Here is a 142009-nt window from a genome sequence, read left to right as displayed (position 1 = left end):
CAGGCCGGTCCACACCCAGGGAGCCACAGAGCTCGGCCTTTCCCCAGGGCAACAGGAACGAGACTCTACGGTCAGGCTCACGGCCTAAAGCCGAGGGGCCGGGACCCCAGCCCCGGGGCTGGGGGGCACACGCCCGGCCCCATGACTCCTGACCCCACGCCTCTGAAAGGCCGGGGCCAGGGACACCCACCTGGTTACAGGGGGTCCCTCCAACTGCCCGCCGAGGGCAGGGGACGCACACAACCCCACTTACGGGGCCGTCCCCCGCAGCCCGGCACCCCCCAGCAAGCACCACGGAGCACAGGCCCCGGCCTGCGCCCCGCTCCGGGGCCGGCCGGGGCCCAGCCGCGGCAGCGGCAGCACGGCCACACAGCCGTCTGCAGGAGCCCCTCGGGAGCCTCCTCAACAAGGCACCTGCCCGAAGCCGCGCCAAAGGCGGGACCGCGCCCTGCGGCGCAGCGCTCCTTACACCTGCGCCCTCTCGAGGGCCCGGGAGCGCTCGTTCCTGTCACCTGCCTAAAGCAGACTCCCCAGCCCTGCTTACAGGGACCTGGGGCTGCCGCTGGGGACAAAGGTCGTGACACGTGCCCCGAGTACAGGGCCGGCACCCTGGCAGGTCACCAGCAGGACCGCCAGCGTAGGCACACACCCAGGCCCAGGCTACAGGCGGGTCACGGTGCCCACGCTACCGCTAAGCTGCTCCGTGCCCTCCTCAGGCGGCAGGGGCAAGGCCGGACGCGTTCTCCACCCGTGCCTGTGTAGGGACCTCCCCTGTGACCGCACAGAGCTCCTCTTTCCCTCCTGGGAAGTCTAGGCTACTCTGCTCTATTGCTAAAGGGGGGCTAAAGGGGGACAAACGCACTTGCTCACTCACACCAGCTGAGGGGAAGGCCGGGGAGGGAAGGAGGGAGGGCAAGGCAGTCCCAGAAGAGGGAGCAAGTTCTGTGCGGGCAACCTGCTCTAGGGAGCCATCCCTACCGTCGAGCGGGAGAGGAAAGCATCCGACCTGCCCCTGCAGCCGCAGGCGGGCGGGGCACAGGAGCCTCGAGGCGCTGAGGTGCTCGGCGAGGGGCACGGGGACGAGGGCGGTGACGCACCCCGAGTACAGGGGGTCACGCTGGCCAGGGGCCAGCAGCTGGCAGAAAGCTGCCGGGGCCGGGCAAAAGGCCCGGCCCTGCTGACAGGGCAGGCGGCTGGGCTGGGGATCGGGAGAGCTCCGTTTCCCCCCTCAGGTGCAGAGACAGGGGCTCTCACCCTCCTTACAGGGTTGGCCCTCTCTCCGGGCAGCCAAAGAAGCGCAACGGCAAAAGGCCAACGTCAGCAAAGACCCAGCCCTGCTTCCAGGGAGGTCGCCCAACGCAAAGCCAGCCGCGGCACCCGGAAGGTGCCCTGGCCGTGCCAGGAAGGCCCTTTGCCCAGAGGGCCTCTCCTGTCCCCCGTTCTTCAGCTCCCAGCTCGCTCTTGCCTCGCCGTTCCACTCTTGAGCTCGAAGCTGCTGCCGCTCTTGCCTCGTCGTCCCGTGGCTTCTGCCAATGGACCACGACACACTCAGGCCAGAGAAGCTCCGGCTCCTGTGCCTGAAGGGAACTGCCACCCAACAGCCCCGTGGCGAGATCCTCAAGCAGCCACCCACAGAGCCCCCTGGGCAGCCCCCAGTCCTCCAACTTCAGCTCCAAGCTGCTGCTCTTACCTTGCCCTTCCACTCTGGGGCTCAAAGCTGCCGGGCCTCTTGCAGGCTCTTGCCTCGCCGTTCCACTCTTGAGCTCGAAGCTGCTGCCGCTCTTGCCTCGTCGTCCCACGGCCTCTACCGGTGGACCACGACACAACTCAGGCCCCAGAAGCTCCAGCTCCCGAAGGGCACCGTGACCCAACAGCCCCACGGCCAGATCCTCAAGCCGCCACCCACAGAGCCCCCTGGCCTCAGCTGCGCCCAAAAGCCTCCAACTTCAGCTTGACTCACCATCACGACGTCCAGCGCAGTCCCATGCGGTGCGGGGAGCCAGGCCCTCTGGGCAAATGAAGCTGGGCATACGCCAAGCAGCGCCCAAGAGGCTGCATCCCTGCTTACAGGGAGCTCAAGCCGCTGCCTGGACTGCAAAGTGCCCGGGAATCCAGAGCACAGGCCCCGACTTACAGGGCGGCCCCGGCCCCCAAGGCCTACGCAGGCTCCTTCTCTCCACCGGCTGCCAGCTGAAGGGAGCACAAAGGTTCCCAGACCCGCAGCCTGCTTACAGGCCGGTCCACACCCAGGGAGCCACAGAGCTCGGCCTTTCCCCAGGGCAACAGGAACGAGACTCTACGGTCAGGCTCACGGCCTAAAGCCGAGGGGCCGGGACCCCAGCCCCGGGGCTGGGGGGCACACGCCCGGCCCCATGACTCCTGACCCCACGCCTCTGAAAGGCCGGGGCCAGGGACACCCACCTGGTTACAGGGGGTCCCTCCAACTGCCCGCCGAGGGCAGGGGACGCACACAACCCCACTTACGGGGCCGTCCCCCGCAGCCCGGCACCCCCCAGCAAGCACCACGGAGCACAGGCCCCAGCCTGCGCCCCGCTCTGGGGCCGGCCGGGGCCCAGCCGCGGCAGCGGCAGCACGGCCACACAGCCGTCTGCAGGAGCCCCTCGGGAGCCTCCTCAACAAGGCACCTGCCCGAAGCCGCGCCAAAGGCGGGACCGCGCCCTGCGGCGCAGCGCTCCTTACACCTGCGCCCTCTCGAGGGCCCGGGAGCGCTCGTTCCTGTCACCTGCCTAAAGCAGACTCCCCAGCCCTGCTTACAGGGACCTGGGGCTGCCGCTGGGGACAAAGGTCGTGACACGTGCCCCGAGTACAGGGCCGGCACCCTGGCAGGTCACCAGCAGGACCGCCAGCGTAGGCACACACCCAGGCCCAGGCTACAGGCGGGTCACGGTGCCCACGCTACCGCTAAGCTGCTCCGTGCCCTCCTCAGGCGGCAGGGGCAAGGCCGGACGCGTTCTCCACCCGTGCCTGTGTAGGGACCTCCCCTGTGACCGCACAGAGCTCCTCTTTCCCTCCTGGGAACTCTAGGCTACTCTGCTCTATTGCTAAAGGGGGGCTAAAGGGGGACAAATGCACTTGCTCACTCACACCAGCTGAGGGGAAGGCCGGGGAGGGAAGGAGGGAGGGCAAGGCAGTCCCAGAAGAGGGAGCAAGTTCTGTGCGGGCAACCTGCTCTAGGGAGCCATCCCTACCGTCGAGCGGGAGAGGAAAGCATCCGACCTGCCCCTGCAGCCGCAGGCGGGCGGGGCACAGGAGCCTCGAGGCGCTGAGGCGCTCGGCGAGGGGCACGGGGACGAGGGCGGTGACGCACCCCGAGTACAGGGGGTCACGCTGGCCAGGGGCCAGCAGCTGGCAGAAAGCTGCCGGGGCCGGGCAAAAGGCCCGGCCCTGCTGACAGGGCAGGCGGCTGGGCTGGGGATCGGGAGAGCTCTGTTTCCCCCCTCAGGTGCAGAGACAGGGGCTCTCACCCTCCTTACAGGGTTGCCCCTCTCTCCGGGCAGCCAAAGAAGCGCAACGGCAAAAGGCCAACGTCAGCAAAGACCCAGCCCTGCTTCCAGGGAGGTCGCCCAACGCAAAGCCAGCCGCGGCACCCGGAAGGTGTCCTGGCCGTGCCAGGAAGGCCCTTTGCCCAGAGGGCCTCTCCTGTCCCCTTCTTCAGCTCCCAGCTCGCTCTTGCCTCGCCGTTCCACTCTTGAGCTCGAAGATGCTGCCGCTCTTGCCTCGTCGTCCCGTGGCTTCTGCCAATGGACCACGACACACTCAGGCCAGAGAAGCTCCGGCTCCTGTGCCTGAAGGGAACCGCCACCCAACAGCCCCGTGGCGAGATCCTCAAGCAGCCACCCACAGAGCCCCCTGGGCAGCCCCCAGGCCTCCAACTTCAGCTCCAAGCTGCTGCTCTTACCTTGCCCCTCAACTCTGGGGCTCAAAGCTGCCGGGCCTCTTGCAGGCTCTTGCCTCGCCGTTCCACTCTTGAGCTCGAAGCTGCTGCCGCTCTTGCCTCGTCGTCCCACGGCCTCTGCCGGTGGACCACGACACAACTCAGGCCCCAGAAGCTCCAGCTCCCGAAGGGCACCGTGACCCAACAGCCCCACGGCCAGATCCTCAAGCCGCCACCCACAGAGCCCCCCGGCCTCAGCTGCGCCCAAAAGCCTCCAACTTCAGCTTGACTCACCATCACGACGTCCAGCGCAGTCCCATGCGGTGCGGGGAGCCAGGCCCTCTGGGCAAATGAAGCTGGGCATACGCCAAGCAGCGGCCAAGAGGCTGCACCCCTGCTTACAGGGAGCTCAAGCCGCTGCCTGGACTGCAAAGTGCCCGGGAATCCAGAGCACAGGCCCCGACTTACAGGGTGGCCCCGGCCCCCAAGGCCTACGCAGGCTCCTTCTCTCCGCCGGCTGCCAGCTGAAGGGAGCACAAAGGCTCCCAGACCCGCAGCCTGCTTACAGGCCGGTCCACACGCAGGGAGCCACAGAGCTCGGCCTTTCCCCAGGGCAACAGGAACGAGACTCTACGGTCAGGCTCACGGCCTAAAGCCGAGGGGCCGGGACCCCAGCCCCGGGGCTGGGGGGCACACGCCCGGCCCCATGACTCCTGACCCCACGCCTCTGAAAGGCCGGGGCCAGGGACACCCACCTGGTTACAGGGGGTCCCTCCAACCGCCCGCCGAGGGCAGGGGACGCACACAACCCCACTTACGGGGCCGTCCCCCGCAGCCCGGCACCCCCCAGCAAGCACCACGGAGCACAGGCCCCGGCCTGCGCCCCGCTCTGGGGCCGGCCGGGGCCCAGCCGCGGCAGCGGCAGCACGGCCACACAGCCGTCTGCAGGAGCCCCTCGGGAGCCTCCTCAACAAGGCACCTGCCCGAAGCCGCGCCAAAGGCGGGACCGCGCCCTGCGGCGCAGCGCTCCTTACACCTGCGCCCTCTCGAGGGCCCGGGAGCGCTCGTTCCTGTCACCTGCCTAAAGCAGACTCCCCAGCCCTGCTTACAGGGACCTGGGGCTGCCGCTGGGGACAAAGGTCGTGACACGTGCCCCGAGTACAGGGCCGGCACCCTGGCAGGTCACCAGCAGGACCGCCAGCGTAGGCACACACCCAGGCCCAGGCTACAGGCGGGTCACGGTGCCCACGCTACCGCTAAGCTGCTCCGTGCCCTCCTCAGGCGGCAGGGGCAAGGCCGGACGCGTTCTCCACCCGTGCCTGTGTAGGGACCTCCCCTGTGACCGCACAGAGCTCCTCTTTCCCTCCTGGGAAGTCTAGGCTACTCTGCTCTATTGCTAAAGGGGGGCTAAAGGGGGACAAATGCACTTGCTCACTCACACCAGCTGAGGGGAAGGCCGGGGAGGGAGGGAGGGAGGGCAAGGCAGTCCCAGAAGAGGGAGCAAGTTCTGTGCGGGCAACCTGCTCTAGGGAGCCATCCCTACCGTCGAGCGGGAGAGGAAAGCATCCGACCTGCCCCTGCAGCCGCAGGCGGGCGGGGCACAGGAGCCTCGAGGCGCTGAGGCGCTCGGCGAGGGGCACGGGGACGAGGGCGGTGACGCACCCCGAGTACAGGGGGTCACGCTGGCCAGGGGCCAGCAGCTGGCAGAAAGCTGCCGGGGCCGGGCAAAAGGCCCGGCCCTGCTGACAGGGCAGGCGGCTGGGCTGGGGATCGGGAGAGCTCCGTTTCCCCCCTCAGGTGCAGAGACAGGGGCTCTCACCCTCCTTACAGGGTTGCCCCTCTCTCCAGGCAGCCAAAGGAGCGCAACGGCAAAAGGCCAACGTCAGCAAAGACCCAGCCCTGCTTCCAGGGAGGTCGCCCAACGCAAAGCCAGCCGCGGCACCCGGAAGGTGCCCTGGCCGTGCCAGGAAGGCCCTTTGCCCAGAGGGCCTCTCCTGTCCCCTTCTTCAGCTCCCAGCTCGCTCTTGCCTCGCCGTTCCACTCTTGAGCTCGAAGCTGCTGCCGCTCTTGCCTCGTCGTCCCGTGGCTTCTGCCAATGGACCACGACACACTCAGGCCGGAGAAGCTCCGGCTCCTGTGCCTGAAGGGAACTGCCACCCAACAGCCCCGTGGCGAGATCCTCAAGCAGCCACCCACAGAGCCCCCTGGGCAGCCCCCAGTCCTCCAACTTCAGCTCCAAGCTGCTGCTCTTACCTTGCCCTTCCACTCTGGGGCTCAAAGCTGCCGGGCCTCTTGCAGGCTCTTGCCTTGCCGTTCCACTCTTGAGCTCGAAGCTGCTGCCGCTCTTGCCTCGTCGTCCCACGGCCTCTGCCAGTGGACCACGACACAACTCAGGCCCCAGAAGCTCCAGCTCCCGAAGGGCACCGTGACCCAACAGCCCCACGGCCAGATCCTCAAGCCGCCACCCACAGAGCCCCCTGGCCTCAGCTGCGCCCAAAAGCCTCCAACTTCAGCTTGACTCACCATCACGACGTCCAGCGCAGTCCCATGCGGTGCGGGGAGCCAGGCCCTCTGGGCAAATGAAGCTGGGCATACGCCAAGCAGCGGCCAAGAGGCTGCACCCCTGCTTACAGGGAGCTCAAGCCGCTGCCTGGACTGCAAAGTGCCCGGGAATCCAGAGCACAGGCCCCGACTTACAGGGCGGCCCCGGCCCCCAAGGCCTACGCAGGCTCCTTCTCTCCGCCGGCTGCCAGCTGAAGGGAGCACAAAGGCTCCCAGACCCGCAGCCTGCTTACAGGCCGGTCCACACCCAGGGAGCCACAGAGCTCGGCCTTTCCCCAGGGCAACAGGAACGAGACTCTACGGTCAGGCTCACGGCCTAAAGCCGAGGGGCCGGGACCCCAGCCCCGGGGCTGGGGGGCACACGCCCGGCCCCATGACTCCTGACCCCACGCCTCTGAAAGGCCGGGGCCAGGGACACCCACCTGGTTACAGGGGGTCCCTCCAACCGCCCGCCGAGGGCAGGGGACGCACACAACCCCACTTACGGGGCCGTCCCCCGCAGCCCGGCACCCCCCAGCAAGCACCACGGAGCACAGGCCCCGGCCTGCGCCCCGCTCTGGGGCCGGCCGGGGCCCAGCCGCGGCAGCGGCAGCACGGCCACACAGCCGTCTGCAGGAGCCCCTCGGGAGCCTCCTCAACAAGGCACCTGCCCGAAGCCGCGCCAAAGGCGGGACCGCGCCCTGCGGCGCAGCGCTCCTTACACCTGCGCCCTCTCGAGGGCCCGGGAGCGCTCGTTCCTGTCACCTGCCTAAAGCAGACTCCCCAGCCCTGCTTACAGGGACCTGGGGCTGCCGCTGGGGACAAAGGTCGTGACACGTGCCCCGAGTACAGGGCCGGCACCCTGGCAGGTCACCAGCAGGACCGCCAGCGTAGGCACACACCCAGGCCCAGGCTACAGGCGGGTCACGGTGCCCACGCTACCGCTAAGCTGCTCCGTGCCCTCCTCAGGCGGCAGGGGCAAGGCCGGACGCGTTCTCCACCCGTGCCTGTGTAGGGACCTCCCCTGTGACCGCACAGAGCTCCTCTTTCCCTCCTGGGAAGTCTAGGCTACTCTGCTCTATTGCTAAAGGGGGGCTAAAGGGGGACAAACGCACTTGCTCACTCACACCAGCTGAGGGGAAGGCCGGGGAGGGAAGGAGGGAGGGCAAGGCAGTCCCAGAAGAGGGAGCAAGTTCTGTGCGGGCAACCTGCTCTAGGGAGCCATCCCTACCGTCGAGCGGGAGAGGAAAGCATCCGACCTGCCCCTGCAGCCGCAGGCGGGCGGGGCACAGGAGCCTCGAGGCGCTGAGGCGCTCGGCGAGGGGCACGGGGACGAGGGCGGTGACGCACCCCGAGTACAGGGGGTCACGCTGGACAGGGGCCAGCAGCTGGCAGAAAGCTGCTGGGGCCGGGCAAAAGGCCCGGCCCTGCTGACAGGGCAGGCGGCTGGGCTGGGGATCGGGAGAGCTCCGTTTCCCCCCTCAGGTGCAGAGACAGGGGCTCTCACCCTCCTTACAGGGTTGCCCCTCTCTCCGGGCAGCCAAAGAAGCGCAACGGCAAAAGGCCAACGTCAGCAAAGACCCAGCCCTGCTTCCAGGGAGGTCGCCCAACGCAAAGCCAGCCGCGGCACCCGGAAGGTGTCCTGGCCGTGCCAGGAAGGCCCTTTGCCCAGAGGGCCTCTCCTGTCGCCTTCTTCAGCTCCCAGCTCGCTCTTGCCTCGCCGTTCCACTCTTGAGCTCGAAGCTGCTGCCGCTCTTGCCTCGTCGTCCCGTGGCTTCTGCCAATGGACCACGACACACTCAGGCCAGAGAAGCTCCGGTTCCTGTGCCTGAAGGGAACTGCCACCCAACAGCCCCGTGGCGAGATCCTCAAGCAGCCACCCACAGAGCCCCCTGGGCAGCCCCCAGTCCTCCAACTTCAGCTCCAAGCTGCTGCTCTTACCTTGCCCTTCCACTCTGGGGCTCAAAGCTGCCGGGCCTCTTGCAGGCTCTTGCCTCGCCGTTCCACTCTTGAGCTCGAAGCTGCTGCCGCTCTTGCCTCGTCGTCCCACGGCCTCTGCCGGTGGACCACGACACAACTCAGGCCCCAGAAGCTCCAGCTCCCGAAGGGCACCGTGACCCAACAGCCCCACGGCCAGATCCTCAAGCCGCCACCCACAGAGCCCCCTGGCCTCAGCTGCGCCCAAAAGCCTCCAACTTCAGCTTGACTCACCATCACGACGTCCAGCGCAGTCCCATGCGGTGCGGGGAGCCAGGCCCTCTGGGCAAATGAAGCTGGGCATACGCCAAGCAGCGGCCAAGAGGCTGCACCCCTGCTTACAGGGAGCTCAAGCCGCTGCCTGGACTGCAAAGTGCCCGGGAATCCAGAGCACAGGCCCCGACTTACAGGGCGGCCCCGGCCCCCAAGGCCTACGCAGGCTCCTTCTCTCCGCCGGCTGCCAGCTGAAGGGAGCACAAAGGCTCCCAGACCCGCAGCCTGCTTACAGGCCGGTCCACACCCAGGGAGCCACAGAGCTCGGCCTTTCCCCAGGGCAACAGGAACGAGACTCTACGGTCAGGCTCACGGCCTAAAGCCGAGGGGCCGGGACCCCAGCCCCGGGGCTGGGGGGCACACGCCCGGCCCCATGACTCCTGACCCCACGCCTCTGAAAGGCCGGGGCCAGGGACACCCACCTGGTTACAGGGGGTCCCTCCAACCGCCCGCCGAGGGCAGGGGACGCACACAACCCCACTTACGGGGCCGTCCCCCGCAGCCCGGCACCCCCCAGCAAGCACCACGGAGCACAGGCCCCGGCCTGCGCCCCGCTCTGGGGCCGGCCGGGGCCCAGCCGCGGCAGCGGCAGCACGGCCACACAGCCGTCTGCAGGAGCCCCTCGGGAGCCTCCTCAACAAGGCACCTGCCCGAAGCCGCGCCAAAGGCGGGACCGCGCCCTGCGGCGCAGCGCTCCTTACACCTGCGCCCTCTCGAGGGCCCGGGAGCGCTCGTTCCTGTCACCTGCCTAAAGCAGACTCCCCAGCCCTGCTTACAGGGACCTGGGGCTGCCGCTGGGGACAAAGGTCGTGACACGTGCCCCGAGTACAGGGCCGGCACCCTGGCAGGTCACCAGCAGGACCGCCAGCGTAGGCACACACCCAGGCCCAGGCTACAGGCGGGTCACGGTGCCCACGCTACCGCTAAGCTGCTCCGTGCCCTCCTCAGGCGGCAGGGGCAAGGCCGGACGCGTTCTCCACCCGTGCCTGTGTAGGGACCTCCCCTGTGACCGCACAGAGCTCCTCTTTCCCTCCTGGGAACTCTAGGCTACTCTGCTCTATTGCTAAAGGGGGGCTAAAGGGGGACAAACGCACTTGCTCACTCACACCAGCTGAGGGGAAGGCCGGGGAGGGAAGGAGGGAGGGCAAGGCAGTCCCAGAAGAGGGAGCAAGTTCTGTGCGGGCAACCTGCTCTAGGGAGCCATCCCTACCGTCGAGCGGGAGAGGAAAGCATCCGACCTGCCCCTGCAGCCGCAGGCGGGCGGGGCACAGGAGCCTCGAGGCGCTGAGGCGCTCGGCGAGGGGCACGGGGACGAGGGCGGTGACGCACCCCGAGTACAGGGGGTCACGCTGGCCAGGGGCCAGCAGCTGGCAGAAAGCTGCTGGGGCCGGGCAAAAGGCCCGGCCCTGCTGACAGGGCAGGCGGCTGGGCTGGGGATCGGGAGAGCTCTGTTTCCCCCCTCAGGTGCAGAGACAGGGGCTCTCACCCTCCTTACAGGGTTGCCCCTCTCTCCGGGCAGCCAAAGAAGCGCAACGGCAAAAGGCCAACGTCAGCAAAGACCCAGCCCTGCTTCCAGGGAGGTCGCCCAACGCAAAGCCAGCCGCGGCACCCGGAAGGTGCCCTGGCCGTGCCAGGAAGGCCCTTTGCCCAGAGGGCCTCTCCTGTCCCCTTCTTCAGCTCCCAGCTCGCTCTTGCCTCGCCGTTCCACTCTTGAGCTCGAAGATGCTGCCGCTCTTGCCTCGTCGTCCCGTGGCTTCTGCCAATGGACCACGACACACTCAGGCCAGAGAAGCTCCGGCTCCTGTGCCTGAAGGGAACCGCCACCCAACAGCCCCGTGGCGAGATCCTCAAGCAGCCACCCACAGAGCCCCCTGGGCAGCCCCCAGGCCTCCAACTTCAGCTCCAAGCTGCTGCTCTTACCTTGCCCCTCAACTCTGGGGCTCAAAGCTGCCGGGCCTCTTGCAGGCTCTTGCCTCGCCGTTCCACTCTTGAGCTCGAAGCTGCTGCCGCTCTTGCCTCGTCGTCCCACGGCCTCTGCCGGTGGACCACGACACAACTCAGGCCCCAGAAGCTCCAGCTCCCGAAGGGCACCGTGACCCAACAGCCCCACGGCCAGATCCTCAAGCCGCCACCCACAGAGCCCCCCGGCCTCAGCTGCGCCCAAAAGCCTCCAACTTCAGCTTGACTCACCATCACGACGTCCAGCGCAGTCCCATGCGGTGCGGGGAGCCAGGCCCTCTGGGCAAATGAAGCTGGGCATACGCCAAGCAGCGGCCAAGAGGCTGCACCCCTGCTTACAGGGAGCTCAAGCCGCTGCCTGGACTGCAAAGTGCCCGGGAATCCAGAGCACAGGCCCCGACTTACAGGGTGGCCCCGGCCCCCAAGGCCTACGCAGGCTCCTTCTCTCCGCCGGCTGCCAGCTGAAGGGAGCACAAAGGCTCCCAGACCCGCAGCCTGCTTACAGGCCGGTCCACACGCAGGGAGCCACAGAGCTCGGCCTTTCCCCAGGGCAACAGGAACGAGACTCTACGGTCAGGCTCACGGCCTAAAGCCGAGGGGCCGGGACCCCAGCCCCGGGGCTGGGGGGCACACGCCCGGCCCCATGACTCCTGACCCCACGCCTCTGAAAGGCCGGGGCCAGGGACACCCACCTGGTTACAGGGGGTCCCTCCAACCGCCCGCCGAGGGCAGGGGACGCACACAACCCCACTTACGGGGCCGTCCCCCGCAGCCCGGCACCCCCCAGCAAGCACCACGGAGCACAGGCCCCGGCCTGCGCCCCGCTCTGGGGCCGGCCGGGGCCCAGCCGCGGCAGCGGCAGCACGGCCACACAGCCGTCTGCAGGAGCCCCTCGGGAGCCTCCTCAACAAGGCACCTGCCCGAAGCCGCGCCAAAGGCGGGACCGCGCCCTGCGGCGCAGCGCTCCTTACACCTGCGCCCTCTCGAGGGCCCGGGAGCGCTCGTTCCTGTCACCTGCCTAAAGCAGACTCCCCAGCCCTGCTTACAGGGACCTGGGGCTGCCGCTGGGGACAAAGGTCGTGACACGTGCCCCGAGTACAGGGCCGGCACCCTGGCAGGTCACCAGCAGGACCGCCAGCGTAGGCACACACCCAGGCCCAGGCTACAGGCGGGTCACGGTGCCCACGCTACCGCTAAGCTGCTCCGTGCCCTCCTCAGGCGGCAGGGGCAAGGCCGGACGCGTTCTCCACCCGTGCCTGTGTAGGGACCTCCCCTGTGACCGCACAGAGCTCCTCTTTCCCTCCTGGGAAGTCTAGGCTACTCTGCTCTATTGCTAAAGGGGGGCTAAAGGGGGACAAATGCACTTGCTCACTCACACCAGCTGAGGGGAAGGCCGGGGAGGGAGGGAGGGAGGGCAAGGCAGTCCCAGAAGAGGGAGCAAGTTCTGTGCGGGCAACCTGCTCTAGGGAGCCATCCCTACCGTCGAGCGGGAGAGGAAAGCATCCGACCTGCCCCTGCAGCCGCAGGGGGGCGGGGCACAGGAGCCTCGAGGCGCTGAGGCGCTCGGCGAGGGGCACGGGGACGAGGGCGGTGACGCACCCCGAGTACAGGGGGTCACGCTGGCCAGGGGCCAGCAGCTGGCAGAAAGCTGCTGGGGCCGGGCAAAAGGCCCGGCCCTGCTGACAGGGCAGGCGGCTGGGCTGGGGATCGGGAGAGCTCCGTTTCCCCCCTCAGGTGCAGAGACAGGGGCTCTCACCCTCCTTACAGGGTTGCCCCTCTCTCCAGGCAGCCAAAGAAGCGCAACGGCAAAAGGCCAACGTCAGCAAAGACCCAGCCCTGCTTCCAGGGAGGTCGCCCAACGCAAAGCCAGCCGCGGCACCCGGAAGGTGCCCTGGCCGTGCCAGGAAGGCCCTTTGCCCAGAGGGCCTCTCCTGTCCCCTTCTTCAGCTCCCAGCTCGCTCTTGCCTCGCCGTTCCACTCTTGAGCTCGAAGCTGCTGCCGCTCTTGCCTCGTCGTCCCGTGGCTTCTGCCAATGGACCACGACACACTCAGGCCGGAGAAGCTCCGGCTCCTGTGCCTGAAGGGAACCGCCACCCAACAGCCCCGTGGCGAGATCCTCAAGCAGCCACCCACAGAGCCCCCTGGGCAGCCCCCAGTCCTCCAACTTCAGCTCCAAGCTGCTGCTCTTACCTTGCCCTTCCACTCTGGGGCTCAAAGCTGCCGGGCCTCTTGCAGGCTCTTGCCTCGCCGTTCCGCTCTTCTGCTCCGAGCTGCAGCCCCTCTTGCCTCGTCGTCCCACGGCCTCTGCCGGTGGACCACGACACAACTCAGGCCCCAGAAGCTCCAGCTCCCGAAGGGCACCGTGACCCAACAGCCCCACGGCCAGATCCTCAAGCCGCCACCCACAGAGCCCCCCGGCCTCAGCTGCGCCCAAAAGCCTCCAACTTCAGCTTGACTCACCATCACGACGTCCAGCGCAGTCCCATGCGGTGCGGGGAGCCAGGCCCTCTGGGCAAATGAAACTGGGCATACGCCAAGCAGCGGCCAAGAGGCTGCATCCCTGCTTACAGGGAGCTCAAGCCGCTGCCTGGACTGCAAAGTGCCCGGGAATCCAGAGCACAGGCCCCGACTTACAGGGCGGCCCCGGCCCCCAAGGCCTACGCAGGCTCCTTCTCTCCGCCGGCTGCCAGCTGAAGGGAGCACAAAGGCTCCCAGACCCGCAGCCTGCTTACAGGCCGGTCCACACGCAGGGAGCCACAGAGCTCGGCCTTTCCCCAGGGCAACAGGAACGAGACTCTACGGTCAGGCTCACGGCCTAAAGCCGAGGGGCCGGGACCCCAGCCCCGGGGCTGGGGGGCACACGCCCGGCCCCATGACTCCTGACCCCACGCCTCTGAAAGGCCGGGGCCAGGGACACCCACCTGGTTACAGGGGGTCCCTCCAACCGCCCGCCGAGGGCAGGGGACGCACACAACCCCACTTACGGGGCCGTCCCCCGCAGCCCGGCACCCCCCAGCAAGCACCACGGAGCACAGGCCCCGGCCTGCGCCCCGCTCCGGGGCCGGCCGGGGCCCAGCCGCGGCAGCGGCAGCACGGCCACACAGCCGTCTGCAGGAGCCCCTCGGGAGCCTCCTCAACAAGGCACCTGCCCGAAGCCGCGCCAAAGGCGGGACCGCGCCCTGCGGCGCAGCGCTCCTTACACCTGCGCCCTCTCGAGGGCCCGGGAGCGCTCGTTCCTGTCACCTGCCTAAAGCAGACTCCCCAGCCCTGCTTACAGGGACCTGGGGCTGCCGCTGGGGACAAAGGTCGTGACACGTGCCCCGAGTACAGGGCCGGCACCCTGGCAGGTCACCAGCAGGACCGCCAGCGTAGGCACACACCCAGGCCCAGGCTACAGGCGGGTCACGGTGCCCACGCTACCGCTAAGCTGCTCCGTGCCCTCCTCAGGCGGCAGGGGCAAGGCCGGACGCATTCTCCACCCGTGCCTGTGTAGGGACCTCCCCTGTGACCTCACAGAGCTCCTCTTTCCCTCCTGGGAACTCTAGGCTACCCTGCTCTATTGCTAAAGGGGGGCTAAAGGGGGACAAACGCACTTGCTCACTCACACCAGCTGAGGGGAAGGCCGGGGAGGGAGGGAGGGAAGGAGGGAGGGCAAGGCAGTCCCAGAAGAGGGAGCAAGTTCTGTGCGGGCAACCTGCTCTAGGGAGCCATCCCTACCGCCGAGCGGGAGAGGAAAGCATCCGACCTGCCCCTGCAGCCGCAGGCGGGCGGGGCACAGGAGCCTCGAGGCGCTGAGGCGCTCGGCGAGGGGCACGGGGACGAGGGCGGTGACGCACCCCGAGTACAGGGGGTCACGCTGGCCAGGGGCCAGCAGCTGGCAGAAAGCTGCCGGGGCCGGGCAAAAGGCCCGGCCCTGCTGACAGGGCAGGCGGCTGGGCTGGGGATCGGGAGAGCTCCGTTTCCCCCCTCAGGTGCAGAGACAGGGGCTCTCACCCTCCTTACAGGGTTGCCCCTCTCTCCGGGCAGCCAAAGGAGCGCAACGGCAAAAGGCCAACGTCAGCAAAGACCCAGCCCTGCTCCCAGGGAGGTCGCCCAACGCAAAGCCAGCCGCGGCACCCGGAAGGTGCCCTGGCCGTGCCAGGAAGGCCCTTTGCCCAGAGGGCCTCTCCTGTCCCCTTCTTCAGCTCCCAGCTCGCTCTTGCCTCGCCGTTCCACTCTTGAGCTCGAAGCTGCTGCCGCTCTTGCCTCGTCGTCCCGTGGCTTCTGCCAATGGACCACGACACACTCAGGCCGGAGAAGCTCCGGCTCCTGTGCCTGAAGGGAACCGCCACCCAACAACCGCATAGGTGCAGCCTCCAGTCAACCCCTTCTACAATATATTTCCCTTCTTTTTTTTGCATGTGTTACTTACATTAACAGCAATGGAATTATTTTTTTGTTTCTTTACATATAATCTTTTCTGTCTGTGATCCTAAAACTGCATTATACTACACTGCTTTTTATAGCACCTGTATTGTGTTTTAACCTGTTTTTATTAGCATACTTTTGTCTAATTATCATTATAATAAAATATATAAATTTACATAAATATGTACGGTTTGCCATCCTTTATCCTGAAGGAAAAGTTTCACTTCTTTAAAATCTTTTAGCTATAAGCCTTTAAGAAATCTGGGGCCGAGTCTGGATTACTCCACAACCAGGTTTCTTTTTGTTGAATTTCTAGGTCAAGAGGGCTGTTTTGGCAGCTCTATTACTGAGCAGGATGGCTTTTCTGACAGATTTTTTCTGCATCTCCTATTCTTCCCATGACAGTAAGCTTTTAAAGTATGAGAAGTTTCAGGTTTTCAGCTAAAAGTATCAACTCTTTGCCTTCTAAGGTATCTTATATTTTCTGTCAAAGATGCCACATCAGAATGCGGTGTTACAACAGGCTCCCTCAGAAATGCTCATTTTCCTCCCTAAATTACTCTAAAAATCACCCTGCAAGAAATCACTATTTTTTTCATGTGATTTATCTCAAGTTTTCTGACAAGAATCTTACTTTGGACCCCCAAAAGATTACCTCTAATTTTTTCTCTGAAAGGACCCGTAGCCGTACCCTAAAGGATACCTAAGATTTTACCTCAAAACTATTTTCTCCCTTCCCATAGATTACCTGAAGCTTTACCTCAAATATATCCCCTAAAGATTGCCTCACATTCTGCACCCAAAATATCCGTTCTATCCCCCACAGATTTCTTCAGCTTCATTCTTCATTGAGATTACTTTAGATTATGCTCCAAAAACGTTCATAAGAGAATAATTCATATTTTCCCATCAGTCATTCCTAAGATTTCCAACCAATTACATTCCTTCAGGCGCTTCAAAATTACGTCACTTTAATCACAAAATATCCTCTGCCTTTTTGTCCCATATTAAGACCTCCGCGTCTCAGACCAGGAGGACTCCGAGGCCGCGTAAGGAGCCCTGCCCGGCGCCTCGCCGGGAGAGGCGGGCACAGCCGGTTCGAGTTCCCGCCGCCGCGGCCGAGGGAGCGGCGGGGCGGGGCCGCCGCCCCCGGGCCGCAAACGCGCCCCTGCGGCGGCCATCACGAGGCGGCGGCCGCGCGGCGCGACCCGCCCGTCCCTCCCGGGGCCCTCCCGGCGCACTCGCACCCCCTCAGCGACCCTCGAGTGCCCGTAGCGACACGAGGCGGATCCGCAGCTCCCTCAGCCATCCGAGCGCCGCCGCAGCGGCACGCAGGGCATCTGCCACCCCCGCAGTTACGTGCAGGGTGTCCCGTACGCCTCCCAGAGACCCTCACGGCCCCTCAGAGACTCTCGGGGCAGCGCCCCCTCAAATCGCCTCTGTGTCCCCTCAGCAACACACCGGGCTTTTGCCACCCCTTCAGTGACCTGCAAATGCCCCCTCAGAGGAACGCGGGGCTCCTGCCTCTCCTCAATTGTCCCTCAGAAGAACACAAGTGGCATCTCAATCCTAACTCTTAAGTAACAAAAGGTTAACCACCAGTAATACTGTAACAATTTTGCAGGTAATACAAACGAGTTCTCAAAAGGCAGGGAGAGTCCAAGCATCATCCAAAGCAAGATAGCGAGTTCTAACTGAACTTCCAAAAGGCAAAATTAGCTTAAATCAAATTAAACGCACTAAAAAAGCACCAGGCATGCACTGTAAAGGCAAAAGGTTCAAACACGAGGAATAATATAGAAGTTTTCATCAAAAGGCCACCACAGAAGGAACTGATGACACAGCTTTACACAAATATGAGTTTGCTAACGATATCCTGCAAATGTGAAGTTGCACGGAAGGCATTTTAAAATGTATCTGAAGGCTAAAGAAGATGGAGTGAGGTTTTGGCACAGAGATCCACCTCACTCCCAGCACTGAATAAATCTGCTCTCTACCTCTCTCACAACAGAGTTTTCTTTTCTTGCCCAGTTTTGAGCTTCACATTTACCTCCCCTCAGTGACCCTCATGGGCCCTCAGCCTCCCCATGAGACCCTCAAGGGCCCTCAGCAACACACAATTCCAGAAAGGAATCGGCCCTTCCTTCAGGGACCTACTACGCCCTCAGGGATACGCAGGGCACCTGCCACTCCCTCAGGGACACTCACATCCCCTCATCGTCACTTCGGGCACCCAACTCTCCCTCAGGACTCGTTCCAGTCCTTACATATTACCTCATACACTTCTTTCAAAATATTCCTTCAGTCCCCTGCAGATGCCCTTCGAAGTTTACCCACAAAAAATGCTCCTTCTTGCCCCTTAAAATTACCTCGGGCTTTATCAGAGAATTTCCTCCACCCATCCTCCCCAAATTACCTCACACTTTTTCCCAAAAACAATTTCCTCCCTTAGGAACCGCCTCAGATTTTCCCGCATATCCTCCACACATGACCGCAGCTTTCGTTCCCATACCGCTCAATTTTAAGGAAAACGTTCATTCCTTGCCCCACAGACGACGCCAAGAAATTCCACCATTCCTCCCCTCTAAAGACCTGGCCGTCCCCTTTATTTTACCTGAACATTTCCTCTCGCAAACTCAAACACCGCGCAGTGCTGTGACGGCCGCCGTCCGTTCCGCCTCCGTGTCTCAGCCCAGGGAGCGCCTCTGGGGGACTCCGAGGCCGCGTAAGGAGCCCTGCCCGGCGCCTCGCCGGGAGAGGCGGGCACAGCCGGTTCGAGTTCCCGCCGCCGCGGCCGAGGGAGCGGCGGGGCGGGGCCGCCGCCCCTGGGCCGCAAACGCGCCCCTGCGGCGGCCATCACGAGGCGGCGGCCGCGCGGCGCGACCCGCCCGTCCCTCCCGGGGCCCTCCCGGCGCACTCGCACCCCCTCAGCGACCCTCGAGTGCCCGTAGCGACACGAGGCGGATCCGCAGCTCCCTCAGCCATCCGCACGCAAACGCGCTCCTGCGGCGGCCATAGTAACACATGTGCACATCCCTCCCTTCAGGGGCTTTCCTGACCCCTCAGCAGCACACGGTTAATCGGCCATTCTTTCAGTGACTTGTTACGCCCTCAGTGACACACGGGGCACCTGTCACTCCCTCAGGGACACGTCTCCTCAGTGAGACTCATATTTCCTCACCGACCCCTAAGTCCTCTCAGCATCACAATGCCTCCCACCTCTCCCTCAGTGTTCACTGTAGTCCCTATAGATTGCCTCAGAGTTTCCCTTCATAATGTCCCCATCTGCACCTATGCATTACCTCTCAAGCCTCAAAATGCCACCTACTGATTACCTCTGATTTTACCTCCAAAATGTCTTTTTGTCCCCTACTGATTTCCCTCACATTTTCCCTCACAAAATTTCCCTATTTGTCCCATACAGATTACCTCAGATTTTGCCTCAAATATATTAATTCAGTCTCTTGCAGAATACTTGAGATTTTACCTCATAAATTTCTTTCTGGCCCTTAAAAATTACCTCAGGTTTTGTCACAAAATTTTCTCTGCCTGTCCTCCTCAAGTTTCCTCAGACTTTTCCAGCCTTTTCCCACAAACAATTTTTCCCTCTAGAAATTGCCTCAAATTTTCCTGCCAAAAATATCCTCCTGAGATTACTGCATCTTTTGTTGCCACAGTCCAGTGGGAGTAAATCTCCTGAACTTTACCCCCAAAATGTTCCTTCTGCACCATCCAGGTGATGCCAGAGAATTCCAGCATTCCTCCCGTCTGAATTTCTTGCTGTCACCTCTGAGTTACCTCAGCATTTCCCCTCACAAACTGAAACACCATGCAGTCATGTGATGGTGCAGGCCCATCCATTTTTTACCATAAAATCCCTGTTCTTGGTTTTTCAATTGTTCACAACCGTATCTCCCCAATATGACATTTCTTATAGTTCTTTCTTTCCCATTCCACAGATTTCCAATCCCTGTTTTACGTATCCATTTCAACTGTGTATCACAGTTTTACTTCTCTTCCTACCATCTGTCTTCCCCATTATCCTGTCCTGTTTTCTCCCCTTAGTATTCAAGTAATCTTCTTCCAGCTTGCTCTGTTGTTTCTTATGGACATCCCCAGTCACACCCAAAGCTTTACTTTCCTCTTCTTGAAAATAGAGCACTTAACCCTTCTGGATGCTCTATGGCAAACTCCGTTTGGGAACAGGCTGGTAGCACTTTGACTCTGTGCGACTGCCTGTAGCACTCACAGGTGACCCCAGAACCATAACCTTAGTGTTCTGCCATTACCAGGACTGGAGATCTCAGTCAATATATTCAGGACATTTAATGACTAAATTACAAATCCATTACAAATGCACAATTATTATTTTTTGTTTAAGGCTGTAAATGTAAACACTTTTGTACAGTATTGGTACACAAAGAGAGTGTCTGTCTGAAGCAAAGCCTACCACATTCTTCCCCCTGATAATTTTCAGCCCTCACTCCAGATTTTAGGAAATTTAGAGACACGTATACCATAGGGCTTTGAAGACTTTTTTGTACCTCGAGAGCACTGTTTAACAGCCTCACCTCTAGGATGGCTCTCTGCCCAGAGAAACTGCCAGAGAGCCAAGCCCCTTGGAGACAAAGGCAAACCCTCACATAGCTCCAGAGCTGCTGCAAGAGGAGAATCTGATCCATTGACTTGCTTCCCAAATAGCATCTGCTGGAAGGTGCCTGTCTGGCCAATACCTGTGGTGTTTCCATCTCCAACTGAGATGAAGTCTAGTGCCAGGAGTCCTGGGGGGGGCTTCCTTGACAACTGAGATGCACAACTGAGATGCACATGACTTTTCAGGTGCTGTTTTAACTCCTTTGAAACAATGAGCTGCCCCACCAGAACTCAGATAAATAAAACTAAGGTGTACAGCCAAATGGTGAACAGCATTTATGTTCACAGGCAAATTTGAGCTGACCCTGAAATCTGCCATGAAGCAAACCCTCAAGAGAGCAAGTAGGCTGGAAGTATTTCTCCAATTCAATAGGGCAGAGATCTTGCAATATTATCTACTTTGTTATTTAAGAGCCTTTAGATTAGAAATTTCAAGACACATAAGGTATTTCCATGGGATATACAGATAAATCTAACATTGAATTAATTTTAATGTTCTTATTAAATCCAAAGGCTTCTAATTTCAAATTTTATTGCAGACAATGCATGGTTCATCAGAAGCACTAGGTGCATTTATTGAAATCAGAACACATCTTGGAATTATTTTAACAAGACAGTGTGAATTTTAAGCCAAATCTTACAACATCAATAGGAGCAGCAGTATATTATTACTCATTGTGACAAATTTTCTATGGACAGTAAATTCACTGAAAAATTCATATTTTCATCAATTCAAGTTACACTGAAAAGCTTTTTTAGCCCAAAGATGGCAAATACTTTTTTCAAGGAAGAATTCCATTATAAAATATTAAAATACATAAGAATTTCAAAAGGAAATGTTATTTTAGGTTTCATAGTTTTGGCATTTTGACAAATTAGCTACTCTTTAAGGGAAAACTAAAAAAAAAAAAAAAACTTTAATTAAAAAAAAAGAGAGAGCAAGAGGGAGAGAGAGAGAGAGACCCCCAAGAAGTATCATGTACAATAGATTGACAAGTAGTGTTAAAACCGAAAATATGTTGGGTATTGTAAATGCAGGCGAGTCCAATGGGAAGAAATGATGATGTCTGACTCAGAAGGCTGAATGATTTCTTTATTATAACTATGCTATAATACATTAATATACTACATAAAGGAAGATACTAAAACTACATACTACTTTCTCTAACCACCAAATCTAACTAACAGCTCATGACCCTGTTCTCCAGAGTCCAGACACAGGTGGATCCGATTTGCCATCAGACTCAAACAATCTCACCAGAATCTAATCAAGCAATCACCCCAGGTAAACAATTCTCCAAGCACATTCCACATGAAAAAAACAAGAAGCAGAAATATAAATTGTTTTCTGTTTCTGTCTCTCTGCACCTCTGTGAAAAATCCTGACAGTTGGGGATTTTTTTTGGCTTTTATTTTTAGCCCTTTTAGATGGAGGACCAAAATATTATTACTCCAGCTGAAGAGTTTTATTTTTCAGTTTAGTAAATAGCCAGAAACATCCATTTCCCTGCTTTGTGCTTGGGAGGAATAAGCGCATATGAGGAAGGCAAGGAGAAACTGAAGGGGGTGCTGTGGATCAAATAAGCAAAGGAGAGGGAATGAAGGAAGGATTTATCAAAGGTGACAAGCCAGATGACAAATGTAAATGTTTTTAAGTTTATCTGCTGACATCAGGATACCTCATAATCATTTCCTTTCAGATCTTTCTGATAACTCTACTCTTTCATTAATTCCTTTTCACTGGCTAGTAGGGAGTTGCTTTGTTTAATGATTCTCTAAAGCCATGAAGGCTAAATATCCTAATAATGCAATTGTGTTTCACAAACAATATTACATTCACCAATATAATTAAGTTGTAATGTTTTCTGCAGTAGGCCATGTCCCTAGCAATGGGGTATGCAACATCGTAATCCACAGGCAATTTTGGCAAAATGAACTTGTCCTTTCCCAGAGCTAAATATCACTCACTGGAAAATCATAAAATAGATGGCTTATTCTGAGAGAATATTTAATATCCCAGGAGAAAAAGAGAAGAACCCTGATCACTGACTTCCTCTGGAGTAAAATTCTCCATGCTTGGCGTTTTGCAAGCTTATATCCTTGTTTGATTGTAGGTGCAGCCTCAGGAAAGGAAATAATTCTCAAATTGTCTTCCTCCCAGTCAAAAACGTCCCTTCTTCATGAAAAGAACATCATAGATGCAGACACTGAACCAAGGTGTCAAGGATGACTTCTGCTTAAAAGATAGAACTCACTGATGCAGCATCAGAAAAATCTTGCAAATAACTTAATCAGCTGTTCTTTTACCTACATTTCTTATCACTAATTAAATATTTAATGTAGAAGTCACCTTTAATTTGCTGGTATTCCAGAGGTGTTTTAGGACAAATCAAATTGCTTGTTTAGTCCAGTTTACAGTGGGTTACTGCAGCAGGCAGTGACTCAAACTCTGACAAAGTGCACTGCCACACAACATCCTGAAACAAGCACTGAGAGGTCCCACAAAAACCCTTGCATTTCAATTTCTGTGGATCCCAGTGGTTTAGAGAGAAGTTAGTATGTGCTCTTCTCTCAGAGTTAGGGCCCTTTATTCATTTGCAGAATGAAAGGTTCTCTAAGCTTTTAATGTAGGTCAGACCCAACTCTTCACGGTGTATTCAGGCAAGATGCAGCTGTTAAGCTCGCCTTTAAAATATTCTCATTTCCCTAAACAAGACCCCTGGCTCAGCGCTGCAAGTTCCAAAATTAGTGAGTGGTAAAGTATCAAAGAAAACACCCATAATTCATTTTTTATTGAGTGAGGTTCAACATTAGATGGGAAAACTAACAAGCACTTTGTGCTTTGAGCTGACTCAAGAAAATACATGGGAAGGGCAATTTTCATTGGATGCACAGCAAGCAGAACTCCCACTCCAAAGGCAAAGATGCTCCTCTTGCGTTATTGTGGCAACTCTGGTGGCTTCAGCTGACAAGGGACCTCTGCCAGATCTCTGCAGGGAGAGACGCTGCAAGTGCAGGCATCAGGTGTTCAGACAACTCAAGTGTCTGGCAGAGACCAAAGAACAATTTCACAGAAACAATAAAACTTCTGTACATTGGAAACTGAAGCATTGTAGCATTTTTTCATTTAAGGCAGCAATTCTTTCATAGTAGAAGAGAAGAATTCAGGCAAAATCTAACAGGGAAAAGCTGGGAAAAGCTTCTGGATGTGATGGAGGCTGTTTCCTAATCCAGAAATGAGATTTCCTCATCTGAAGACCTTCCTTCTTTCACAGTTAACAGGCTTTGTTAAAACAACAAGGGAAACACATTATTTTCATGTTTTCCTTTCTTGCTGCTTGACTGCACTCCTTTGCTTTTATCATGAGCAGTAATTCCCCCGCACACCCCCCCTGCTTCAGCCCTCAAGTTTCCACATTACTGTAGTAGGGCTTGAGTGCTGTTAGCATGGAAATGACATCAGACTACCCATCTTAAAATAATATTTTGCCAGGGTTCAATAATTGTAGTCAAAGATGCTTTATTTGTATATCAGATAGTAAAGTACTATGTTTTCCTCTTTATACTTGAGGGGAATTTTAAAATCCTGGGTTTAGAACAAGCTAAGCTTATGTGTTGCTCAGGAGATCTGAAGTGTGTTTAATAAAAAACGAACATTAAAATCTTCAAGGGTCCAAGTCGTACCTGTAGTGTCAGAGCTGGGGCTCAGCACACAGAGCAGGAGGCAGCCCATAAAGGAGCCATTGTGTGGGGAGCAGCAGGACACAGTCCTGTATTTATGGAGGATTGACTGTTCTCACTGGTTTTTAAATCAAGCTTTGTCTCATAGCACCACAGTCAAATATCCCAGCCTACCTTTGCCTTTCAAGTGCATCCTTCACTTGATTTTCAGCATAATTCATCCTTCTGTAAAGACACTCAGGCTTTGTTTTGATAATGAGATCACCTTCTCTCCAGTCACACCCTGCTGCCCTGAACTGGGTTGCTTTTTCGAGATACCAGACTGATTTTAGTGCCATTTTAATTCTTAATTTTCTCTTTCTTAGGCTAAGAACAATGACTAAATAAAGCTACATTTTTAAAAAGTTTTGCTTTTGTGTCTTGCCAAATTACCCGTTTCTGGAGACTTGTTGGAACTTAAAAAGAAATAAAAGAAAAAAAGGGAGGTATAATTGTGTTTTTCTTCTCTCCAAGCATTCTTTTTTGTAAGCAAATTTGGGAGAAAAAAATGTGGTGAGAAAGATCTGCTTTCCACAGGTGCTGAGTGCCAAGGTGCTCATTACCAAAATTTTTTAAATTCGATTATTTGAAATTGATTTTCAATCCCTTTGCAAATATTCTGTGATTTATGGGCAAATTTTCTATATATTGCTTAATTCCACTGCCTACTTACTCCTTGTATGCTTTTGAAACCACCAATTTCTACAAAAAACAAATAGTCTCTGCTCAGGTAATGCAGTTCTGCTTTTTGTGTCTTTAACTACAGACAAAAAAAGCAAAAGTTCAGTCATCACATTTGAGAGGGTTGTATCATGGTTTGGGAATGGTATTCTCCAATTTAGTGCTCCCAATAAAACCACTCCTTCCTCCCTAGGGTGGGATGGAGAGGAGAACTGGAGGCACAAAAACTCTCAGGTTTTTGTCTTCAGCTTTGAAGTTAAATTACATTAAATATTATGCTTTTAGTTTCAGCATCAAGAAACCTTAATTAAAATAATTCTTTAAATTATATTATGAAGATATACAATGATGGCTATGTGTCATTTCTTAACACTCATGGTTTTAATTTATATTATTCACAAAGTTTGCAATGGAAGCATGAAATATTTCCAAAGGGTTCCTCTGCAGTGTGTTTATCAAGGGCCAGCCTCCCTCTCTCATAAATAGACTGTGCCTGGAAACTGGAATTACTTACTTAACACAGCTTTGTTTAAAAGCCTTGCCTTGGCACCCCCATCCTCCCTGACCCTTCCAGCAGGGAGAACAAGGATGTTTTGGCCCTATTTCACTAAAGAATATACCTAATCTCATCACACTCAGCAAAATGCTTAGGCCTATGCTGTGCTTTATCTTTTATTTTCTTTTTAAAGTGGCCTCTTTAACTTTAGCCCTTAATTCCTTTTTCAGAAAGTAGAGAGATTTACAAATTATTTTATATCCCTTAGAGTTCTGTTAAAACAGAAATGAGATTTTTACTTGTCCTGAAAGTGGAAACAACCCAAGCAAAACAAACAACATAAATACACTATTTTTTCTGAGGAGAAAGATTTTCAGGAGATCACAACTTTTCCTAGAGCAGCTGGCACAGCTGGAGAAAAAAACATGGCCAAGGTTTCCAGCCTGCAAACACTTCTTTAATTCCAATACAGAAGCTCTGTAGAGCACAAGGAGTTTTTCAGTTGAGTTTTACTGCACTAAGCATTGAGACAGATCCTGTAATACCTTGGGAGCCCCAGGGTGTTCCATGGACCTGGAGATATTGTGTGTGCAGGAGCTTCAGCCCTTCTCTCCCACTTTACTGGAGCAAATCCTGCGGTTCCTTTTTTTCCTGAGTTTTGGACTTTTTTTTTCCCTTTCCCCCCCTCCCTTTTACTAGAAAGACAGCTTTTATGGCTCAACTTGAATATTTTATAATAATTTTACAAATTTGTACTTGGGGCCAAACTCCTCCTTGCTCCCATTGAAAAAATTAGTCACACTTGGGACAAACAAGCACCTGGTCTCCTTGAGAGAACACAAATTTTAGGTAGCTGCTGCTAATTTCACATCATAAAATGTAACCCTTACCAGATTCAGCTGAAGTAAATCAAGGTGCAAACAGACACTAGGAAACAGTCTTGTTTTGACAGGAACAGGAATATCCTGGAGTGTGATTGTTCCTGAATAAAGCAAAGGTGACTATTGATTGAGTCCAGCTCACTGGGTTGATTCAAATTAAGCATCAGCTTCAGGTCTTGATGTTCAGATCTCAGTCACAGAAACTTCTGAGAGCTTACATGCAAAGCTGCTTGTATTTTTAGCATTCAGGAACACACATAATCATGAGATATAATTATATGTAGGAGTTTTTATTGAGAGCTCTAGGAATCAGGGGTACAGACCCAAATATGACTCTGACATGGCTTTCGAACTGAACATATTTTATATTCTATTGTTATATAACTTACATATTAATTATTAAACTTATATTGTTCTATTGTATACATTGACTTTATTCAAGCACGAGTTTCTTGTGATCTTTCTTAGGCCCCTGACCACAGTTTCTCATGATTATTCCTACGATTAAACAGTAATTATATTTAATTACTAAACAATCACCATATCTAACAATTATATATCATGTACTAGCTACACTGGTGCAATTCTAGCAAGGTGCAAGGCCTTCAGGTACCTAGGGTATTTTTGTATTCAGGGCCTACTAAGCTTAATTTTCCTTTTACCCTAAATCCCCATGATTTTAAAACCTTTTTACTATCAGTATCACTGCAAATAAGCATTTATGGAAGTTTTCTGTTTGTCATAAGAGATAAAGACCTCAGAAATGGCTCAAAGATACAAGTAAAAGCTGTCAAATTTGTGTTTGAAAACAAACATAGAAGCTGTCAATTGTTTGTTTGTTTATTTGTTTGCTTACAAGAGGGCAAACAAGGGACAATACAAGCCTGGAATAAGGGTCAGAGAGAAGAGGCTGGGAGAAAAAGGCAATGCAAGGAAACTGAAAAGGGGATTGTTCATAGGAAAAGGCATTTGTAACCCTCAAGGATATTCTTCAGAGCTGAAATAAATCCTGGACTCCTAAAACTCAGCAGACCATTACTATCTGCATGTATTTATTAAACCCAGTGAGAAAGGCACAGTTCATCTCCCTCTAAGGTCTGGGCTTACATCTCTGCTGAGCAGTAAAGACAAAAACCAGAGATTCCTACTTGAGATATGGAGCTGCTAAATAATTAGAACATCTTTATTAGCAAGCATGTCCTCAAGAAGCTTATCAAAAGCCTCAAAAAGAACCTAACTTATATTTCTGACTATAAAAATGTCTATTTAAAAAGATATTATTATTCAGGATTGGGTTTTTTTCAGTGTAGGTTAGATACATAACCAAGTACACTGTAAATGGTATCTTCTGTTGAGATATTCTTGCAGCTGTTCCATGATCTGCTGTTCAAAATGCTCCAGATTTCAAAAAGGCTACAGAATCTAAATTTGTAACACTAGCCTTTGTAAGAAAGTTTTGAAATATTGAGGATTTTCAGATATATAATCTGTTTTTTCCACTGTTTCTGTTTGAATTCATAGACTATAAATAACAAGGAACTCTTGCTACTTTTACCTGTTTCTCCTAAAACTTCGATGTGGGGATTTGACACTTAAAGTTAGATCATATGTGAAGAAAGGAAGATATTTTCATGGAGTTTCCCTTCTCAGGAATATAAGAACTATTTTCATTCTAGAAATGACTGACTTATCCCCTTAGAGTGGCAAGTACCAAGTGGAAACCATTATCTTTGGAAAGAGGTTTTCAACTTTAGGATGAGTAAGCATCATCTGTCATTTCATGTCTTTGAGCTGCCTTAACTGAAAAGTTCAATAAGTTAAAGCCAAGAAAAGGGAGGTGGTGGGGGAGGAACCAAACCAAGACCAAGAAAACCCCCAAATTTTATTTATTTCCAGCAAAATGAGTATTTTAGCTTTTTGCTTGCATACAGATATTATGCTTGTGGAACATTTCTATGTAATGCTCTTCTTTTTAGCATCTTCTGAGTTTGTTTGAAGTTTGTCAATGCTCCAGCATTGTGAGGATGAAGTCCAGATGTCATCAATTTGAAGTCCAGGGTAGATGATGGATGATCCTCAACACTGTTTATAAACGGAGGGAAAACACAGAGACAGCATAACAGCCTGGCTTGTCTTTCATTTCTGAAACATTAAAAAAATATAAGAGATATTGGTTCATTCAGAAGAGAGTTCTAGAAATTCCATTTTAAAAATGTATCATTTTACATAAGAAAAAAGCTCCAAATAGTCACACAGAAAGATTTCCCCCACACAAAAAGGAAACGTTTCTTTTTTGATCTTCATACAAAGCATTTCAGCAACAGGTGAACTGCAAAACCTATCACTTCTGTTAGAACAAATAACTAAAAATGGGCTTTTATCTGAATCTTATCCTAACTCCCGGGCAAGCTCCAATCTTGCACTACCTCATTTAAATCCACACAGGCCAAGAGATGCCAGTGGGAAAGAGACCAAGCACAAAAGTGGGATGGATTTTATGAATTCTGATCTGTGATTGAAGCTGTTATTTTACTTAAGTTTTCAAAATACTTGGTCACAATGTATAAAATAAACCTGGCATTTAAAGCACAAGACCCTTCCACATTGCGCAGATTTCCTGAAGATGACATAAGAATATATCTTCTCTCAAATCCAGCCTCTATTTCAAGCCTCTTTTCCTCCCCTATTTCAAGTCACTATTTATATGTTTTTTAATGTAGTATTTAATTTTTAATTGTGGACACTTTAGTGGTTAAAGCTAATTCTGTTGTTTTTCTGCAATATGAGTTGATGCTGATATAATTATATAAAATGTGAGGAACAAAAAAATACCATGAAAAAAAAAATAAGCTGCAGTAAAATGGATGAGGCAAAATAAACATCCATATAAGACAGATTTAACCTTTATCTCCATTGCTGTGATAGCAACATTGGCCATAAATCTCACCTATAAGATTATTAATAAGCTAAATCTTTTGTTGATGGTTTGAGCTAATTAATTAAGGAGTAAGTGAACTGATGAGGGGAATGAAGCACCACTAAAACTAAGCTACAGATCAATTACAGAATAACCATTTGAATTGCTACTTTTCTCTGTGTAATAAAGAGCACCTGACCCTGCCAAGGATTACAACAATAGATTGGTATTATTTTAGATAATGCCAAAATATAGCTGCAACTCAGAGCAGTATGGATGGAAGGTGCTCCAAACTTAAAGAAGGAACTTACAGAGCATTCTTTGCTCAAGGCTGAAACAAAGAATTCTATGAGAAGTCCCATAAAGAATTATAGGAGAATTATATGGGGAAAGAGAACAGAACAGTTCTGGGCCTTTCTACCAGGGAGACCTGGGTCTGTCACTTTGGCACTAATTCAGGCTCTCCAGTGACTTTCTAGAGGTTATGAGAGCTATGGAATCACAGGTGACAATGGTCAGTGTCCTACACCCGTTCCCCCCCCCATCAATTTGCATCATTTTTACACTTGGTATTTTCACCTGCAAAGGTCAGTAGTTTCAGGAAACAGGCAATAGTCAGTAAGAAGCATCTATAAAAACATCACTTCAGATAAATATAGTCAATGGTTTCTTGGTAACTGATTAGTAGAAAATGAAAAAGGTGTGTAAGATTTTGCTTTAGATAAAGGGGAGATGTTTTAGATATAAAGCACATAGGGATGATGCCAATCTCCTCAGTTTTGATGTCTAGGCTGAAATATTCTTATATACAATGACATCTTCATGATCCAGGGACATATAAGCCTTAAGGGTGGCACTCCCTGAGAGAGGCAATCTTGTGTCTATTGTATTTTCAAGGTTAAACATTTTTCAAAACTAGAGGGAAAAAATCTTCTTTAACCTTTTTTTGTGTTCACAATTAAAATCTATACAGTTTCATTTCTCTCTCTCTTAAAACACTTGAGCTCTGCCATCTTTGCTTAGGATGAAGTGCAGTTGACTTCATTAATAGTGCCAATTATTTTTCTTAGAGCAAAACAGAGGCAAGGCAGATTATACTGCCTCTCCTCAGCTGCACTTTGTACTGCAGCTTTTTTTTCCTCTTTTAAAATTCAAGGGGTGAATGCAAAACAATTGCTGAGTGGGCTGTTTTGTATCCTAACCAAATATAGTGAGTGACAGAGGAGTGTTATGCTATAAAAGGAAAATAAGTAAAAGAAACATGCAGTACTTAGAATGGAAGGAGCTATAGGGAGGCAGAGAAAGGAAATTATCCTTTAGGAATCTGGCACATGGATTGTTATGTTGTTAGTATTTAATAATATTTCTGGGGAGAAAGAAAATTACATTTTTCCAGTCATTTTGCTGGCATCTTGTCTTTCCAATTAAATTTTAATAACAAATGAAGTTCCTTCAATATATTTCAGTCAATTCCATGGGCACATGTCATTCCTGTTTTAAATTCCATGTCCTCTACTAAGCTTTTTAATACATCTACTTATGGGAAATGGAGAGGAACAAGAGCTCAGATAATAAATTTGAATAATTGTCTCATCATCAACTCCAGTGCGATGACAACAATTGACATCACTAGTAGCTGTGTCTATGTTATTAATTACTCCACTCTGTGTGGCTGGGAAAAGGGGATGTTTCCCAATTGACTAATGGCTTTAGTAACCTCCCTTGCATATATATTTTACAAAGTTTCCAGAAGTCTTCAGGGTCAGCTGCCAAAAACTGAAACCAAACTGAAATTATATTCAGGCCCTCTTCCAAGTCTAGCTCCATTTAAATATCTCCTTAGGAAAGGATAAATAAAACAGCTGTAAACAGAGCTGGAGGGAGGATGGTGGAGGACCAGACTCACAAGTGCCAGCTATGGGTACACACTGCAAAAATATTTAGACAAAAATTAGAGACCACCTCTCACTTCTTCCCACCTGGTTAAAAATCTTCCTTTTGCCACTGACATATTAGACAATCCTACAAATTATTGCAATTTCAATTTCCACTGTGTCATTTCTACGGCTGAACATTCAGCCATATAAAATAATTAATCAATCTTAATATTGATGTTATCAAGCACATCTCTCTTTTCAAACATGTTCTTAGTATTGTGGCATTTTCAGACTGATAATATATTAAAATTACATCAATACATAAATATATCAGCAAAGTTTCTTCCTTTCTTAATACAGATTTCCTTCTGAGAATTCAGCATCTATTTCTGGATAAATTTCAGTCATTATCATGCCACCGACTTTAAATATGCTGAATTTTGATCATATGGACATTTTCCCTTGAGGTAGTTGAAGACATTTGTAATTGTGGGGTGGGACGCTGTTATGAATTAAAAAGTGATTAAGTTGTATGAAGAACAGAGGATAAAATGTTCTGTTCTCTGCAACACAGTTTAAAAGTATTAAAGTTCCTTATCAGGATTTTTAAGAGTATACTTTTTACAGAATTTTGCAACATGGAAATAGCTGAGACAAATGTAATATTTAGTGAGTTTTCACGAGTCTGTGATTATTTGTAAAAAAGTGAAAGAAATTTAAAAAATATACTTAAAGAATGATGAAAAAAAAAATTCAAACCCAGAAATAAAAGCCAAGTAAGATTTGATGTCTCCTACAATAAAAGACACAGGGTAATTGGATTTTGTAATGAAAGCAACTTACTCTTAACCTGAGAATTCTTTGGTTGTATTTCCAACAGCACTGAAGGACAATATCACGTAAAAATTAGCCAATAAATATATTCTAAATATTAACTGTCAGTGCAATGAGTATGTGGTATCACTGTCATAACAAGATAAAAACATATTAAACTCACATTATCTTATAGCAAAAGACACAAACTCAGTGGAAATATAATCTACAGTTACCGAATGACAATCACCTAAAAAATCAGACAAAATTATTAGCAAGATACTGGCAGAAATATTGAACTGTGGATAAATAGTCTCATATCTTTTTAGCAAATCCCAAATTTGGAGATTTGTGATTTGATACCAGAAAAAAAATTGTTTAAATTTAAATTATTAATATTATGAACAGGACATAGGCACCTGCTTATGTAGCCAATAAATACATTTCATCACTATGGTTGCAAAAACAAATGCTGACTAGCAAAATGTGACAAAGTGAAATAAAATGATTAAGAAATAGAATGACACATGATCTGAATTGCGTTAGCCTCCAGAGTGTTTGAGCTAAAGTGGATTTAACTGGATGAACTGGTGGTTTGTTGTCTTAACTGCTACAGCAAGATACATTCTATTCTAATTTAAACTGCAGGACCTGGCAGCAATTCCTACTTCCTTGATTAGGGACTTCAGTCCTTACTGCCACATCAGAGTGAGATCTGTTCTGAATTATCCCCCTCCTGGAACTTAATTTCCATTGAAAGAAAACCTAAACATGTGTGCATGAGCTGAACCACAGTTTTATGAAATTAATCTGTCCTTCATTCTGCCCTTCCATTGCTCTTCATTTTTGTTCAGTAAGTCCCTTAACACTCACAGAAAATACCTTACAGTCACATCTAAGTTACTCTATAACTAAAACTGACAAACAGAAAGCCAACTTGTTTAGATGTTGAATGTTTGGACACAGTGCAGTGTTGTCAGATCTTTTTTTGATTTATAGATCCCCTTTTTCCATTGATGGAAAGGACACTGTGCAATAAATCTGATCTACTGACAGTAGACTCTTGTTCCAAATCCACTGGTGGGCCACAGGTGGAACAAAATCTAATTTTTGCATAGCAGGTTCCAGAGTAATTTACAATTAACCTGAGGAGCACACTGGACCTCCACTGCTTGACAGGAATTTCACCATTGCCCGCAGTTTCATGAAGAGTCAGACAGTTTCTTTTGGGGGCAAATAATTCAATAGGAGTCAAGGAAAGTTAAGTTTGAAGAATATGTGTGTTTTGAGTCTGATCCAAAGCACACTGATTGTCAGAGGAAGCATTTGCCCACATATTCCTCTGCTAGCAAAGATAACTTTTATAAGAAGCAACCACTTTAATGACTCAGAGTATAAATGGTTAACATGAGGTCATAAAGGTTCTTCCCTTGCCTCCCCTGCATATCTACAGCTATTGCATGGCACTGCAGTGCGTATTTAGAGCCAGACAGGCTGCTCACAGAGGTGCACTGCCATCATCCATAACCTACAGTGGCAGGACTCAGTTTTATGTGAGATGAGGTCTATTTAATATTAGTAGACGTGTACTGATCCTAAGGCCAGGGAAAATCTCAGCAATCACACAACTTCACAGGAGATGTGATGGGTTCTCTGTCTTGTAGTGACATCACACCCAGGCTGGATTTCACTGTGTAACCTGAGTGATGTAAATATGCACTAAAATTAAAGGCAATGAAGTCTGGTATGTATTTTTTAAAAAAACCTCGTAATTTAAATCAATTATTTAAAATTTAGAAACATCTTGCTGAACGTAGACCCTGAGTTTCTGCTTCCTATAAAATGATGTATTCCCATCCTGATGGAATTAATGATTTTAATTAAATTCAAGAATAAGTGGAGTGTACTGAAAAAAAATTTTTTTTTTTGACTCAGTTTGTGTCTGTGCTATTAGAGGATAAGAGAAGAAAAAGTTATGTAATTCCTTAGGACAGGTAATTGAGCCTTTCCCAGCTCAGGGGTACCTGCATGCTGTGGATCTATTTCCTCAGAGTATATCAGCATCCCAACAAAATTCCATTTCTGTGCAGGGTTTTCAGCCTGTAGTATGAGATCACAGTTTTCTCCTAAATTTAAAATTTGCTTTAAATTACCCACAAGCACCACGGCTGTTTTTTACTGGATGTGTTCATCCCTAAAGAATGTCTAGGAGCTATAAATAACCCTTAACCACCTAATGTTTGAACTGGTGGAATGAGAGCTGGCAGTCAGAAGCCAAATGATTTCACTATACATGGTAAGTATTCTTTTCAGTAAAATAAACTCCAAATATTTCAGGACTCAAGGCACAGAGGGCTCAAAAATTCAATGTCAGGACAGCCCACTTTGGTATATGATTACATTTTGTAAAAAAGCAGGACAAATTTCATGATGGCCAAAACTGTGTTGACTTTCACAGACATTTTGTGTAAGCAGAGGAGTTACACCATTGGTATCAGAGGGATCTAGACTTGAATATGCCTCAGGGGATGGAGCCACTGTCATTTTTGGTCTTTGGTATCCCACCAGAAGTTGTGAGCAATCCCTGCATTCCCAGAGCCCACTGGAGTAGCAGCTTATGTCAGCAGTTATTGAACAGGTTTAGCTGACCTTGGAAAAACCACAAATCTCATCTGTTTGAGATCAGAGGAGATGATTTTGTCAGCAATTACACAGTGCCTACTTTAGGAGTTTATTCAGACTTTTCAAAGGCCTGACAAATGCAAGGAACAAATTTCAATCCCAATAAATGCAAGGAGGAAAGAGAACTCAAGCTCATAAACCCAGCCTTTCAGGATATTGTATCTGGAAGTATGTATTAGCAATTTAAAGATCCTAAATTTGAACTTTACTCCCCTTTATCCCCAGACTACAGGAGTGCCAAGAGGCCAAGTTAAAGTGTGACTGTGCTCACTGGGAGCTCTACTGGCCCTCAAGCAAACAGGCTCTTGCATTGAAGAGTTAACACCCTGAATTAAAACCAGCAGCAGAACAGAGGCAGCCAGCAAGGCCATGGAAGGACAGATACAAGTTATTTACATAAATCAGCTCTGGAAGGAGTTAGTAAAACCTAAAAACAGAAACATTTTATGTTCCCTGAAAGCAACAGGCAAAGCCAGGTCGTAACCAAAGTGGAATCCACCTTTGTTCAGCACTTTTGAGATCTAAATGAGAGATCTAGAATATGGGGGTTTTTCTTCAGAAAAAAATGAGACTCAGAATCCACAATCAATATTAAAAAATCTGTTATCGCCACCATTCAGAAAAACCCAAATAGTACCAACACCACATCCCCCCAGAAAAGATATTTCCTTTGAAGACAGACAAAATTAGGTTCTTATTACCTTTAAAAGCTGAGTCACACGTGGACAGTTCTGGATTGCAGCAGACCTCTGAAGAATGGGCATCCCTCCCAGCAGAGCTCTGAGATAGGATTTGATGGCTGCTAATGGTAAATAACTTTTTTGGGGGTAGATAAGTAGAGGATGATGTTCAAGTTTATTATTCCATAGCTCATGGATATAAATTTTAGGTAGAATAGCCCTAACTGATTTATAACTGCATATTTGTGTTATCTAATTTTCTATTTCTTTTAGGGGGGATCACATAAATACAAATCTTTCCTTGAAAACAAAAAACTCCTTAGTGGAAAAAAGTGTGGCATTGTCACAGATCCTACATTCACTAAGAAAGTATAAATTTATACCCTTTTAAGAATAATGTTTTATTTCCTAGGTGAGCTTTCCCCTGCTGCTTTAAAAAGGGCAATTGTGAAAAACTTTGATCAGTCATGAAATTTTTCTTGAAGACAAAAAAATCTTACCTGTGAGGGTGGTGAACCCTGGCACAGGTTGTTTAGGGAAGCTGTGGCTGCCCCTGGATATGTCCAAAGCCAGGCTAGACAGAGCTTGGAACAGCCCGGGATAATGGAATGTGTCCCTACCCATGAGGGGAATGAGATGAGCTTTAATAACCAAACCATTCCAACCAAACTATTCCACCCAAACCATTCTGGGATTCTGTGATTTAATGAAAAGACTGAATAATTAACTGATAGCATGATTTTGGAAAGTTTGATGAAACTGCATTTCCCATTTATGCTTTTTCTTCAGCATTTGATGTATTTTAGGAGCCAGAACCTCTGTTAGTTTCATAGGCTTGCAAGAAGTCAGAGATGATGTTTGACAGCAAACTTTCCTCCTAAGGTATTAATGAACTTAAAGAATTCTACCTATCATTTTTTTTCTTCTTTTGCTCCTGCTCGTTCTACAGTCAGGAAGATTAAATATTTTTGCTTGCATTTTTTAGATTAATTTGAAATTCATATTAATTTGAAATATCCACACCTTCTGAAACGAAGCCTTTCTTATTCCAGCCCTGCTCTCTCGCTTGTCTTGCCCTTCCTAAAAGACTAATAAAATGACTGAGTGATGTAGTTTGGCTGCTGTTCAGCTGAACTCAGGACACAGGGAGAGAGTGCAAGTATTCCCAAATGAAAGGAAGAAAAAGTACTTTTAGATTATACAAATAATCACCATTATTTGTGTTTCCTGTCAGCTCCTGTCTTCTTTCCTCACGAAGGTGAATGAAATTGTGGAAGAACTGGGGACTCTGACAATTCTAACAAGCCAAAATTATTCTAAAATGATTTTGTTCTCATCTTCAGGAAAATGAGGCCCATAAGAGAAATGTTGCTGTGCTGCAGAATATGTTACAACATGCTAACTCCTCCCTTTTGTCTGGAGAAAAATCCTCATCTGCAGTCTCAGAACAGTGGCTGAGATTCTGAGCTGGGGCTTCCATTTTCCTCACCTGTTTGTGAGCTTTGAACCCACAAACACAGTACATTGTAAAAGTTGTAGATTTGCAAAATCACTGAGGGAGGACTCCATACAAAGCCATTGTGCTGAAAGAGCAAGGCACAGACACATTTTGACAAGCCAAGTGTTCTGTTTGCTAGGTAGGCCATGTCATTTTGCATATTTACCAAGGGCTAGTAGATATAAGCTAATAAGCCTCAAATTCTGAAGAAAAGCAAGTCTGACCACACCAACCTGGAATATGGCCAAAGCCCTAAATGTCATGTTGCTCTCATGAGTCTGTAACCATCTGACCTTTATGAATGCAGGGGCAGTACAACCTTAGTAAGTCCATGGAGCTCTGCCTAACAAATCTGGCCTTTGATTACATTTATTTTCTCACAACCACTGCAAAATTCAAGAACTACTCCATGCAAGTTGATAAGAGATGGAGAAAAAAATCAGGATTTAAATGGTCAGAGCATCAAGTCACAGCTTTCCAGAGGGAAATCCAGCAAGATATTGGCTGGCCAAATCTTGGCTGTGCATGAAATCACACCAGAAAGACTTGTGATGGAGTTTTTAGTTCAACCATTCTTAAGGAAAGCTCAGTTTCCTGTGAATTCCAGCCTGGTTTTTTTAGCCAATGAGATAAAGTGCTTAAGTTTACTTCATCCTGGGAATATGGGACATTAACAAGTTTAGTATTCACTTCACACTACTTACAGCTGAGTAGAAGCCTGCTGCTAATAATGTTTTCCTATTTAGACTCTGCTAGGAATTTGAAGATGCCTGGAGGGAAACCTGCTCCTCTGCCACGTTCCTGTTTTGGACAGGAGTAGGAGACCATCAAGAAAAGATATGGGGTGCTGCAGAAACAAGTTTTGACTTGTTAGCTTTGCTCCCTCTCTCTTTACTGGTGCCTCTCTCCTCATACAAACCAGGCTCCATTCCAGTCCCATTTTGTGTTCCACTGCAAACTCTGCAACCACATAAAGCTGCAAAACAGGCTTCCAAATCCCAGTGTAGGTTTTATAAATGATGATAAGGCTGTGGAGTTAATTTTTATTTACATAACATTTCAGGCAACCAACGTAAACATTTGTAAGTTGTATGAAGGAATGTCATGGTGGTTCCAAGGCACGTGTGGGCATATGGACAATCCTCCAGACAGATTTAGGGGCACCTGCTGCTACTTGTTCAGAGAAAAGCACAACCTTCTCTCTCCATATTTTCACACGTGCTTGGCTCTCAAGCATGTGAACAGAGTACACAGGCCCAGTGTTTTGTTAAAGGGAAGAGAAAGGGACACGTTCCACTGGGATTTCATGGATTATAATTATTTCCAAACCAAGACTATTTAATTAGGGTGAGAAGGAAAAGAGCAGGAAGAATAAACAACACAAGCAATATAAAAAAAAAAAAAATTACAATAAAATATGTTCACTCCCTTAAGCAATGGCCACCAAGATCAGCCACACTACACAAATATTCCAAGACACAGCAGAAGGGGAAGAGTATATTAAAATAAACATTGGCCACACACCGCTTTTGACAACAGACTTGAAAGAAGAACTAGGGGATCACACCTCACCCCTCTGAGCCATGAGCAGCAACCCCTTGGCCCAGAGAAGCAGGGCAGTAGCAGCAGCAGAGCCTCCCTCTGGCACAGTGCTAAATGCTATAAGGCAGGAATCAAAGTCCAATAAAACAAAATGCCCAACTGGGTAGATCCAGATGAGAGCTCTTCTGGGCCCTGTGTTAGTCTTGGCACCCTTGCCAATGCAACAAAAATGGAGAACTCTTAAAATCATGCTGAGCTCACAGCAGTTTAGACTTAATTTAGCGTAAGCATCTGCCCTACAGACCAGGGAATCACCAAGAGAAGCAGGAGGACAATTCAACTGGATTTGTTCAAGTTTATGAAAGCAGAAGGAATGACAGATTTCCTACAGGGGAAAAAGAGAAAAGGACAGCATGTCTGTATGGGCTCTGGGATCCTCTCCCACTCTGTGGCTCCGAGTTCTCTGCTGATGACAATCCTACGGGGAAGGAAGGGCACATCTCGTCTCCTACAGCTGGTGGAGGGTCTGTAAGAGCATGTGGCGAGCAAATGAACAGGAGTCAAGAGCACGGTTGGGCCTGTGGAAAGAAGGGAGAGAAAGATTTAAAATTCTGAATTTAAGAATGGCTTTGTGTCTGCCTTCGACTAAGCAAATAAACACAATTTTCAATGCATTGGATGTGTATGCCCCAAAACCTACAGATTTTGCCCTCAGTTATCTTTTCCAATACAATTCCATCACTGCTGCCCAGATCACTGCTTCCCATTCAGAGCCTGCTGTGGAAAACTCTCTCTCCTTAGAGTCCAAGTCAGGAAGACATTGGCCTAGAATAAGAACATTTATTTCAATAACTATAAACAATCTGCTACTGACTTTTATCTCTGCAGCCCAGTGTCTCATTCTGGGTAGAATGATGGAGGTGGAAATGCCCTTCCCTCTCTTTCAGCAATGGATTTTTCCCACCAAGTTTCATTGTCTAGAGCCCCAAAACACAGGAGATGATCCTATGAGCACTCCAATCTTTTCTCACCAAGTCATCTGCTATCTATAATCAGATGGTCACTTTGGTCTCAAGATTTTAAAAGTCTTTAAAAGAAGCAGCATAACCTCCTGTTACTCTTCCCTGAGGTCAAGTAACAGCTGACTGGCTTTGCTGGGCTGATGCCCATTAGGTTTTGCCTTTTTTTCTTTTATATGTTCTCTGCACACATGCATTCGTCACACATGTATTTGCACCTCTATAATCTATTGTATAAATGACCAGCTTTCCCAGTACTTTTCCATGGCCTCTCCTTAAGCAGAAATCCAAAAATTTCAGAGCACCAAGCCCCAGGAGATACAAGACTCCATACTATCTTGGTTCTTCCTGGGAACCAAGGCTGAGAACAACTCTTCAAGATACATTTTCATGGACAAAGTACAACTAGTGCTAAGGGGAGGCTCCAGAGAAGGGGCTTGACCCAGGGGGGAATTGCATCACCACTTGTCCTCATCATTGGTGTTTCTTATCAATTATACTAGTTTTCTAAAACCTATAAAATGTATTTATATACATGCAGAAATATACATGTATATTTCTGTTTCTGCAGGCTAATTGTTGGTTCAGCATCACAAACTTTTACCAGTCTCAATCCATCCATTAGGGAACTTCCTCCAAAGGATTTTAATCCAGTATTTTCCACTGTTCTGAGAACAGAAATCATTAATTTTACCTCTCTCCCACCTCACCGCAGCAAAATAACCTTTAACAATTAATATCTGTGAAGCTTACTCAATCTGGGGAAAAGGGTGAGCTGAAATAGAGTGGAATATCTAGGAAGCATATGACCAGTTGCTGTAGAGGTTGTTTGGTACTTCACTCCATGGCTGCTGCCGTTTAATAGAAGCACATCCTGGAGGAGACCTAACTATTTTATTCCCCCCAAGAGCCATTCAATGCCTCATACACAGTGTCACAGAATTACAGCTTGGAGTTTATTTTCAAAGTGGCTGGGAGACATATTTCAGCCCTCATCTTTGGAAGACCTAGCCCTGTTTGCAATGAGGGAGCTGGTTCTATCCAGGCAGCTGCCCATTTCTGGAAATAGAGAACCTGGACCACCAATATTGATCACAGACAAGATCCCTCAGCCCCCTCTCCTGACACTAAGTTTCCTGTAAGAATAAAATTCTTCTTATTTGCTGTTGAGTAACCTGCCTGCCACTCTATGCTATAGACTGTTGGAAGAGACCAGTAATGTGATGCAATTCAACAGTAAAGAGCAGCATAAAAAAACCTCAAAAAAATCCACCAAACACAAACTCCATCACCTCCAGCAAGTCTCAAGTGGGCAGGCAGACATCCACATCCTCTAAGTATTTCCACCTAAAAATTTACGGAAAAGTGCATGTGGATTCACAGCACCCTCTTGCGTCCAAAAAAGGCTTGACAGCAAGCAGAGTTGGATGCTGTTTACAGTCTGTATCCATACTGCTGTAATTACTATTGAACAGAGAACACTGCCTACAACAACAAATTGTCACAAAAGGAAGGAGCTAAGTGCCTATTCCAGAAGCCTTCTTGCAGTGAAAGACAGCAGAGCTCCGGCCTAGGCAGCTACAAGAACTTTACAGCTCTAAAAGCCCAGAAGAGTTAACCACAAACCAAAGTGAGAAAAAAAAAAAAACCCACAAAAATTAATATTATTTTTCTGCAAGTGAAGGAATCATAGGTTTGACAGAGTGGAATTAGATTTGTTGCAGAAACAGAGGCCAGATGAGATCTGAGTATTACTAGGTTAACCAGATATAGGTTCAACTTTAGGATTGCAATTTTACACTGACTGAATCCCAAGAAGAGACAAGGGATAGAGGTTAGTTGAGAAGCTGTGTGTTTGTTTTGGCTGGGATAATTTTCTTCACGGGTTGGGCTGTGTTTTGGATCTATGCTGGAAGCAGTGCTGCTGACAAAGGAATGTTTCAGTTACTGCTGAGCAGGGCTCACACAGCATCAAGGCATTTTGTTTCTCACCCCACCCCAGCAGCTAGTAAGCCAGGGGTGCACAAGAAGCCAGAGGAAACACAGCCAGGACAGCTGAGCCCAGCTGTCCCAGGGATATTCCACAGCACACAGCATCATGCTTATCAGATAAAGCAGAAGGAAGGAGCTAGCTATGATGGAGCCTGCCTGGAGATAGTGGGAGTGATAATTTATTGTTTTGCATTGCTTAAAGATGCAGCTTTTACTTTACCTATTAATTTGTCTTCGTGTCAATCCCCAAGTTTGCTTACTTTCAGTCTTCTCCATCTTTTCCCCATCCCACTGGCTTGAGAGTAAATGGCTGTGTGGGGCTTTGTTAGCAGCTGGGGTGAAACCACAAAAGGCTGTTTGAACTGGATTGTGGGGTTCTTGAACTGTTTACATTTACCCAGACAGGTTTAAGAGCTGTTGTCCTTGTTCCCTTAAGGGAAAAAATTGTAAGAAAGGCCTGTGTTCATATAACAAAGAGATTGCTTGTATCTAGTGTGGACTGCATTAGGCAAGACAAAAGTTTCCCTATAAAAATCACAGCTTGCAACAAGTTTGTAAAGCAGAAAACTTCAGCCTTTCATAGCACACTGGTGGAAGCTTGGCATTACCACTGATACATATGAGAGGAAGAGAGGAAGATCTGCCTTCCACCAGGGAGGCTCTCAGCTCTCACTCAGCTTCTACAGAACCTATGAACAGTCTCATACTTCCACCAAGAGACCCTCCCCTCTTGTTCATGTAGTGAAATGCTGGCCCTGGCTTTAATAGAGTTTGTGTTGATGAATTCATGAACACCAAAATTTTACTCTTTATTTTGTCACATACAGCATCAACTACAGCTTAAAAACATTTATTGGGAAAGTCTACATGTACAGGAAGAGGGAAGACAATTGTCTTTCCTGAACAAAATTTGTTAGGACACTTAGAATTAAGAGGCTTCTCTGGGCATTGCTACCTGACATAATTAGGACAGTCAAATGCCCTGAACCAAAGTCTCTCCTGTATCCTCAGCTTCCAGCAACTTAAATTCCATTTTGAGGGCTGGGGCTTGATCAATAAGCAAGAACAAGGCAGCAGTGTAGGAAACAGCAGAAATTCAGTGATATGGCTGGATAACTTCACATGGCAAGTCCTGGCATTTCTTGCTTAAACCTATAATGATCTTGCTTAAACCTATAATAAGTTGGAGGTATATTTGTTCACTTGGTAAAGCACTTGGTCACTAGCCTCTAATTGCCTTAATCTGATCAACACAACGACAGGAGGCAGCAGGCAAAGTGTTCCACAAGAAGGGCCTCCAGTTAGTATATGCACATGTGTAAACAAGATACTTTACTTTCCAAAACTCACCTTAGCAAGCATGGTTGGTGTTTATGGACATCTGCTAGTTTTCATCTGCTAGTGCTCAGTGTCACACAGCATGACAACTCAGAGAGCTCTGCTGACCCTCTTAAGTCTGAAGGATGACTTGGAGGGCATAATTAGACCCAGTGTACCCACAGTTCATTCATACAATGGCCAAAAGCCCAGCAAGTTTCCTTAAGCTCAAAACAGCTCTTTTGTGAAAGGTATTAGCAGTCTCTCCTTCAGAGCCACTTGCTTGTAAAGCCAACTTCCCACTTTTCCCTCTTTAGTTTTTTTTTTTTTTCAATTCTGAACCTCACATACTGCAGTAAACAAGATAAAATAGAGGCCCATTAAGCTACTAATTCTCAGTTTCAGAACAGACATGTAGTGGGCTTTCACAAAAGCTTACATGCAGCTATTAACCCTCAAACAGTTGCACCAGCTCCCAAAGAGAAGATGGCATGGCAAATACAATACTCACTTTGTAACAAAAGCTGAGAGAACTGGGGCCAGGGATTTAGGGAAGTAATCCTGCTGGACTATATGGTTCAAGGTCATAAGAATACCATAGAGGCTTGGTACAGTTTTGATCTTCTCTTCACTCTGACAAACGGACAAGAAATCAGACATCAGAGAACTGGGATTTGATTTAACCCACTGTAATTCACAGCCAAGGAATTCTCTGCAGAATGAAGTGCTCCCACATACTGCAGGATAGAAAGCTGGTCACTAGATTAAGTACAAGACAAAGGTAGCAATTCCATCGTCTCCCAGCACCTGAAACAATGTATCAAGAACGTTCTAATACTTATCAACTGACAATAGTACTAATTGGGAAAGGGAAGTAGTGAACCTGCAAGTGAAACAGAGCCTCTGAGAAGATTTGGCTGTGTCCAAGTGTTCTCCTGAGGAATTTCACCAGACTTCAGTCCATAAAGAATTCAGTTGCCTTCATAATTTTTCTGTTATTCTGTAGCTCATTTTTATACCACCTCCAGCTCTTTGACAGGCTCCTTCCAGAACCTGATACAGTGTTCCCAGAACTGGTCTCACAGTTATGTATAAGCTAAAGCCAAAACATCCCCTTGCTTACATGATGCAGAAATTATTTCTTACTCCCAATGTGATGCTACCCTATGTGTCCCAACTCTTACATGGTTTTCATGTATCTTTCTACTGGCATTTCAACAAAATTCATCATTCTGCAGACAGGACCCAGACCTGTGTTCCTGCTGTATGACCTTGGAGTTCACAGTATTAAGAATATCTGTTGCTCACATGCTTCTAGCTACATAGGACTGAAAATGGAGTTCTTACCCACATGTAGGGAACTAGGGATTAATTAAGCACATCACAGATTTGAATCAGCAGGTTGATTCTCCAGGGCTTTATCACCACTTCCTGTCCTGAAAGAATTCTTCAGGAGCACAGGTTGGTGCTTTGTGCCTCATGTATATTGCTATTTTCCACATGGGCAAGAGGTAGGTGGCAGTCCTCAAAACAGGCATTCTGCAGAACCAAATACCACCTTGGGTTCCATTGACTTTCTGGGAAGTGGGAAGCTCACTCAGTGATGGTCCAGTATGCAGTGAATATAGAAAGCGGCTGAAGTGATTTTTAGGAAATTAAGTCATATGCACACATGTCAACGAGGGTCTGAACACCAAGCTGGAGACTACCAGAAGAACATTCACAAACCTGTTTAATAGCAGGCTGCTCTAACAGATTATGGCTTTTCTGTAGTTTAGAATTGTCTTAGTCCAAGCTTATATTCTCAGCTTCCAGGTCTTGAGGCAGTGAGAAACACTAACTTTTGTAGTACAAGCAGGCAAAGGTGTTTAAGGCTTTGCAGAGATAATCTCTCCACAGCCACCTCACTGAAAATAAAGCTACTAACTCTGTGAAAATCACAGGCTTCCTACTGACCCTCCATCTTCTCACAGTAAGTTTATTCCTTGCAACTAATTACTTAACACTAGCATTTGGCAAAGAGTCTCCAAAGCATGATGTTGAATGCCACTGATCTGACATGAGTAGATAATACTAATGTTTGAGATATGCTCTCAAAAAATGCCCTAAAGGACCCCAATAACTAATAACATTGATATGGCTTTTATAGTCCAGCAGCAGCATTACTGCCCTACCTGAGCCTCCCTACCTTAAGGGAACGACTGAGAATGCAGAACACATTAAGCAGGAGACTTACAAAAGGCACACATCCTTCATCCTAATGCAACCTTGCAATTTGCAGTTTCTGCTGGACCCAAAGATTTCCATTGTCCCCGGGCATCAGGCATGCACAGGCATCCACCTGCTTCCATGGCAACATAATTACCCAAATTCCTGCCAGTCTGGCCTTCAACAGCCTAAACAGGCCATGAATTAACTCTTTGCTGCTTCCTCACCTTAAGTAGTCCCATGTGGGCCAAGAGGCTTGAGATGAATGCATCTGAATTAAATGTGGCAGAACTGAAGGCTTTTTTCATCAAGGCATCTAAAAAGAGATAAGCACATTAAATTTAATCAACAGAGAATAAAGACATTTATGGATTTTAAGATGAAAATGGATCATACAGAAACTCAGCTGTTAAATCGGTTTTGTGATACAGTATCTTTTAAGATTTCATTTGTCTCTGTAGCTATAAGCTCTGAAACATTAAGATAGGTAAAACCCCTTAAGTAAAAAGGAGAAAAAACAAAATTTAAAACATCCAGCAAAACACACAAAGCCCACATGATAATTCCCACACCCCCAAGCTTCAGATGCAATGCACCCCAGTCCTATGCACCACCAGATGCTCTGCTCAGTGCTTTTGAGTATGCATGCTATGTGGTTGCATACAAACATGAGCAGATAAAGTAAAGCTCATCAAGATGTAGAGCCTTGACTTCTTAAAGGCCAGCAACAATTCACCTTTCATTTGAAACCACAAAGAATAAGAGAAAACAATGCCAACGTTTGTTCAGTTGTTTTCTGGGCACCCTCAGGACTAATACTATGCCACAAACAATGGGCAAACCAATGCTTTAACCTCTCATGTGTACAAGGTGGCAAGGCAACCCATTTTTGACCTCTGACAATTCTGTTTTCTTAGAACGGGCAGAATTCTCTAGAGTGGCTGTAGAACAGTGCCAGACATTAACCAGGGCCCTCACTGTCAGCTGATGACTGCTTTTATGGAAGGAAAGTAATTGCCAGGTTCTATCTTTCCTGAAGAAGCAGGAATAAAGATAAATATGTAAACAAACACACTTGGGACATCTATAATACCCTTTGTTCCATTTTTTACTGGAGACAATTCATAACAGGCATGAGACAAGGTGCTCTAGCTCAGTGAAGTGCCAAGTGACTATTTTTTCACTGATTCAACCCATAACCAACTGCAGAGAGCTATTGTGTTACTGTTTGTAAAAGATTCACATGTCTATGAATTCCAAACCACTTGAAGTGGTCTTCACAATAATTGATCGAATTCTTTTGCACAGTAATGATGGGTAGCTCACATGTGGGAGAATTGAACTGCTGGGGGATTTGAAAAATGAGAGGCAGTGGTCAGATGCCCAGGATTGTTTGGAAATCACTATTTCCAAGCAAAATCATGAAGGGATATACTAGTAGTCCACACACTAATCAGACCTAACCCAAACTACTATTCCAATATAGTGTGAGAAATGGTCCCTTCTTGGAACACTGGTTTCTGTGTCTTGCCCCATGCTGGAAATCTCCGTTTCTTGAAGAAATTAAAGATAAGAGACATCAACTAGGAGGTCTCTGTTTACAATCTCATAACACTACACTAGGGAGGCTACTTCCTGCAAAACGCTTTTTAAGTAAACAGCCTTGGAAAGGTAACTGACCTTAAAACACAGAATTAGTGGCTGTGGACAGCCCAGCATCCAGGAGATGCAGTAAGGGTAGCATCAGGAAACTACAACAGTGACAGGCTTTGGCAGCACAAAATATGCCAAGTTCAGAATGAACCTTCCACTCTACACAACAGCAGGGCACAGCTTGACACTGTTACCTGCCAGGGGCAAAAAGGCCCAATGGCCTGGCTCACAGGGGCCTTGTCCACCTTGCAAAGCTGTCTATGGCACTAAACCAGGTCACACCACAATGTGAAGAAAAGGCCAATCACCTGTTGTTTCATGCACTGCTGTTTTCACTGGGGCCTCATCTTTGAAGACTGAGGATATTCTTAGGAGGGTTGCAACTACTTTCTCTACATCAGATGTATCTGTCTGAAAGGGAAAAAAATAGAGATCAGTTAACTGCTAGACAGCTATGGAAAGAATTACAGTCTTCAGCTGACTGACATCAGCTTTGCCTTGGCCATATCACAAGGCACAAGCAACATAAAAAATTATTTTATGTAGAAGCTCTGATACCAGTTTAAGCATTAGCTGCATCATCTGATTCCATAAGGTTCTTTGGGATCACTGAAGATGCAAATCTAAATCAAGTTATCAGCTCTGGCAATTAAACAATTTTGAGAGGAAAATCATGCCCAGATAAGCTCCAGCTCACCTACCTGCTGAGCTATCAGCACAGAGCACTTTGGTCCTAGTCGCAGCAGTTTCTCTGGTGATGGGAAAGCAAGGAAGGTGGCAACATCCACAGGAGGAGATGGCACAGGAGTTGAAGCCTGAAACAGGTGGAATCCATCTCAAGTTTATTCTTGGAAGTAAATAAATTGGTTCAGCAAAAGCAAATGGGACAGGTCAGGGCACAGCTATACCAGGCCAGAATCTGTTCTCTTTGAAAACAGCCTGAAGCTGACCTAAGCCCAGAGCTGAAGTGGTCAGGATATGCTAGCACAAGGGCATGGCACTGCATTGTCCCCACCACTTTCTGAACATGGAAGACTTTTGCTACCCATGTGTTGCTACAACAACTACTCAGCCTTTCCCTCCATGCATGTGTACAACATGCCCACTTCAACAAAACACATTTTTCAACTAATCCATTTTATTTCCTGAATGTTATCTCCCTGGTAAAATAGTGCCAGCCCTTGCAGAAATGTGACTGCCTCTCAGCCCTTCAAGTTCAGACTCCACAATCTCATTTCCTCCTTTACTCTTCTCCAGCCAATGAAACCAAAAATCCAGCCGGCAGTAAGCTTACCTGTGAATCAATTATCTTCTTAGGAGTCAGTGACTCCTGTTCTTCCGTTCCTCTCTCCTTCAGCTGTTGCTGTTCCTCCTCCTCTTCCTCCTCCTCATCATCATCTTCCTCTTCCTCATCATCATCCTCTTCCCCTTCATCATCACTAAAGTTAGAATGTTACATATTCCATTAATTACACACCTGGAATTCCTGTACACTGGAACTCAAACCTTGTCAAGAACAAAAGAGCAGCCTCTCCTCAAAGTCCTACTGCAAGAAGCACATCTCACCTACAACACACTAAGAGGACACTCAGACATCACTCACCCAGAGAACAGCAAGAAAAGATCAACAAACACAATCAATTACTTATGCTGAGGTGAGCCCATCAGTGAAAACAAGACAAGTTTAATACATATTCTTGGCTGTGCTCCACACTCAGATCAACATCCACCAGCAGTGAGAGAGTTATTTTAAAATTAAATAGGCCAATGAAAATGTTGATGAAAATTGTCAGAAAATTTCTGATTTAAACTCTGGTAGCATGCCTACCTCAAAGACCCCAGCACTGATGCCATATTGAAGCTTTCAAGGATCTCATGGAGCTGCTCACACACCTCTTCTCCCAGACAGTTACCTAGATTGACAGAGGAAAGTGGACTTGACAGATGAACACAAGTTTGTTCTTGAGGACTTACCTGTATATTCTTGTCCATCTCTTGTTTCTGAAATGAAAAAGTTACATGCCATTTCTGCACAAGGCCTCTGAGACAGCAACACAAACTGCACTTATCAGACAGAATCAAACACTTGTTAAACAAATTTCAGCAGCATTACACAATGGTTGGAGATAAAAATCCCCTAACACTTCAGGAGTTTGAGAGACTTCCTATTATTTCTCTAGATATCTCTTGTTCTTAGTGATTCTAAAACAAGGGCACAACACAGCATCAGTGAAATCCATTGACCCAAGGTATGAACAGCAAAAGCCAACATACCCACACTCTTCTGCAGAGCTGCACATAAATGTTTTTGTTTTGTATGAAGTATCTGAGATAGCACTGATGAATAATTAGAGTTTTATTGAAAAGAGGTATAGCTATCAGCTTAATCTTTGCACCTTAGCAGGTGCACTAAAAAATGCTTACCAATTAACTGAGTTCATAGTTCAAGAAAACTTTCAGGATCTAACCACTTCCCATCCCAAGGTCATGCAAGTTCAGCTACTGAGTACTGTTTTTTATATGCTGACAATTCCAATAATAGAGTATATGGTTCCATTAACATTCTTCCTAGTGGTTTCTCATTGGAATCAAACTATACATATTTTGATCTAGCAAACCTACATACCATTGAGATCCAACTTCTCCAACTCTGTCTTATCTTCGATAGCTTCAGCAACAGTCAGAGCAGCATCTCGCTTGATCTCACAGAAAGACAAATTCAGTTCCTAAAAATGCAGAAGGACATTTTGTCTGCAGAACTCCTATTAAGATCTATTGTATCCATAAATTTCATGTCCTCACAAGTGTCCTGGAAAGACTAATTTGAAGAGGCTACCAGCAAAAAAAAAAAACAAACAAATCCATCAAAAATAAAGTCCAACATACTGCTACCTTATATACTTGAAAGGGGAGTTTTGAAACATACTGGTAGTTATGAGTAGCATTATTAAAGGTGGCAATTTTAAAATACCTACAAATCACTGCTCACTTGAAAGGTAGCAGACATTTCAGTCCTTAGCAGTCAACTGACTGGAGATCTTCACTTATCAAGGGTCTCATGAGCACTCAAACTCACACACACTCCAGTAAGTCTAACAGAAAAAGGGCAGTTACTGTACTAAACAGATAGCACATTTCCTTTGACAACTCAGTTTCAAGTTAAGGCCTTCAAAAAAAAAAGCCATGAGTGGTACTACTTCTGACAGATCCAGACAACAGAGAAACCATGTGGACTAGTAAGAGTCAACTAATTCAACAGCCAGACACCATCCCCCACTATACCACATTATGCTCAATCAATCCCTTCCTGAGAAGGGATTGAATATTAACAGGAGAAGGGAAGCAGACCTTGAACAGAATAAATCAGCTGTAATTGCTCCATGCTACCTTCCTGTAACCATTTCTACTCTGGGAAAAATGATTAAACTTCTGTCTGTTCATATCAATACCCCATTACTTAAGTTTGCTTGGGCGATTCAGACAAGTTTCAGTACAACCAGCAGAAGCCCAAGCAAGGCATCACATACCACAAAGAACCTACTCTTTCTATAGGTTCATACACACAAATAGGTATTAGGTTAATTCCCGTCTTTGATTGGAAGATTAGCAATCATATGCTCAGTATCTATCTCAGGGTAGTTATGACTCATGGCAGGTGTTTCTAAAGATCCTAGGTTCGCTTACATTATTAATTTGACTTCAGTCTATCCAGAATGTTGTCAGATTCAAGTCCTGCAAACACTGATGTAGCAGGCTGTGGTATCACCAAAAAACTAAAAATACTTGGACCCTTGACTGATGCTCTAACAAAGAAAAAGGATCAACTGTATGAGCTATGAAATGCTGAAAAGACAAGCTGCTCATGAAGCCCTCATTATGTCACGCCCCACTCTTGAAACTCTGGGAAGTTGCAGGTACTTCCATTATCAGTTTTTTGAGTAGCACTTACTGAGTTGAGCCAACAGCTGCAAAAACATCAAGCAAAGACTAACCAGATCACTGGTACACCTCCACATAGCACAGCCCTCACTGGATGGTGGAGTGCCATTGACCTATATCACTGCTTGCTGCTTCTCCAGTGTGAGCACAGAGCGGGCACCAAATCTTATCTTAAAGTAATCAGCAGTAGTAGGAGAAAGAACAGAACAACATGAAATTGAAAACTGGCAGTTTTAAAAAGAGCTGAACAGCAAGCAGACAATACCTTTAATTTATGAAGCCCTTCTTTAACAGCATCAGCAATAGCAACAGCACCCTTGGAACGGACCAGGCAGTCCCCAAAGTTGATCACTTCAATCTGACGAAGTGCCTTCAGAGTCTGCAGAGAAAGACAGAGATTTGAAAGTGGACATGCAAGTAAGTGAACATTCTGTTACTTCTGGAATGCCATCTTTCCTATTGCAACATGACATGGTTCTACCAACCCTAAGGTGCTAATGCCAACCAGACTTGAGACAAAACCGAAAACAACTGCTTAAAACAACTCACCTCTGCCATCGCCACAGCTCCTTTCTCTGTGAAGGTGTTGTCATTCAAGTTTATAACCTTAAGTAGTGGGTTGATAGCAAAGGCCTGTGCTAGTGCCGTTATGCCAGGATGGTTAATTCCATTCTGTGGCATATGGACCTCTTCCAGAGTCCCAATGATCTGGGAAAGGATGTTGACAAAAAAAGCTTTTAGAAAGCATTCAGTTTCAATTCAACATCAGCTTCAATTCAACGTCAGCTCCCCTCTTAGGAATTGCTTAAAATTGTTTTGAGTTTCAAAACTCCATTGGTTCTTCTAGAGTGAATTATTTACCAACAATTCTGTCACAAATCTAAGTGAAATCACAGATGCATGGCAAATATCAGGTAAGTACAAAACCTTGATTCAAAGAGACAAGTATCATAGTCCTATATGCCTGCTCTAAATAACTTAAGAGTTCTTCGCCTGTGGCTCAAGAACACTGAAGTACACTACACAACATCGCTTGAATTTTCTAATGAAAATCTACTCTTAGCACTGACCACAGAAACAAGCATGTAAGAAACTCAGTACAAATATTGTTTATGGACTAAACAGCATGTCACATAACACAGTAATTAACTCCATTTTGGTAGTGCCATTCAAATTTGATTCTCCACAAATCACACTGTCATACAAATCTAGTATTTAAGAAGTCTTATTTTTGACATCATTACTGATTAATCCAAATGACATCTAGGCAGTTCTTTACAAAAAAAGTCAACCTGTAACCTGCAATATCATTCTCCATATGCATTGTAATTCAGAAGTCATTTCCAGCAACAATTGAAGTACCAAGAGGGAATTAGGTGGCCCCAATCACAGTGAATTGTCTTCTTCCCATAAAAGTGCAAGTGGCCAGTGACAGCTAGAGAAAGCCAGGCAACACTTCAAGCTCTGACTAGATGATCCTAGCAAAAAAAAAAACTGGGCTGCTTTTGCCAGATGACTGAGCAAAGCAGGATTCAAGAGAAAAAGCTGGGATACCCACCCCAGTGCCAGTCAACAACCACTAGCATAGAGAGAGGAAAAGGAATAGGACTATTAAATTACTCAGGAGATGACTATTTCTCCCTCAGGTAACTACATTTACATAGTGACTAACTATGTGTTTGGAAATTTAGGTCACAAAAACACTCAGTAAGCAAGTCTAACTCCACTTGTTGAAGACTCCAGTTTCAGCAGCAAGAAACATCATGACTTTAGTGAACAGACCACCAGCTCTTGGCTCCAAGCTGAGGCAAACTCTCCATGCATCATCTTTAACACTAGCACTGAATCATACCTTGCTCCAATTTGCTGTCAAAGCAGCTCTGGTTTGGTACTCACCCCAAAGGCTTCAGCCAGGGCAGTGGCACCATCATTTTCCAGGCGATTTCTGCCAGCCACAAATATTTTTAAAGCAAGAGGCTTGCCCTGGGCACTTGATTTCCTGTGACACTCTTTCAGAGCAGATGCCAATATCTAAAGATAAAACAAGCAGCTTATACTCTCCCAGCATATCACTCTACAGGAATCCTAATGTGTTTTGTAGATCCACTTCTTGAGAAATACTTTGGGCATTACTGACAGGTACCTGTTGTTACAACAGGGTATACAATAAAACTGGCTCTACCTGCAACACTTGCACAATGGTCTCAGGCAAGAATTGATAATTTTGCAATACTAAAACACACTGAGCCATCAAGAACATTTTGCTTCTCTTCAGGTAAGCTTATATGGGTAGGAAGTTGACCATGAGCTACCAGTACACCCTTAAAGCAAAAGAATTCTACTAGGCTGCTCTGGGAAAAAGCACTCATATAAGGTCAGATCCTTCTCTACTTATCCCTGTGAAATACATCCAAGCACAGTGTCCAGGCTCCCACATGGATTTACTGGGGCATGTGCAGCAAAGGGTGCCAAGGACAATTGAAGAACTGGAGAATTTTACTCACAAGGATAATAATGACCCCTGAGATTATTAAGGCTGGAGAAGAAAAGGCTCTGGGGGAGATATTATCCATGTGTAAAAAATAGCCAGAATGACAAGGAGAGAAGGTGGTATAAAGAAGGCAGAGAGTCAGACACAACTGCACACAAAATGCAAAGAAAACACCATTTTAACACAAATTCCCATTTTTTACTGTGAAGGCTGTTCAACACTGGGATAGACTATTCACAGAACTTGTGAAGTCTCCAAAGCCTGATGAGACCAAGCTTGAAGAACCCGGTGTACTTCTAGTTGTCTTAAGCAGGGGAGTCGGCAATCACCAAAGATTGCTTCCAACTTCATTCCCAAAGAGGAGACAACCCTTACCTTCCCACCACCAATGCCCATGCCACAGTTATTGAGCTTGAGTTCCTGCAGAGTGTAGCATGCAGGACTCTTCAGCAGAGCCTCAAAGCCACGCACACCATCTGGCCCAAAGGCATTGTCACTCAGGTCCAACTCCACCAGCTGAGCACCAGCAGCGATGAGTGCATCCCCCAAAGAGATCTGTAAGGAAACAGATGGCAGTGGGAGGGAGGGAATGGATTAACTTTTAGTGACAGCATCACTGCAGTGGCTAGGTATGAGTGATGCTGCAAAAAAAAAATTTCCACTTTGAAGACATTCTGCAAAGCTGCATGGGGAAATAAAACTTTACTGCTAAATCCAGAGAGGAAGTTGCACAAATTAAGCTAAAGATAACCATAAAGCAATCACCAAGACATTATCCTATCCCTTTAGGTCAAATATTTTTCAAAGTGAATTTCTTGCTCCACACTGCTGAAAGAAATACTGTTTTCATCAATGCTGAGTTTATGTTCTGGCTTCACAGGACTCGAGAAGATGAGGAGCTCTGTAATGGTCTTAGAAGACATATCTATATGATTTATTTAGAAAGTTTAGATTTCATTTTATCTGCTGGGTCATGAAGATAGTTTTTCCCAGTGAAAAGCTCCTTCACCAGCATGGACTCACATTTAACCTTTGACTCCTCTCCATCTCATACAGGAAGAGCAGAAGAGGACCACTCACCTATTCTGAGACATTTAGTGCTAACAGCACAGAGAAGGATCAGCTCTGTACCAAAATACAAACTCCCACAAAAAGCATGACAGGTAAGAAAAGAAGTTATATTCGTCAGAGGTCTCAGATCTAGTTTTTACTTACCAAAGCAGGAGGGATCTCAGACCTGAGCCTGCCTGTGAACATGTCACTCCAATGACACCTCTAAAATAAGAAGCATACAGATAAAACCCACTAAAATATTTAGGTCAACTCAGCTGTAATAAACATTTACACATACAAGATTCTTTACATCACTGGAGACAGCTTAATGCCATCTCCCTTCCCTTGGGTTGTCATTTGATTGTACTAAAGAGCTACAAGAATCAGTGTTACAATCACTTCACTTGCAAGGACAAAGTAACTGAAATTTACACTATAAACATTATACAAAAATTCTTGTTTGTGTTCAAGCTGGAATTATTTTCTGTTGAGAAAATCGCCATTGAAAAAACCATCAGGAAACAGAAGAATACATTAGCAATGCAGATTTTACTAAGGTATGAAGTGTGACAACCTGAACTTACTTGAAAAGCCACACTTGGGTGATTAATGCGTATCAATCAATACCACTCTCCTTCAAGAGACAGTGTAGTGCCTGAAGTAGCCCAGCATCCCCCTAACATTAGGCTAGAGCAATAGTAGGAAAACATAGCTTGAGCAAAGATGAACCTCCTGTTACATTTCCTTAATTATTTCCTCCCTACTGAGATGTTCTCTGAAGATTCACTCTCCAGAACATTCAACTCAGTTTTTCAGAGAACTTAATCTGAACTTAGTATTTTGTTGCCATGGCTTTGTTTACAGATGCTGGCTTCAGTAAAGGCTCTTCCTCACACAGCTTCCCAGCTTTAAGACTGGAAACCTTCTAAACAGGAAATTAGGAATGCAGAAGGTATTCCCATTATCTTAAAATGTCCAAGGTATGCTGTATTTTCCTAAGATTGCTCTTCCTCCTGGAAGAGCCACCAAGCAAGCTTCAGGGGTAACTCAAGGCAGGTTTCTTCAGGAAGAGTCTATAGAGGCCTTCAGTATTTCCACATTATATCTTCCCCTTGATTACCCCACAGTTAAGAATCTCACCTTGAGCTCACTTTTCTTCTCCAAGGCTTTGGCAATAACCTTTGCTGCCTCCACACCCACTGTGTTGCCTTCCAGGCGCAAGGCTTCCAGGCCATCAAATTCATCAATTTGCTTGATCACTTCTTCAGCTGCAAGAAGCAGATAATCTAGTTGGTCTTTTAACCATTGACTTGGTTACCACAGTAACCCTGAGATCCAGTAAAAATTGTTCAACCTCTAGCAAAAACAGCTAGAACAACACCTGAAATAGCAATGGGAACAGAGCTGAAGTGTCAGGTCACCAGAAAGAACACACTCCATTCCCTACCCTGCCTTCATAATTCTATTGTTCTATTCTATAGTCATTCTCCTATTTGTAAAAGTAGATTTCTTTACTTCCCAAATAAAATTATTCTGCCATTCAGCACATGCTTTAAAAGCTAGAATGCAAGTCCCTGGAGTGGTGCAGAGACTAAGTTAAAAGCTGATGGGCATTAGTGTCACATCAACAGGAAAAAGTTCCCCCTGACTGACAAGTAATATCGGTTTAGCAAACATGTCAGGGTGGAACAATTTAGCTCTGCAGTAATCCTATGCAAGGCAAAGAAGCAAGTTGCAGTCTCTTCTTCCAATGGGCACTTGCTGTTGTTCCCAAGAGCCAAGGCCTTGCCCCATAGTTCAGTGCCTTTGAACTACTAAACCAATCTATAGAAAAGCTTCGCCTTTGGAATTAGCAAAAAAAAGAGCGCTATATAGCATATATGCTATATATATTATTTGCTCTATACTATAACAAATAACCTCTCTGAAAAACATGCTGTTTTTCTTGGTGTGGCAGAAATGTTGATCTAATACATACATTTTCTCCAGATATTTACATTAGCAGCCACTGTAAGACTTATTGTGAAACACACGTACAGCAATAAGAACAGAAAGAAAGGGAATTACTGCAGCAGGCTAACCTATCATCCCATTCCTCTGCACACATTTTGTACCAAGAGCTGCGATATACTTGTTTATTACTCTTGTTAAAAGAAGCACTGACTTCTAATGTCCAGTAACTGTCAAAAGCACTTAGAGAGAACACCAAGAATACAACTGCAAACCAGGCACCCAGACCCCAGTTACAGCACTGCCAAGGCACCAGGTCAAAGCAGGGTACCAGAAGGACAGGAAACATCCCTATCAGAAGCACTTGTAGCTGACAGACCCCTGTATGGCAGATATGTTATGACAACTTGTCCATGCGAGATTTGCAGAAAGTTTACCACAAGATTTTACAATTTCAGGAAGATGCTTCCAAAGCACAAGGGTATTTTCTCTTACCATCCTCAGCTGTGTTGAGTTTAAGGCTCTGGCCTTTGAAGCTCAACTGTCCACCACCCACTTTGGTTTTGGCAAGTGACTCTGCAAGCTTAGTGATGTCTTCTGATGCCATTTTCCCGCTTTTTCCAAAAGTTAAGAACTGTCAATTAAAAGAAATGGTCATCATAAAAACTCTCTAACTACAATACATAATCAATTCAAATAACCGTATTTATTTGAACATTAATGTGGTTTTTGTTAGTCAGATATCTAATTGAGTTTTTAATGTCATAACTACTTTTCCCCAGAGCTCAATTAAGACAGCTAAGCTAGCTTAATACTCCAAAGCCAGTCAGTCAGATGGTGCTGATTCTTCCAACACTGACAATATACTTCATAAATAAACAGTAGGTAAAACTATGGATTAAGGCCACATTAAGACATTACTCTTTGTGCAAGATTAACAATTACAATGCAATATCCCTCTTGTTTCAAGTTCCATCCTTTAATTATATGTGTTGCATGCTTCCCATGCTCTCCAAAGCAAGCTAGAATGAACAGTTGCTTTTCCTTTTCAGTGATATTCCCAGAAGTGCCCTTGTCAGCACAGTTCCAGAACCATCGAGTTGCTGAAAACACTGTGTGCTGCATACAAAACTCTCTCAGCTTCCTGGGTGCTCTCTCCTTTCAGATGTTCCACACAAATTCATCACACGTTAAACAGGATGATCTTACACTTAAAATAAATTAATGAGCATCTAGCCTTGAGGCACAAATTTGAAGCTAGCCATGTCTGGTAGCATCTGCATAGCATTATTTAATGAATATTAATCACTGGCTGAAGGAACTGCCCTCCATCCATTGAGCACAATAACTAGAGTACATTTCTTATCCCACTGTCTCTGCTGAGATAAAAGGCTACACACAACTAATGCTTAGAAACCCCACACTTAGACTTTAGATGTCAGAAGGGATGAAGTTCCATTCCTGCAACAGAAAACTGGTTCCCTTCCATTCCTGTCTGATTAGAAGTGACCCCACACTCTTGTAGCTGCTTGAGGTCAATAGTGCTGGTTTTAAAATATCCTCTATAGGAAAACTGTATATTTTCCTCTGCACACTTTCCTCCTGATACCCCAGCTTCCCCAGAGTATGACTTCTTTTCAGGGGTCTTTAATTTTAATATCACTTTTGGAAACAGGGGGTGAAAATCTCCAAGGCTGAGCAACATAATTTTTCTAGGATGACTATCCTCTCAAGTAGTTGCTGCCAGTAGAAAGAAACTGATGCCTACTGTGGCTACCTGAACAGAGGCTAGACAGAGTTAAAGCAATAAAGTAGGTGTTTATTAAAAGGCCTTCAAAAGATAAACCTTGGGCAGTACAGCAGACCAGCCATGACTCCACCCAAGATGGACACCTGATCATGAGGTTTCATATTTTATAAGTTTTGGTCTATTTCCATGTTGGGGTTAATTGTCCAATTACAGCTTCAGGTTATGAAGTCCCATCCTCCCAGATGGCTTTCCTCAATTTGCTGTTGTTCACACTTTTTGGGCATGAAGCTGCAACAGTGTCCTTGGTTCTCAGGCTGGAAAAGGATTGTTTTGTCTACCTGCCCTGTGAAGAGAACTTGCTAACACTTTATATGAAGTTCAGAGTTACACACTAAGGCAGTACAGAACCTGAAAAACATGAAAGCTAAAACTTCAGGCATCAAACCCACATAGCTTATTCCAGTCCTACTAGACACCCAGATACCAAACTCATGGACACGCCCAGCCTCTGCCAATCCAACACTGAGAAGAAAGAGGACATCCTCCAAACCATGAAGGCTTTACCAGATAGGAACATAAGTTACTATCTGCAGAAGTCAGCCTGTCCACCTAGTTTAAGAGTAAAGTTAACAACTTTACTCTTAAAAATAATTTCTAATCTATTATGATCATCTTTCTTACAGATGTTCACATCCTCCTGGCTTCTCTTTCCCTTGAATCACCTTTGTTGTTCTTCACCTTACACATAGACTACCTTCTAATCTCAACATACACATCCTGAAGCATGTTTTATAGCACATGTCACCCACACCCACCTGTCAACCTACCAGAGGTCTCGTTACTGTTAATTCTTACGCTGAAAAAGCTTTTGGGAAGGAAGGAAAGAAGGAAAGAAGGAAAGAAGGAAAGAAGGAAAGAAGGAAAGAAGGAAAGAAGGAAAGAAGGAAAGAAGGAAAGAAGGAAAGAAGGAAAGAAGGAAAGAAGGAAAGAAGGAAAGAAGGAAAGAAGGAAAGAAGGAAAGAAGGAAAGAAGGAAAGAAGGAAAGAAGGAAGAGGTAGTCCGTTTGGCAAACACAACCAAGATCTGGAAACGCCTAAAGACAGGTTTCCTTTTCACTTAAGGGATGTATGAAACTTTACGTTCCCCTATGATCGAAAAAGTTAGTTCAGACGCATACTTTAGTTACAACACTTCATCTACCCCAACAACCAACGCACCAGCTACGTGCTGCTCGCCCAGCCACGGGGCACCGGGCAGCGCGGGGCGACAGCCCGAGTGCCCGCCCGGCCGGCCGCTGACAGCCCCCAGCGCCGCTCTTGCCCCGCGGGAGCCGCCGAGCGCAGGCCGCACGGCCCCGCCCCACGCGGCCGGAACGCCCCTTGCCGCCCCGCGCGGGCAGCGGAGCGCGTGGGGGACCCGCCGCCGGACACGCGCGACGCGAGCGGGGGGCCCCGCCTGCGCGTGGGAGCGCCCCCCGCAGGCGGGGCCGAGGGGCGCGTCAGCCCGCGGGATCGCCCCCCCGCACGCACGGCCCCCTCCGCCGGCCGCTAACGGAGACGGCGGCTGCCGCCTCTGCCCTCACCTCCTCGGGGATTCCGCCACCGGGGAAGGCGCGGGAGCCTCACGCCGCTGCCGCCGCGCCGGGGCCGCTGGGTGAGGGGCGGGCGGGGGAGGCGGAGGATTTGAACGCCGGCAGTTCTGCTCCCCGCTCCGGGATTGGCTGCTGCGTCGCGACGTCACGGGGCGCGCTCCGCTGCCGCACTGCAGCCGGTGTCGCCAGGCTGCGGGGCGCGCGCGGCAGCGGCCGCGGGGCGCGCCGGGGGTTGTAGTCCCGTTCCTGCTCTGCGCTGCGCGGGGCTCTGTCCGCGCCGCGCTCACAACCCCCACTGGCGGAAGTGTCGCTGGAGAAGCGCCCGCAAGCCCGCAGGTGGGACACGAGGACTTTCTGATGTGAAGCCTCGCCTAGATAATGTCCCTGGGGTCTCCTGTTCGTACTCACGTGTTACTGTCAGACCGTTCTGCTAAGGAAGGCATTTCACAGAATCACGGAATCTGTTAGCTTGGAAAAGATCTCTGAGATCGTCGAGTGCAACCTATGATCAAACAACACCTGATCAACTAGACCATGGCACTAACTGCCACATCCAGTCTTAAACACTTCCAGGGACGGTGACAATACCACTTCTCCCCGGGCAGTTCATCCCAATACTCAAACACCCTTTCTGTGATAAAATTCCTCCTAATGGCCAACGTGAACCTCCACTGGTACAGCATATGGCTATGTCCTCTCATCTGTCGCTTTCACCCTGGAGTGCAAAGTCATTCCTGCTTCAGGATGGAAAAAAAGCCTTGGTTGGTGTTATAAATGAGAATTTATTCAGCCAGATTAAAAATAAAAATAATTTTATTAGCGGTCAAATTCTATCTAGCCAGCCACACGGAAAGAACAGAGCCGAGCCCGGGGTCGGCCCTGGGTGTGCAACAAGGAGTCAGCCTCAGCAGAGGTTTTCCCCTATGCCCACACACCTCCATCCTGGCCCGAGTGGTTTTTATAGGGAAAATTCCACCTGAGGCCAAGATTTGAGCAGTTAGTCTTTTCTTCTATTCAGAGTCTATAGGTTAATAAGATTTTCTTTTTTTGGTGATGAGGAGAAATAATTCAATGTCCAGAGTAGTTGAATTCGGAGTAGTTGAATTCTTGATGAGAGTTTACGGGAAGGCTGCATTCACATGGATCTGTCTAAGGATTTCCATGATATCCATCTCAGACGATCAGCACCGATGGTGATGATCAACACCTGGAGCCCAGATATGGCCCATCTCCTGGCCGAGCCACATCCTTTTACTTGTAAATCAGTTTCTAATATACATCCAGTCTCGCCTGTAAAGGGGGAGGGGGGGGGGAAACTAATACGACGGGCATGATTTAACAAATATCCAATATTACATATTTCATACAAGGAATGGCGCGAATTATATTTATTACACATAACATTCTGAAGAGCTAATAAAAATAAACATTGTCTTATCCATGGATAATAGCAATTTTTGGATCAAAACCAATACCTAAAAGTGTGCATTGCAATAAAACATTATGAAGAGCATTAGACAATGTTCTCCAATGTCATAAGCTACCCTATACGAGTCACAGCCTGTATTTCATAAATTATCTGTTTATTGTGTTGACAATGCTGTCAGAAGCCAATCCTACCCAGTATAATAAAGTCTTTCCTTTTCTGATCAATGCATTTTAAATATCAAGCAACTTTAGTACACTTCAGATGTTACCTTCTATCTGCCTTTGAATCTTGGCAGAGTACACAGTTGCAAAGCACAAGCTGACATTCTTGTGGGTCACTGTAAATAGAGAAGTGAGATGCTCAGGAGTAAACATGTCACTGATTAGATTGGGAAAAAGCTGGTGATTTAAGCCAGTGTCAGTCTGGAAATTATTAATCTAATGGTAGACAGAATCCGTTAGGGAGAGGGAAACTGTTCTACCAGGGAGGCTGTACAAGCAGGAAACTCCTTCCAGAGTGTTATTTGCAATTAGTGCAGCTGGGTGGAGATGGGTGACCCTCCAGCTAAGATGGTCTGTGTATCTGGATCTTCACAACTACTGCCCATGGTAGAACACATCCCACCCAACCTCCCTTTCCCACTAGCAGCTCTCTTCCTGGGGCTCTGCTAGCATGGATTACTTGGAGATTCAGTGCACTTTCTGGAAATATTGAGGGATTTGGGATGAAAGCAAGCCAAAAATACGATTCCAAAAAGTGTCTAAATTCACATGTGTATGCATAAACATAAAAATATATATGCATCTACATACATATAATATATATGTAGATTGTATAATACCCAATCATATAAAATTTAATATTAATATGGTTTATTAATGCTGCATATATGCATCTACATATATATAACATATATATGTATATATATATACATGTGTGTATATATATATAAATATGTAGATTGTATAATTCCTAGACATGTAAAATATTATATTATTTGAGATTTTAAAAAAATTCTTTAATTTTTGTGTTTAGTTTTGTTGTTGCTGTTGTTTTGATTTTTGTTTGTTTGTTTTTAAATGCATATTCCTTTCCACCCAAAGATTTATGTTCTCAGATAATCTTATTTACAAGGAACCCCCTCAGCAGTGCAGGGTGGAGTAAGTAAGGTCTGGCTGGAGCAGATAATTGCTCTGCCATCAGCGTTGGCTCTGGCCCCCGTCCAGCGAAGAGAAATGGGTGGGCACAAGGGTCACTGCTTCCCGTATGTGATAATCCCGGGGGGGGGTCTCACAATTCACTTCCTCGCCGCGTCCGTGTGCATGCATTCCCTCTGCAGCGGCAGCTTTGCTTTCTCTTGGGGTATTTTTTTTTAATATCAGCAAAGACAACCAGGAAGAAAAAAACGTTGCATTAAAATTAGAACGGAGAGTCGACTGCTGAAGAGCTTTATTTTTTTAGATTTTTGCTTTGTTTTGTTTTTAAAGCCTAATTCACCTTAAAGAATCTCAAAACCAGCCTCAAGGGAAAGATTTGTGAATTTCTGTAATGGAAAGCGGTAGCCTCTAGGGCCCAGAGGATATGCAGGGAGGCATTTTCTCTCGCCGGTGCAGCTGAGAGCGAGCGCGAGAGAGCGAGACCTGGAAATGAAAGTAAAGAGATCAGGAGGCACATGGAGGGAGCTGCAGAGGCAGCCGATCCAGAAGCAGAATGCTGCCTTCTATAATTAAATAGCACTTACTATTATTATTACTTCTAGTAATAATACATTAATAATATCTCTAGTAATACAATACCATTTATCAAGGAAAGTTTATGCATAGTGTGGGGGGGAAAACCCGAGGAGAGGTGAGTTCTCTATTATTATTTTGGGGGGGATTATTTTTGTCTTAAATCAGTTCTCTGTGTGTTTGTGTATGTAGAAAAGGGGTGGACTTGAGAAGCAAGAAATTCTGGATGTTGCTTCCTTAGAAAGTAAAGGTTTCAGATAGTAACTGCATAGATGAAAGGTTGTGTAATTGGAAATGTAAAAAAATGTGGTGAAAAATAATACGGGTGAGATTTTGAAGCTAAACCTTCCGCCAAAAATGTGGGGTTTGCAAAAAAAAAAAAAAAAAAAAAAATATTGTCAACGATCCTAATCCCACCCCCTGGAAAAAAATGTGGTAGTCTAAAATTGCATAGCTAGGGGGAAAGACCCTTGGTTTATGTGAAAAATTTAGTATTAATCGCGTTTCTGGCTGTTTGTGTTTCGTACGTTCGGGATGTATGTTTTGGTCTGTATTTAGGCTGCATTTTCCCCCTCTTCTTTCCTCCAAACCTCATGAAACGACAGAGAAATAATTTGGAATTGCTTTTTAGATGAACCTTCCGTAGTGTCTTCTAAAGTTTATCAAATAAGAAGACTGTGTTTTTGCGGGTTTGGGTTTTGTTTCGTTTGTTTTTGTTTTAATTCTTTAATGTTTAATACCGTTTCCGGGTAGCAGGGGACGTTATGCGTTTTTGGTTTTTTGGTGGTTTTTTTTTGTTTTGTTTTGTTTTTTTTGTTTTTTTTTTTTTTTTTTTTTTTTTTTTTTTTTTTTTTTTTTTTTTTGTTTTGTTTTGTTTTGTTTTTTTCTCTTAAAGCCGTCTCCCAGACTCTTGGAAATGCGTGATTTTTATTTAAGCGGATGGGGGATGGGGAAGGAGGAAGAGTATGTTTTGGTTTGTTTTCCTTTTCCCGGCAAACCTGGAGGTCTCCTGCCGTGGGAGAGCCCTCCCAGCAGGGCCGCGGTGTCGGGGGTGTCGGGGTGCCGCGGTCGGCAGTCGCGGGAGGCGCCGCCGGCCCCTCTGCGCTCCAGCGGCCGAGGTGGCGCCGCTCCCGGCGGCGGCCTCTACGCAAGGCCGGGGACCGGCGGCCTAGTGCTGGCAGCAGCGGGAGGAAGCGAGAGAGGGTTCCCGCGCGATCCGTGTGCGAACCAGCCCCCGGATTTAGTTTTTCAAATGAGGCACGGGAATGCGAGCTGGGTGGACAGAAACCCAAGAGCAAGTGGCGTAGGGATAGGCAGCATCACCCCGGAGCTCTCTCCTTGTTCCTTGGCTGTGCTGCAGTGGGGGCAGGAGGAAGGGTGGCCTGTGGTACATGAAGGTGTTATGTGTAGAACACAAGGCAGAAGGGAGGGGAAAATTAGGTAATGGGGGCTGATGTGGGCAATTGAGGCTTTAGCCCCCACCACCATCCCCCTCTCAGGGAAACTTAAGAGTCACTGCTTTTATTTTCAGTGGGGGTGAGCTGGTTGTTGCTACCTTGCTCTGCATTCGCTGGGTGCCGTGAATATTGCTGGGGTGCAGCTGGTGGCCCCAGTGATGCTGCAAAGCAGAACTGGCACTAGCAGGGTGCTGGCATGTGAGATGGTGGCCATGAAAGTTCCTTGGGGTGGCTGGTGTGGGGAGGGACAGAGGAGTCAGCTCTGGTGGGCACAACATAGTGGTGGGGAATCCAAGAGCAGTTTACTCTAAGAAGCAGTGAAACCCAGAGAGTGGGGCATGGCAGAAAGCAGCTGCAGGAGTGAGCAAGACCCCAAGTTTATAGTGAGCTCAGCAGTTTGTCCTTTACTTGATATATGCCCAGTTAGGTATTCTGCTGCACCACTAAAGTGGTCAAACAGCAGACAGTGAAAGATTCCCATATTTCAGACCAGTGTATCCTGGAGCCTTTTTTCCTGGGGAGCTCCAGTCTCAGCTCTACAACCTACCACTTGCACCTGAGTGTACTAATTTCTAGCTGAAATGTTACAGTCAATGCCTGAAGGTCAGACAAGTGTCAGTTCATTGCCATCTCAGAAATACAGTATGAAAAACTTTGCCCAAATTCAGCTCTGGCAGGGTTATGAATAAGACCTGTGTCCTTGATAAGATAAATTCAAGTCTTTCCATTCATCTCATCTTTCTACCATCTACCCATCTAGAGGATATCCACCCAGTTTGTGTTTTAGTCACCCAGTTCACTGGCTCAAGCTTCCTTCTGAAGGCAAGAAAACCATTTTGCCTGTCCGTAGCATTTTATTCCTGTCTGGCAAATGGTTTGTAATTTATTGATGAACTGTGAATAAAGTTCTCTCTAGATGCTGGACCAGGGAGGATAAATGTCTCTGGACTGAAAGGATAAGAGCTTTGTAGTGGAGTTGTAAATACTTAGTATTTGAATTTTGCTGATTATTTGAGTGGACAAGTCTGGACAGAGAGATTTGGTGGGGGAGAGAAAAGGGACACTTTGTGCTTCATAAAATGTTTTCTGTTTGTTTCTAAAAATATTTGAAAGCCCAAGAAAACAAAAGCTAAAAACAAGCTTTGCACTTAAAATTAATTATGCAGTGGCTGTGGTATAGTGTGCAGCAGAACTGAAGTGTTGCTCATGTGGGTGGCTCACTGTGTGTTGGGTTTGCTGGTGTAACAAGTGCATGGCTTGGTCTGAATGTTAAATGAAACATGGTGAAGAGGCTGGAATGATGAGAGGAGTCAGAAGTGACTGGGTTTGTTGGTGGGGTGTTGGAGGAGGACGTGTGAGGAGCAAAAAGAGGAGTCTGGCAGCCTCCTGCAGTGGTTGGGGCAGGCAGGACAGATCAGATGAGGGGTCTGCCACACGTGAAGGAGATTGCTGGTCTGGAGCCACATTGAAGGGGAAAGAAAGGTAGTTGTTCCTGAGAGATGTGCAAGAAATTGTTGGGTAGCAGCACATGGTGAGCGCTTTGAAGGTGTTGCAATGAGGGAATGAGTCTTACGTGCAAAGTCGTGACATAAGCTTGGAGGTGTGACAGACCTGTAGCAGAGAAAGCTGGTAACTCACTTGCAGGGGGAGAGGAATGTGGGGTAGCACCAGGGAGCAGCAGTCTATAGGGGAGATCAGGCCTGTGGTTTATGTTTAAAGAAGGCAGTGGAGGGCTTTGGGTTGAAGAATATTCTCTCTGGAAGATGAGGGTAGAACTGCAGAGCATAAACAATGTGCAGGGCACAGAAGGTTGCCTTTTACCAGGATTTTGTAGCAAGGATCAAACTGTAGCTGTGTATTGTGGGACCTACAGAGATGCAATAGACTGGTCAGATGAAGCAAAGGTGGGGATATTCGATTATATGCTGGATGCAGTGGCAATAGTGATGAGGAGAGGAAAAAACCAGAAGGGGAGCTTCAGGATGCAAGAAGAGTTGGGTAACCCTAGGAAAGAGACATTCTGTAGCCATGCCCGGTAGTCCTTTGGCTGCACTCCAAGTTTGGGTCAGTACGTTTGAATACCCTTCTCTGCGGGCAAGCAACGGTAACCAGTTCTCGCTGTAACACAGACTCATATCCTGCTGTGTAGGACGTTTTAGCAGCAGGGTCAGGGTAGCTGTGAGAACAGGTACTGATCTCTTCTTCACTCCTTGTGGAGTGTTTTAAAGGCTGATCTCAGGAACAGAAGTAGACCATGTATATCGGAAGCTTTGCAAGGTGGCGATTTGTTTTGAGGATATACACAATTGTAAAGGTGTGCCACAGCATTTTTGGAATGCAGCCGTTGACTTGATGATGACCAGCCAGTGTTCAACTGCCCTCCCCGAAGTCACCAGTAATCTCCCTTGTCGTCACATCCGTGGGCTTCTGCTTCACTTCCCTGACTTTTGTTCCCTCAAGCATGACTCAGGGAGCAGCAAGAGCAGGGCTGCACCTCCAGGCAGGGGAAGCGAGTAGCTGAAGGTGATGGCAGTTACCAGCAAGGCACTCACTCACAGGGTACAGTCCCACAACATGTGAACAGTGTAGGCAGAACTAGATGCCAATAGGAGTGATCCATCCACAGTCCCAGAGAAGATGAGATGGTGAATCTGGTCCAGGTCCACCCAGCGAGTCCAGTGGTAGCAGATGATGCCAGAGACGGGACTGGAGACAAGCTGCCTGCAGTGGATGTCCAAGGCTTGTCCCAGAGATAGAACTGAGGACAAGTTCAGCTGCAGCATAGCTCAGACAAGGCAGGACCTGGACCTCCGCTGAAATGGAGCTCCTAGACTATGGACAGAGGGGCATAGGTGGGGGTCCAAGGTGAGGCTTTTTGGAGTGCTTCAAGACTTTTAGTGTATTCAGCTAGAAATTCTTCCTTCCTCACTGTGCAGTCCACATGAGCCTTTGGGAGGATCCACTTGACTCTTTTGCCTCCTCTTCTCCCCCAGTTTCTCTCTTGTCATTTCCTATGGAGACCCTTTCCTCACTCTTGTTTCTGATGGCCCTCACAGTTTCTTACAGTGATCGGGGTGGCTCTGTCCTCTTTCATGTCTTTCACTGTTGCCTTTGTGGAAATGGTTCCTACTGCTCCTCTTCTGCTTCTCTGTTCTCTCTTACTTCCTCTGTCTTTGCAGAATTTCACACAGGGAGAAAAATTAAATTAATTACCTCTCTCCCCTTGTCTACCTCTCCAGTCTGTCTGCCTGTATCATTAGTGATAATATTAACCTTACAATCTCCTTGTTAAATTTCCTTCTTTCTTCCTGATTGCTCATTATCCAGGCTATGTATGAATCAATGCAAGCCTTCTGTTGATGCTGTACTGAAGTATATCAGCTCTTCTCCATCACTTCTGTTTAAAAGCCTTTGTAGACATGCTAATCATCCCTCATCTTGTCTGTTGGCTTTTCCTTTCTTGCTGCACTGCCCATCCTGTTCCAAGTTCATCTGCTTAAAGTCTTCTACCTCCTGCTTGAACCAGATTGCTTCCAAATTTACTGTCTGATGACTTAGAAACTGCAGTGTCACTTTCAAGTTCTTGTTTCCTTCTGCTGCTACTTTCTCTCACTCCAGTCTTTGCTGCTTCCCCCAGGTCTTCTTGTTGGTAAAGGGCAAGTTCAATTCTACATTTTGCATGGGATAGAACACAATCAATCAGGGCTTGCTGAGTTGTCAGGATTGATTTTTATGTACCTTAAAGGCCTCTTCAACCTGTTCAGACTGAGTGTGTCATTGATACTGCAAGATGTCTTAGAATGATAGGGATGGTCTTAATGTAAATGGGAGCTGGATGATAATCCTCTCCAAGCTGTTGTAGTATAGAGGTGGAGAATTTACTTTAATACCTTCTCAGAGGCAATCCTGGGTTGGGAAGGAACAGGGTCTTTGTCTCCATCTCATTTCAGTGTTTCTGTACTTACTGCCTTTGTCCCCAAGTTCCTATTCCTCAAATGCTGAGCATTATTTGTGGTCACAGCTGGTTGATGTGAAATTTGCTGTCACCAGCAGCTCCGTTTTGCCATAAAGTGCTGTCCTTCTCACCTTCATTATTCTTTTCTTGTGTGACAGACCTGTGTACCTTGGAGAAAGGTCACTGGGGAACCATTCCAAGATTTGCTTCCAAACAGCAGAGGATGAAGTGCAGATAACTCTTGAGGCTTCATAAGGTGTCGCCCACCTCGGTTTAAAGCACTGCAGGATAGGACTGTTTCCTCTCCAAAGAAGTGTTCCCCAGTCTGTGCTGCTCTTGCCTGCTGACTTGCAGTGTGAAATCCCCATTGCATGGATTAGTGCTGTCTTTTTATGTGGACCACAGCAAGCAATTTCATCTCCTTTCTTTGCATCTCCCTTTGTGCTGTACCTTCATAAACCTTATGCAGACAAGGTGTGCTTCATATGCTATGCAGTAAATCAGTTTAAATCTGTCCCAGAAAAATAGTGATCAGAATTGTATATCATAGTAGGGTCTAGGCACAAATTCCTGAAATGACTGCCAGTGCAGGCAAAGATGGTGGTGTTGAGTTTCTTCCCTTTGCTAGAAGGCAGTCTTGATAACAGTTGGTTCCCATTGCTTTATTTACTGGCAGCCTAAGCAGAGAACTCAAATTGAAGTAATTCCTCTTTGCCCCTGAATTCTGTCAGTGGCATGTGAGAAAAAGCAGATACTTGGTAGTGAGCTGCTTGCCATGCTGTATCTGCAGTGTGTATAAATCATGGGCTTCGCTGTTCAGGGCATCTGGTCTGGAACAGTTTGTTAGTAGTAAATTCAGGCACAAACAAAATACTTTGCTGTTTAATTGCCAACGAGACCTAAAATTACTCACTTTGTGTTGTTTCTTTTTCTTCTTCCTCCACAGCAACCATAATGGAGAGGCAGAAGAGAAAACAAGAAATAGAGAAAGGACTTCAGTTCATTCAGTAAGTGGACAACCTCAGTGTTCCCTGTGGATTTGGAGGTGGTCATCTTTCTGCTGAGGATTCCAGGAGCTGAGTTTTTCCTATTCACTGCTTTGGGTTTTCTGCATGGGAAAGAGATACTGTTCTGAGGATTTTGGCTGTGATTTTTTTAGGGTCTTTCTTGTCCTGTTAGATCTCCCTGAGCTTAAAATTCTGCCATTTTAATTTCCTTTGTTTTTGCCCTCCACTGAAGTTCCAGGATTATCTTTACTATTAGCATAATGCTAATAGTACTTGGACCTTCTACATCATCTTCAGCATGAAGATCTCAAAGTGCTCTCTAAACAAGATTAGGAAGGGAGATAGTGTTTCAGTTCTGTAGGTGGGGAAACAAGGTACGTAACTTGTTAGGCACCCTATATGGTGCCTATAGGAAAAATAGATAACCTGGGTGCTTTTAGTTGCCAACCTGTAAGGTAGATGTCTCAGATCACTCTTCTGTGAATATTATGTGACCTTGTAGAGCTTGAGGTTGTTGCTTATGTAGTAGTTACAAATCCTAGTACTTCCTTATAAGATATAGTAGTAGTTCTCCCTCCAATGTTTGACTGAGCAGAGGCCTCAAACTTAGGTCCAGGTTCCATGGTGAGTAAGGATTGTAATCAGATTGGTTTGGGGTTTTTTTAAGTCCTACTTTGTGTCCTGCAATTATTATGCCTGAAATCTGTGCCTCTACAGTAGGAAACCCCCTAGATTTTCCATGTTACATATTTGTATCCTCTAATATGGCCATGATAGTTTCATCTCAGTCTGAGACTAAAGAGGGCTGATAACTGAGTTTTGGAGAGGTAATTGTGAGATTTATATTGGTAGCACTTACAAAAATGCACAAGGTTCTGGAAAAGAAAATAATGTAGAAATATGAGGTGTAGGTCATGCATCTGGGGCATATCTTGCACTCTGAACTAGGAGCACTGTTATATGTTGGTTTGTTTTGATGCGAAAGAAGGAAGTCCAAATATGTAAGCATCATGAATATTTCTTACAAAGCCATGACATTTCCTGTAGTTAGTTTTAAGGAGTGATTAGAGGAAATCTAAAATGTTGGGGAAGATGAAATAAGAAGGCCTTGTAAGTATGATTGCCTAGCGGGGGATTTGGAAAGTGCAGAGAATGTGAGCCAGATTGAGATGAAAATGAGCTTTGAGATGGCAGACCTTGGTTGCTAAGCACTGGTGGACAGTGGTGTAGCTAGTAGAAGGTAACTCCCTTTTTTGACCCACAGACAAATCAAAGGGTCAGATAAAGTGTTCTATCTCGCACCTGTAACCCTCCCCTGAAGTATGATGTATCTGTAATCCCATTGGTCCAAAGTCCTAGTCCGCACCCCTGCTCAGAAATCCCCTTGATAAGGTGCTCCCAGAAGACCAGACTCTCTCTCTCTCCCCTACCCCTCGATCCAGCCCCTTCTCCTACTCTCTTAGACCCTCTTTTGGAACTCTGGCTATCTTGCCCTACCCCCACTCCTTGGGGCCTGCTTCGAGCTGCAGCTGGCAGCTCTGAGCAGGGCCCCACAATAAACTGTATACCCTGAGACCTGACCCCAGAGAGCTTTTGTATCCATCTGTCCCGACTGTCAGACCAGCTCTCACTACACTAAAAAGCCTTTATTCTGTAACCAATAAGATCATGTATTTACGGTAGGTATGAAAAGCTATGAAAGGTGCTGAGGATTCCTCTAGAGCCTACTGATTTGTCCTTGAAAAGAAACAATAAATATATGTGGGTCAAGCCTGGATGAATTGGGTGATTCAATTAACCTTTCTCTTAAGTCTCAGCGCTGTTGTACGGTAGGTGTTATCCTCACAAGCGCTGCCAGTGTTTATGGTTCAGCCTTGGCCAAGAAAGCTGGAGTCAGATGAGCTGAATTCCTGAACCTGCACTGTTTTCTCCCTTTTGTGAGGTAGGCCTAAAGGCATATGGCTAAGTTAAGGCAGAGAAAATTGATTGCATTTATATCTGTATGTCTCTGGTCTCAAAAAGAATTTGAAGAGGTGTTGGAGTGCCACTCTGGTGCCTCTCCTTAGAGCCAGATGCACATAAAATACACTTGTATTCTTCCTGGCAGTCTCTCTTTATTAAAGATAGGTCTTTTAGGTGACTGTCAGAAGGCACATTACAGAGGATCATGTATGCACAGAAAATAAATGAGAATAAGACTCCTCTAGTCTCAAGTCCCTCTTAGACATGACCATGGCTTGACACCACTGCGACACTGAGCGTAATGCTCCCTAAATGGGTTCTGTTTGCCTCAGCTGCCTTCACAGTGATAAAATGTTCAGTAATTTACTGAGATCACCAGCACAGGACCAGAAAAAGGATTTCTTCATTAGACAAAAGCCCTTATTGGCATGGATGCCTGCTTCATGAGTATTTTCTCTTATTTTTCTTCAGGTCCACATTACCCCTAAGCCAAGAAGATTATGAGGTAATGGAGATTTTGTTTGTTAAAACTGGGAGCCCTCTGGTTAGCAAGATTTGTTCTGTTGCACAGCCATTAGTTTACGTGCCAGAAGTGAAGAATGTGGGATGGTCTGTCACAATTTCCCTGTGACTTAAAGTTTTAAGATTCTGATGATGACAACTTACAGGGAAAGGAAGACACTTAAGCATTCAAGAAGAATGGAAATTTGACTGTATTATTCTCCTCTACCAAAAACCTGATGTTTTACAGGAGAGTATGGATGCAGGAGTATCTTAGTGGGCAAGCAGTTTGCTAAAAGATTCGGAAAGGAATGGAAATTGGGAAGCCTCTCCTGACTCTGAATATTTACTTGAGTCTGTATGTTCTCTCCTTGCTGCCCAGGCCTTTTTGCAGAAGCTGGTGAGAAACTTGTTTGCAGAGGGCAATGATTTGTTCCGAGAGAAGGATTTCAAGCTTTCCCTGGTCCAGTATGTAGAAGGGCTGAATGTGGCGGATTATGCAGCCTCTGACGAGGTGACCATCCCAAAGGAACTCCTCTGCAAGCTCCATGTCAACCGAGCTGCCTGTTACTTTGCCATGGTGAGCGCTTTCCCAAGTCATCCCCAGGAGCCAGAGTTGCAGTGCTGTGCAGTTGGAAAAGATGTCATGAGGCATTTCAGCTGGTTTTGTCCATTCCCTGTTCAAGCACTGCAGGAGACAACAACATACAGAAAAGTCTGCAATCTCCTCCCAATTGCACTGTGTCTTGCAAGACCAGAGGAAGGATGTGTGAGAAGGGGCCAGGCCTAAAGTACTGACAATGCAATTCTGCTCTTCAGCGGTGAGGAATTAGAATAATCCAGTGTCTTCCAGTGTTGAGCAGGAATACTGTTACTGCTCTGGAAGCTCTTGCCTTCTCCTCTAAGACACTGGAAGACAGTAGGAAGGGCTTTGGGTCTTGAAGGAACTTGCAGCATACACATGGAAAAGGATTCTGAAATACCCAGGCATTAAAAGGCTTAATGCTTCCATTTTACTAAGGCATGTAACAGCTTCCCTTAATGGCACAACCCCAGAGCCGGCCCGTCCTGTTTGTAAGGACACTGAGTCTCCTGAAAATTAGCAAGCACTCACATAATTAAAGACTTTCAAGTGCAACATGCTCAGGGTAGAGGGAGAGACAAGATAAGGTTGCTCAAGCAGCCTTAGTTCTGTTATTTCTTGACTTTGAAGTGTTTTGAGTTTTGCAAGATTTAACAAAATGTTCTGTTAACACAGGTGTGTGCACGCTGGTCTGTGCATGAGGTAACACATGTACTTCCACCTGCTGCTTGTATTCCTGTTTTCTGCTGAGATAGAGCATTTGTATTCACAGAGAAGGACAAGTTAGCCTGCTGTGCCTCAGCTGACTCCAGGTGGTCTGTTCCCATGCAGGGGTTGTATGAGAAGGCACTGGAGGACAGCGAGAAGGCTTTAAGTCTCGACAAGGAGAACATCCGAGCGCTATTCCGGAAAGCCCGTTCCTTAAATGAACTTGGAAGACACAAAGAAGCATATGAGTGCAACAGCCGATGCTTGCTGTCCCTCCCACATGTAAGTTTTCGACATACAGCTCATCTTGGTTTTTGTGGCTCACAACCTTCCTCTGCTCAACATGCTTAGTGTGAGGCCGGAGGATAGTGGAAAAGAAACTTTGTCTGTTCCCAAGATCATGCTTATGCCCAGAAATTCTGACGCTCTGACTCAAAGATGTTTGTCCTCACATATTTCTTCAGGCCAAATCACCTCTTACAGATAGTGCCAGCCAGAGACACCAGTTAGTGACAGCAGGTTCATGGTCTGTTTGTGAAGAACAAACCCCTACTCTAACAAAAGATGAACTAAAGCCATGAGAATGTTTTAATTGGCTGCTTTTTTATCTCTAATGGAAGTGACTAGGTGCATGGGATAAATGGGAACTGGAGCTCTGAAAGAAAAACATGTATGTTTTTTCTCTGTTGGATACAAATGTCTCACATTTCACTTCCTGATTGCGTTTTATTTCTTGAGGAACATGCAAAGGTGTCCTTGACATCACATGGCATAGTTATTTTTGTGTTCCAGGGTGTGTAAATTTTTGCATGCAGAGAGGACTATCTGCATATACTAGGAACTAAATATTTTCCTGATAGTGCTTTTGAGCATTCTCTTAGGCCAGATATTGATCTGAAAAGCAAACTGTGATTATATGGATTCAGGTAAGCACTTTGCTGATGTTGGTTCTGATCCATCACAGTAATATTATTACAAGAAAAATGCATCCACCTCAGCAGGAGAAGTTAACTTTCCTTTATTATTACTGTTATAGAAGCAATCTTTGAAAGCCTTGTTAGCAGTTAGTTATTCCTTTTGTATAGCTTGTAAATTCTAGCTTCTTTGACTTGGTAGAGCAGGGTGACCAAAACATATTAAAGATATCATATTTGGGGAGTCCCAGGGAACTGTTTTATAAATAAACCCTTTGATTAACAAAAGCATCTAATGTAGGTGTTCTTGCAAAGCTATATGTGGCTATATTTTACATTGTAGTTTAGCCACTTAATTTATATTTTAACTATATAGTTATGTTTACATTATTTATCAAACTTCTCTGTGCCAGGAAAGTTCAGCCTAAAACACCATATTGAGTGATCTGTGTTTCCTATGCTAAACAATTCAGCCTTGTAAATTAACATACCCTGTTGTCTTATTACCTGCTTAACAGAAGTCATAAGCCTTCTCTGCATCAAAAGCAAGTCATGCTATTCATCATTTCACTCTTGTTTCCATTACCCTCTGGAGCACATGGGTACTTCCATCTTCAGATTGCTGTAATTGCTGAGAACTTTGTTGTGGTCAGAACAGAGCCTGTCTTAAAACTTCTGATGATAAAGAATGTGCCACTCATTTAGCTCACTGTCTATCAGAGTTAATTTATTTCTGGGTGCAGATACTCAGTGCTGCTAGTTTGCAGAAGTTCTCAGTATGGTGAAGTTAATACTTCTCTGTGGTACACTTGTGTTTGTATGGCATGGGGTGCTTTAGAAGAAGAAATGGATAAGCTAGATTTTGTTTTCACTGAGTTCAGTGAAGATGGTGCCAAGACTAATGTTGAGGGTGTGGGGGGACACAATCAAAAAAAGACACTCCAGATTGAAGGGAAACAGTTACTGATGTAGTGGGCTGGAAGAACCAGAGGCTTCTCAGCTGTTCAAAGGGAAAGGACTCAAACTGCAGGGAGAAGGAGATTGGAAAGACCAGCATGGCAAGTAGAGAGAAGAGGGCAAGCTTCAAGGTTGGACATGAGGGGGCATATGTTAGCAGATTAAGGAGGGCTATCACAACAGGTTGGGCAGATACATACTTGTTTTCTTCTTTGAAAAAACTGTTGAAGTACTCTGATATTTTTGCAAACGGAGAGAGAGGAAAACAGAAAGAACCAGTTGCTGGTGATATATAAATGTAGAAGACTGTGGCAGGTTGTTAGTCTGGGCAGGAAGCCCATGGTGGTGTGTGAGTGGGAATGGACACTGTGCAGGGAGGATGGTAAAATGCCACACAATGGGGAAAGCTGAAGATTTGCTTGACTAAGCTGAGGCAGTTTAGCTGGAGCTGGAGACAGTCAAAATGCCTTCTAGCCAGTAGGTTGAAAACTGAGACTTGGTTTAAGCTTTAAAAACAAACAAGCAAAACAAGCTAGTGGGTACTGTCTGCATATCAACACTGATGATTAACTCTGCAGCTGTCAGAGAGGGAAGACATGCAGGCTCCTTCTTAGGTATGGCACCTTGCAGAAGCCGTATCAGCAGCCAGCCTTGGCAGATCCTTCAGCCAACTTGCCTGCAGGACTCCTGAACCCTGTTTTTGCAGAGTGGATGCTTTGTTGGAAGCAGATACTTGATTGTGATTTTCTGCAGCATTGAATGAGTGTAGAGCAAAACTCCTGGTGCAACTGCAGCATCTTGGCAGGACTAAATTACAAAAATGCTGAAGTCTATGTGGACTCTCCTAGGGCTGTTCTGGAAATTACCTATCTGCTGCTGTCTGAAGTTGAGGCTTGGTGCAGCCCAATGTGCATAATGCATTCCTCTTATTTCATTCTGTGTGCCACAAAGGCAAAACTGAAATTGTCCCATCAATGGTTTTGTTCCCAGGATGAAAGTGTCACACAGCTGGGACAGGAGCTTGCCCAGAAACTGGGACTGAGGGTTCGAAAAGCATACAAAAGACCTCAGGTATGACTTCTTTTGTCTTAGAGGTTATCTTTTGCTTGTACAAATTTACTTTTGCAGAAGTGGTGAGTGCTGCTCTGTAGTTACAGACATGTGTACACAACCCTGCAAACTCTAGCAGGCTGCTGGCAACTCTCCTTGTCCTGACCCCTTGACTCACTTTGCCTTGATCCACTTCTAACCCCAGTGCTGCTCTGTGTCTACTGCCAGGATGTTTTCTGAGTCCCCAGCTGGTGCTGCAGGAGAAACTTCCAGCATAGTAGATGCCTTTTGTGTTTTTTGCAGGAGATGAACACCTGATCCCAAAGCAGGTTTTGCATCACAATCCTCTCCCTGTTATGAGATGAGAAGGATGGGATCCTCTGCTGCACTGGAGGCATGACTGGTTTTGTAGTGCAGAGGATCATGAAGGGTTCCTGCCCCATTTCTAGGCATACACTTCTTTGTGGTGGGGGAAAGTCTTGGCTTTGGGAGAACAGTGGGTGCACACCTGGTCAGAAGCTAATTTGACACCAGTGGCTGGATCCATAACTTGGCTCTACAAGGAGGTGCTGTAGGTGATTAAATGCGTACCCTGGGATGGAGCTAGAGGGCGTTAGGCCACTGCTAGCCATAAAGCTGCTCTCCCATAAAGCTGCCTTGGTCGCAGATTTTGTTCTCAGGAACAAAGAACATGAGCTAGTAGTGGAGGCTGACGTTTGTGTTTGCATCCTCGGCCCCAAGCACAGGGGTGCGTTAAACAAACAGCGTGTTCCACCTGCAGAGGGGCACCTCTGTAGCATGAGGGGGGGTGGTTGGTGGGCATCTGATTTGCAGAGAGCTTTTAGGGTAAACCTGGTTGTAACATGTTAATCCTCTCCCCAGCAAACTTAATGTGTGATTTGCCTACCCTAAGAAAACTCCTTGATCCTCACCTCTTCCACACTCCAAAATGTTTCTGTCTCAAAGAAAGGGAAACTTATGTAGAAATACTTCTTGTAGCTGTTCACTGTGTTGGCCTTGCCTTTTTTACCGCTGTCATGTTACTCAGTTGAGATGGGCTTAAACCACCTGTATGTTAGAAATACAAAAATTAAACATCCCAGAATGCTTTTTATTATTTGAAATTCTGTGATTGGTACTTTGTTAACACTTTGTGATCTTTTGTGTCGAGTTCCAGCTTTCACTCCAGTGTGGTAATGCCTTCCCAAAGTAATAATTTCTTAACAAAAAGCAAACCCATCTGTTTCTCAAGGAAGTTTTTTGCCTCCTGGTTATGAGTTGGATGTTCTGAGGTGTACCGAACAATTTTTCAGTCCCTTTTCAGTGTTGACAAACATGTACTCTTGTGTCACAGTGGGGTAACCTTTTGGGGTGGCTTTAATTTTGGGCAGTACTTGGAAGGAAACCATATTTTAACCCAGCTTTACCTAGTTAATGAGCATTCATGGGCTGAATTCTGCTCTAAGACCTCTCTCTTCCTTGCAGCAGGAATTGGAAACATTCTCACTACTTAGTAATGGCACGTCAATCAATTCATCAAACCAGGTAGTGTTTGCATCCTGTGATTGTTACTATTCATGGACTGTGCTACTAGAATGCTTTAAAGTTTTATTTGCATGCAAATTTATAACTGTCTTTTAAGTTTGAACTGTTTTAATTAGTGTTTTTTGCTCTTAAGGGATATATCCCAGAAATTAATTTCTTTGAAAATGTTTCTAATGACATAATTTTTTACGTTGGTAATTAGATCACCAAAGATGGATATTTTTCTTAGTTATTGTGAAAGTTTGCTATCTCTTGCATTTTAAATAAATTTTTGTTTTCAAGTTTTGCATATCTAACAACAATGCTAAGTAAAAGTCAGAAAGTGCAACTGAAGAAGAAACATATAAACTTAAGTCTTGTGGTGTACTGAGCAAGGTACATACATGTATTGCTTGTATTGTCCTGGGAGACGCAGCTGGGCAGGGTAGTGTACAAATATTATGGTAAAATATAAGAAATTGTTGGTTTCCTTTTTTTACCACTGGGCAAAATAACCATCCCAACAGACAAGCACTTGCTGTTTCTACATGCTGTTGGTATTTCACAATGCTCCTTAAAGCAAATAAACAATAAAACTATAAACATTATAATTTTGTACAGCAAACTACTAAAGAACTAGTGTACCTCTCACTGCTCAGTGATTTGGCTTCACATCTTTCTAGGAAGGCCAGTCAACTTTCTTTAATAGTTGTGCCTAGTTTTTAATTTAAAAATCTTTCCCTTTTATAAAAATTGAAAATAGTGCAAAATCCACTGTAGTAGATGCAATATTACAAGACAAATACTTGTGCCTTTTTAAGCTTAATCTGAAGGCACGTGTACTTACCTCTATTTATGTTTCTGCAAAATATGGACTTAATTTATTCCTTGCCTTGAGCTCCAAGTCAGCAGTTGTCTTGGCAGAAACATTTTCCTGTTTTGAATTTGCTGTAGAAGTTTGTGGTTGTTAGATTGCAAAATATGTGAACTAAGAAAAGGAACATTGTGTAAGATCAGGCTAATCAGATCTCCCATGCAGTGGGCTGACCGATTGGTGTGTCCTGGGACTTGGGACACAGCGTTCTCATCCACACATGAAATATCCTATTCTATGTATGGAGTTGCTCACATGGTTGGATATTGTGCAGACATGGTTTTCCTTTGTAGCAAAAGGATTTGTCGGCTGCTGAAGGTAAACATGAATAGGTTCCTTGGATCAATGCCCTCCTAAAGTTCATTGGTTTTACTGTTACAGCACAGAAAGAGGCCATAAAGGAAGAGTCACAAGTTTAGGAGTAGTGAAGAGTCCCATATGTGAAGTGTGGATGTCTATTTAAAGATTAATGTCTCATAATATTTTTTGTCTCCCTTTTCCTACATCCTCTTTGCAGACTACTTCCAATGGATTGGGCTCAATAGATGACATTGAAACAGGTAAAGATATCTCTCTCCTCAGACTTTTTTGGCTTGAGTATGGTATGTGACCAAGCTGGCAGGCTTGAGAGGTTCATCACCTGCATTTGTGTCTCTTCTGCACACTCCTAACTTTGGTAACTGGGAGAAGAAAAATGGTGCAAAGCAGGAGTGTTTTTCTTGCAAACTCATCTTTTTTTCCAGTCCCGGTGAGAGATGAGTCTGGGAGTTAAAAGGGTCTGCTGAGGTACACAGCTCTCTTCAGTTGTGCTTTCTTGAAGCTGCTCTTGGCAAAGCTTCTGAAATTCTGCTCCAAGGCAAAACATTCTCAGATAAAGTGAAGTTAAGGTTGTTTTGCTCTGAGTGCATATGGTCCTCCAAGACATTGAGGTGGAGGAATTGAAAACAAAGGCATTTGGAGGGACCCAGGGGGAGCTGAGTTCAGGGTTGGGCACCCAGGAGGAGAAGGAAGATTATCAGAGTTGCTTTTTTCATGCTGGGAAACAAGTGACCTTAACTCTGCCCCTGTAGAAAGGCTTGCTACCTTGTGTGCTGGAGCACTGAACTTCTGCCTCTGAGCACATCAATATTTGTTCCTTTGTATGGTAGTTCTGTGTGCATGAAGGTAAGTGTGAGGATTTACCACCACAAGTAGCAATTGCTTGTTTTATAGAAACAAATTCATTTCATTTTTGGGTGCTTTGGAAAGCATGTTCTGTGTTGTTCTCTGTTGAATACCAATTTAGTATCTGCTTGCTACATGAGATCATGAGACCAGGTTCTGTGAATTAAGGACAGTTTTTCGCATTATCTTGCTGGTCTAAAATTAACTGGACTCCTACTACAGACTAACAAATGACTGCATCCAGTAAGCTCTTTATCTAATCTGGATTTGGTGTAAGAGCAGCATGCCACTTTTACTGTAGATCAGACAGACAGAGCCTTTACTGCTAGGAAATCTTTGCAAAAGCACTGGAATTATGTTATCCAATTGCCCTGAGAGTGGTGTGCCACCAGGACAACTGAGTGCTGGGTACCCTAAGAGTTTCAGATTAGAAGAGTTTTTTTAGTGATTTTTTTTTTGTTTTGTTTTAAAATGCAGACTCTTGAAGCCCTTTCCTCCATGCTTTGCTTGAAGTTATCTGATTAACTCAGCCCAGTCCTGCAGACAGATCATGGCTCAGATCTGGCTCAGTATGGCCATTGGCTAGCTAATGCACCAGGGAACCACTACTGTTTTGAAGAGCAGAGCTAGAAACAGTGCTTTTAAGAGCTCTGTACTTGCCCCTTGGGGGCAGGCAGGTGTATGGCCAGAGAAGCCACCAGCTGGGGGGCTTGGTATGAGAGATTTGGTTCATAAGTGTGTATGGACAAGCCTGTGATATTGACATTCTCTGAATAGAGAGAGACATGATTGTTTCTCCCAGGATTTTTCCTGGGAAGTTGCAAGATGCAGTGAGAAAGCTCAGAGAAAGAAGAAAGCAATTCTTATCTCTATTTGCTTCATCTGTTGTTTGGCACATGTGATATGTGTTACTGCGATTGTTTACCCAAGAGTGATTTGTTAATTGGACACCAGTGATGGTTGTTTGGATTGACTAGCCAGTTGGATGAAAGCTGTGTCGTGACTGTCTGGAGACAGTCACAGGTTTTTCTTTAGTAACTTTTTAGTATTATATAGTTCTAATATAATATAGTATTAATGTAATATAATTTAGCTTAATAAAAGCAATTTATTTAGCCTTCTGCAACATGGAATCAAAGAGTGTTATTCCCTATGCAGGGTGGTTGCACTGCTTCGATACAAGCCCCTTGTTGACTTTTTAATAATGTGTGGGGCTGATTGTGATGGCAGGGGCAGAAATCAGCAGGTATCGGTGAGCTACTCATCAAAAGAAGGCGTTTTATTCCTTTAAGAAAGAGCAAACATTAGGGGAATGCAGATGATGCATGAGCATTCTGTAAGGAGATTATGTGAGATGTGTCACAGCTGGTGAGTGAGGTCAGCAGATCTGGTTTCCTGAGGAAAGCAGGAATGGTAAAAGAGAGATAGAGAAAAAGATTGGACAGAGTAGAGTCCAATCTTTGAGGGAGGAAGTGCCTGAAGGAATGACAGGGTTTGGGTGGTCAGGGTGGGAGAAGTGGTCATCTTCCCTCTTCCACTTGCAAGTAGTGGAACCTGTTGGTCTCTGCTCTTTTCCTTGCCGTTCACATGCACTGAGCTGTGGGGGTCTCATGTTATTGTCTGCCTTTTGGTCATGCATTCAGCATTTCTGGGTTTGGGGCCTCTTAGGGTGTGTGTGGCTTCTTAGGGTGTGTGAGGGCCTCTTTTCTTTGCTTCCCAGTCTGAGTAGAAAATGCAGGGCCTCATTCATTCTTCAGAGAAGGTCTGAATTGCTGGATCCTTTGGGGCCCTGTCATTGTGCATCCTTTTGCTCCCCACTGCACGTGTCCCCATCCCTTCTGGCTTGTTCTGAACTTCTTCTTGTTGGCCTCTGTAGGGATCTTGACAGTGCTCAAGATTTAAACATCTGAAAAATGGGAAGGCACAAGCTATCCCTTTGTACTGCGGGGAATCTGGCCAAGCTTCCAGCCATGAGAAAAGCTGGATATCATCTGGCTCCCTGGTGGCTGGGGTTCTGCACCAAAGGGAGATGAGATGATGAGATAAGTCATTGCAAAGGGGGCATGGGGTTGGAGCCAAGCCTTATTGGTGTGACAGCTGCAAAACTAAGGACATGCACAGCCTGTGGGAAATGCATTCAGCTGCACACCAAAATCCTGTGTTGGATCCCATAAGGTACAATGTGTTTGCCTTCAATGGCATGCTTGAGGATGTGGAGAGAGACCTGTGTCTGTTCCTTGCCACTTCCCCTGCTTCCCTGTCTTTTGTCATGGGTCAGCCTCCAGTGCCTTGCACAGTGACCTTTGAAGCAGTCCATCCATGTGGATCATTCACAACAAATACTGGAGGAAAGGTTGCAGGGGTTGGTGCTGTGCTCTGGGTGGGGTTAGAGATAAGGGGGCATGCCTGTGTTTGTCATCTCTGCTGTTGTTTTGTTCACGACTTGGGGATTTGCTGGAATTGCTAATTTGCTGAGCTCTCTGAGAAGGCACCAGCACATTCCTGGGCCAGAAAACAAGCAGTCTGCAGCCACAACAGGGCTCACTCACCTGGTCCCTGATGCTGAGGGATGGGCAAGTTCTCATGGCGGCTGAGTGAACAGACCTGGTACAGACAGGATGCAGCATTTCTTGCTGGATCAAGTTTTGTGTCTCTGAAGCTTGTCTAGTTTCTTTCCCAATTTTATCAGTCTTTCTAATAAAAGCTATTGTCTCTCCTTCCAATCTTTATCTTGCTTTTATGGCCTTACTCTGTTGCAGTTACAGTGCAGCCAATGGGATGTTGATGGAGAAGGTAGCATCTTTGTCTTACTTATTTTCTTTTATTCCAGGACATCTGCACAGGGGCAGAATTAAGGTAGTTTGGGTGCTTGGTTTGAGAATTGCAAATGTAATGCTGCATTTTTCAAATTTCTAACATTTGAACTTTTTTTTAACCTTTCATTTTTCTGAGAACAAAATGCTCTTCTGTGAAGAACATGTGCTTTCAACCATAACTTCACTTAACAGAGGTTTATATTGCATGATGGGAACACCTTGCTACTCCAGTAATGTACTGGAGAGGGGAAGAAACCTTAGGGAAAACCACTGCCTCTTTCCTGCCTCAACCCCACCTCACACAAGTTTCCAAGGGCATGTTTGCTGATCAGATATTGAGGGGGAAAATGAGTAGCAACCTCCCACTTTTGGACATCAGGAAGGACTCAAGAGTAGGGAATTTACTGGGTAAAGATAGCTGAGTGAGTCTGATGGGGATTTTTGGGCCTTGTGTTTTTTGTCTTTGTCCATTTAGGATGCCTGGTTTTTAGAGAGGGTGTGCAAGTAAGCAAGCTTTCTGCTGGGATATCAAAGCTCCAAGGAGTCAAGAAGGCAGTGATCTCTGCCAAATGCATTAGTGAGGAACATTAAAGAAAACACCAGGTGGTGGGTTATAAAGAAATTGTATTACATGCCCCTGGCCTTTAGTACCGGCTATAATGAATTTGGTAATGGCTCAACTACAGGTTTTGTGTTGTTCCTGGTTGCTGTATGTGCTTGCCAAATCCTGACAGTCAGACTGGGCACTGGCCCTTAGAATGTATTTCAGCTGTTGGTGAGCCATTGGAGAGTGGGAACAAAAATGAAAGTGCAAGTACTCTTCAGAGTAGAGCCTCTCCTCTCAGAAAATTGGCATACTTGTTTTCTGTGATTTGATGGAGTTGTACAATATTATTTTTGCCATGTTGTGGTCTGTTTGTCTTCTGCAAGAGGTTCTCCTGATGACTGGCTCTGTTTCTCTCTCATCACAGACTGCTCTATGGACCTGCAGTGCCTCCCAGCTCCTGTGGCCACCTCCATCCCTGTGAATGAGGGGCTGGCCCCTTTGCCTTCCGACTCAGATGCAAAGGGCTTGCCCACCTCGCTTCCTGCTGCCAGCTTGATCCCATCTCCAGACTGTGTACCCTTGCCAGTGCCTGAGAATGCAGAGGACTTCACAGATGGGGACATAATTGGGGAAGAACTAGACTCCCTCCTGGATTCCCTTGCTGAAGGGTCACCATACCCTCTAGTAAGAGCGAGTGCTGCTTGTATTGACTGCTTCTTTGTTCCAAATAGGTCCTTGGAAGTCCTTGGAGCATGAGAATGTGCATGCTGCCGCTCATTCTCTTTCTGTAATTATGTTCTCCTATGTCTTCCTCTGGGAAAACTCATTCATTCTTTCCTTTATTTCTGCTACTGAGAGTATATAGAGTCCTCTTCCAAGTGTGCTTTGCTGTGTGCAGCCTCAGGGAGCTTCCTCTCAAAATATACCCAAGGTAGCCCTCCCCTGACATCTCCTTCTACCTGGCCTGTCATATCCGTGAATTTGAAGCAAGTCTGAGAGTAGTAAAAGGAGTGTGGTGAAACAGGAATGATGAATGTATTTTATACAGTGGGCATGCTCTCATCTCATTGTATTTTGTTCAGGTTGCACTCAGCCTAAGCTCTTTGAACAGATCTGGGAGCTGCACAAACATTCATATTCATACTTATGTTGGATTTTTGTTGTCAGCATTGCTTATGTGAGCCACCTTGGGTCTGGAGGCAGTATAGTGATTTTCATGCTGGAAAAGCCCTGATGAGAGGTGCCATGGGTTGTGATCATTACCCTGGCCTGTGCACTGTGTATACTTGGCTGCCTTGTTTCTCAACCTGAGCTGGTTTAAGTGCCCAGCATAGGGCACTGCCTTGCAGACTGATGAACTCAGGTGTCCCAGCACCTCCTCAGGGATCCTGGTCCAGACTATTTGCAGTATAGAAAAATTGAGAGGTTGTGGGAAGTCTGCAGGTGGATTGAGCTGCCAGGTATCCTTTTGCTCCAGCTAGTACAACACACCCACACCCTTCACTGGAAGCCTGTTGTTCTCTGTTATCATGGTTTGACCCCAGTCAGCAACTAGGTACCAGACAGCTGCTCACGTACTTTTTTCCTGCCCCTTCTCTATGCTGAGGAGGATAATTGAAAAAACCCAAACTTGTGGCTTAAGATAAGAACAGTTTAATAATTGAAACAAAGTAAAATAAAATATCAACAATAATAATCATAGTAAAGGAGAGAGAGGGAGGAATAAAACCCAAGAGAAACAGTGATGCCAGTATAGTTGCTCACCACTTGCTGACCAATGTCCAGCCTTCCTTAAGCAGCAGTCAGTGACCCTGACCAACTTCCCTCAGTTTATATCCTGGGAATGATGTTCTATGGTATGGAATATCCCCTTGGCTTGTTCAGATCAGCTGTCCTGTCCATCTCCTTGTGCACCTGCTCACTAGCAGAGCGTGGGAAGTGGAAAATCCTTGACTTAGAGTAAGCATGACTTAGCAATAACCAAAACATCAGTGTGTTACTAACATTATTCTCATGCTAAATCCAAAACATAGCGTGGTACCCACTACTAAGAAGAAAATTAACTCTGTGCTGGCCAAAACCAGGACATCTCTTTTCAGTCTTTATTCCTCAATACTAATTCGCTATTTATCTTCCTTCCTGCTCCCCTGAAGTCTCTTGTCCAGGGCACCATTCCTACCAACCTGCCAACAGAGATGCCCCAGTTGATTCCTGTGTTTCCGGGGGGAACTCCGCTGCTGCCTCCAGTTGTGACAGCCAGTATCCCTGTGTCTACTCCTCTGCCACCTGCCTCCTTTGGCCTAGTGATGGATCCCACCAAGCAGCTCTCCTCCTCCTCAGTCCTGGATGCCTTTGAGGCCCCACCAGGAGGAAGTGGCAGCTCCACTTTAGATTCGCTGGATTCCCTGGATCTGCTTCCATACACAGATACACGGCTTGATGCCCTGGACTCGTTTGGGACAAGCAGGGGCTCGCTGGATACCTTGGATTCCTTTGCCATTGGTAGGTGCAGGGTGATGTGGTTTTGTGTTGCCTTAGCTGTGAATGCATGCCAAAATTTTTTCCCTCAGTGCTGAGGACATATGTCTTGTAGCTTTCTCTGCTGGTGTGGCAGAACAGGAATATAAATGTAGAAGAGAGCAGTGAATTGTCTTGGACAGAGTAATGGATAATGTTTAGCTCAAAAGTAATGAGAAAAAGCTGTAGGTATGTAATCCCAGATAACCAGTATCTGCATGGAGTGAAATCTAAAGAGGAGAAAGGAACACAAAGGTGTATAATGATGAATAATGAGATTTAAACTTGGCTTGGTGTCCAGAGCACCTCCCTTGGCACAATTTGCTGGACTGTAGCATGATTCCTCCACCTTCCTCCTCAATGACTCTTTGACATTTTGCTCAAAGTGAGCAAAATGGTGATGACTGTTTTAGATGATACAGGACCTTGTTGTGCTGGCCAGAATGGTAGAGGCCAAGGTAGGTCTTTCCCATCTCTGGATTCAGGGCCATGAGTGTCCTCTTGAATGGGGCTCTGAACTTTCATGGCATAAGGAATAAAACTGTGGAGGATGGTGGACAAAGGCTTAAGTCACCTCCTGTTCAGGAGGGAAGTGGGCTTCTTCTTGGTTAACTTGTTCCCAGTATTGCAGTATTTTGAGAACAGCAGAGATTGGCCAGTCAGCACTTGAACACTGACATTCACCTCAGCTTTGGGTTGTCACCTTAGTAATGCCAGTTCTCAGCAGCATAGAGTTGGGTTCAGTAGGATTTCTCGGACAAGAAAGCATTTCCTGGAGTTTTTCTGAGTCTAGACAGATGCTTTGGGAAGAAAGTATTAAAACATTTTGAAATAAATGAAGCAAATTAATTTAATAAGCTGTTTGTCCTTTTGTGAGTAGATCACCCTCTGAGAGTGAAATGATTGTTTTTATTTTGTGGGGCTCTTTTCCCCTTCTTTTTCCCAGAAGAAAGTAGCTCTCCAGAACTACGACACCCATCTGGCAGTCAAAAAACAACCCCAGTGGTGAGTGAGCTACTGCCCCGTGCTGATGTCCCAAGATGCTCTGAAGCCAAGGTAGTAGTGGTGGTGACAGTGGTCAATTGGGTGATGTAGGTAATTTGGGCCCCTCCTCTTACCCTGCCCTGGTGCGTGTTGCCTCCCATGTTGTGGCAAGGCAGGTAAAGATTCCCACTTGGTCAGTAGGAAGACTTTTGTTCCATCTTTGTTTTTATCCGTAACTCCACATTGCCAAGGTAAACATGGCGTGACCAGGCGGTATGCCACTGTACCTGGCAGCCACATCATGCTCAAGGATGGGGTAGAGTAAGGCAACTTTGACTTCAGGCTACTGAAGTTCTTTGTTGCTCTCTGCCCCTGTCAGGTGGCTTCTCCAGATGTTCTGCCTCTGTCCTATGTCTCCAGTCTTGGAGAAAAAGGGGAGGATTAGTAAGCTTGGAACAAAAGTTATTCTTGAGTTCCTGTCACCTGCTGGCCCTGTTAACATCAATGTGAATATCCCTGAAGATTGACTGATAAGCTATTTGGGTTTTTTCTTAGCTTGGGATAAGGTTGATTTAAAAGTCTTCCATTGCAAAGTAGATTCTGATGGAAGGAGTGAGGAAGGCATTTTGTTTTGTGGCTCGTGATAGAAAACTGAGGTCTCTTCCCAGTAGGAAAGAGGCCTGTCTCTGAAGTGAACACACCACAGTGTTCATTCTCTTTGAAAAAGTTGCAGTCATCTCTTCTGGAAATGTCACTTCAAATGAGTACATTTTGATGAGAGAGGAAATGAGAAAGGTTTAGAGAGACTTGAGTAGGGCAAGGGAGTTGGAGCGGTCTTCCCCATGTGGTTGCAGAGCTGAACAGAGAGGTGTGTCTGTTTTCTCTCAGGTCAGCCTTGGTGGAGCGAATCACCCAGCTGTGCCCAAGGCCACCGAGCACCTGCTGTCCCAGCCAGAACCAGTAATGCCCAACACGGCTCTACTGGTGAAGAACCCTCTGGCATCTACTCATGTTTTCAAACAAGCCTGTCATATCTGCTACCCCAAAACAGGTGATGCATTTGCTCTGCCACCACAGCACTGGCACAGACTAGGAATTGGCTTTCCCCAGGCTGATGGGGTTATTCTCTCTGGCAGGGCCCAAGGCTGGTGATTACACCTATCGAGAAGGGTTAGAGCACAAGTGCAAGCGGGACATCCTGCTGGGCAGACTGAAGAACTCAGAAGACAAGACCTGGAAGAGGATCCGTCCTCGTCCAACCAAAACCAATTTTGTAGGATCCTATTATCTGTGCAAAGGTGATCTGTGGCAGTTGGTTGCTGGGAAGGGGCTGTGCCAGGGGAGACTGGGAGGGAAATTCTGTTTGATATTGCCTGCTGGCTCTAGGGTGTCCTGTTCTATCAGTAGCCTATGGAGTGGGTGGCTCAGTACAGTGAAGGGCAATGAGCTGCTATGTTGTAGAGAGCTGGCAGCTTCTAAAGTGGTGGAGCAGAAGAGTTCCAAAGGCTCAGTGAGCTGCTGCGCACAGTTGAGCACTCAGAGCTGCTCTGCTAACATGGGCTTTACTGAGAGCCTACCTCCTGTACATGTGCTCACATTAGTCCCACTCAACCCACCTGGCCCATGGCAGGGCTGTGGTTCTGCCTAGGGAAAAGCATTCTCTGCCTGCTCCTTTGCTCCAGCCCATCCCACAGAGCATGCAGACAGTGTGACCAGACTGGCATCCCAAAGCAGTGTCATTACAAAGTACCTAATCAAGTGGGAAGATTGCAAGAGCCAAGCTAAAATAGCTCTTTACTTCTGGGCCTATGGGAGAACTTAATCTGTATTGGCTTTAAAAGGGGTTAGTTAAGTCATGATCTTTCCCTGGCCAGGCACTGAATTAAAGCTGGTCTCTTGTTTTAAGATGGTTTCCCCTATATCAGCATTACTGGAGATTGTCACCTTTCAGTAGTTTGCATTAACCCTTGAATGTCTTGATATAGGTGAACTTGGGAGGAGATGTCTTTTTCTTTTAGTTCTCTGTTTTCTTGCTTTCAGTTCTATGTGAGGCGTGGGCAGTGGGAGAAGACAAGAGAGAGTTTAGTTTCTGACTGGGCTGCCCTGCCTGTGTGGTGGTGTGTGCTGTTTGTTGCTTTGTAGATATGCTTAACAAGCAGGACTGTAAGTACGGGGATAACTGCACCTTCGCGTACCACCAGGAAGAGATCGACGTGTGGACAGAGGAGAGGAAGGGGACCCTCAACCGTGACCTCCTCTTTGACCCATTAGGTGGGATCAAGCAGAGCAGCCTCACAATTGCCAAGCTCCTCAAGGAACATCAGGGCATCTTCACCTTCCTCTGTGAGGTACAGAACTGGTGGGAGGGGGCAGGCATCCATTATCTCTTCAGTATGTATCTTGACCACTGATATGTTGATAGTTGCCACCATGAAAATACAGTGGGATGACTCTCACAACTGGAGTGCTTGCAATGGATATCTGTACACTCTTCAGGAGGGACAGGTGAGGAAGGAGAGGCAGTGAGGGAGCCCTGTGTGTTAGGGAGTGTTTTTACTGTCTAGAGTTTAATGATGATGAAGGTTGAGTGGGTTGAGTGGTTATGGGTAGGAATTTGGGGAAGGCCAATAAAGCAGGAGTCTGTTACAGACCACCCAACCAGGGTGAAGAGGCAGACAAAATATTCTATAGGCAGATGGGATAAGTCTTGTAATTGTTGGCCCTTTTTTTGTGGGGAACTTCAGCAGGTGTCTGTTTTAAGTACACCACAGCAGAGAAGAAACAGTCCAGGAGGTTCCTGGAGTGTGTGGAAGAGAACTGACACAGCTGGTGAGGGTGACGGCTAGGGAAGGCATCCACTGGGTCTGGTGTTTGAGAACAGAGAAGGACTGGTGGGTGATATTATGGTTGGAAGCCGTCTAGGGCACAGCAGTCATGCAATGGTAGAGTTTTCAGTTCTTGGAGAAATAAGAAGAGTCAGAAGAACTGCCTTCTGAAGGGCAGACTTAGCCTCTTTAGGAGCCTGGTTGACAGGGTACCTTGGGAGGCAGTCTTAAAGGGAAAATGAATCCAGGAATGTTAGACATTCTTCAAGAAGGAAATCTGAAAGGTGCAGGAGTAGGCCACCTGTTACTCTGTGTGTCCCAGCCAGTTCACTGCTTTCAGAAGGACACTGAGCACTGTATGCAGGATTGTGCAGGAGAAAGGAGTTTCCCTCCTTAGCCCTGCAGCTGTACCAGGTGCTTACAGCCTCATGGGATCAACTGTCTCTTCTCCCATCTTGACATATTGCTTTGAATTGTAATTTATCCCCAGTTACTTTAGAAAGCAAAATTCCATAATGCAAAAAATTCCCACTCGATGTCTGTGCAGAGCTACTGAGTTGGTCAGTTGAGAATTGCTTCATATCATCTTAATGCTCTGCAGCACAGAGTTTCCCATGTTGGCAGTGCATGTAAAGGGATGGGTTCTTTGCTGTGAAGTGGCTGTTTTTTTTCTCCCTTGTTCTTGTTTTGTTGGCTAACAGGGAAAGAATATGTGGCTCTGACCAAAATTTTTCCAACCGCAATGGAAAATACTGTGGAGAATACTCCAAAAAATGTTGTCTGGAAGCTTTTCCAGAGATTGACTTGCTTTATTTTAAAACCCTACCACAAAGTTTTCACCACAATTCTTTCTAACTTTGAACATTAGAATAGGCTGGCTCTGATTCTTCTTTCTTCTCTAAGTGAAGTTGCTCTGGTTCACTGCTCTCTAAGATTTTCCCAGTATGCTACTTCTTCTTTTCTCAGATTTGCTTTGACAGCAAACCCCGGATTATCAGCAAAGGGACCAAGGACACACCATCTGTCTGCTCCAACCTTTCTGCAAAACACATTTTCCATGATAACAAGTGAGTGAACATTTTTTTCTCCTGATGGGAACCATGTCTCACAAGTTCAACCAGTTTAACTCCAGGGCTCTGGTCTCTTTCTTCCTTTCCTGCCTATGGGTTCCAATAATAAGACAGCTCAAATGATGGTAAATAGCACTATGGGCTTCACCCTGCATGTTTGCTTCTGGTGCTGAGGGATTTCGGGCATCAGCAAAGCCCTTTGGCATCACTCTGCCAAGTTTTCCATTGACTTAATTTGCCTTTCAGTTTGGCCTTTACAAAAAGGTCAAAACAAAGATCCTCTAGTTCAGGATCCTGCCTCTGACTGTCTGGTAATGAATGTTTAGGAAAACAAGTATAATAAACATGTCAAGTACACAGTCATACAATTCCTTCTGGTTCTTGGCAACCTGAGATGTGGGGAGATGCTGAACCAGAGGAGTTGGTATCTTTGCTGCATAGTTTGAAATTTGTCTGATCTCTGAACTTAAGCAGAGCATCACCCATGTGCTCAGGGTGAAAATAACTACCCAGGCTTGATAGGGTGGGAGGGCAGGGGTTTGCTTTTCTCAGAGGGAATCTGTCTCTCCTGATGTCAATTTTCTTGTGTCCTTTGCCTGCCCAGTCAAATGTCTGGATGTCATATATAAGGAGGAGGTGGTAAGGATTTGATCCTCTGGTGCTTTTTATTTCTCTGCAGGTGTCTGGTCCACATTGTGCGTTCCACCTCCCTGAAATATTCCAAGATCCGTCAGTTCCAGGAGCACTTCCAGTTTGACGTATGCCGACACGAAGTGCGTTACGGCTGCCTGCGTGAGGACAGCTGCCACTTTGCTCACAGTTTCATTGAGCTCAAGGTCTGGCTGCTGCAGCAATATTCAGGTGAGTGTGACTTGGCTGGTGTTGTCTACACCTGAGTTTCTTCCAGTGTGTACCCAGGGCCAGTTCAGGGGGGAAGAAGGTGATTTGGGACTATTGAGAAAGTGTCACTCACTCCTGCATGTTACTTACTCTGCCTCCTGAGGAACACAGAAGAGAGGATCAAGGTGTTCTGTGAGGTGATTTGGCTCTTGTCAATTTACAGGAACAAGGCTATTATAGTTTGCAGACAGAAAGCCTTTCCCTTGGGACCAGCTGAATAAATTTAAATGATAATTGGGTAGATAGTGGTGAATACCAAGAGGTGTTTGGTGCTTAGATCTTCTGCAAATAGCAGTTGGACCCCTAAGTAAACATGCTTTGCACTGAGAATGGCAGCACAGGTGACAAACCAGTTGGTTACATAAAGAAGGCTGTGGATCTGCAGTTTGTCAAAACAAATTCATCAACAGCAGAAAATTGCGGTATATGTGGTGTTTCCCAAAAAGCCTTTGATGATGTACCTCAGGAGAGGGTTTTACAGAGATTATACTCAGGGAAATTGTATAGTGACACTGCCACACCTGGCACTTTCAGTCCTGTCTCTTTGTCTCTGTCTGATACATTGGAGGTTTTCTCCAGCTGCTGTCCTGTTGGCTCTGTAGATATTAGTCTACCCACAATACTACCTTACATGTTTTTTCACCACAGGGTCTCATTTAGTGCAACACCCAGCCTGGTAATGGGAGTACTTCAGAGAGGAAACACATTATGGATGTTTCTCACCATTCTTTGATGTCATAATTGATGTTCAGTGCAGTCTTGACCTTGGCTTCATCTCATGGAGGGACAGTGATGAACAAATAGCACACTGTGGCAAATGTCATCTTTAATCTTTCTGATTGCCCTCATTTACTTGTGGCCTCAGGAAATAAAAAAAATTACAGCTCTAGAGTTTTTAAGATAGCACGTTGCCTGTGAGTCATGGGCCACCATTGCTGCCCTACATGCTTGTGATACTGTTCTAATATTCAAGTACCTTGCTTTTATCCTCATCCCATGGCTGGTTTATTTTAGTTGCTTTGGTCAGGTTTTGGTATTTGAAACATTTATTTGCTCCCTTCTTCCTTCCCTCTGTGTTTTTTTCTCTTCATCCTGCAGAAGAAATAAACTGATTTTTTTCTTCTTTCCTTCTTTATTTGAAGAAATTATTTCAAAGGGAAAGTTGAGGAGATGAAACAAGCCATGAGTTAAGCTGCAGAGTTGATCATTAAGCTTTGTGCTTAATGATCCACCTTTTCCAATAATAGGAGAGACATTATCTTTTGAGGTTTTTCTCTGCAGGGCTGTATATAGGAGCCTGGTTTCCTTGTTAGTTTGCCTTTCTCAAGTGTAGCCTTCATTATGAAAGCCGAGATTAAAGGCAGTTGTTGCCATTCTATGGGAATGCTTTAGCTTTGGAGCAGGAAGTTTCATTTGGGCACTATTTGCTCAGCAAGAATAGGAAGAGGGCAGCTTACATTTGAAACACTTCACAGCCATTTGAGCATTTACAGAGCTTTTGGCTTTGTTCATGGGGATAAAGGATTGTATTGTGGAGTAAAGGATTGTATTGTATTGTATGAGTGGAGCAAAGGTTCCCAAAATCTGAAAATTGGACAGGCAGGACTGTTTTCTTGTTCACAGTGGCTTTTCACAGGCATCTTTTGCTATCTTCTTCTACCAGTGGTAATAAACAGACTCTTTGTCTTCACTAATGATACTGCAAAAGATACCGAAATATTATAAGTAATCAACACCTGGGCTTTTTGGTTCCCAGTCCATTTCTTCGTGACAGTTCATGCTTTGAAAAGCTGGTAGATTGGAAACCATCTTTTCACATTTGTGAGGGTTTTTCATTCCCACTTACCACATTTCTAGACTGTATTGTTGACATAGTTCAGAATTCTAGAACTAGAAGAAGGCAGTCACAAGAACTACATTTGAAATTCAGTCTTCTGACAAGACCTGAATATGCTTCTCCCTTTGGTTTTTCACCTCAAGGACCACAGGTGTGCAGAATAGAGAAGGTGGGAGCTGCTTCAGCCCTTTTCCCGCCAGGTCCAGTGCAGCATGTTAATTTTTTGTTGTGGTTTCCCCAGATTTAGAGTTTTTGTCCCCAAAATACAAATTATCATTGCATCTGACCCTGGAATACTTGGACATGGAAGAGGACGTTGCAATTTCTCTAACTACACCATTTCTTCTAGGATTAAGGGTTAAGAGGTAGAATATTCACCAACAGCTGTAATCTGTGAGCAATACCAGTTATGCAGTAGCTGCCATTTTAAAGACCTGAGCAGATGTTCTTGAAGAATGGTTTTCTGAGTGCTTTTCATCCCCTGTGCAAACCCTGTGCAAATGGCAGTAGTGGTGCCTGATGGGGACATGAACAGCCAAAATCAGAGACAGGAAAACTGAGGTCAGGAATGCTATGACTTACACAAGCTACACACAACCTAAGCTGAGATGAAAACTTTGTTTGGTGGCCCTTAAGTTCTGGAATGCACTATCTCCCAGATCAATGATGGCATTTGTGTAATACTCCTGGGGAACACCTCACTTCAGTAATAAAAGATGTAGGCATCAGCAAAGCAATAAAAATTTGCAATGTCTGTGTCCTGGGGATGCTGCATCAAGGCCATCCTCAGCACCCCTCTTGCAATCAGCTGCCTGTGCCAGATATTTGCTTCAGTTTGTTTTGGCAGTTGTCTTGGGTCTTTAGAGCACTTAACATGAATGCCCATCCAGCTGACTGGTGATAACAGAGGCTGTTTCCTCACCACCTGAGCTGGTCAGGAGTTAATTCCTTAGATAAGGTCTGACCAATCCTTTTTCTTGTTGTCTGATGTTGTATTTCTGATATCTGAGACCTTGTAGATCTTTCCTTACTGATTATTTACTAGCAGCTGTTCCTTGGTTCATTTTGCACTGCTGGTCTTTCCTTGCTGTCTTGGTTGTGCTTGGTGTCTATTTGTGTTGAATTTCAACTTCCCTCTTTGCCTATGGGGAGCCTTCTCAATTTGATGGTGTAAAAGGCTAATTAATCCCAGCAGGTAATAGGTGAGACTTCTGGGGTCTTGGAGATGCTAGATGTCTTAGTGGGTATCTGTTGTCTTCCAAGCTAGAAGCAAAAATTCCATATACAGTAGATCAATAGTAACAAAGCATTGCTTTTAGGACCTTGGTAGAATCTGCTAATATGGGGGTCAGGGACAGCCTTTGTCAAGCTCTTGACCCTTGAAATACTGGCTTGGAAGCAGTGTCTGGGTCCTTTGCAGACTGCTTGAGCAGAAAGCCAAGTGTGAATAAGCCCAGGAGACTGAACTCTTCTCCTTTGGTTTGGCTTGTGCAGAGAGGAGCTTCCTTAGCAAGGGATTAGACATATTCTGTGGTGGGTTCTGTCACAACTCTGTCCAGACATTACCAGGGGGACTGTTGGGAGCTGTCAGCTACTCCTGGGTTACTAAGCCTAAACTAACAAGTCCTGCAATTCCTCCTTCTCTTCTCTTGGCCAAAGGAGTGTAGCTTAGTTCTGTCTTCTTGTTGTTCCCAGGAATGACCCATGAAGATATCGTGCAGGAGTCCAAGAAGTACTGGCAGCAGGTGGAGGCACATGCCAGCAAACCAGCGAACAGTGTGGTAAGTAAGGTTCTCCTAGGGCTTGGAGACAGATTTTGTTCTCAATGGTTCCAGCCCTTTCTCTCTTTTGCTCCCACTATTGTGCCTGACAGCCCAGGCAGACCAGGTTGGCCACTGAGGTGGAGGAGAGCTGTTGAGCTTTGTGCCATGTTTTGCAGATTTATTATCTGCTCTGTTTCCTGCTAGGGTGAAGCCTCCAGGTCACCGAGGGCAACACACATAAGAATGTTGTTTTGTGTTACACCTTGCTGGTGAAACTGGGAGATTTTGGGGCAGTGGTCATAGAGTGGGGACCAAATATGTCCTGCTGCCCTTTAGTGGCCAAGGGGTGGTAGAGCAGTTAGAATGACTCATGACATATAGAGCTGATCTGAATGCAAGAGTGGGTGGAACTGGCAGCCCAAATGCTGTTGAGGATGACAGAGACCTTAGTGGTGCTTTACCAGGAGGAGGCTGGGAGCTTTGCCTTTTTTTTTTTCCACCAGTCTCTCAGTGTGGAGGGCTGCACCCTCCAGCACTGCCAAGAGCATACCAGGGTAGTGTGAGAGGGGTTAGAAGCAAAGGGCTTTTCTTTGTTTGCTTTCCTCTGTCTTGTTGGTTATGAGCAGTGCTGTCTTATCCTTTTTTTTTTTTTATCCCAGAGAGGATTTCTGTACTGTAGGAGCAGAGCCCACCCAGTGAGGACAATTCCCAGCCCAGTCCTGAGTTTGAACAAAAGCAGTTTTTGCCATTAGAACAGGACAATGGTGGGGAATGTGGTGTAGATCCTTTTTGTTCCCATTTGACAGCTTTGCTTAACCTTGGCGAACCTGAGCTTGCCATCCCTTGGCGTGTGCCTTACTGTTCAAGCAAGAGTGTTTCTCCTTTGTGTGGGGTCTGTCACCTAGGAGTTCCTCTGCAGAGACTGCTGCCAGAGCAGTCTGTGAGCACCCTGTAGAGGAGGTCTTTTATAGAAGAGGAATCTGAATCACTCATGTGATGTTTAGCTGCTGTTTTTTGTCTTGGTTGTGTGCAAACAAAAGTGTTCTGAAGGCTGTAGGGTATTGAAGGTTGTAGGGCATCTTCCCAGAGATGCTGGGGAAGCATCTCTGGGAAGGTCTGATGGGTATAGCTTAGCCTAACAGAAAAGATGCAGGTGACTGCACTGATACTTGCAGTGGGCTCTGTGTCCACCTATGCACTGGTTATGCTGCATGTGATGGATTCATCTTCAAGGGGATACTCATCAATAAACCGTGCAGCTGTTGTGGTCTGAAACAGTTGGAGGAGAGGAATGGGAAGCAGCAGTACAGAATAACCAAGGTCTGTAGTTCCCGGAACTGTCTGACTTGCTTAAGGAATATGTTCTAAACTCTCAGGAAGCTGAGCAGGACAAGTTTCTGTGTCCTGTATTATATGAGAAGTGGATGATCTGAATGGTGCCTGCAACCAGAGCTGGTTGTGATCTCTTTCTGCCTGGAGAGGGAACAGAGGCAGTAGCCTGCATTTCCACATGGGAGGACACTAAATGTGAATTTGCAGCAGTTTGTGACAACAGTTGGATTTATATCAGCAATCCTTGCTCCATATATGCCTTACCCCAAAAGAGCACAGTCCAGAGATTCGTTCTGTCCTGCCTGCTGTGAATTTACCTGCATTTCAAGAAAGCTCTGTCTTGCCGTTTTCTGTGTGTAATGAGGGGATTAAAAAAAGATAAATGGATAGCTGTTTTCCTATAAGCCTTGTGGTTTCAAATTCATCTTTGTGTGGAGGTGCTGCTGCTGGAAGAATAAGCTGTACAGTAGGCATGGTCAGAGAATGTCCTCTGAAGCATGTGGGATCTGGATGCTAAGTGAGGGTTCCATTTCTGGCTTGCAAGGGACCAGATCAGGAAAGAAAATGCCAGAGCCTGCTACATCAGGAAATGGGTAGAGAGCTATAGTTTCTGGGCCCTGTGGGCAGTGCTAGGGCTAATGACTAGTGGCAAAGTCTGGCTGTAGCCCATAAATGCCTGTCACAGAGCTGGACTGCACCCACAACCCTTCCAGGGTGCAGAGGCAAAGCAGCAGCCATGTTGGTACAGTGAAAAAGTGCCTACCAGCAGCACCACCAGCCGTCTCTAAGGATTGACAGCCTGGCATGGGCACTGGCACTGTGCAGGGAGGCAGTCAAGTCAGTCAGATGCATGTGTTTACAGCAGCACACCATGGCTTTGGCAACAGCACGTCCTCACCCAGCGGGCTGGGCTTTGGGATGAGATTCAGGCTTGCTGCCAAACACCCTGTGGGCAGGACTAGCTATCTGTTGAGAAATGTTTAATTTGCCATTGTTTTCTCCTGTCCAAGCAGGCTAACATGACTCAGAGTTTTCTCAGTGTCTTTCCAGCTTTCAAAGTTGGCTGCCTGGCAAAGACAACTTTCCAGGAGTGCTGTAAAAACAGACCCCTCCTTCCCATCATCCCGTGTGATCCACTCTCACTCCAGTGCCCTCTGGTCAGCGGAAGCAAAGTCGCTCTGGGGGATTTTGCTGCAGTTTTGTCACAGCTGCTAGCTGGACTCAGCACCCACAGCTGTCCAGTTGTGGAGAAAAGAGGCAGGCAGCATGCAGGGGCCCAGTAACTGTGACAGTGAAGGTCATGATGCTTAGCAAGAAGTGAAAAATGAAGATACACTGCTTGACAAGCACCTGATGGGAGTCTTGCAGTTGGCCCCACAAATTTGGCCTCACAGCAGCTGCTGTACGAGTAAACCCAGTGGCCACAGATTGAAGAGCCAGTCAGGAAGAGGGGCTGTTGTAGGGAGCTGGGTGTCCTCTCATCACATCCCAGCAAACGGAAGGGTTTTAGCCCTCATTTTTTCTGGTTTTCAAGAACTGTTTTGTTTTTATTCCCCTAGCCAGCACCAGAAACCCCCTGAAAGCTCACCCCAGAATTATCAATCTAAGCATGGAGAGGAAAAAAATGTCTCCATTAAGGAGTACTTGCACCTAAGTACTGTTCACTCAGTTAGGTGGCTGAGTAACCTGGGCTCCTCATATAGTCCCCTGTGGTATGTGGCTCCTCCAGAGGACATTTCAGTATCACTCAGAGGGGTTCCTGAAGCTGGGAGACATGAATGGCTGTGCAGGGTCTGTTGTTTTCTGCAGAGCCTGAACTGGAGAGCGGTCATACCAGAGACTTGTATTTATTTGGTTGCTATGGTGCATAGTTAGCACTGTATTGTCTGGCTTCATAGCAAGGGGTGGTGCCATAGCCCACAGCACTTTTGCCTGGCTTAGTCTGCTAGAGCCTCATGTGATATAATTTCCACACTGTTGGTTATCAGCAGTCTGCCAGGTGTGTTTCTTGCCTTTACAAAAACAGTCATGTAGCATTAACAGGAGCCGCTTTGAATTTTTGCTTGGCTCCTAATCCCCTGGGAGCATACCTGCCCACTGAATTGACCAGCAGTTTGCATGACTCAGATGAAGAAATGCACAGGGCTTCTTTTGGTTAAGAATTTGTGAAAAAGTAGCCCAGATTACCAGAACTACCTGAGAGATATTTTCTTTCTCTCTGATCTCATCTCTTCTGGAGACACTCAGTGTTTAGTTTTGCTGGGTCAGTAGGTTTGAGCAAAGCTTCTTGGCTGTGCTGAGAGATACGTCACCAGGAGGATAGCATGGGATTGATACAAGGGAATATGCTAGCAGTGCCGTTTTGTTACCATAGGCTGTAGGTTTATGGGTCAGTAGTGAGCGGTAGTGGCCTTTGAAGACTAAGTGGAGATTAAAGCTACTGTTCAAAGGCAACATATCTGAGAGGGAGGCACGTTATTGCCTTTCATGGTAGCCCAAATCTCAACTATGCTCATCTCACAGCCTGGTAGAAAATCTCACGTTGATGTGTTCTTGGTGGTCACCAGCACAGGTGACAGCTGACAGCAAGTGATGAACAAGTCATGTGCTGGGAGTCACCAGAAAGGTCATTCTCCCAGACAAGAGATTATCCTCTTTCAAAAGAGATGCTGGTTTTCTTTTGCTGGGACATCAGAGAACTGATGGCTTCATGTATGCAGCACAGGTGAGGTCAGCTCCCTAGTCAGCTTTTCACAGTGACAGAGAACCCTTTATATGTCACCTCTGATTCTCCAAAAGACTATATCTGGAGGATGCAGAGTGGTAATTGATAGCTGATGTGGTGTCTCCTGGGAAATGCTTTGATTCTGTGCTGCCTGTGCTTGCTGTTTTCCCTTCACAGAGGGATGCAGCCAGGCTCCATGCTGCTGCTAATCATTTGCTGGCAGAAACCTGCTCTTCAGGGACACGGCTTGCATGTCTGGTTCTTGTGAGATGCTCAGGGTTAAAGTCAAGGCATGGCAGGTGGGATGGGCTGCTGATGTGGCTGACAGGCAGAGAATTGTTTTGCTGGTGTGTGACCTTTGTGCTTCATGGCCAGCTCGATGACCAGGGTGTTCTCTTGTACTCTCATACACTCCCATGCCCAGGGCCACTGGCATCTAGTTGGGTTTGCTTTTTGGTTTGGAAATAAACTGGAGATACCAGCCTTATGTTCTTCCAGTGATGATGCAGAATGCAAGTTTTCCAGAGATTTGCTCAGAAAGCATGAGGCAGCAGTGTTATGAGATTGGCTCCTTTTCTTTTTTTCCTTCTCCACAATCTGTTATTCATAATCCCAAACTAGCCTTCTCAGGTAGGGTGGGGGCAGTAAGTGCAATGGCTGAGAGGATATGAAATATGTGCATTGTACCTCTGTTCAGAGACTATGATTTAACTGCTTGTGAAATGCGGTGCAGAGGAACTGTGAGAAGGCTTGGAAGGATATCAACAAGTGGATCCAGCTCTGACTTCATTGTGTGAAATGTTAGGTGTGACACGAGGTTCTTCATCCAAAAGCAGGCGTTTTGTGTCCTGCATTGTGATATGGTCCAGGTTCCTCCCAAGGGGGCTGTCCAAGCTTGGTCCAAGCTGACCAAGCGCTCTCCACAGGCAGAGTGGGACATGGATTGCCCTCCCTGCAGGGAAATGGGGATTAAGCTCTGGGACAAGTCTCATAGAGCTTGTCTGTACACGGAGGTACACTGCAGGGGTTTCACAGCCAGGCCTGGTCAGTGCTGGAAGCTGCCAGGCTGTCTGTGCTTTTGGCCAGATGTCAAAACCCAGGAAACCATGCTGAAGCAAGCGGTGGTTTTGCTCCTGTCTGGTATCTCATTAGGCCAACAGCTAACGCTGGCAAAGGAGAGCTGATTTAATCTGGCTTGTCGCTGGCACACAGGTGTGCAGGGACAAGCCAGCATCTCTGTGGCAGGTTTGGGGGGTGCATTTTGCCTCTCTTTGCCTGAGGCTGTGATTCTTTTTCCTAGGCTTCTTCCCGGAATCCCACGTCAAGCACCTTTGACCTCCAGATGAAATTTGTGTGTGGCCAGTGCTGGAGGAATGGGCAGCTGGTGGAGCCAGATAAAGACCTCAAGTACTGTAGTGCCAAAGCCCCCCATTGGTGAGCAATTCAACCTTCTCTTTCCTCTACTGCTCTTCAAGGGCAGGAATTTTTCATCCTACCTTCTCCAGGGCTTCATTTGGCATCTTTGGAAGAGGCTGTAAGGTTTCCTAGCAGCCTCTCACTGCTTGTCACTATAGCAAACAGAGGCATTGCAGATAGCTGTTTTCCAGCTTCCTTCTCTCTTTACTGTGTGTATTTGCTGCCAGCATCGTGCAGACTGTTACTGCTGGCACAGGCAGTCCAGCTCCCACAATTCTCTTTTCTCCCAGTTGCTAACAGAGAACTAACAGAGTTCTCCTCTGCACATGTTTATACTCTCAGCTATTTGCAGATGTCATACTCGTCACAATTAGCAATAATTCAAGATACTCTGCTTCCTTTTAAATTAGTTTTCCTTGGCTCTTTCACTGCTTTGGTTGCTCCTCTGTGATGCATGTCATGTCTGTTTGCATCTCTTGATTCCTTGGGGCCCATGAGAATGTGTGGTGTAATAGAAGCATTGAATCCTAGAACAGTTTGGATTGGGAGGGACCTTTAAAGGTTATCTAATCCAGCCATCCTGCAATGAGCAGGCACATCTTCAACTAGATCAGATTGCTCAGCCTGACCTTGAATGTTTCCAGAGATGAGGCATTCACCACTTCTCTGGGTTGTGCCAGTGTTTCAACACCCTCATCATAAAAAATTCCTTCCTTACATATTGTCTAAATCTACCCTCTTTTAGTTTCAAGACACTACCCCTTGTTACAACATTACAGGCCCCACTAAAAAAAATTTTCTCTATCTGTCTTATAAGTCCCCTAGAAGACAAATAGTGGCTGGGAAGTCACTGTTTGGTCATGGAAACTCTGGCCCATCTCACCCAGGCAGCCTGCAGGGATAGGATGGGTTTATAGAACTTCTCTTTCTATAACACAAGCCACAAAGGCAGAGTCCAGCTTCCTATTGTAAGTGTAACACTTCCGTTGAAGAAGAGACAGAAGCAGCAGTTTCTGGAGGAAGTAAGTGGATGAGGATTGCTTCCTGGGATGGGAAAAATAACACGTTTTTGTGCAGCTGCTGAATAGATCTGGGGATTTTGCTCAGGGTATCTCATGGTGATCTGTTGCTGGAGCTGAAGGAGAATAAATACTTCCTGGCACTGTTCATAAGGTAGTGCTTGTAATGACTTGCATTTCTATTGCACCTTTCAAGCAGAAAATATTCCCAAGTGTTCTTCATGGATCTGATTGCACAAGAATTGGTTGTGTCAAAGGATGGAATGCAGTTGTTTAATAATCTGTGGTGATGCCATGCGAGATTTGGGGGAGATTTTTGTGGCTTTTTGAAAAGCGGTATCCCAGGAAATAGGTAATATTTACAGGGAGAAGTCCTCCTTAAACAGTGTTCTTGTGGTTTCTCCATCACAGATGTCCCTGCACTATGTGGCTGTTCCTAGACATGCACAAGCTGGACAGGAGGATCTGTTCATCTTTCAGTATTTAAGGGTCTCTGAGGTTGAACATTTGTTCTGCTCTTTCTTATGTCTCTCTTGATTGATCCTCTCTTCTTCAGCTGGACAAAGGAACGCCGTGTCCTGCTGGTGATGTCCAAAGCTAAGAAGAAGTGGGTGTCAGTCCGACCACTGCCTTCCATCCGTAACTTCCCACAGCAATATGATGTAAGCCCCCACACCCGGCATGGCCAGGTGCCCCATCCCTTTCCCTTTACTTTCCACCGCGGTGCAGTGTTTTGAGGGCTGCTCCCTTGAAGACTTCTCAGGGAGAAAAGCAATGATGGCTGAGATGGGAGGTAAGGACAGACTGACAGCAGCAAAATACATCCAGCAAAAAGATGGAGCAGAAGAAGGAGCAGCACCCATTTAATCCACTCAACGCACAAATGCGAGTTTCCAGTGTTGCTGCTGATGCATAACAAGAGTTGTTAATGCATCTCTGTCTGGCACAGGGTTTGGGAATGAAATTTAACACTCCCCTTAGGTCAGGGTTTCTCAATGTGGGTGAGAGGCGAAATGCTTAGGAGAAGCCTGTCCCTGCCTTTGCTGTGACTGTGTACTATAGATTGTGAAACTTGCTCACAATGGGTTTTGAAAGCAAAACTAAGAACTCAGCTAAAAAGCTGAGTTCAGATATCCCGGCTCCAACCCCAGCCCCAAATGTTATGATAGAGAGTTCCTCTCTCCCTCTTCTTTCTTTTTTCCCTGAAAGAAGAAAACTCCTTCGCCCTACCCTATTGTAGGTGCTCCTTTTGTGCCAGAACAGGGGGATGAGAGATGATCAGTAAATACGATGTTTAGAAAGTTTCTCATTTTCTCTGGCAATGATGCTGCTGGTAGCCGTATGTGCACCAGTGTGGTGCAATCTGTAATGCCACTCTTCACCCACTCAGAGATGGCTGGAGAATGAGTCGCTTTTGGGGACCAGCAGCTTCATCAGCAGGAAGCACTGTTGGGTCAATCCAGGATGCTTCCTGCTGTTGCCCTGTGTCTGTACCCAGTCACCTATGGAAATGGCAGCAGGTGCTGAACTGCCTGTGTGTTTATGTCATCAGGAGACTGAGGAAAAGAATCATGAGTTAATGATATATAGTGTCCTGTTGGCAATCTCTCCTGTGCAACTTAATGCCTCAGCTGGCTATCAAACCTACTTTCCCCTCTAGCAAGGACTGATTGTGCAGATGCTAAATTTTTCTCTCTCTTTTAACAGTTATGTATCCATGCACAGAATGGCAGGAAATGCCAGTATGTGGGCAACTGCTCCTTTGCCCACAGCCCTGAGGAAAGAGACATGTGGACCTTCATGAAGGAAAATAAAAGTGAGTGGGGGAAATGTGGGCCAAAGAGTTTGGGGAGAGGGAAGAGGACATTTGGGCATCTAGAGGGTATGTTAAGACATATTCTTGACAACAGAGATGGAGCTGGACAAGGCTGTTGCCATGAGTTTATGTGGGATTATGGGTCAGGTCTGTCTGTAGCTGCTTTTTTCTTAAATGTGCATGTATCTCTTGAGTCCCTTGCTGTGGGACTAGTGCACAATAGTTTTATGTCTTACATTGCTTCACTGCTGCCCTCTCTTTCTGCATCATTTTAGAATCCACCCTGTACTGTCCCTCCTGTTGCCTATAATGTCCCAGGCCTGGCTCTGTATGGAGCTTTGCCAAAGCACCAGTCCTGGCCTGTAGCTGCTCCTGTATCTTTCTTGTCTGTCTTCTTTCTGGTTTGGCTGTCTTACCTATTTCTGCTCATTGGTCTTGGGCTGTGGCCCTCCCTGCTCATGGCATTGTATTCAAAGGGGTGGAGTTGAGATCCTGAATAAGAAAATCGTTGGGTGGTGCCTTTATAGAGGAATTTGTCTGTATTTAATTCTGCAGGCTTACCTTTTGGGCAATAGTTGGGGGGTTGCCCATATCCTGGACAGCCAGCTCTGTGGCAGAAATCTTTGTTTATTCAGATCAACAGGAGGCTGGGGAAAAAGGGCCAGCTGTCCAGGTGCTCACCTGTCTCTGTTGGAGCTGCTGGAAAGCCTGAAGGACTTCAGGCCTATCCTGAATTTTTTTTTGGTTCTGTGGAGGGTCCTTCTCTCTGCTGAGCCAAACTGTTAATTGTTGCAGTTCAAAGCATTTAATTGCTGGGGCCTTTAAAGCACATGAGACAAGTCTGGGTGTGTTTGCTCAAGCACAAAAGTGAATGTTCAAACAACAGTGTTGTCTCAGTTTGGGGGAACTTGCATTCATTATCCCCAGTTACCTCAAGTTCCTCAATTACTCATTTAGCAAGGAGTAAATCACTAATGCATCATACTTAGAGCATCATATCAATATCTGCAAACATTTATGTTTCCATAGCCTCTCTCAGGAGCTGATCTTGCAAAAGCAGATGTCTACTTAAAGCTTCCACTTCAAATTTCCCTTCCCAGAAGTATGTTGAGTGGCTTTTAAATCCAAAGCCATGAGAGACATCAACCTCAGTTCTCTGGGCAGGTTTTGAACTTAGAGCAAGCTATCATTAGGTCTTCCTGCCCTCTGCAGTGCTTCCTGTGGCCAGCTTGCTTAGGGGCTCTCCTCCCTCTCTAGTGCTGAGGGTGAAGCTTGGGCTTAGAGGGAAGAGATGGATCTGAAACTTGCCTTAGCTTCTTGGCTGGATGAGATGTCTTCTAAGAGGTCAAGTAGAATCCGGCCTCTTGGCTAATCATCTTGTGGGGTGAATTCCAAGGAGATCTTGCAGCACGTTGCCACCTTTCTGAAAAGTTTGTGTGGCTCTTGCCCCAGTTGCCCTTCAACTGATAGAAGACACTCCCTCATGCCAGGTGGTGTGGTGTGAATTTGCCTCCTCTCCCCCAAGATCTTATCTGAGGAGGTGACATGGGGCACAAGCCTTCAATCTGGTGCTGCTGCACAGGCAAGGGGAGGGGAGGGAAGGGCTGCCCCAGCATTTGTCCTTTTCTCATAGTTTGTGCAGCAGGTGGGAGGTTGTTGAGTGGCTTAATGTGTTGCCTTTGTGCAGTACTAGATATGCAGCAGACGTATGACATGTGGCTAAAGAAACACAATCCTGGGAAGCCTGGAGAGGGAACACCACTCACGTCACGAGAAGGGGAGAAACAGATCCAGATGCCCACTGATTATGCAGACATCATGGTAATAAGCTGATCTCTTGTCATTCATTCCTTCTCCTTCTTGTCCTCTTCCGTAATGCTGCTAGCCTGCCTCTCTCCTGTGCTTCAGGTGTGGCTAGCAGAGACTGCATTGCTCTAGTGTTAATACAGTTAATACAGAGCCTGTATTAACATAGGTTAAATGGACAGCTTGGAGCAGCACAGAAAGAGCAGCATAGCTGAAGTGGGAAGAGATCGACCTGGGGTCAGCAAGGCTCTACAATGGCTTTTCTGTTAATCCCCAAGTCATTATGAGTCTATCTTAGGTTCCCTTTTGCATAGGCTCAGCCTCTCTCCAGGGTTCCTGGGCAAGCTGGCAAAACCATTGCAGGCCTGTCAGAAGGGGAGAAGCTTGGAGAAGAGCTGACACAGAAGCCTTAGAAAACCAGAGGCAGATGTGTTTCCTTATGCTATGGGTGGTACTGATGTAAGGGTCTGTGCTGCTGAAGAGTTCTGCATTGCCTGTGAACCTGGGCACCTTGCAGTGAGACCCCACTGGGGCCATCAACAGGGGCAGGGGGACCATGTCAATGAACTGAGCTGCCCTGTCCCCTAAGCCTGTTTGAGCCATAGATAAACTCTGACAGAGCATCTCCTCTGTTCCCCTTTAGTGTCAGCACAGTGCCCTAAATACAATATAGCAGAGAAACATGGGTAGTCATAGACTGAATGGAGCTTCCAGGATGCTCTGGAAGGAAAGGGGAGAGGGAGTTCCAGCATAGGAAGGCCAATGGATGTGAATGTTATTGCACTGACTGGCCCTTTTCCCTGTCTGCACTGGTTAGATGGGCTACCACTGCTGGCTCTGTGGGAAAAACAGCAACAGCAAGAAGCAATGGCAGCAGCACATCCAGTCAGAGAAGCACAAGGAGAAGGTCTTCACCTCAGACAGTGACTCCAGCTGCTGGAGCTACCGTTTCCCCATGGGCGAATTCCGGCTCTGCGAGAGGTACCATTGTCTCACCTCCCTCCTGTGCCACTGCTGCAGGGACAGGGTAACAGACCCAGGGCCTCTGTCATCCCTCTTCATCCTCTCACCAAGTTCTCAGAGACTTCTTCATGGAGGAGGAGTGGGATGAGATGACAGGTTTGGGTGACAGGCTGCTGTTGGATCACAGAGGTGCTCAGCCATAATACTGAGGGGTAAAAACACATTCCTGAGCATGTGTCTTTAGAAAAGGAGAGCTTCCTATCTGCACCTGTGCTCTTCATAGCCAGGATGCTCTCAACTCTCAGGCTGCTGAACAGTCTCCTTGGCCCAGTGCTTTGGGGAATCCCAGGTGCCTTATTAAATGGTTTGAATGTCTCAAGCCCTCTGAATCAGCACTTGAAGGTGCCTTCAGAAAGTTTGTGATGGTTAAAAATGCCACTTGGGTTAGCAAGAAGGTTATTGTCTTTCATGCTGGTTACCTGGCATTTCCTCTCTTGTGCATTGCTTTTTCCTCATCCCTGTTGGTCCAATTCCAGCTCACATTTTTTTGTGCTCTTGACTAAATTCCCTTGTATACACTTCTCATTTTGCTGCTCTGTGTTTTCCCCAGTCTTGATGTCTTTCCCACCTGCACATGGGTTTGTAGGACAATCAGTTCACCCTTAAAAAGAAGAGTTCACAGCATGTTTCAGTGGGTCCTGATAAAGTACCCCAGAGAGCTCAAGTCCGTGTACTGAGGGTGCCCTCCTGACTGTGCTCCTTGTGCTGGCAGGTTCCAGAAGAACAAGGCCTGTCCTGAGGGAGAGGAGTGTCGCTATGCCCATGGGCAGGACGAGCTGACCGAGTGGCTAGACCGGAGGGAAGTGCTGAAACAGAAACTGGCCAAGGCTCGCAAGGACATGCTGCTCTGCCCCAGGGATGACGACTTCGGGAAATACAACTTCCTATTGCGGGATGACGTATAGTATGAGCTGGGGGGAGTCTGTCAGCTGCAGAAACACAGGGTGGGTTTTCCAAGTGGCAGTAGCAGGGAGAGCGAGATCTGTGTCTCGCAAAGAGAATTTTTTCTTTTGTTTTGTTTTAAGATTATGAGACAGTGATTTATTAGTGACTGAATTTGTGAATTTGATTCTTGTTGGCCAGCGACGCCACACTCACTGAGTTTATGATCCATCTTTTCTCTCTTCTTTCCCCTAAATTCTCCTTCTACTTCATCTTTTTGTTTTCACTGTCCTTCAGTCAAAGTAATTAATTCAGTCTGTATTGGGCTGCAAATCAGAGAATTTCTCCTTGTGTCATTCTTCTGCCTTTCAGTTCAGAGTATGACTGCAGAGGTCTAGAGGACAAAGTTGAGAGAGAGGGACAGAAAAGTTGTGGATACCCCATCCCTGGAACTGTTCAAGGCCAGGTTGGATAGAGCTCTGAGCAATGTGGTCTAGTAGAAGATGTCCTTCTAAATGACAGGGGGATTGAAACTAGATTATCTTAAGGTCCCTTCCAGCCCAGACTATTCTATGATTTTATGAAATCTGGTGATAAGGTAACTGTGAATTTCATATGTTCCTTTTATCAGTGCTGCAGACTAAGCTCCACTTACTCTGCTGCAGCCCTCCTGCTCTTCTGGGAACTTGGTACCAGAAAAAACAGGAATTGTGGTGCAAAGAAGGAAAACCACTAGATTTGGCTTAAAAGATCTAGGCTTATGTTCCAGATGTCTATATTATTTACCCTGAGGCATCAGCTAGTGCTGAGGAGGATAACAGCTGTGTGGTATAAGGAGTGCAAGGTAAAAGTAGTAAAGTTATAAAACTGCTTGCAGCAGCGGGAACTGGGTTGTAGGTGACTTCAAACTTCAGCTGACTGTACTCAGAAAGCAAGCTGGTGACTTCTCATTAGATGTCCTTTTCAGTGTGTGCAAGTGTTCAGGGCCGATAGTAAGGATTTGGTTTTTTTGGCTGGTGTGACTGGTGCAAGTATAACAGAACCCATCTAGGAGGTATAGTGGAGTCTGTGACACACTGTGTGTCACTGAAGTCCACACAGCATTATCAGTCAGGAGGGAGGTGGTCACCAAAAGGAATCTGTATTTCTGCTGCCTTGTGTCCTGAAGAGAGGGAGGGAGGGAGGTAGTGGTGTTCTTTCTTGCTCTTTAAATGGCATGTGTTTCTGGTTACTTAGAGCTGCATTTTTCCCTGCACTGCCAGAAGAATTGGGTGGGGACCCATTTAAAAAGACACCACTGCGAAGCACAGGCACTGTTAAACTAGTGGGAATCCAGCTGGGAGCACTTACCAGTACCAGAGATCCAGCCCCCTCCACCTCAGAGCCAGAGCACAGAGCTTGCGGATGCACAGTGCAACCAGGATGTAACCCAGAGCAGGAACACAGTGGTGGAGAACAAGTGGCACAGCGGGACCCAGCCATGGCCTGTTCTTGTGCTGCCTGATGTGAGCTTTGATGAGGTAACCAGTAATGCTGAATGCTGGGACAGAAGTTTTGCTTTTTTAAGTGGCAGCAGTGAGAAGCACTGCTGCTCTGCATGCCAGCCTTGTCCTCTCTGGCAGTCTCATCCTGTAAGCAGTAAATGTGTCCTTGTTCTGAACTTCCCTCTGCTTCTCCTGTCTGCAGTCCAGCTCTGCTCTGCAGTTTTGCATGCATGGATGGCACCATCCAGTCAAACACAAACACATCTCCCTCCCAGCCTTTGTCAGGGTTGTCTTTTTCACACAGATTCTCCTGGGACAGCAGTCTCAGAGCCCTTGGGGCTGGTAGGGCTGTATCCATGGTGAATACAATCTGGGCAGGAACCTCTTGGTGTTTTAACATTGCTGTGTCCTCCTATTCTTCTCTGCTCCCATATGCTTGGGGTTCAGAGCTTCAGGAGAGATGGGATGTGGAAATCAGGAGATGTGGAAATGGTGTGGGGCAGCTGTCATCTTTGTAAACCAGCCTTCAGGAGGGTACTTCAGCTCCACTGGGATATTTAGGGTCCAATTATGGAGTAGAGTGCTGGAATCTTTCCAGAGACATGGCGTGCTCTAAGTAAATGGAATGCACTTCTGCCCTTAGAATCATTAAGTTGAAAAAGACCTTGAAGATCATCAGGTCCAGTTGTTAACCTGGCACTGCCAAGTCCCAGACTAAACCATGTCCCAAAGTGCCACATCTACATGTATTTTTCAATACCTCTGGGGATGGGGACTCAGCCTCTTTCCTGGACAACTTAGCCACTTTTCTGCTGATCTTTTTTCCCTCTCCCTTAAAATATGGATGTTAGTCTCTGGTTTGCTATGAGCAATACCAGACATGGCAGGTTTTGAGTGGTCAGGGCTGTATTTTCTCCTTGTTCTTTGTGGTAGCTATGGTATCTTCTCCTGGTCATCCTTGTGCTAAAGTGGTCAACTTTAGAGATGGGAGGAGACAGGCATCAGCTCCTGGGTTAACTTGTTCTGCCCTTCTTGGGCAGAGATGCCAAGGAAAGAAATCTGGACTGGGGGACACTGGAATGTGTTTCTTATTTTTAAAACAAACCTGCATCTCTAGTGTGACTCTAGCACTTGCTGAGCCATGATTTCTCATGTAACCTAAACAAGTTACAGAGTGGGTCACTGTCCACTCTCCCTGTCTCTGCAATGAGAGCTGAGCTGCTCAGTGGGGCTTCAGAGGTTTGGGCTGGGGCTGAGATGGGGAGAGGGTGAGGTGATGTGACATAGGCCCATGGTCATGGAGGTTGCATCAAGCATCTCTTTCTTTTCCCTGATATGATAACCTGGTCTGTGGTGTTGCAGTACTTCGTCACCAGACTTGTTTTAGTGTGTATATATGTGACCCTTCCCATGAAGCATATATACACAGGTATTAAATATATTGCTCTATATAATATTATATGTATGTGGTATCGAAAGAATCTTTTAAATGAAGGTAAAGGAAAAGGACTTAGGCCAGGAAACGCAGCATCTCCAGTTTAATTATGAAGCCTTTTATTTGGGATAGGGAAAGGGAACTAACAACAGAGGGGAGGGTTTTATATAGATAGGTATAAACTTTGAGATGGGACAGGTTTCCCTGTTCACATTTTTGAAACCCTTTAGGATGTCCTTGCAGTCCCATCTCAGTGAGAGAGTATTATACTGCTAACTAGTGAGTAAAGTTTAATATAAGGCTTTGCTTATATTATTTAAAGGGATATTGTGAAAGGCAGGAAGTTTCACACTTGATTTCCCAGGCTTGCTTTATCAAGCCAAGAGGGTTTTCTTCAATGCATTATGTGCTCTCAGCAGAAATGCTCAGTGCTCGCAGCTGTACAGCAGATAAACCACAAGTTGTAGGGGCTGCTTTAGTGGTGTTCACAAGACCCTGTGATAACTCTCTCTTCTTTATTTGTGTGAGAGAAGAAAATTCTGCAGCACAAAACCAAATTTGAGGGTTCTTAACAAAGGACATGTTAATGTTTTAATTTTGTAACATTAGAAGAAATTTCATGTCCTGTAAAATAACCACAGACATTCACACAGAGCAGAAACTTACTAAATGCTGAAGGACTTAGTGAAAATCTTTTCCCAAATTCTTAGGTAGGAGCAGGGATTTAGGTGCCCTGGCATTGGAATTAACCAGGCCTTTACAGGGAGAAGTTAAAACAAACAAACAACAAAAAATACCCTACTTAGCTTGCATGAAACTGTATGTCAGAAATTGATGGGTTTTAGCAAGTGAAAGGAAAAGATAGCAAGGGGATGCTGCAGTTCTGAACTGGGTAGTAATGATTTTGAGTCCTTTAATATGTCTTCATATTAATATAATTTAAGAATACCACGCTTTACTATTAAAAAAGAACTTAGTATCTTTCATAAGGTCTAGTATCAGGATAAATATGTAGATGTTTTAACAACATTTTTGTTTTTGTTCTTAAATAAAGAAAGAAAAACCAAACTTGCTTCTTTTAGCCTTTGTAATAGAAAATAAAAGTGTGCACTTTAAATCCTCTCGTGATCCAGAGTGTGTTTGTGTTTTTCAAACAGCCTGCAAAGCATTTTATCTGGCTTTTAGGTTTCCCTGCTGTGAGGAGGGAAGCAAAGGGAGCACATCAAGCATTGGACCACTGTGGCTTTCTCCCATCTTGAAGTATAATCTGTTACTCTTCTTGCTGAGTGGAAAATTGCCTGTGTGCATATTAACAGTTGATGCAGTTCAGACACACAGCTCTAGTGAACTTTAGGTGTATTTAAGATGTTTTGATTCACCCCTAGTGCCAAGAATCCATGTGCTCTGCATTAACACATACTTTCAGGTGTTTGGGTAACCTGTGTTTAGAAAACTCCAGTAATCAGGTAAACACCTTCATATAGAGATTCTTCTGTGTAGGCTGCTCTGTTCAACCGGGTTGGCCAGTTCTTCTGCCTGGCTGCTGCACCCTGCTAGGGAACATGTCCTTAGCCCCACTCACTGAGCTGCACACAGCTTGGGTCATGGGAAGCATCTGTGCACTTTCCTCCTAGAGAGGATGCTGTGTGAGGAAAGTGCATTGGGGGAAGAGGTCAGTGTGAAAACATTTATTAATAAACCCAGATTCTTTATTTTTTGAATCTATCATGATGTAGATTAATCTAGAGTCTTGATAAAATCAAAACTGGACATGTGGTGGAGACATGGGGGTCCCATGGATCTGCTCTGTTACTGCTGTATAAACTGGTAGTGACCAGAAGATCATATCCAGTGAGGCCTGAAGAGACAAGATTTGTCACACATCTTGATGTGCCTTCGTACAGACATAAGCACTCATGTCCTTCTGGTTAAAGAAGAGGCCTGCACACATTCTTGTAGTGCAGGAGGGATGAGGACCATGTGCAGTTCCAAGGTGCATTGAGTACATACAATGTGAGGGACATTAGTTTTACATTCCAAAAACAAGGCCATGCTGAGGCATGCTAGCAATGGTTTAGGGTAGCTTTTCCACTACAATTGAAACCAGAATTTTCAAACTGTGAGACAGACAAAGCATCAGGAGAAGAATACCTATTTTCCTTGCAGATTTGAGCCTCAGCTGTAAACTGGCGTTTCTTTACTGAAATAAACTTGTATTTTGGAGAGGAAGAAAAAGAGTGGTGATTTCAGTAATCAGATCTTCCTAGGAATTTCAGCAGATACAAAGACAAGGCAGAGAGACCCAGGTCAGCCAGGAAAAACCCAAGTTCTATGGAAGGTTGAGAGGAGCAGGGTAGAAACCCCTAATGCCATCACACAGCAGCCTGGTAGAGGGAGTTTGCTGCAAATGAGAATCCTAAGCAATCCTGTAATGGAGTCTGCCTACCATGCTCTAGAGAAACGTTTCTGGGCAGTGACAGCAGATGATGCAAATGCTGTCTTTTTCTTCACTGTATTTGCTGCTGCCATTGCAACCAGGAACAAGGTTATGTTGTGTTGTGTCCTGTGCACAGCGAGCAGCAGAGAGTTCCTGACATGCATGAGCTGGGGAGATGTGTTGGTCACTGGCTGGGCACAGAGGACATAACTGTAGGGCAGCTGGGGGGAAAAACATGGGGCAGAAAGCAACAAGCTAAATAGTAAAAGAGGCCTAGATGGGAGTGACTAGTTGGAGGGAAGTGGAGGAGGAAGGGCTGTGGGCACACAGGCTGTTTGATATGTGGTGGAGGAAGGCACTAAACAGACTTGGTTGGGTGCTATGGGATGGCTGTAGGCAGAGGTCCTGTGGACACACAGGTATTGGGGCTTCCTGGAAAGCTGCAGACTCTGGTCAGGAGCTGAGCCATGTCTCATTTAGCCTCACCCTTTTCTCCCCAGGATGGGAGTGGACAGGACCTGTCCATTCCACATAATTTCTCTCCCTTCCCAGATTGATTATCACCTCTTGTTTCTTTGTGGTTCCTCCTCCAGGCAAGAGCAGTGTGTCTTGGTGCCACTGGGACAGGAGTGGTTTTTCCTGAAAACAGCTCCAGGTGCAGCAAAGACAAGAGCAGGGACCAAACCGGATGACAGCTCTAGCTGACTCATTTCCCACCACAACAGCCCTGTCCCTGGCAGCTCCCAAGATTGCCCCTTTCAGGAATGCTCATATCTGCACTTTATCTTATGGATGGCAGTGCCCCAGAAAACTACTGCTTGTTCCAGGGAGCCTTAGGAGGCACAAAGAAGGCAGAGAACCTGTAAATAGGGTAATTCATAACCATCTGAATTAATCATCAAAAAAATTACATTTACCCAGGGGTGGGATAGAGGTCTCTAAAGCTAGATGCCAGAGTAGATTTGGATTGCTTTGAATTGGAAAAACACTCGGCTCTGGCATATGCTCTCTGGCATATTTCCTTTAAGCTCAGTGGATTTCCTTCGTCTACCTTAGCTGTGGGCTTCCAATAGTGTTGCAGCCCTCCAGGCAGATGGTTGGGAAGGATGAAGAGCTGCATAGTTTTGCTAATTGAATACCAAGGCATGCGCCCCCATCTGTACCCCAGCAAAGCTCTGAGACAGAGAGGGAAAGTCCTGCTTCCATAGGAGTGAGATGGCCTCCGTTTTTTTCAGGAAAATTGCTTGAAAATAACTGCAACACAGCGAGGCATTGCCCCTGGGAGCTGTGGTGGGGATTCAATACAGCAGCAGTGTTTCAAAAGAACCTCTAGGCAGTCAGGATCCTCTCCTGTTTGAGACCGTTCATGTCTTGGTTTTGGGGCATCAGTGGCAGCCAAACTGTCAAAGCTTTTTTGAGGGTAATTTGTTTTCTTTCAGCTCACATGCCTTCCCCAGGCTCAGATGACTCCTGTACCTTTCTGTCAAGCTCAGACCTCTTGTGCTACAATACTGCAGGATCCCTCCTCTTGCTCAGGACCACGTTGTCCTTAGCAGGTGTAAGTAGGAAGAGATGGCTGACAGAAAACCCAGGTCCTTACAGGCAGCCTTGGTTTTGAGAGAGAAGCAGCCACAGGGATGTGTCTCTTCCTGTCCCACACAATGATCTCCCATGGCCCAACATCACTGGCCTTGGATTTCCCCATCCTGATTTCAACCCCTTGATTTATTGCTGCTCTTGGCACCTCCTGGACTCTGCCTCCTACCAAAGCTTGTTCCAAGAGCTCCCAAAGCTGTCTCTGTCCAGGCTTCCAGAATGTTTTCAGAGCAGGGAAATGCAAAAAGGCAGCTCTAGGTGTCCTTCCTGCCCAGGACAGTACAACTTCTGGTGATCCCAAGGCCCTCTCTCATGTTTTCTCCCTGCCTAGCACCTAGTTCTCTGGCAAATGGCACTTCACAAGGGAAGGCCATGTGCAGACACGCAGAGCTGTGGTGAGCCCAGCTGCCATGTGAGCACCCAAGAAGGGGGAGATGTCTTGGCGGGGGTGGTGAGGAAGCAAAGCTCATTAACTTTTTGGCACTCGTTCTGGGGAATTAGTTTTTAGAAATTCTTTTGCCTCGGGCGGTAGGTGCAGGCACTTCCTGCCATGGAAGTTCATTGCTTGGTTGGGAGATCCCAGTGCTGCTCCTCCACACAGGGAGACAGGCAGGCACATTTGTATACATACATAGGCACATGCATGCATGCCATACCCTGCTGGGGAAAAAAGCCCTTTCAGAGGTAGGAAGGGAGCTCTCAGGAGTGAGGTGTCTGTGTCACATGTTGCTACCATCAAAAGTACCCAATGGGTTACATGTCCATGTTGTAGGCACCAGGTAGGGTCTTTAACCAACACAGAGCCTGAGTCCCACTTTTTCCTCAGCTGTACAGCCTCCCATGCTGGCTTCATTACTCCTACTCTCAAAGTAATCAGCTTGCCAGAACTCCTCCCTTGGATTAATTGAATACACTTGGCTGTGGAGAGCAGAGATCCCAGATCCCAGATCTCTGCTGACACCTTTGTAGTCTAGCCACAGCCTTCCCTGCTGCTGCCATTCTGGGTATCCCTGAAGCTCCATGGATGTTTGTTGGCACTAGCAGCATCTCAACCCAGAAGAAGACAAGTTTCTGGGATGTGTTGCAAGTGTCCATTCAGAATGGCCATGGTGAAACTCAGCCTCAGACCTCTGCCAAGATGAGAAAAATTCCCTACCAAACCCAATGTACCACACAAATAAATAGTTAAGTCTGGAAGCTGAAAGGGGAATGTAAAATTGTCCTAGGAACTAATACAAGAACAAAAAATTGTACAGATGTCTGTAAAGAAGCAGTGATTGACCTCTGCAAAGGATTTGCTTGGATAAAAGCAAAGTCCCTTCAGTACTGCTGGCTTCTGTCTGTCCCTTGTCGCTGCCAGTGGGCCCCAGATCATACAGAACAGATAGCCTCCTCAGGTTTTATCTCTGGGGAGGCATTAATTTGACTCTCCTCTTCCTAGCTTATCTTTCAAACAGAATAAGATATTTAAATGTATTTATCACTTTGCCAAGGTGTAGCATGCTCTGGGGATGGATGGATGGATGGATGGATGGATGGATGGATGGATGGATGGATGGACGGAAGGATACATAATAACGTTGCATAAGCTTTGTGTCATTAGAAAATCAGACAAAAAAATTTTATTTTCTAAGAGGACACATTCCATTAGATTACCAAGCCAAACTTTCACTTTATTGGAAGAAGCTGAGATAAAAGCAATTAGTAATAATCACCACTAATGCATTTCTTTGGTCAAATGTCATTGCTGCTGCTGGGTTCCCCATCAGCTGTGCTTTCAGACACACTTGAGAAACAGTTAAATTCCCTTTTTTAGTGGTGGCCTCACAAATCGATAAGCAGCCAGGTGCCACCACCAAGGACAAGACCCATAGCAATAATCTGCAGGAGTTTCTGACTGAGGAGACGCCCAAGTGTGTCACTGGCTCTTGTTTTGGGTCTGAGGGAGGCAGCAAGACACTGGCAGGAGCAGAAACAGAGGAAAGGCCACTGCAGATGTGCTGTGAAAGCGGCCTTGTGGAGGAGTTGAGGGAATACTCCTGGGGCTGAGTGAAAGATGTCAACTTGGACCCATACACAGAGAACCCCCTTACCCGGCTCCTTATAATGAGCATGGTTGTATCAGAGGTCTGAATGTCTGAAAAGATTCTTCAGGGTCTCAAACTGCTAGGAAGGCTGTATCTATGAGTAACACCTCAGCAGTGTTGCTCTACAGTTCACTTTGGACCCAATGGCACACCTCTCTAGAGCCGTTAGAGACAGGAGTAGAATTAGAGGTTTTAAAAGAGACATTTACATGCTTTGGTGCCTGCAGAAGCATCTGAACACTGCAGGAAAGCAAAGAGGTCAGGGGATTGAAGGTACAAGAATTGGTTCCTTAAAAAAAGAACAATTCTGTTGAATAAAATTGTAAAAGGATGGAGAGTATGGACAAGGCAAATGTTGAAGGACCCACAATCCTCTCCTCAGGAATGCTGAACACACTCCTTGGGCAAATGTGCCAAGAGGTTCAGCCAGCACAGCTGGGTGGCGTGGGTAGCTGCTACAAGAGAACTGCAGAAAATACAGTGAAGTTAGCCCTGGTCTATGCCAGTTAAATTTGTGTTCTTGGAGTTTGACCTTTTCCATCACATTAGGTACCTCCTTTTGTGTGCCATCCACTTAGGGCCAGTATAACCGACTATGGCTGGTTGAGTCTGTGAGAAAATGTGCTGTTAAGGGCTGACTGGGTTTCTGAGTGATGGCTGGGGCAGAGCTGCCAGCAACTCCACTAAAATGGGATCACAAAAACAATAAAAACATCTCTGGTCTGACAACAGTGCAGCCAGCACAAGTGATGTAATCTGTGGCCATGCCTGCATCTTTCCAGAGACAATATTTCAACTTCATTCACTAAAGCAGCCCAAATGCTTTGCTCTCCATGGCAGGGATATGGTTGCAGACAGACATTCCCTACTGCTATGACTCTACTCCATAGTATATTTTCTGATTCTCTGGGGCTTGAAGACAGGGTGGTGTTGATGGTTCCAGCTAGTGATATTACCCAAGCTCTTCTGGTGGGCAGGAGCTCACTGTTCTGGGATTCTGAATCAAGAGGGACATACAGTATTGGGAGGAGACTTTGTGGACATGGCAAAAACTAGATGAGATGTAGATTTCATCACTCTCAGATCTCTAGACAAAAAAATTAGAGATGTCCATTGCAGGCAAATAATTAAAACTGCTAAGAGACAATTTAGATGATCTTTAAGGTACTTTCCAACCTAAACCATTCCATGATTCTGTGAATTTTCTCTAAATGAATGTCTTCATTTTCTGCAGCCACAAATGTCAGTCAGTTGCTGTAGCACTGACTTCACAACTGTGAAGTTCTTGGGTACCTCCAGACATGTGGTCAGATGTTTGTTCAGCTTTCATAACAAGTTTGAGCCTCAGACAAAACCAGGAGGTCCAGCTGCACCTGGCACTGGACAGCTACCATGTTCCCACTGACTTTCCCTTGCCAGCCTGTGATAAGAAGCGAAACTAGGCATATATGACAGTAGCTGTCCCAAACATCAATGATGCCTGGCATGACTGAGTGACCCCAGTCTTCCAGAATGGACTGGAAGATTTCAGAAAAGGACATGGATCTCCTGGCTGGCAGGCTGTGCTCCAGGAAGGAGAGATGTGATCATGTCTCTTGCTCACAGGAGCCAGAATGCAGTGACCATCTGCAGACTGCTGGCTCCAGCTTTGGGTGGGTGGAGAACACTGTAACAGCCCACAGTTAGTATAGTACTGTTCTCCCTGAATGGCTTCACCACTGATGGTTATGACTAGCTCAAAATCTGAAGAGGTTGTATCATAATTACAAATTCTACTAAGTTAATTATTGTGTAATTTCTGAGCCTGATTAGATTGGGATCTAGATCACGAATCTTCTCCAACTAAACTCAAATTCTCAACCACCCAACCTGGCTAGGTAATTCTTTCTTTTTGGTTTCTACTTGGTTAAATCAAATTCATTTCCTTATGGAACCAAACACCATGCCTGATTTTGCTGGAGAGTGTCCAATTGCTGTGCCTCACAAACCAGTGTAGGAATACCTGGTTTCTACCAACTTACACTGGCACTGTAAGGCTGAGCCTGGCAAAACAGACAGGAACAAACTGAGAAATGAAGGCACTTCTGTTGAAATACCACACTCAGCAAAAGACCATAGCACACCAAGTTCTGAAAAAGAGGATCAGACTTTTATCCTCCTGTCTCCAGTCCTTTTCTCCATGCTAAGAATTTCACTGAGAGGAGAAGAGGAGCTTTGTGTGCTCAAGATCTTACTTAACCAGCTGTTACCAAGGTATTTGCAGGGTTCATGAACTCTCTTCCCATACATCACTGCTCTAAGAGGAGGCTGTTTGCTTTCTGATAAAATTCTGTGGCACTTCAGAAGAAAAATCCTATATTTTGGGGATGATGTACACTTTCTAAGAAAGAAACGTTATGCTATTATCAATATTAACTTAGGACGGAATGCAGTAATCGTTGCATCACATACAAATAATGTCACTATCTTCATCTGAGCTAAAAAGTTAGCAGGCAGATGCAGGCAGCATATGTATCTCCCTGTAACAGCCTGGAGCTTGGAGCACTGCTTGGAGCTTGTCAGAGCCTCTCAAGAACACATCAGAGGATCCCTCTCTGTTGTGTTTGCGACCAACATGTACCCCTAACAGCACACACTTGTTTTTTTTTCCCCCTTCAGACACATGTATTTGTTATAACACCTTGGGAAGGAAAAGGGTGCTGCCTTTGCAAAGTTAGATAACTGGCCCAGTTCTTTGCTGCCGGATTGGCTGGGAGAGGCCCTGTAAAACCATGCTGGCCAGGCGCCCAGCCCAGCCCTGCAAGGCTGCAAGCTATTTCCACAATTGGCCACTTCAGAGTGGGAGAGGGGGAGGTGAAGACAGCCAGGCAAGCTGCATCTCTGCCAGGCTGCTTCCCATTCTCCTTGTTTTTTCTCAGCTAGAGCAGTTCCGCAAACCCGCTCCGGGTGCCTCTGAGCCCATCTCGCAACGCCCAGGATAGTGGGCTGTAAGGCTGGTGGCCAGGCACCTGGCCCTCCCTTTGCTCTGCTGGCACAGTCCCAGGACAGGACATGTCAAGCTGCAACACCCCTGGGGGCCCCACTGCCCTGGACTTTCCGGAAGTCCTGAAGTCCCTACTGGAGTATTCCTTGCCCTGGAACAAGATGACAGGTAGGATTGAAGAAATATGTACTGGGGGTTCTGTTTTGATTTCTCCATCTTCTCCTTCAGTTGAAAGGTGAGAAATGGGCAGATCTTGTTTGCTGCAAGCCCTTCAAGGGTGTGTTTCCCCAAAGTGTCCAAGTCAGACCGGGAGTTCTGGCACTATGCATGTTGTGCAGCTAGGAGGAAAAACAGCAGCAATAGATTGATTATAAAATCATGCTGAGCTGCTGATCCTTTTAATCTCTGAGCTCGGCCACTTCTTGGAAACCCTCAAAGATTCATGCACAGAAAAGGCTTAGGCAGAAATGTTTATGCTCACATAGAAGTGACTTCCAGGATTGCCATTCATTGTTATCCTATGGTTAATAACCACTAAGCTTCCAGACACTGCCTTTTCCCAGACTCAGACTGTCCAGAGAGCCCAGCCTGCATGGGGCAGGCTGACTGTGCAAACTTTGTTTAATTGTTTATTAGTGAAAAACTGGGATAGAGAACACAGCAAATCCTGCATTTTCTTTGCAAGAGCACTTCTGTACTCCTAGGTTTTCTCACTCTCTGTGCAGCATCGTAGAAAACAAATGGAAAGGACCCAGGAGGTTATTTAGTTTGAGCTTTTGCTGTGCTGAACACTTTGCTCATGCTGCACTGATGGCTTCGCTTATGCTGGGTCTGCTCCAAGCAACCATCACCCAGCTTGAGTACTCTCTGGTTTTGGATAGGATGCTACAGACCCTTGACAAGCTGCTTTTTGGTTGTTGTGTTTTAACATTTGCTGCTCAGTGCTGGGGAGGTGTGTGGGAACACCTCGGCTCAACAAGCCTATGTCTGGGCATGAGTGAGTTGAGCTCACAGAAACAAACATGCACAGAGCTTGCTCTTCTCTAGGAAGTTGCAACCAGGACATCCAGGCAGCTCTGCAGTGTTAAGGAGCAACAGAACCCAGGAGCAGAAAAACCAGACACACAATGTGGAGAAGGACCCTGCTCTCGCTCCAGGGTCACTGGGAGAAAAGGCTGCTCCTGTGACAGTAAAGCATTCATGTAAGGAAAGGCAGCTGCCTACACCTCCTGTAATACAGTGAGCCCTATGGCACATGCACAGCCCTATGAGCCCTATGCATGTGCTCCCTGTGGAAAAGTGAAATAGGGCAAGGGGAACTGCCCCACCCCTGAGGGGCTCATTTTGTCACATTGCTCTGCTGCTGCCTCCTGTGAGCTCCCTCTCTTCTTTGCTGAGACTGCTAACTAACACATGTGTTTACATACCACATTGTATGAAGTCCCTGTTTGTGTGGACCAGGGCATGTCTCCCCAGCTGACAGTATCCAGGTAGAAAGTGCAACTGCTGGGGAGGAGGCAGTAACAGCCAAGGGCAGCTCATGTCGTGCAAAGCTTTGCTGTGGCTAAGCTAAGTTTGGCTGCTTTTCTGGGTTCTCTGCTCTCCACAGGCAAGTGGATTCAATTAATCCAAGGGAAGAGTGCTGGCAAGACCTATCTGTTTAGAGTAGGGGGTAGAGGAGAGATCAATGATTTGAAGAGAGAATAATTTAGTCTTTACTCAGTGTGACTTATTTGGCAGCTAAGAGTGCTGTTTTGTGGCAGCTTTCTTCTTCAGCTCCAGGACCACCCTGCCTTTCTGCATCACTTCCCGTAGTCCTCAGAACTCTTTATCATGCTGCCTCCCTCTCCAGGCCAGCATTCCCATCATGGCCCTCTTCCCACAGAGCTCAGTTCTCTCCTTCTGGGTCTCCATACTTGGACAGCACTCATCTGGATTTGCTAGTTCCCAGGCCTTTCTCTGAAATTCTCTATTCTGCTATTCAAACCTCCCAGTGGGGCTTGCTGTACATCTCCCCCTCACATCCCGTGCCCAGCAGTGAGCTGGTTATCACTTGCGTCCCTCCCTGCTGCACCCCAGAACTGGGCTATTCTGTATCATCTGGCCCTGACAACACTCCCAGCTGTAACAGCCAAGGCCACTGCATTCTTCTCCTCACATCTTACTGACCTCCACTTTTCCTCCTCAGCTGCAGAGTGAAAGCAAGTGTAAAAATCCCAGGCAGATCCCAGCTTAACCAAGAAGGTAAAGCTTGTGGTACAGTGCCTGCATTCTGTTGACAATTGCTTTGAGCACCTAATCCCCAGAGGCAGTGAGGAAAAGCTCTCAAGGCAGCCTCCCTCCTAGCTGGCAGAGCAGTGCTAATGCTGGAGCAGGGTGATATGAGAAGCAACCCACAGGAATGCTCCTCAGGAACTCCCTCCCTCCTGCCTTTGGGAAGAGCAGCTAATGCTGTGTAGTCTAGACCCTCTCCAAGTAAAGTTACAACTCATGGTGGTACAGAACAAAACTTAGCACAGTGAGCATGGGTGGAAATGTGCTGGAGGAAGAACATGGTCAATCTAACGGGAAAAGCCCTGGAGTAAAAGCTGCTGAGTGGTTTTAATAACCTCCCTTCGTACAGACATTACCCAGCAAAGCAGCTGCCATTGAGCTCTGCAGGGGTGATGTGCACAGATCCTGTTCCTTGAAAGGAGTGTTGTACAGTACTGAGGCACAGCATCATCCTTGGGGCATTGACAACAATGGAACAAAGTGACCATGAGAGCCATAACTGAATGGGAAGCCTACAGCCTGCCCCACTTTGACTGTGTCCACTTGCCTAAAAGCTGCTCCTTTGTGACCTCACTTGGTTGTGTTCTCTATCTACCACCTATCAATAGCTGTTTCCTAGACAAAAGCACCACTGCGGGTTTGCTGCCCCTTGCCAAGCTGTGTGTGCTGCCTCTGTTGTGTGTGGTCTGACATCTGTGTCTCGTTACCCTCTATGAAGTGGCATATCCCTTTCACACATGTGCCTTTTCTTCCTGCCAGCTGAGCTTGGCAAGGCGGAGGAAATCCATGGAGGGCAGGCAGCAGCCCTGGAGCACACTGGGCAGTGGAGCATGACCTGCTCTGTCTGCTTCTCCAAATGGATTTATCAGCCTTGATAAACGATGTGTTAACCTGCGCTGTTCCACCCTATATTAACAGGGTGTCCTTTCCCAAGCTTCCTATTGGGCACCATGTGTGCAGGAGTTGCACTGGAGTCCCACCCGTTCCCTGTGAAGGAGGGAGGAGACTGGGCCCACGCAAGAGAAGTTGCTGCTGGGTGGGGCAACTCCGCATCTGCCCAGGTTGGGTGGAAATGGCCTCTGGTCCTCATTGCAGTAAGACAATGGAGGAAAACATCCTGTGCTCTGTGTGACTTCAAATCCATTCCCTTTCCTGGGGCATTTGTGGTTTTTTTTTTTTGGTTGGTTTTCTGTTTTTGTTTTGTTTTTTGTTTTTTTTTGTTTGTTTGTTTGTTTTTTTGGTCATAAAGACCATCAGGGTTTATTAGTAAGGGTCAGGTAAAATGGTGTTTTGCCAGTTAAATTAAGTGTCTGAGGTTTGTGGGGGGCGAGTTCAACCAAGCAGATGCCCAAGGGCCTACCTGAGAGGAAGATGTCTTTTTTTCTTCTGGCACGTATGGGAATACCTGTGCTCTTGCTCCCTCGTCTCTGTTGGATGCAGGCGGGCCGATCCCAGCAGAACATCCCTCCCTTTCCCGGCTCGCTGCAGCCCATCCTGTCGAGGGAAGAGCAGCCACTGCTGACAGGAGAAGCCTGTGGCTGCAGCATCTGACATTTCTGTGAATTTATTCATTCTGTGGGAGATGCTCCTCAGTATCCACCTGTGCTCTCAGGAACGAACTTGGCAATATGTGCTCCCTTCGTGTGTTCAGCAGCTTAAATCCCAGCATGGCATCCTTGCTGCTAGAGCAAGGGGCCGCTTGGAGAATCGCAAGAATTTCTTGTGATTATGACAATTTGGAAAGGCGGCCTGTCCTCCCTTCCCCCAGCAGCCCGCCCATGCCAGCACTGCAGTGAAGTCCCTCTCCCTGCCCACGTTATGTAGGGCACGCCGCTGCGGGCATCGTGTGGGACGGAGGCAGATTCAATCCAGGGCACGCGCGAAAGGTGATTTCGGGATCCTAAACGAGGATATGCAAAGGCGGGCTGGAGCGCTGGCGCCGGGACAGGACGGGGAGGGGGCTCGCAGGCGTCGCGCTGCCGGGACGGCCCTCACGGACGCCCGGTCGGTCGCGGCCCCCTCAGGCACCGCTGGGCCGCGGGAGCGCGCGCGGCCTCCCGCCGCTTCCTCCGCCCTCCTGACGGTGACGCGGCGCCCGCGGGAGGAGCAGAAGGGGGCGGGGCTGCGGATGCTAATGAGCTCTGTTAAGGCCCCGCCCCTGCACGTGCCCTGGCGGGCGGGGGGCGCGTGCCCGCGCCGGCCGCGGGGAGGGCAGGGCGGGGAAGGCGGGGCCTGTCCGCGCGGAGCCACCCCCCCCGGGGGGCTCGGGCCAATCCCGGGGTGCGGAGAGGCCGGGGCGGGGCGGGGCCCCGGAGCTCATGAATACTGAAGCACGCGCCGGGCGTCAGCCGGCCGCGCCTGCGCCGTTCGCTCCGTGCTCCGCCGCTGCCGCCGCCGGGTCCCGGGGAGCCGCCGCAGCCCCGCGCCGCCGGTGACCGCTGACAGCCCGCCCGCCCGCGGGGAGTATGCCCGGCCGCGCCGCGCACCAGGAGGCGGCGGCGGCGGGAGGACCAGAGCCCACTGCAGCCGGAGGGAGCGCGGGGGCCGCCGCGCAGCAGGAGCGGCGGGGCCTGGCGGGCGCGTTCCCGCTGGTGCTGAAGAAGCTGATGGAGAACCCGCCGCGGGAGGCGCGCCTGGGTGAGCGTGGGGGCGCGCGCGGGGGCAGCGGGAGCGCGCGGCGCCCCCCAGTTACCCACCCCCGCCGCCCCCGGCCCGCCCCGTGGCTCGGAGGGTGGGTCACGGCGGGACTGGCCGCGGGGGGAGCGCCCGCGGGAGAGGCCGCACGCTCGGCTCCCTCCCTCCGCCTCGTCCCTCCCTCCCTCCGCCCCCACGGCCGGCCGAGCCAAGAGCCGGCTGCACGGGATCGCTCCCCGCCTCCCGGGGATTGTCCTCTTCGGAGCGTGTAGGTGCCTGCGCTGGGCAAAACAGAATGCTGCGGGAGCGAAGGGTGGGCAGGAGCCGAGATGTGACACGCTGGTTTTAGTCCCTCGGCTCTCTGCAGCCTCCCCCGCCTGTAGACGCGTAGCGGAGAGCAGCAGTGAGAAGGTTTCGAGTCTTGCTTGACCTTAATTGCTGGGAAGTTGCCCGATGACACGAGTAAACAGCGGATCCCCTGAGATTAGCTTCGGTGATAATCCATAAGGGTATGAGTGACTGCCTGCACATGCAGTCCTGCATGGGCTAGAGCTGCCTCTCTGCTGCTGATGATGTGGACACCAGCTGTGTAAATAGCGGTGCTAGTGCTTATAGTCTTCGGTGCTGATGGCACACTTTCTTTTTTTTTTTTTTTTCCCCTTCTCATCTGGCAGTAATTTTGCCTTTCTGAGTATCAGTTTAATTTCGAGGAAGTCTCGGGATTATCTGCACAGCTATAATGCTCAGTGTACTAGAGCATAATAAAAGAAGTCCTTACACCTACGAATTTTGAGGTTAAAAATAATTTTTTGGAACAGTAGACAACATCCAGGGTAAACCACAACATAAGCAAGGTTGGCAAGATCAGTGGGGATCCTACCTACCTTGCATGTCTAATATTGCACAATACCCTGTAAATCCATTTTGTGATTCTGGAGACTTTTTCTCCTTTTTGCTGAAAAAAAAAAAAAAAAAAAAAGCTTGTGATAAAGGTTTTAGCTGTGTTGCTATGGTGCAGGATGCTGCAGCATACAGAATCTTGAATCTACAAAATAATGGAATTTCTTGAGATATTTCTGCAACCAGTCTTTTATAGACATTAATGCTAGCAGGAACAATTTCAGTTGATGTATGGTTGCTGGTAGGGATTTAGTGGATTTGTCTTGGAGCTGCTTTTTGTGTTCAGAATCATCTGATATGGCCTATGGAGATGTAAAATTCTGAAATTAATATTATTGTGAGGTAGTGCATTTTTCTAAAATTAGAAACATTTGATACTATTTGATTACTAGATGACCCCATTCCAGCTCGTGAAGGTGTTCAGCTGGAGCCTCTGAAGCTTGCTAGTGAGTCTATTCCATCTTGATTATCTCTCTCCATTCATGGTGTGATAAAGTTCAGGTTGTTCTTGTTCTTAAGATTTCTCCATAAGATTTCCTTTGTTCACCTTGTTCTGTTTCACTTCACACTTTGTGGAACTTGTTGCTCTCTGTTTATTTTGGTCTCTGATACTTTTCTTGTTTGCATGTTCAAGACAAATGAAAGTGCCTTCATTGTAGTAATTCCTAATTTACAAAAGGCCTGTCAGTAGTCTTAAGACTTAACTGACTTCAGAGGGTCCTTGATTATTATCTGTTCTTTTAACAGTGATACACTCAAAATCTTAAAAAATTACTCATTCACTTAATCCACTGGTGCACTTCCAGCAAACTTTTTGAGAAAAGACCCTGTGCTTTTGTCTGGAATGCCTATTGACAAAAACACAATTTTCTGTCTTATTCTATAAGGAATTATATCAGCTAGCTGCAGTGTCTGTCCATTTATAGTCTCTGCAAGCTACCTGTGGGTTTTCCAACTGCTGTTGGTAATTTGACTACCCAGTCAAAGCAAGCAGCTTTCTAATCCTTCTGAGCGACAGAGGAGGGAGGTCAGCCAGTTCCAGCAGAATGCCATCCCCTTGAATGCCCTGCCATGGACCAGGTACAGCTCACCAGCCTTGCTGGGAGTTGTTGTTGTGTATGTTGTAAGGATTAAATAAATAAAAATAATGATATTTTTATAAAAAAGGGAAAAGTCATGTGGGTTAAGGGAAAGCAATTAATATTCTGGAGCAGGAGTGCAGGTCTCTCCATTAGTAATGAGCTGCTGCATACTCTCCAAAAGATGCCTTAATCACCAGTTGCATGCTGCTGTGGCAGGAGAAATGCCTCAGTGAACATCACAGTAATGGGCGTTAGGGATAAGGGAAGCCTGCAACCTGCCTTGTTCCGTCCTTATAAGTGGGACTAAAGGTTTATGGAGCAGTCTATATATATTTAGCGTTTTCAGTATAATTTGACAATTTTTTTTTTTGGTGAACAAGAAGAAATTTGTCAAATAAATGTTTGTGACTAGGCTAGCTCTTGACAGCCTGGTGGCCGCAATCTTTTGGGTTGGCTTTTGGTGTAGTTGGATTTTTGGTTTTGAGGAAAAGCCAGGACAGGGAATAAATCTCTTTTCATGCTGCTGCTTTTGGTTAAAACAGCAGTATTTCCAACAGTTCCGTAACTGGAATGGTCCACTTAAGTCACGGAGTATAAACTGATGTCCTCACTGTTAACACCAAATGTACAGCCCAGTTAATAGGTCACAGTAGCAGAATGAGGGGGTTAAATTGGACATAAGCCATCATCTGCAGAAATACAGTCCAGATTTACCAGGGTGACCTTGAATTGCTGCAAATGGAGCCTCTTAGGATACTGCAGCTCTACTGTCAGGTAATACCTGTTTACACTATAAATATCTTAAGTGAATTAATCTTTCAGGTCCCTGTGCTGATGTAGGCAGAAACTTCCCCCTCAAGATGCAAGAAGCTAATTAGTGTTTTGTTAGATGTTGTGCACCCAAGCAGGATGTTGTGTGGCAGAAATAAAGAATTGAAAAAATGAATTGAAAAAAGGCCTGTGGGAAAACATCAATGCAAAAATGATCATACAAAGGTTTTACTATGTTATGTATCATTTTTGAAATAGATGAGCCCCCTATATGTGTTAATTTCTGCTATTTTATTTCAGATACTGTTAGAAGTGAGGGAGGATTGAGAGACAGCATAGCTAAACAAAGACAGCACTGGGGGCCTAGTGCTTACTACATTGTCAGCTTGTAGCAAAAGGACAAAAAATTTCAGTTGCTTTTCTTACCTGGAGGAAGGATCTAATCTGATGTGAACCAGGGGCAATCACAAGAGGAAATTGGAGGAACCACAGTGTATCCAGGTTACTGCAGGACAGCAGGATGATCATGCATTTAATGCCTTTTGGATGATCATCCAAAAGGCATTAAAAGATCTGTCAAGAGCCACACATGCCAGTCATGCAGTCTTTTTAGCATCTAACTTCCAAAAATTATTTTTAAGCCTTATATTCAGTCTAACAATCAGTTAATTTTTTTTCTCCTCTCTTGGAGATGTTGTATTAGCTGTTGAAAAACAAAAGCACTGCTGGTTTGTATTAAAACTGGCATAACTTACAATGGTGTACTGTTTTAAAGAGTTAATAATTTTTTTTTTCTTTTTAGTTGACATTTTGACTTAACATTACACAAGTTTTTTATCATACTAATGAAAAATAATTATTTACAAACAATTCATTATGGTTGCTTGGATTTGTTTTGGTGCCATCTTTACTAGGGTATCATCCACAACATCCAGTGCAAATCTGGATTTGGTTGTGTTGGCCACTATGAAGTGTTGGGGAGTACACAGTCTCTATTCACAGGTGAAATGCTAGTTCCAATTTGACAGGGTGTGCTCCTTGTATATAGAGCAGATGCTGATTCTTTACTGCCTTCAAGGAGTAGCTGTTCAGAAACATTCTGGTTATTTACATCATTACTGTTAACCTGCATGTTTGCTTTCCCCAAGCAAAGGGTAGAAAATTGCAAAACTCCCCATGAAAAGGAGTTGATAGCAGGAATAGGAGCTGGAAGATGAAGATGGCAGTTTAGAGGGAGCAGTGTGAAGTGGCAAGGAGAAGGCAAAAAGCTGCAAGGTCCAGGAGCCACTGGTCTGAATTTAATGTGTCCTTTAGGTAGTTGCTCTTGATCCCAAGCTGATGGCTGGTGAATACTTTCTCAGCTGCTTGGTTTAAAATCAGTATCTTCTTTTGTAGAAAATATTCAGAATATGGTAGATAATTTACTTTGTATGGCAGCACTGTTCTTTAAGCCATAAAAAGCTCTTTCAGTCTCAGATCCACACCAGCTAAGGCAACAGCGGAAGGAATGCCACTTTTATCAGAATAGGTTTTATATAAATAGGCTTTTCTGATTTAGAGCCAAGTTTCACCCCCCACTTCCACCCCCGATAAAGAAAAATGCTCCTTTAGCATATTGTACCCAGTCTAGAAAACCCTAATGCCAAAGACTGGTGCATTTTATTGGGCTAATTTCTGTTAATACTGGAGATCCAGACTGGTCCAGTGTATGTCCTTGGAGTCCCTGTTCTATTAAACTGAGTATTTGTTGGCTTCCATGGTAATGCCCAATTTGCAGGTGCTTAGGGCACAACTGGTGACTGTCCCTTCTATTTGACAGCAATGCTGGCTCAGTGCTGGCAGTACGAGCACTGCTTCTGGAATGCCTCCTTCACTGCTGATAGAACTGCATGGAGAACTGGATCAGGAAAATGACTTGGATTTTAATTTTTTCTTTTCTGCCAGCTTATTTTTATCTCTTAAATTATGTAATTATTCCATAACTTGAGTTTTCTGCTTGGATTCTGTCCCAGACAATTGTTAAGATTCAGTAGCTATGGGGAACATAGAAACAGCCATTTTTCTGTAATATGTGCACTGTAGCACAGTAAATGGAGAAAAACTCATCAGTCTCTTGTGACTTGGGGGTGTGATGTGGGAGTGTGCCTTATTAGACATCTCCCCAAAGAGTGAAAATTGTATGTAGGTACTCTGAGCTATCTATAGTGAGCAGTACTTGGAGCTATTGCTTTCTGTGGACATGCTGAGTCATTTCAGAGAGAAATGCTTCTAAAATGCTGAACAATAGGCATCCAGGTCTCTGGTGTCCTATGGACCTTTTGACTGATTTTCAGATGTAATCAGATTTGTATTTAAATTATTGTTCTACACTTTCCTTCTTCATGCATAGAATAAGCTCCTCTGCCTCCTCAGAATTTTCTTAACAGTTTCCCATGTAATCCTGCTTAGGGACACTCACTTTTGGTGTCTTCTGAGATGGGTATGTGAAAACCAGGCTGTTTTGCAGTAACTGGTTAATAAGCTCCATTCAGCATTTCATCTCCCCTTGGTAAGCTATCACAGCAAAGATGCTGATCTGCAAGGCTGCTCAGCTGCCTGTGGTCCAGCCATCGCAGAGGGTTAGAGCATTCTATATGTAAATGTCGCTTTTCAACTGGTTTTCCAGATCATGTCATGAGGCAGAACCATGAGCTTACTGAATTTCCTTTAATGAGGATTTTATTGGACTCTTAAACCTTGAGTCTCTCCTGTGTTTTGGCTTGTATAGTGACCTACTTGTATCTTTCAGATAAAGAGAAGGAGAAAATAAAGCTTGAAGAAGATGAGGCAGCAGCTGCCAGCACTATGGCAGTCTCAGCTTCCCTCATGCCACCCATTTGGGACAAAACAATTCCTTATGATGGCGAGTCTTTCCACCTGGAGTACATGGATCTGGATGAGTTTCTGCTGGAGAATGGAATTCCTTCCAGCCCTACTCACTTGGATTTGAACCAGAACCCACTCTTGCCTGTGGCTGAGCTGGAAGGGAAGGAATCTGCCAGTGCTTCCACTGGTTCTCCTGCATCATCCTCTTCCACTGCAGTTTACCAGCAATCTGAAGCAGCCTCCAGCACAGGTAGATGGAATAACATGGGGCTCTGAGGGACTTCTGTTGTTCTCATATTAAAAGGTGTCCATTTAGATCAAAGAGGAGACATGCTAACCTGTCAGTGTTTGCTGTGGCAGGTTAAACAGTCAAACATGTTCAATAGAGAGCTTTAGTTCATGTGTCAGCACATGAAGATGCTGCCTCTTGTTTCTTTACCTCTTCCCGTCCTATGAAGAATGGGTGTCTATCAATGTGCAGCATGTTTGTCTATCAGTGTGCAGTCTGTTTTGCTTTTGAAATTATAAGAGTTGAAATAGCAACATAAAATATTTGCTTTCTTGGTATTGCTAATGTAGTGAGAAGCTGGACAAATTGAGAAAATACTTTCTCAGGTTATTTTACAACAGATTTGATAACTTGTCATAAGTAATTTTTACTACCTTGGTCTGCTTGGGTGAACTTATGTGAACTTAATGTACCTCAAATAACAATGTTAAATAGAAAAACAATGAAGCAATCTTTTTTGTGGTAGCCTGGGAAATGTGAAAATAGACGCTTGGCAAAGGTGTTTTAATGATGCAGTTTGATGTTCTGTGGTGCTTTGAAGTGGCTATGGAGGAACAAACAAACAAAACTGTGCTTAAATGGTACTAGGAAACTTCATTTGTAGTATGAAGATCTCTATTAAAGAATTCAGCTGCTCAGTTTGCCCTGGATTTAGAGTTTAAACATGATAGCCATCACAGTACTATTTTAAGAGCAAGTTTTACAGAAAGCATTTTGCTCTGGACCTCTTTTATGAGTCTGTGGTAATGATAACATGGAACTCCTTCTGTAAGTTAAAGAGTGTAGCTTTGTTGTAGGTGGTATATGCAAAACTTAGTTATTGATCACTACTTCACGTTGCAGTGACATGTAGTTTTGCAACTAGTGTACACAAAGTTTGGAAACAATAGATTAATATGATAAAGCTCATATGAACACTACCAGTGTCAGACATTTCTGTTTGGGCATTTATTTCTATTAGCAAAGAAGAAGAATGCTTTGCATTTGTAGCAAATCCTCCTTTATTTAGTCAGTTGTTTGGAAGTCTACTTATCTGACCTTTGAAGGGACCCAGGGACTGGGGTCTTTGGGCAGGCTCGTTTCTGTAAGGACTTGTATGGTAGAAAACTCAGGCTCATACCAGTTTCGCCCTTCTTATTGCTGCTGAAGGTGCTTTTTGTGTGTGCAAAACATGTAATTTTTGCCAAGGAAGTATTAACGCCTGTCCTGCATCTGTCTGCTCATGTCTGTTATTCTGGCATATGCTCCTAGAGTTATATTACAGACTGGACTGTGAACTCTTTCTCTGTACCAGCAGCAGTGCAGCACCCCCACACCTCAGGGAAGCACCAACTAATTATATTAGCTATTTCTCACCACAGGCCAATGAAGTTGGCTTCTTTGTTAATTCTTGTCATCCTGCTGAATATATTGTAATTTCTCTTGTTGTTGCCAGAGTCCCCACCGCAAAATGAGAGAAATACACCCAGCCCCATTGATCCTGACTGCGTAGAAGTTGAGGTGAATTTTAACCCTGACCCTGCTGATTTAGTGCTGTCCAGTGTGCCTGGTGGTGAGCTCTTCAATCCTCGCAAACACAAGTTTACTGAAGAGGACCTAAAACCACAACCTATGATTAAAAAAGCCAAGAAGGTTTTTGTCCCAGACGAGCAAAAGGTAACAGATTTATTGCTGCAAACTCTTCTAGGCCATGATAAAAGTTTCTGACTCTTTATCCAAACCCTTTGACATACAGAGCTAATGCAGTTTACCTACGTGATTGGGCAGAAGCGTTGCCAAGAATAGCATTGGCAAGCCAACTGCTGTGCTGGCTGGTTTGCAGGTTTTGGTATCATGAGCTAATTACTGGCAAGGAGCAACTGATAATGCTATACACAGAAATTAGAAGAACTATCAAGTCAAATCCTCATCACTTGCATTTTTGAAGGCCATTGTCTATATTTGCCCAGTATTGTGTCTAATCTGGATTTAAGCAGCCTAGACAAGATCAGGTGGTTTTGTGTAAAAGTGTAAAAGTTCGCTCCTGAACTGAAACTAAGTAAAAGAAGCATTTCAGCTGGAAAGCTTCTTAATACCCAAGTCTCTAAATCTCTTTAGTTCTAGCAAACCACTTGGTTAATCCTAGAAGACTTGTGTCAAGATGTAGTCTTACAGTACTGCATGGTCTCCATTTTGATGTCAGAGCCTTGCAAACCTATGGAGCAGTCAGTGTGAATATCATTATGCAATAAAGAGGTGTCTCTGAAACACTTGCCAGTTTGGCTTTGTTTTTTATACAGGATGAAAAATACTGGACAAGGCGAAAGAAGAACAATGTGGCAGCAAAGCGTTCCCGTGATGCTCGGCGATTAAAGGAGAATCAGATCACAATTCGGGCAGCCTTTCTTGAGAAAGAAAATACAGCCCTGAGGACGGAGGTGGCAGAGCTGCGCAAGGAAGTGGGACGATGCAAGAACATTGTTTCTAAATACGAGACCAGATACGGACCCTTGTAAGCACACCCTTTTCCTTGTTAGGGCTCTTTGTTTTAGCCTCTTAGACTTCTCTGCCTTCTGTAGAGACTCCCAGAAATAAAGTTTATGGAGGCTTTGCCATTTTGCATCTACACTAGAAAGAAACCACAAAACACAAACAAACCCTGTTTCTGTTGGCACAACTGGTTCAGGCCCTTTCCTGATCATTCTGTTGTCCAAAATCTTAGTGTCCATATTTAGAACCTTATTCTCAACACTGATAGAACATTTTCTTATGCCATACGATTGAACAGATTCACCTGTCTGGAGGAATAAATGTGAATCCCTCCAGATTGGAAAGAGCTTTTGCTATCTGTTCTAATCTTCATTTTTAAGTGGAGAAAGAGCCTAGGAGACTCTCCTCTCTCTTTCTTTTATTTTTTTTTTGTTTTGTTCAATTTTCAAACCCTTGCTCTTCTCTCCATTCCACCTCCCCCTCCCAGTAAAAGTGTAAAACATAATTTTAGGATATAAGTAGATGTTGCTGGGCAGCATCATGAAATTGTTTCGTCTCCCATTCAGAGGCACTAGAAAGTATTGTTGTATAGAACTCTGTTCCTCTTGAAGAGGAATAGCAGAACCTGTAGGACAGGAAGACAGGAAAATATTCAATCTCTTGTAAAAACAGAAGTATTGCAATCTATGAATGTTATGCAGAATGGAGTCAGTGCAGTTTTGATTACAATACTGTCTAAATGTCTTGATAGGTTCTAATCCTGGATAACTTGCAGAAACCAAGGATAGAGAACAGTAGTGAATCACTTGCTTTACATATGTGGACAAAATAATTTGATGTGGGTTCTAGACTGTATTTCTACCACCACCCCTCCTTTCTTTCCTTAGAGGGTCTTCCCTCTTGAACTGCCGATAAAGCAGCATGTTGCACTTGACTGAGAAGTAAGGGAGATTTAGAAAAAGAAGTCTGGCTCATTAGGCTGAACCTTGAGTCCCAGCTGTTAAAAAATGGCCAGCACCCTATGCTTTGAAAGAAGGGGCTTTTTTAAAGAAGTAAACAAGCCTCTGTTACTTTACTGCACCTTATCTGTTGTGCAAGAGATTGAGAAAGAGTTTTGGTCCTTTGCCTCATGAACACACTATGGGATAAGCTACACCCACTATAAACACAAACAGTTTACCTCACTATCTCCTGTGCAGCAGTATATCTGGTCTCTCCATGCTTGCTGGTTCTATCTCCAGCATGTTTCCTGATAGAAAATTAGCACACAAGACTTGCCCTCTTGGAAGTAATCCATTCTCAGCACCAAGCACTGCTTCAACAATATATGGTGTTAAAAGAAAAAAATACGCTGTGTTTGATGTTGAGACCTTCTACATGACCTACAACTGCAAGAGCTAGAAGCTTTACCAGAAGTATATGTCTAAAAGTTCTCTTAACAAGAGAAGCTGTCTTAAGATAGTGGCTGTGTCAGAGCTCTTAGGCTATACTTCCTGGGATAATATTTACATTAAGGAGTAAATGTGGGATGGTGATGTTGCGGGTAATTGCAGTTGCTCTATTGAAATCTGAAAATACATTAGAAAAGCATTAGGGTTTATTTTCTATGCTAAAGACTAGCTTGTCTTTTAAACATAATGTGGAAATTATGAGTTTAGAGCAATTTTGTGTTGAATTCTTAAGGAAGTGGAGAAGCAGGCTAATCCACAACACCCAATGTATGCTTTGAGCTTCCTTCCCCCCCCCCCCCCCCCCGCCTGCTGTTATACTCTTAATTTGACTAGAGTGGCTCTTGATGTGGTGTTGGTCTAATTTCTTTCAAACATACTAAAAATTGTCACCCTTTCAGCAGGGTTTTTTTCTTTCACAGGGTGGTTTGTGGTGGTGATGGTGGGAAGTATGTTATAAATAAATTGTCACACTTAACACTTTGCTTTGTTTAAAGTGACTTATCTGATTCCGAGTGATGCAACTTTAAAGACTTTTAAAAACAAAGAAACTAAAAAGCACACATGAATCGCCAGTCTTCAGAGTGAGCAGTGAAATCTATGAGGTGTCCCAACACAAACAACTGATGATGACCCTGCCTGCCTCCTTGCCTGCAAGTACCCCATCTGACTACCCAGGGCTGGGCATGATGAAAAGTGCAAAGTCTCCTTAATTCTGTATATGGCTTTCTTATCTGTCTTTCTCACTGTAACTATGAACTACAGTAAGCTTACCTACTGGGGTTTTGTCAAGACACTCAAAGTTCATGTCTCAAAGTCTGTTGACAGCCTGTGTGAATAGTGGTTCTTCATTTTGGCACTCGAGTGGAAGAAGAGAGGGAGTTTTAAATGAAAGTGTCTGTATATATAAAGAACTGCTATATTTTAAGACTCTTTTCCCTGCAGTATAATGAATTTTATTTACTACTGCGGTTCACTTCTGGTACAGTATAGCGTATTGTGGAGTACTGTGAGTGCAGAACTAAAGACACCAGGAAGACAGCAGCCCGTAATGTGTGAGACTTCAGTGCAGAAGATTACAGCAGATGTACTGAAATAATCCAGAAAGCACCACAGTGTGCCATACAGAGAGTAATAAACCTCTATCAAATGACCCACGTAATAATAAACCACGTCGGTGGCTTTCCTGCTCCACAGCTACACTGCTGTAACCTGCCTTTTCCTTTATTTTGTTTATGAGGCTCTCTTTCTTTTATGGTATCTTGCTGAAAAAGGTTCTATTCTTCTGCTAACGACTTAGCAATCATGGAAAAGGTGCTGTTCTGAGCTGCTGATCTCCAAGTCTTTTGGCAGTCTGAAACTATCAGATGCATATTAGTTCCAGGAAAACAATGACTATTAGTTGCCATATTATAATTTTCTGTCTCTGGACTGCAGGACAGCTGTGGTGCTCCTGCAGTTACAATGGGCGGCTTAAGAGTGAGGACCCTTGTGCTGGTGTGGGAGGGTAGATGAAAGCTTGGACGGATTGCGGAGACGCATATTGTGTTTAGAAGATGGAGGGAGTAGGTGGAAGTTCCGTCGTAAGAATTTCATCAGCATAACAAGAATCTGCTCTTACGTTAAGGGAGCTTGAGAGCTAAATCTATGTGAGAAGAACAAGAGTAATTACTTTCTAGGAAAGAAGTACAGAACCATGCTTGTAGCCAAAATGGAGTTTGTAAGACAGGAGTGTGTTTGTGCCTGGAGATTGATGAATAGCATACACCTCAAAAAAACATAATCTTGAAAGCTTTCTGAAGCACAAGTGCCAAAATTATGAGGCATGACTAGTTACCAGCATAGCTCAGTGCTATCATGTTGAACAATTATTTTGACTTTGTGTTTACCCAAGAGATTCTGCCCCTGATTTCACAGCAGAAACACAGAGAAAAATGTGAGAAGCAGCAGCTAATATTGTAAGCTTAATAAAAAGCAAAAAATTTCAAAAGCCAGAATTCATAACCAGTGTTTGACAACAAAACCTTTGTACAGAGCTTATATATTAAATGTAGATTTTGACCTATCATTTTTAATGGACAATCTACTGAAGTCAAGAAAGTTTTTTTAAGCTGGTTACCAAAGTATACCTATAAGTGTATTGTTATAATTTGGGATTATAAAGCTCTGAGATGATATTGGGATATTTTTATCAAATAGATAAATATCTTGGTTCCATGTGGCTGATATGGCAACCTATATTTCTACCTGTATTGAGTATTGCTGATTTGGACTAATATTTTCTGGTATGTTCTGGTTTTTGCTTTATTTTGGTGATAAAGGCCCAAACCGTGGATTAAGAAAAGCAAACCAGCAACAAAACAAACAAGCATCACAGCATGTAAATGTAGCATTCTTTTTCGTTTATAATTTCTAAATTTTCCATTAGCCCTGGCTGTTCTTAAACCTCATTATTCCTATTTATATCACAAAGCCGAAAGCTAAATAACTGGGCAAAGAGTTGCTTTGGATGCTACTCTGCTTAGGAATATCTTTTAAATACTTACATGTTGTGTAGAGGATTTGGTTTTGCAGTATGTCATGACATTTTAACAGCAAAATATTCAGTCAGTGAGATTAGCATGTGCAAGTCTATTGTTTTATTTCTGTTATTTTAAAAGCTTACACAGTGGAAACTAACAGTGAATGTTCATTAGATCTTTCTTTCAGAGAAGACTGTTAGCAAACATTTGTGCTTCCCTGTAGGACAATGCAGATTTGCACAATCTGTGATTCATGTGTCTACGGGTTGCAAAACTGGAAAATTGCACTTTAGGGTGAGTGCAGCTCAACTTTTGTAGCTGGAGAGTTTGGTGTTGTTGTTTTTAAGAAGCAGTATTTTAAAAGATAGATGAGAAGGTAGTAACTATTTAAAGGAGTGCAGATAGAGCCAGACAGAAAATACTGTGCAATGCTGAATTCTTTTCTCACTTTTTGCAGTCTCAGGAAGTTAAGTTTATTGCTCCAGAGCTCCCTGGTCCTCTCAGAATGATTCACTATATCATTTTGTTTCTTTGACTTGGATGACAATCCTATCTGTAAGTGATAACTTGGGTATGTTTTCTTAGTGATCATAAGAAGACAAATATTCTTTTAGCTCAATTTGAATATTGAAAGATGCTGAATTGACACTGCTAGGGTTTGAAGTTCTCTAGCCTTGGAACATACTCTACAGAGGCCATAAGTTTGCCTGATGCCAACCTACCCCATTCCACAAAGGGACCATCTCCAAGGGGCGAGAATGAAGGGCATGTGCACCTTTCAGCATCACTGCAGGAATTGCCATGAAAGAGAGCAGTTTATGACAGGTGTATAGGAAGAAGATTGACACCACATGGCCATTTCATAGTACTAACTTTGAAAATATATAAACTGTGGATGAAATTTGTGGACAATGAGTGTTGTTTTACTCTACAGAAGACAGCAGCTATGAATAAATTATGTGCAATTTTTAATACAGTATTGCTTTCATACATGATGATCTAATGCACATATAGTGGATTTGTGTCTAAAAATTCCAAGAAGCTTAATCTATCACCCGTTGCCAAGATTTGCTCCCACTGAAGCTAGTAACAAAGATCTCATTAACTCCCACAGGAAAAAGTCTTTACTCTTGTGTGGTTATTGTAAAGTTTTAAGCAAATGCTGGAGTCTGAGCATAGTGGAGAAACTGAAGCATTCTGTGCTGGGATCAAGTGGATACATCTCATATTGCAGGTGTGGTGTTGGTAAACTGGTCCTGATAGTTTTGATACTCAGATAATCTGAACTCTGCTTTTTTTTTTGGTCCTTCATGGACAGAGTGAAAAAGTAGTGTATTATAAACTTGTGTTGGAGAAGAAATGTTTTTGGGTTGTTTGGTTTCTTGCTAAGCATCTTTTTGCAGTAACATTTTATGTCTTTTCTGACAGTTCTCCATTTCCTTGCTGTGCTGTTTGAAAGCCCAAGGTGTTTCTAACCAGAAATCACTTTCAGCATTATCTGCTGTACCAGATCAATTTCAAGTTGGGAGGAGCAGTGGGAGCCCAGCAGCTTTGGGAATACTGTAAGAAAACAAAATCCAGATATGCTTTTGTTAACCCCTTCTAGTTTTAGCTGTTAAGCACAAGATGAGAAATGCAAATTTATCTTAGTGCATAAATCTCATATTTTTGGCAACATACACCTAAATCCATACAGAGCAGAATAATTTGTTAGTGCTAGAATTGTGCCTTTGCAGCACTACAAGACTCAGACTGGCTTTCTAGATGTTCAGATAATTACTCTGGTCTGTATATCTGCCACTGTAACATGGTGATGATAGCTAAACTCACAGTTGAAGACTGGGATAAAGGTAGAAAGAATAAGCTTAACTAAATATCTGTGGAGATGCTAACATAATGCTAATTGAGAAATTACAGTGATTTAACTCATCATAATGCAAATTGACATATGGATGTAATTTGTTAGGTTGATAGTCTGCTATCCCTCGTGAGTCACTTTTGGAATGCAAACTCTTGAAGTTCAGACACAGGGAGAAAGGAATCCTTTGAGCTGATACATACATAGATAGACATAGATACTTGGCAAGGAGAGAATGAAAGAGGAAGAGGAGAGTAATGCAAGAATCTGACCTGAGTGAAATTGCTAAAACTGACACCTCACTGTTTACAATTTTAGGCCAATTTGGATCCCCTCAGTTTAGCATCGTACTGAAGATAAGTACTTGCTTAGGTCTTGGGAATCTCCTTGTCTTGGTCCTACTTCCACAGTCTAGAAAGAAGTAAAAGGAATATACAGATAGGGAAAAGAGTTACTGCAGAAAGGCATGAAAAAATAGCCGTTGCTTCAACTAAGTGTGCTGTTGCGCTGGGACTTGACCTGCCAATGTGACCTGGTCAATGCTGTCTCATGAGGAAACTACTATCTGAGGCCCCAGTCTTTTAAGGCCTCAATTCTGTTGTAATTTCTGCATGGGAAGAACCCTGTATCTATAGAGAACCATGTGGACTTCACAGGATCTGTTATTGAATGTGGAGGTCTGCCCAAGCAGTCAGCTGCAGAATTGTGTCCTTAACACACTGTCCAGTTGTAGTTATAGGGCTGTTGATATTAAGTGTAATCTGGATGCCTGTTATATAGCCAAAACCCTTGTTAGTTCATTTTCCTAACTAAGGCATGAGCAGAAGCCCTTTGCTGTACAACATCTGTAAAAAACTTTAAAATGTACTTCACATACGTCTAGTAAATTAAGGCATGTGATTTTGGTCTGTGGGTCTCAACAAACCTTGCTCGTGTACCTGCCTGAATGTTTTCCTAGATCTGCAGCTACGTTTCAGTGAGAAGGGATGGTGGGATTTGTTTTCTTGAGGGGGCACAATAGCAGCTCTCACCTGTCACACTGGGGTGACCGCTTGCTACTGGCCAGGATCAGGGATGGATGAATCCTCCGCACTTTTATGTTAAGTTGTCTGAAATATGGTGATTAACATGATTATTGGAATACTGTATTTTGTATAACTTAGAACATGTAAATACACTTTTAAAACTAATCTGTTCTATGAAATAATAAATAAGTGCTTCCATTGTAATATCTGAATATTGTTAATGCTTCATGTAGCTTGATTTGGGATTCTTTCTTTCCTAGAGAACTACAGAAATCAAAACAAAGATTGATGTTGTGGAATTCTAGTCTAGTTGTGATGCTTTCTATCAACAAAAATGTTTTAAAAATAATAATGAGCTACTTAAGCAGAGAAACTAAGATTTTGAGGGAACTGATTCTCTTCCAGTCTTTCTTTAACAGTAGTCACGGATTACATTCATTATTGTACCTTTCCCATCCTGTTAGCTGAACAGTTGATTTGTCTGTGAGTTGCATTTGGAAATTAGCAATATTAAATTATTTGTAAACTTTAGTGACTGAGAAAAACTGAAGCTGGGTGGTTTTTGTTGGGTGTGTTTTTTTAGCTATTCTCTCTTTTGGCTCAAACAGATTTGTCTCCACCCTTCAGCCAGACTGCAGCAAGTTGCAGTGTAACAGTGAGTGACTGTTACTGAAGCTCATTTGTGACCTAGATAGTCTACATCTTTATTAGTTCCATTGTGTACATAGATGACACAGGTTTCCTGTTGTGGCATGGAGAGAGAGAGTGAGAGAGAAAGTGATTAATGACTTGTGGTTTTGCTGAGTACATGTTCACTGGATGCTGCACAGCTGGACCTTTCATCAGATTTCATGACCTTTTCTATCTTGTGTTAAACAGAAAAAAAAATAGAAAACAGTGGAATAAGAATCTTAAGTAGTCAGCTAGGAAATCTGAACACTTGGGTTTTGAGGAGGAGGTGAGATTAATCCATCAGCCTTCATGTAAAGAGATTAACCTGTGATGACAATTTCTCCAGCCATAACATAACTTTGTCTTTAATGCTGTACTGGAGCAGTTTCCTCTCTGGTAGCAGCTGTGTCTGCAGTGTTCCATAAATGACAAAGCCACATCTTTTGTAGTGGGCAGAGACAACAGCATCTCTTTTTTTCTTCTATTTTTTCCCTTCTCTCTCAGTGTCTCTAGGCTGTAAAATAACTATGGAACAGCTAAGAAGATGTGTAAGTTATTCTGAAAACTGTTCTTGTAAAGCTTTTTCAGACACATACAGTTTTTAACTGCATAATTTGAGGGAACTCCTATCTGCTATATTCGGCCTGAAATTCTGTTGCCTCTTGGATAAAAGTATTTTTTTGTCTTCAGATGTGACACTGATCTGTTCCATTCATTCAGTGGGATGGATGATAAATCTGCACAGTATTTATATAAGATAAAAATCTGATCTTAGTTTTACTGTCTGTTGTTTAATCTCTTGGATGTCTACTCCTTGAGGTTGTCTATATAATTCCTATATCTGTAGCTGCTTTTTGAAGCAGTCCATCAAAAGCATTTGAGATCATCCTGACTGAAGAATTCCATAGAAGTGATAGAGATAATAAAGCTTGTAAAGCAGTTGGGTAAAACTGTATTGCCATAAATGGTTTTAATTTATATATGAATCTTCTGTCCCAAACTGCTTATTTTGTACATAAACCTAAACACTCCTGGCAGCTGATGGGTGAAAATAAAGGTGCTTAAACAGCAATCTAATGAGGAAAGGGCATTTCACTATTACAGAGTTGGTATTATTTTATATTTCCATTTATTACACTTTTTTAAATGTATAAACCACAGATTTGAATTCTCAAAGTCTTCAGCTTGGATTTTGTGAGTAGTTTAAATCTTCTCACCTCTCTGCTCGTAACTGGTTTTTAAGAAAAAGAAAAGCTTTTGTTTAAAATGTAAAATTTTGACTGTATTAAATTCTGTTAGTACCCTTCCTTTTTAAGAAATAAAATGTATATTCCACTATGCTGAGATCCAGTAATTTTGTTCTCTAGATAGCATACTGTGTGGTGTACAGCTTCACTGCCAGCATTACACCTGCACTTTGCAGTGAAGTTGGTAGACACTAAAGCAGCTGATCGCCTTTTTGGGAGCAGGTTCTTGATATGCATTTCCCATGTGTTAAGGGTGCTGATAACAGCTATACATTCCCTCCTTTTATTTTCTGGATGAATTGATTTCAAAAGCATTGCAAGGTTTTCTGTTTGTCCTGCAGTGACTCTTCATTGAACTCTCAGGTAGGGGGCAAAATATGAGAACAAGTCACCCATGGTCTCTTGGACCGTGCTTTGTCTGTTACATTTGGGCTGAGAACATCCACAAAATAATCAGAATTTTACTTTTTTTCAAGGAAAATAATTAAGGTTCTGAATTTTTTTTTTTTTTAACTAAACCTTGGTTGGTTGGTTGATTGATTTGTTGAGGGTCACTTCAGCATAATCTCTAGATAAACTGCAGTAAGAATCTTTGTTGGATTTTCACTTTTGTAAAATGTTTACTGGATGAGTAGTGATGGAGGGTGGTAGCAAGGAACAAACAAACTGTCAGTGAGTTGTTTTTCTCTGGCTATCTTCCAGAGTCATGTCAGGATTAGTGACCCAGGCAATTTGTTTATGAAAGCAGAAGCCCTTCCTATTTAGAGGGAGGGGCCTGACCTATACTGCATACTAAAGGAGGAGGATTTGACACGGCCAAGCCAAGGATTTGCCCTAGAAACTGAGTGGATGCAAGGCTGTGCTTGATGTATCCTTCTGATGTTACATGGCCTTAACAGAGTGGAGGATATTTGGCATTTTTTCCCTGTTGGGATATCAGCTGGCAGCAGCACCAATGTTTGTTACGCTGCCTTCTTTTCAGGGAGCTTGAATGTTCTCTTGGGTGGGTGGGGAGTGAGTTTATAAATGTACTAACTCTGCCCATTATATTACTAGTTTCCTTTGGGAAATGTTGCAGCTATTAGTGATCTGAAATATGACAGCTGCTTACTCAGCCTTCTTCCTGTTGTGTACTGAAGATCTGCTGATCTTGGGACTTCAGATACATTGGTACTCATTTTTGCTCCTGCTGGCTACACCAGATCCACAGAAGATCAGAAAGGATCTGTCTCCACTTGGTTCTGTAGCACTCAGTAATGTCAGTGGAATGCTGTGGCTGAGAAATGTGCAAAAGAGCTGCATCTGCCAAGCGCCTTGGGGCTTTTTGCTTGTTGGCTGTGGTTGTTGGCTGGACATGACCATTGAGAAAATTGACATGTTTCTGCAGTGTCTCTTAGGCTTCTGAGGAAATGGAGAGCAAACTGACAATGAGAGTCAAGCCAAAAGCTGATGATATAGCTATGATAGACTTGTACTTAAGTGGGTGGGGTGTCCCTGAGAAATAATTGCAAAATAGTAATTATGAGACTAACCTTCCTCTCATAAGGAAAGGAGAGGAGGTAAAAGAGGCTGGCTTGGGAGGTGGAATGGAAAGTTATTGGCAGTATTCCAGATGTTGCAAGAGGTGAGTTCACATACCTTATCCCTCTATGTCTGATCACAATTTCTATGATCAAAATGGTTCTTGTATGCTTTACTCCCGAAATATTTTTCCAGCTTGCAAGAGCAGGCCCAGCACCCGCCCTACCCCCGGGTGAAGGCTGGAGCAGCAAGGCTTTGTGCCAGATCCACGTGCGTGTTCCAAGGGGGCAGTGAGGTGGCAGTAGGGCCCCCTGCCCCAGGCTTGGTGCTGTGGCCGCACCTCGTGCCCTCCTGTGCTGCAGAAGGATGGGGGTGGCTTCCAAGCAGCTGCTGCTTCAGCCTGCGTTGTCTGCCGGTGCATTCATTTTGTCCTGATGATTGCTAATTTGTTCCTAAAGCTTTATAGGGCGTAAAATGTAAAATACATCATTTGAGGAGAAGTAATCTCATCTTCTCCTAAATTCACATACTGCTTCAGTCCATCAAGCCATGCTTGCTCTGGTGTCCTGTTCCTGCACTCTGCTTGCAGCCAGGGATAACTTGCCGTTCCAAATCTTTATCCCGAGGGAAAGGCTGGCTTCATCGAGTCGTACAGCCGGGCGGATGCCGCGCTGTGACACGGTCTGCGGCTCCCGCCGTCCCCGCACGGCCCCGCGGCGCTGCAAATGGCGGCCGAGCCGCGGCCCCCCGCGCCGCCGCGAGGTGGCGCTGCCGCAGCGCGCACCGCCCCGAGCGGGCCCCGCCCGCCGCCGGGCAGCGCCGCGGCGGAGCTCGGCCGGGAAAGGAGCGGCTTCGGCTGCCG

At 46.0% G+C, this 142009-nt stretch overlaps 3 protein-coding genes across 10 annotated transcripts; 2 read left to right on the top strand and 1 right to left on the bottom strand.

Moving 5' to 3' along the window:
• Window positions 1-36954: 36954 nt before the first annotated feature.
• On the bottom strand, window positions 36955-58532 carry RANGAP1 (Ran GTPase activating protein 1). Its single transcript, XM_021552746.3, has 16 exons — window positions 58447-58532; window positions 55610-55748; window positions 54305-54432; window positions 53327-53386; window positions 52487-52666; window positions 51517-51651; window positions 50170-50328; window positions 49886-49999; window positions 48308-48407; window positions 47510-47594; window positions 46976-47120; window positions 46383-46496; window positions 45990-46092; window positions 44256-44344; window positions 42332-42453; window positions 36955-38070 (listed from the first exon to the last, which is right to left on the bottom strand). The coding sequence occupies exons 2-16, from the start codon at window positions 55719-55721 to the stop codon at window positions 38001-38003; spliced, it is 1716 nt and encodes a 571-aa protein (XP_021408421.1). The 5' UTR covers window positions 55722-55748; window positions 58447-58532; the 3' UTR covers window positions 36955-38000.
• A 2641-nt stretch (window positions 58533-61173) lies between these two features.
• On the top strand, window positions 61174-109587 carry ZC3H7B (zinc finger CCCH-type containing 7B). 7 transcript variants are annotated; one of them, XM_077783626.1, is made up of 23 exons: window positions 61174-61732; window positions 67973-68033; window positions 70467-70500; window positions 70879-71076; window positions 71911-72069; window positions 74649-74729; window positions 76194-76253; window positions 77624-77666; window positions 82058-82317; window positions 83787-84135; window positions 85100-85209; window positions 86023-86185; window positions 86271-86432; window positions 87277-87482; window positions 88926-89026; window positions 89709-89890; window positions 93462-93547; window positions 98887-99020; window positions 100578-100683; window positions 101729-101837; window positions 103525-103658; window positions 104461-104624; window positions 105379-109587. In XM_077783626.1, the coding sequence occupies exons 2-23, from the start codon at window positions 67981-67983 to the stop codon at window positions 105569-105571; spliced, it is 3087 nt and encodes a 1028-aa protein (XP_077639752.1). In that variant the 5' UTR covers window positions 61174-61732; window positions 67973-67980; the 3' UTR covers window positions 105572-109587. The 7 variants fall into 7 exon arrangements, with proteins under 7 accessions (XP_077639752.1, XP_077639750.1, XP_077639753.1 ...); XM_077783624.1 differs by having other exon boundaries at window positions 85097-85209; XM_077783627.1 differs by having other exon boundaries at window positions 61175-61732; window positions 76197-76253.
• Window positions 109588-117409: 7822 nt separating this feature from the next.
• Window positions 117410-139717, top strand: TEF (TEF transcription factor, PAR bZIP family member). 2 transcript variants are annotated; one of them, XM_021552751.3, is made up of 5 exons: window positions 117410-117738; window positions 128020-128346; window positions 129821-130041; window positions 130665-130876; window positions 132800-139717. In XM_021552751.3, the coding sequence occupies exons 1-5, from the start codon at window positions 117639-117641 to the stop codon at window positions 132819-132821; spliced, it is 882 nt and encodes a 293-aa protein (XP_021408426.1). In that variant the 5' UTR covers window positions 117410-117638; the 3' UTR covers window positions 132822-139717. The 2 variants fall into 2 exon arrangements, with proteins under 2 accessions (XP_021408426.1, XP_021408424.1); XM_021552749.2 differs by lacking the exon at window positions 117410-117738 and adding an exon at window positions 122257-122481.
• Window positions 139718-142009: the final 2292 nt, after the last annotated feature.

This window comes from Lonchura striata, chromosome 5 (assembly GCF_046129695.1).
Source record: "Lonchura striata isolate bLonStr1 chromosome 5, bLonStr1.mat, whole genome shotgun sequence".
In the NCBI taxonomy this organism is placed as follows: domain Eukaryota; kingdom Metazoa; phylum Chordata; class Aves; order Passeriformes; family Estrildidae; genus Lonchura; species Lonchura striata.
The sequence above is the reverse complement of the archived record's forward strand: the minus strand, read 5'-3'. Positions and strand labels throughout refer to the sequence as shown.

What these genes read in the sequence shown, in the direction of transcription:
- RANGAP1 (XM_021552746.3), bottom strand. Translation starts at nt 55,721, where the DNA reads ATGGCATCAGAAGACATCACTAAGCTTGCAGAGTCACTTGCCAAAACC. An exon ending in TCAGTGCTGGGGTCTTTGAG is followed by an intron (nt 47,121 to 47,509) that starts GTAGGCATGCTA and finishes TTCTAACTTTAG; the next exon opens with TGATGATGAAGGGGAAGAGG. An exon ending in CTCTCAGCTTTTGTTACAAA is followed by an intron (nt 38,071 to 42,331) that starts GTGAGTATTGTA and finishes TTCTTTCCACAG; the next exon opens with GCCCAACCGTGCTCTTGACT.
- ZC3H7B (XM_077783624.1), top strand. Translation starts at nt 67,981, where the DNA reads ATGGAGAGGCAGAAGAGAAAACAAGAAATAGAGAAAGGACTTCAGTTC. An exon ending in AAAGGACTTCAGTTCATTCA is followed by an intron (nt 68,034 to 70,466) that starts GTAAGTGGACAA and finishes ATTTTTCTTCAG; the next exon opens with GTCCACATTACCCCTAAGCC. An exon ending in GATGCTCTGAAGCCAAGGTA is followed by an intron (nt 85,210 to 86,022) that starts GTAGTGGTGGTG and finishes GTTTTCTCTCAG; the next exon opens with GTCAGCCTTGGTGGAGCGAA.
- TEF (XM_021552749.2), top strand. Translation starts at nt 122,310, where the DNA reads ATGCCCGGCCGCGCCGCGCACCAGGAGGCGGCGGCGGCGGGAGGACCA. An exon ending in TTGTCCCAGACGAGCAAAAG is followed by an intron (nt 130,042 to 130,664) that starts GTAACAGATTTA and finishes TTTTTTATACAG; the next exon opens with GATGAAAAATACTGGACAAG. An exon ending in GAGACCAGATACGGACCCTT is followed by an intron (nt 130,877 to 132,799) that starts GTAAGCACACCC and finishes CTTTGTTTAAAG; the next exon opens with TGACTTATCTGATTCCGAGT.